At 45.3% G+C, this 125,814-nt stretch overlaps 1 protein-coding gene across 3 annotated transcripts; it reads left to right on the forward strand.

Annotated features, from left to right (window-relative positions):
- Positions 1 to 2,899: 2,899 nt before the first annotated feature.
- Positions 2,900 to 85,008, forward strand: IRF2 (interferon regulatory factor 2). 3 transcript variants are annotated; one of them, XM_006130171.5, is made up of 9 exons: positions 2,900 to 3,152; positions 42,573 to 42,665; positions 53,196 to 53,295; positions 54,510 to 54,686; positions 57,363 to 57,409; positions 62,818 to 62,932; positions 72,436 to 72,600; positions 80,345 to 80,391; positions 82,888 to 85,008. In XM_006130171.5, exons 2-9 carry the CDS (start codon positions 42,579 to 42,581, stop codon positions 83,197 to 83,199), a joined length of 1,050 nt encoding a protein of 349 aa, XP_006130233.1. In that variant the 5' UTR covers positions 2,900 to 3,152; positions 42,573 to 42,578; the 3' UTR covers positions 83,200 to 85,008. The 3 variants fall into 3 exon arrangements, with proteins under 3 accessions (XP_006130233.1, XP_006130234.1, XP_075786400.1); XM_006130172.5 differs by having other exon boundaries at positions 3,021 to 3,152; positions 72,442 to 72,600; XM_075930285.2 differs by lacking the exon at positions 2,900 to 3,152 and adding an exon at positions 3,180 to 3,681.
- The last annotated feature ends 40,806 nt before the right edge of the window (positions 85,009 to 125,814 follow it).

A 125,814-nucleotide genomic window follows, 5' to 3' on the forward strand; every position in this document is an offset into this window, starting at 1 on the left:
TTCCCTTCTTAAGCACTACAAAATGATTATGACTACAACATTGGCCCTCAACAAGTCATGTGAACCAGTTTTAGTAAATGCCTAGATCCTAATATATGTGCTCTAACTGTGGCCTCAGAAACTGTCATTTGTTACTGTTGTCTGAGAATAAATATTAAATTAAGGTACTGCAATGGTCCAGAGATTCCAAACATTACTCTGAGAATTGCTTTCTTTTAATGCACCCATGATGGAAGGCCCAAACCACAAGGAAGTCAATGGGAATCTTCAATTAATGTTAGTGGATTAGGCCTCAGGAAAGCAACGGTTTCATTCTGTGTAACTGTAAAGATTACGGAAAGATGAATAAACATACTAAACCAGCTTGCTTTCTGTTTTCAATGGATGGGCCAAATGATTGTCATTGACATTGTTGCCCTTTCCAAAAAAAAAAGGGAAGATTTCCTTTTTTCTATATTATTACATATAACAAGTATTTTACATGCCAGCAAATTGAAACTAAAATCTTTTAAAGATAGATCATTCTGTAAACAAACTGAACAAGCATAAGCTGAATATTGCATAAGCTCATCAACATCACTGTTCTCCTTTTCCAGAATGAGTTGTTTGAGCCAGTGCATAGGGATTTTTCACCTCATGGATGAGCGGCAGGTCATTCATATTTTGCCTTTTTATTTTTATTTTATGATTTACAATACTGTGCTTTACACAAAAAATGAATATGATTTATGAATTCAGACTCTCCTGCCAATCTTGAAGATCAGTCATCGAAAGATGCATGCACATCAAAGGACTTACTCACATGTGCAAAATTAAGTAAGGGTGTAAGGATTAGTACTCTAAATTGTCTTCCTTTTGGATTGTGGCCTATGTTTTCAAGAAATACATGTCATTCTAATAACTATGGGTATTTCAGTGCTCTGATTTTACCATCAGATATTTATTTTTAGGGCTCCCATTACTGTAGCATCTGAACACATCACAGTCTAAAAATATTGAAAATCACAACACCTCTCGGAAGCAGGGAACTAATATCATTCCCATTTTACAGATAGGAGCTGAGACATTATTCCAAAATAACATAGGGTGCACCTATACTGCAAGCAGTTACTTCAACATAATTTTGAAATAATGTTGAGCTGGTGGACTTCTTACTCTGACTCCTGTAACCCTCATTTTATGAGGAATAAGGGAAGTCCAAGGAAGAGTGTTCTTCCTTCGACATACTGCTGTGTAGACAATGTGAAAAGCTGAAATAAGCTAGCTGAAGTTGCGTAGCTTATTTCAGCTTTAGCCCTGCTATGTAGATGTGCCCAGAGAGATTAAGGATGTGGCTACACTACAAAGAGTATGCCTGTATAACCTGCTGGTACAGATATAGAATACATTGACAGGAGACAATTTACTGGTATGGGAACACCATCTGCCCAAATGCCATTAGCTATTTGCCCAGAAGCCCTCTTCTGTGTCAGCATAATTGTATCTATATTAGTGGTTTAGTCTGCAAAGGTGTGTCACTATAGTGTGCATGTTTTTCACCCTTGATCAATATAGCTATACTTGTATACATTTTAAATCATATAGAAACTCTGTGGTGAAGCTGGAAAATGAGTCCCAGGATATTGTTCTAACCACAAGACTATATATTTTCTGACACAACATACTGCAAAGACCTGAAGAATCCTGAGGTTAACTCCTTTAAAGCATTACTCAGCTCCATCTGAGCAAAGATGTGTGGGATTGGGACTCTTGATGGGAAATATATATTATTTCAGTGACAAACAGGCTACGTCTACACTGGCCCCTCTTCCGGAAGGGGCATGTAAATTTCACGAGTCGTCGTAGGGAAATCCGCGGGGGATTTAAATATCCCCCGCGGCATTTAAATAAAAATGTCCGCCGCTTTTTTCCGGCTTTTAAAAAAGCCGGAAAAGAGCGTCTAGACTGGCCCCGATCCTCCGGAAAAAGTGCCCTTTTCCGGAGGGCCTTATTCCTACTTTGAAGTAGGAATAAGACCCTCCGGAAAAGGGCACTTTTTCCAGAGGATCGGGGCCAGTCTAGACGCTCTTTTCCGGCTTTTTTAAAAGCCGGAAAAAAGCGGCGGACATTTTTATTTAAATGCCGCGGGGGATATTTAAATCCCCCGCGGATTTCCCTACGACGACTCGTGAAATTTACATGCCCCTTCCGGAAGAGGGGCCAATGTAGACGTAGCCACAAAGTTTTGAATACAGACTAGGAAGGATTGAAAATGAAATAAAGATTTTCAGATGCAGTGGTCAAACTGCATATAAAATAGATAAAAAATAGAGTATGTGGTGGCCATCAATATGCTGGCCAACTGCTGCATAACATCTTTGCATAGAAGGAATCAATGTAGTGGTAGCTCAGTACTGCATCGTGTTGTCAGGCCTACAAAATTTGTGGACTTATTTTAGCTTCAACCCTTCCATACTGACTTGGCTTATAATTTAGGCCCATTTCTTATATACTTGAGACACTAGGATTGTTTTCCATACCATTTTATTGTCAGCACATAAGCTTGTTCAATTACAGCACATAAGCTTATTTCCCTTTAAACCTAGATTTCCATAGAGCTCCCCTCTCCCTCAGCAAAAAAATCCAACAACATTCCACCCTGGAAGAGAACAATCTGCCAGTCACTTTAATTGTGGATTTTTTTGGAGGAGGGAAAAAACATGAAGCTGTTCTCTTGTCTTTAGTTTTCTTTGCCCTGTAACAGAAAGCTCTTTCTGTCTCTCTGCCTCTACACATCACATGCTGCAGCTCGCTGCCGCTGCTGGAGGGAAGTGAAAATGAAATCGACTTTTCCGAGAAATGATGAAAGCGGCTGTGTCTGCCAATGAAAGGCTGCGGTAAACTTCCGCACCTCTCCCATCTCGGCTCCCACCCCCCTCTGCACAAACAGGCCGGGGAGAGGTGGGGGGAATTTCCAAGCCTCAGCTCCTCGCAGTTTCCTCTCCTTGTTTTGCTTTCGATCTGGACTCTTCTCAGCCAAAGCAGAGGGAGTAACTTTTAGTTTTGCTCCTGCGATTATTCAGCTGGGTGTTTTCATTTCCATTTTGCATCCCCTGGCAACAGCGTTAACCTTGAGGAATTATATAAATACCGTGAATAACATATTAAACAAGGTAATTTTTTAACTACTACTGTATCTGTATGTGGATTTACACAAATGTTTGGCAAACAGGAAGTGCCTGCTCTCAAATAATATTGATTTAGAAAGAAAAGGTCAGCGTTGTATGGATCATATGATTTTAGGTGAAGCTGCTGCTAGGGAGAGGAAGGTTAATTTCACTTTTACATTTGAAAAGGCTGAGAGGGTGATCGCCTGGAAGGACATGTGTTTGTCTCGGACCGTGTGGAGACCAACCGTGTGCCCAGATCGGCAGGGTTTAGGCGTTGAATTTATTTTGGGTCTAATGGGGGGAGAAGATCAACAACGGAAACAAAGGAGGGAAGCGTTTAATTCTCCCGCTGTGACAGATGGGAAAGGGAGAGCTGGACGGGAGAAAAAGACGCCAAACAGCGCTGAGGGGACGGAAAAGCAGCAACTTCCACCCCCGCGGCGCGAGGCTGGCCCGGAGGCTGCAGCACGCGGAAAGTTAATGGAGTGGCGGAGCTGAGCGGGGGTGGCGGGGCTGCGGACATTTCCTGCAGGTGATCAGCTCCCCCTCCCCGCAGCGCGGCCGGTGCCGCTCGGGCGCGCTGCTGGGGGCTTGTACCGAGCGAGCAGCCGCGGGGAGGGCAGCGGCTGCGCCCGGGGGCGAGTGACCCCTTCCCCGCCCGAGCGGGGGAGCGAAAGGCAGGCGGGGCCGGGGCACTTGTTGCGGGCCGAGGCCCCGGAAGGGCGAGGGGCGAGTCCCGCGGGCTCCTGCTTCCTGTGGGGCTTGGCGGCGGCTGCAGGCCCGAGCGGGGGCGCATGGGCGGGAGGTGCCGCGGGGGGGGGGGGGCGCGCGCGGAAAGGTGTCAGCCCCCCCCCCCCCATGCGGCAGGCCGCGTTGCTGGTTATACGAGCCCCAGCGCTTCCTCCCCCCCCCCGCCAGTCAGTGACGGAGCCGCCTCTCGCGCCCAATGGCGGGGCCCTGCCGCGCGCCGCTCGCTGTCTTCGCCGCCAGCCGTCGGGCTCTGGCTGGGAGCGCGCGCCGCTGGGGGTCCCCCCCCCCCCCCCCGGCGGGGCCTCTGCTGCGGAGAGACTGGCCCTGGGTGACCCCTTCCCCGCCCGCCGGGGAGGGAGACTGTGGCCACTGCGAGTCATGCCGACAGGCCCTGCCTGCAGGCCGCGTGCTGGAGCCCGGGCCTGTGCGCGCTGCTGCTGCTTGTTTGTATTCCAGCGGCATCGGCCCCGGCTCCGGGCTTCCTTCTGCGCACTGCCCAGAAACAGAGAGAGAGTCTCCGCCCTGGGTACTGACCCACCTGCGTGCGCCGGGCCTCCAGCAGAGTTTGTGCTGGCAGCCGAGCAGCCTTTTTTATCCTCGAGTAGCTCGAGCTGCACTGGAGGGGAAGGAGCCTAGTATTTGCTTGCTCGGTTCTGCAGCGTCGGGAGCCCTGTTGTGACCTGGTCTCTAAGCTGGGCCTGTAACATCCCTGGCGTGTGTGCGCAGGGGATATGGGGCTTAAAACAAGAGTGGCAGATGGTGGGGTGCTTGTACTAGGGCTCCCAACCTTGGTATGTTTAGTGGGAAATTTTTAAAAAATTCTCTTCAAGGTATTACTGCTAATCCGTAGGTGTAGTGGTAGGAAGACTTTCGGGGACCTTTATTAATGTGTTGAGTGGAAAAATGGTGCTTAGTAGTATATGGAATACAGACTTTCCTTGTTAATTCCCCCAATAAGTTTACAATCTAAGATGCCCATTGACAAGTATGAGTCATTGTCCCAATATAAACACAAGCAAAATGTCTTAAAAACAGGGGTCTATATTACTATCTTTAATAGCTTCAGAGAGTTCGTCTGTAACAGGAAATCTTAAAAAACAACAAATAGTCTAGTAACACCTTAAAGACTAACAAAACATGTATGGGAGCGGAAATCCATCAGCCACACACAGAAACTCACACAGGTCCAAACAGACCTGAACTCCAGTATAAAGAGGGAGAAAAACTTGTTGAAAGTCTATGGGTCAGGTTTAAAGGAGCAAACAGCAGTGATGTTGTGGTTGGTGTCTGCTACAGGCCACCGAACCAGGTGGATGAGGTAGATGAGGCTTTCTTCGAACAACTGAGCGAAGCTTCTAGATCGCAGGCCCTGGTTCTCATGGGGGACTTTAATCACCCTGACATCTGTTGGGAAACCAATACGGCAGTACACAGGCAATCCAGGAAGTTTTTGGAGAATGTTGGGGATAACTTCTTGGTACAAGTGCTGAAGGATCCGACCAGGGGCCGTGCACAGCTTGACCTTCTCCTCACAAACAGGGAGGAACTAATAGGGGACATAGAGGTGGGTGACAACCTGGGAAGCAGTGATCATGAGATGGTAGATTTCAGGATCCTGACCAAAGGAAGAAAAGAGAGTAGTAAAATACACACCTTGGACTTCAAAAAAGCAGATTTTGACTCCCTCAGAGATCTGATGGAAAGAATCCCCTGGGATGTTAACATGAAGGGGAAAGGAGTCAAGGACAGCTGGCAGTATTTTAAAGAAGCCTTATTGAAGGCACAGAAAGAAACCATCCCGACACGTAGCAAGAGAGGCAAACCTGGTAGGAGACCGGATTGGCTTACAGGGGAAATCCTTGGTGTACTTAAGCACAAAAAGGAAGCTTACAGAAAGTGGAAACTTGGACAAATGACTAGGGAGGAGCTTAAATGTATAGTTCGAGAATGCCGGGGGGTTATCAGGAAGGCGAAAGCGCAAATGGAGTTGCGACTGGCTAAGGATGTGAAGGATAACAAGAAAGGTTTCTACAGGCATGTCAACAAAAAGAAGGTGATCAGAGAGGGTGTGCAGTCCCTAATGGATGAAGGAGGTAACCTAGTGACAGAGGATGTGGGGAAAGCTGAAGTACTCAATGCTTTCTTTGCCTCTGTATTCACGGACAAGGTCGGCTCCTGGACTCCTGTGCTAAGCGACGCAAGATGGGAAGAAGATGGACAGCCCTTGGTGGGTAAAGAACAGGTTAGGAACTATTTAGAAAATCTAAACGTACACAAATCCATGGGTCCAGACTTAATGCACCCAAGGGTACTGAAGGAGTTGGCAAATGTCATTGAGGAGCCTTTGGCCATTATCTTTGAAAAGTCGTGGAGATCGGGCGAAATCCCGGATGATTGGAAAAAGGCAAATGTAGTGCCCATCTTCAAAAAAGGGAAGAAGGACGATCCAGGGAACTATAAGCCGGTCAGTCTTACCTCGGTTCCTGGAAAAATCATGGAAGGGATCCTAAAGGAATCCATTTTGAGACACTTGAATGAGAGGAAAGTGATCAGGAATAGTCAGCATGGATTCACAAAGGGCAAGTCGTGCTTGACCAATCTGATTAGCTTCTATGATGAGGTAACTGGCTCAGTGGACATGGGAAAGTCAGTGGATGTTATATACCTTGACTTTAGCAAGGCTTTTGATACGGTCTCCCACAATATTCTTGCCAGCAAGTTAAGGGAATGCGGATTGGATAAATGGACGGTAAGATGGATAGAAAGATGGCTAGAAGGCCGGGCCCAGCGGGTAGTGATCAACGGTTCGATGTCAGGATGGCGGTCAGTTTCTAGTGGAGTGCCCCAAGGTTCGGTTCTAGGACCGGTTTTGTTCAATATCTTTATTAATGACCTGGATGAGGGGATAGATTGCACCCTCAGCAAGTTTGCAGATGACACTAAGCTAGGGGGAGAGGTAGATACGCTTAAGGGCAGAGATAGGGTCCAGAGTGACTTAGACAAATTGGAGGATTGGGCCACTAGAAATCTCATGAGATTCAACAAAGACAAGTGTAGAGTCCTGCACTTGGGACGGAAGAATCCCAAGCATAGTTACAGGCTGGGGACCAACCAGTTAAGTAGTAGTTCTGCAGAAAAGGACCTGGGGGTTACAGTGGATGAGAAGCTAGATATGAGTCAACAGTGTGCCCTTGTAGCCAAGAAGGCTAATGGCATATTAGGATGCATTAAGAGGAGCATTGCCAGCAGATCCAGAGATGTCATTATTCCCCTTTATTCGGCTTTGGTGAGGCCACATCTGGAGTACTGTGTCCAGTTCTGGGCCCCCCACTACAAAAAGGATGCAGACACATTGGAGAGGGTCCAGCGGAGGGCAACCAAAATGATTAGGGATCTGGAGCATATGACCTACGAGGAGAGGCTGAGGGACTTGGGTCTGTTTAGTCTGCAGAAGCGAAGAGTGAGGGGGGACTTGATAGCAGCCTTCAACTTCCTGAAGGGAGGTTCCAAAGAGGATGGAGAGAGGCTGTTCTCAGTAGTGACAGATGGCAGAACAAGGAGCAATGGTCTCAAGTTGTGGTGGGAGAGGTCCAGATTGGATATTAGGAAAAACTATTTTACTAGGAGGGTAGTGAAGCATTGGAATGGGTTACCTAGGGAAGTAGTGGAGTCTCCATCCCTAGAGGTGTTTAAGTCTCGGCTTGACAAAGCCCTGGCCGGGTTGATTTAGATGGGATTGGTCCTGCCTAGAGCGGAGGGCTGGACTTGACGACCTTCTGAGGTCTCTTCCAGTTCTGATTCTATGATAAGGGGATGGTTGGATGAAATAACATGATCTTGGTAACTAATTGACCATTCATTTCCAGTTGGAAATAGGTCAATGGAGGGATGATAGGAGTTGCTATAGGGAACTTTCTGGGTGTCTGGCTGGTGAGTCTTGCCCACATGCTCAGGGTTTAGCTGATCGCCATATTTGGGGTCAGGAAGGAATTTTCCTCCAGGGTAGATTGGCAGAGGCCCTGGAGGTTTTTCGCCTTCCTCTGTAGCATTGGGCACAGATCACAGCTGAATGACTCTCTGCATGTTGGGGCCTTCAAAGTATTGGAAGGCTTCAATATCTGAGACATAGGTGAGAGGATTATTCTAAGAGGGGTGGGTGAGATTCTGTGGCCTGCATTGTGCAGGGGGTCAGACTAGATGATCATAATGGTCCCTTCTGACCTTAAAGTCTATGAGTCTATGAGACATTATCTTCCTTTCCAAGTAAATGTTTTGTTAGTTTTTAAAGTGCTGCTAGACTATTTGTTGCTTTTTATTATATTAATACACCTTTTTAGGTTAAGATTTTTCTAGCTGTTTCTGAGGTGTAAGAAGATGCTTGTAAAATCAGCTCTAGATAATAACATTGGGTTTGTTTTCTGTTGTGCACATTGGAATTGTGATCTGAAAGGATAGCGATATGTAGTAAAACACGACTAAAAATATTTCTCTCATGCCCCATTCATAAATAACGCACTAAGGTACCAAGTTGATCCACCCAAGAAGTTTCCTAGTATCTGTTTGGGAGCCTTATTGATGCCAGCAGGGTTCTGCATTGGCACACAGTACCACCCACATAAATCAACTTGCAGGCCTGAAGTCTTAATATTTTAAAAAAATACTCACCACACTTGCACTACTTGAAGTTTCATCCTTCAGCTGGTATTGATGTTTGAAATGTGTTATCTATATTAGTTGTCGCTAAGCACATTCTGGGTGATGTGCGTAGGGCAGTGTTTCCCAAATGGTGTTCTGCGGAACCCCGGGGTTCCGCAAAGTAAAAATAAGGGTTCAGCGAGAAAATTTCATTACAATAACATTTAATGATTTAAAAAATATTTAAGCATTTATTAATTTGATTGAAAATAATTTTCATTTGTGTTTGCCACAATAAGTGTCTCTGTGTGATGCCAGCTTAGCCAGAGAGTGGGGACGATGGTGTCACTACTCAGTGCTGATATCACTACTAGACTGCTATTAGGGGTTCTGCAAAATCTTTAGAGTTTAAAAGGGTTCCGTGGCCAAATAAAATTGGGAAACACTGGTGTAGGGTCTGATTATTAATCCAAGTGAACACCATCAGATTTAGGGCTATGTCCTGGACACTTTTCCCAAACAAAATTCCCTAGGAAAAGTGTGTGTGTGTGTGTGTGTGTGTGTGTGTGTGTGGGAGAGAGAGAGAGAGAGAGAGAGAGAGACAGATCAAATTTTGAGTCAGAGGAGTCACTGCTTTCAGGGTCAGAGTCTACAACTTTACTCGTTCTTAGTATATGATGTGCAAAGATTTTTAGATTGCAGTCACTTAGATGTATTAAGAATTGTAATCTAGCACTCCAGTTTGTTGAGATGAAATATCAACTTGTAAATTTAAATATGTTTAAAATAAATCTATTAATAGTTCTGCATATGTACCTCTTGAAATAAATGTTTAACTTAGTACAACAGAAAGAGAATTGACCACTGCACCAACATTTAAATTCACTGTAATGGGAAAAATGATGACATAATTATGAAAGCAGCACAGTTAAGATTCAGAGTCTCTTTGAGACAAATCAACATTCTGAATGTGAGTCTGAATCCTTCCCCTACTATCAGTTGTTGCTTAGGGCATGAACAAGATTTGTCTATCCTGGACTGCTCTTTCCATGTCCTCTATGTTTTTAAGTCCAATAAATTTACACTCTGAATATCCTTCAATGAAGGTATTCTTTTGATTGGCCCCCTCCACTTTATCATTCATTTACATTGGCATAAAGCAACAAAAGAGCTGAGTGTTGAGTTTGAGAGCAATGGCTTTCTTGATACAATATTCGCTTGAACTAGCAATGGTGCATGTTGCACTCCACCATGCTGCAGTTTTGTAACCAGGAAATAAACTCGCAATAATAAATGGTATATCTTCCTTCTCTATTCATCTGTATTTGTTTCCTGCAAACATGCATATATATAGTTTTAAGCAAACCAGTAATCTTATCAATGACAGTGGAGTACTCGTGTATAAAAGTAAGCACGTGTGTTAAGTGTTTTGAAGACCAGAACCCAGCCCTTGAGCTGTTTAGACCTTCAGCACAAAGTTTTAAAGTACAGGATGGTGTCTGCTTTGAAAATTACTACAGATAGCTGGCGGTAGGCACAAGGAATCAGATTCACTAGTACATTCTAACTGCTTTGCAGCACTTCAGTTATGCAAAGCTGCTGTTAACCCAAATTAATTGACCATCAATCAGTTAAATCGGGTTTATGACTGCTTGGTGTTACTTAAATGCATAAACAGCTAGGTCAGTGTTTCTCAACCAGTGGTACGAGTACCCTTAGGGGTATTTGACAGAAGTCAACTTGTATGACAAGACAACTGAAATTTGGAGAAAACTGAATTTTTGTTTCAAGTTTTACAGTGCTTTATTATTTTTGTACTTTTTACACCCAAAAATTTCATTGCCCGCCTGGCTACAATTAAGTTGTTTAAACAAATGTTTTGCAATGGTAGGAATAAATTTTGTGTCTGAAAACTATAGGTGCTGGAGGCACTTATAATTTTTTTTAAAGGGGGGAACTTAAATGTTTTTTTTGAAAAAGGGATACTTTATTAAAAAAAAGGTTGAGAAACACCAGTGCTTTTTTTTGTATAAATAAAGAAAGTGCCGATACTATGGTTTTGTTGAGCAAAAAAAACGACCGCCTGAGAGTCGCGGCCCCTTTAATTGCCACGTGTCCCGAGTGGGCTTCCATCCAGTGTATCAAGTGCTCCCAAAAAAAGGTGACGGTAAACTGTGCTGGTGCGTACCATCACAAAAAAAGCACTGAGAAAAACTGACCTAGGCCATATTGGTGAATCGGACTCGTAGTGTATTATTAGTGTATTATTTTCTTTATCAAATGTTGCAGAAAGTTTGATGAAAATACATTTTGAATTCAACGTTGTGTATGTCCACACTGGTGGCCTAGTGCTGAGGTATGCTTACATAGTCTGAGAAGAGGAATTTACTGTGTGACTTGTGGTCACTCAGAACAGTTCTATTTCAGATTTTGAATAATAAATATCCATAATGAACTGATTGTAAATAAGCCACTGACTAAGAATTATTTGTAGAAATTGTTCAGCAAACAATTTCTGAGAACAAATCATTTGTAAGAAATTTTTTTAGACAATTCCAGGCAGTACGCAACTATGTACTGATACTCATGATAATAATAAAAACTTAATTTGTTTCACGGACAAAAAGCTCAAATACCGGACTGTCCGGTTCAAAACTGGACACCTTGCAACCCCACGTGGCCCCAACTGAGAATGAGACACTCCTCATGTTCCCCTTGCTATGGGGAGCCCAGGCTAGTATATTTTGTGTACTCCAGCCCCACAGTAGGTGGAGGGGGGCTGGAGCACCAGTGGGCTCCCCAATGCTAGGGGAGAGCCCTGAGCCTCAGGGACCAGATCTAGGCAAGCCAGTGGCCACATCCAGCCCCTGGGCCTTAGGTTCCCCATCCCTGTAATAGAGAAATGGGAGCTCTTTCAGTTTAAAGCGCTTGCCACAGCGGTGCCTTAAACTTTTAAGTATAGACAAAGCAGAGGTGAAAGTAAGCAGGTGTGCCCAGGTACGCAGAGCTGGGCACAGATGACTCAGGTGCTGCAAAAGTCAGCAGGGAATTATTTAAAGAGCTGGCAGGGACCCGGTTGCAATAGGACAGTACTGTACCTGTAAGAAATTTTAAGTTACTTTCACCGATGAGACAAAGTCTGCATATACACATTGCAGTGTTTACTTCAGTGCTGTATGAGTAGACTTGGCTTTTGAAATTTTCCCTTTCTACAGCAAACTTGCCTGCATTGAGTAGGTGGCAGACCCTACTTTAAAGATCACTTGTTAAATTGTAAGAATGAATATTCATTTGAGCAGACGTGAATCAAATTAAACCTTTTTTAAAGGATCATTGTTGACTTAAATTTGATCCAAACATTACATTTTGTAGAAACAAATTTTTATAAACGTTGTCCAAAAATATTTTTACTATAAACCAAACCAGAAAAAAGAAAATTAAAAGTTTTTTAAAAAAACCTTTCCCTGCAGCCTCTGAAATCCAAAGATTTTTCAATATTAAAAATCTGAAAACAAAACTGAATGTAAACAAAATTGAAACTAATCATAAACAAAACTGAAACTACCACCATTGGCTTTTATTTTCCAGATGACAGAAGTGAAAAAAGGAAACAGAACATAACTAGCACAAACAAAATTTGGTTTCAAAATGGTCATTTTTAATAAATTTAAAGTCATATTAGGTGAATATTTGTGTGATTTAACTGAATACATGATAAAAGAATTAGAGAAATTGCCATCAGAATAGTTTGGCCAGGGTAAGTTCTCTCTCACCTGAAGGTATATGCAATTGTTCATTGTACAATACAATGTTACAAGATAAGTTGTTGAGATGTGTGTACCAGTATGTATTAATAATTTGTGGATGACTTTTTTTTGAAATGCTAAAATAAAATTTTACAGGGTAAAATGATAGTAGTTGTGTCATTCTGATTACAGAGAGCTATTTAAATAGTTTTATATAACTAAAATATATTCAGAATTATTGGTATGTTGAGAATGGAGTAGTTAATATGATTGATAACAGTTTCAGTTGTGGAAACTGGTCCAGATCCAGGCTGGCTCAATAGTAGCAAATAATATTTTTACATCAAACGACTGCTTGCTTCATAATGTGAAATGAATTGAACTCAGTTCTGTATGGACTGGTGTTCACAACAGAATACTTACCACCACATCAGGAACTAATTAGCATGCTAGCTGGGGTCTCAACAAAGGGGCAAAATTCTGAACAAACAGGAGCCCTGACTTAAGATATGGTCCTTCCAGGTCTATCTTGAAGGACAATGTGGGGAAGCTTTTATAGCCACAGATTATGTTGGAGCTGTTCTGTGATAATCAGAAGACTTCCGTTTCCCGTGATTTCAGACCAATGGCTTTGAGATACACTAAATTCAAACACACCAAAATTAAATTCTTGGCATGCAAAGAACGTTCTGGAGAGTTGAGATTTAGCAGAAAAGTGAATGAAAATGAATCTTTTTAAGTTAGATTTTTTCCTTATCAGATTATAAGTAAGGAGGGAATGGGTAACGGCTATATGGTTACTTGCGAGCAGCCCCCCCACCTGTGGCCTGCCGCAAGTGGAGAGCTGCTCCAGCCCTGCTGGGCTGCTGTGTGGAGCCACCAGCTGGCAGCCCACTCCACCAGGGATCCTGCTTAGTTGCTTAATTGATTAATTGGGATTTTACATCCCTAATTATAAGTGTAAATAAGTTTGGTGATCTTGATTTAATTAAATGGAAATTTGCCATGCACAGATAATCTCTAGTTAGGAAAGTCTCAAACATCTAAATTAAAAAATAGAGAACACTGTCCTTCATTCTGTATCAGTGGAAAGAGCCATTGTTGTTCCAACAATTGGGATTACATCATATGGTCTGAGTAAGAGACAGTATTGAGTATTTCATATTTGATGTTTCCTTTAATGCAAATCTTTAATTACACTCATGAAAAGAAGCAGTTTTCCTATGAATTTCTGAGTAATTTCATTTGACCCGTAGCTTTGTAATAAATGCACTGGTTAAATATGTCTTTTGTGTACACATCTGCTTCTTTTGCGTGCTGTTTTTGCAAGCTTAAATAAGTTCATGCGTCAGAAACATTTTCAGTATGTAGTTTGGGTGATTCAAAACATTCCCGGTCCCAATTACAGTATGATTCTGTTTTCATAGCTAGAATGATAAATTTAGAGGTGGAACTCAATGAGCAAGAATAAAGGTATTCTTATCTTTAATAATGAAACTTCCAGACAGGTGTGAAGAAAATTACAGTGCTTTTCAGTTAAGTGAGGTTAATCACAATCTCATGAGCAGACTGTTTGATTCACCCATGTGGCTGGGCATTGGTGGTCTAAAGATAGGAATAAAGTCTCAGAGGAGTGGCCGTGTTAGTGTGTAACTAGTCCTGTGGCACCATAGAGACTAACAAATTTATGAGGTTGTGAGCTTTTGTGCATAAAAAGATGAAGTGAGTTTTACCCACGAAAGCTTATGATAGGGATGTTAAATTTAGATTAATCAACTAATCGAATAATCAATAGAATTTGCATTGACTATATTAGTCGCTAAGGGCAATTCTGCCGGCTCTTGCTACATTTCAAAGGCGGAAGCGCTGCCAGTTCCCCACTGTGCCCTGCCCCCCTCTTACGGAAATGGTGCTGGGGGTAACTGGCTTGTAAGTTCCTGCTCCCCCACCTTGCTGCCTCTCGTATAAAGCCGCGGGGCGGAGAGCAACTAATAGTCACTAGTCGACTATCCGATAAGCACATGCTTTTGACTAGTCGCTTACATTCCTAGCTCATGACCTAATAAATGTGCTAGTCTGTAAGGTGCCATAGGACTGCTCATTGTTTTTAAAGTTAGGAATGCCTACCTTTGACAGAAGTATAGGTGCAGGTTAGTTATTAATTAGAATGATAGAAACAGCCCACACCTGGACTATTAAATGAAATCTTTAAGCAAACATTAGACTGTGCTTTAGTATAGAGTTCAAACAGTCCTAGCTGTGTATTGCAGGTAAAGATATGTTATGTAAACAAAGCCAGTCCTGAGATGTAAATACTGTTTAAATGAGCTATCAGGTTCAGTGGATGGCTAAAGTACCTGAAAACTTCTCCTTTAATTGTGCTTCCACAGAAACTGGCTTTTTTTCTCCTCCAGTCACTTCAGAAATGTAAACAGAGCCTTATTAATTCCCTCCAAGCTGCTACAACACCACTAAGGGGAGATTAAGATCATGGTTTTGTTTTGTTTTGTTATTTTTAAATGTATTTTTATTTCTGATGTGAATAGTGTACTGACTTTGTACTTGGTGCTGGACAGGAGACCAAGAAGAATCAGTCTCTCCTATGAAGAGTTTCAGTTTAAAGTTGCAATTCTTCAGGTGCTTATGCATGTGATTAGTCCCAATGGCCTATTCATGTCTATAAAGTTAAGCAAATGCTTTGTTTCAGAAAAGGGCCTGAAAAACCAGTCACAGAGAAGACAGGATGTACTGGCATACAAGGCCAAATGTGTAATTAAAAAAAGAAGTTATTAACTGAGTTCTTGTGGGCAACACAAAAGAAGTGATTCTTTAAAGGGACTTGAGCCATAACAAAACACTTCCTCTATTTCAGCAGTATCGGAAAATTCTTGCACAACAGTCATAAAATAATCTGTTTGTCAAACATCTCACTAGTCTAAGATTATTTTTTCCCGAGGGTGTGGCTGTACAGTGAAATTGACTGGCATAGTTTTGGCATCTGGAGAGGGGCTGAGCACCTGCAACTTAACTTGCAGTTTTAAAAATACTTAGAGATTGAGAGAGACTGTGGGTAAGGTAGTACAGTACCTTTTATTGGACCAGCTTCCATTTTTGAGAGAGACAAGTTTTGGGCTTACACAGAGTGAGGGATGTAACATAAGGTAGGAAAGAATGCTGCCTTCATAGCATTTTTACATAATTTTAGTAACATGGTTCTTTCCTTTTGGGACCAGCTTCTGCTCCCAGTAAAGTCAGTTGTTAAATTCCTCTTATATTGAAAAGCTTGAGATTTTCCTCTTGGTTGAACAAAATTTCCCACTTGGTTTCTGTATGACAGGGGTGAAATAAATTGCTTTTCCATCTACTTACCACTGGAAAATAATCTATACCTTCTTAAAGTGAGCCCAGACAAGACTGAGGATCAAGGACTTCAAGAGCTCTTCTTTGTGCCTTGCCTGGATTAGGGATGTAAATGGTTAACCGGGAAGCATCACCCTCACTGAGTGACACTTACCCATCCTGGTGAACCTGTGAGGACTGGAGCAGAGAAGGCCATGGCAGGGGGGCTGCTCCAGCCCACCTGGGCTGATGTGCCCCCTCCCTCACCTGCATTTGTTTAATCTTTTGATCAGTTAAACATAATGTTTAACTGGTTAACTTATTAAATGGGATTTTACATCCCTAGCCTGGATATGAATTCCCAAGGACTTTATCTTGGTTCAAGTGGATGGAAGTCTTGTTTATTTTATGAATCTGTTTTCCAAAAATTTATGATCCTGGAGTGACAGTGGTAAAATTTATCTGTGGTGCTGAGGTACCAGCACAAGAAACAGTGTATAAAGACTGCACAAAGAGGGCCTGACATAGCAAGGTACTTAAGCATGAGCTTAACTTGAAGTGTATGCTTAAATCAGAGTTCCATATAATTCACGTGCAGAATAAATTTTATGTGCACCAAATCACATGTGGATACGCACCACCGTTAGAAACACATGCTGTTGTCTATAGGTGCTCTGCTGATCAGCTGGGCAGCATTTGATTCTTTCCTGAGTGGCTGCCCAAGTGCTCAGTTTACAGGGAACACAGGTTTAAGTGCTTTGCAGAATTATGGCTAGATAGGAGTTGGAAATGTTGCTGCACTGGATACACCATAGGAAGGGTATTCTTGTTAGCCATGTATAGGCTGGTGTACAGAGGCTTGGAAATCTGCAGTTGCTGTGCAGGGGCTGTAGATGTGATTCCAATTTGGGTAGATGGAGTTCACCAAATCCTCTGCATCTCACCTTCACAGAGTCCAGTGACTTGGGCTGTATGCAAGTGGAATGTGTGTTGTTCCATGTTATTATTTTCCTGGTTCATAGAGGAAGATTGTTAGTATATCTGTAAAAGCTGTATTGCTTCATGGTGTTGATTTTATTCCCTCAAAAGATTAGTAAACTGCATTTTGGCAAGTTAAATCCCTTCATTTTGAATTATGACATATCACAAAGCAAGTTGAGATTATGATCTGTAACAGAGGTCCCCAACCTTTTGGGGCTGCCGGGCGCCTCGGGGCAGGGCCACTTAGTGCCGGGAACCTGGGGACGGGGCTGTGCACACGCCCGGGGGCAGGGCCACCTATACGCCGCGTGCCCGGTGCTGGTGCCACCCATGCGCTGCACTGCCAGGGCCGGCACCGCTCCTGTGCCACACACCCAGGGGTGGGACTGCCCGTATGCCACATGCCCAGGGCCAGCACCGCTCCTGTGCCATGTGCCTGGGGCGGGGATGCCCATATGCTGTGCACCAGGGGCCGGAACAGCCCAGGCGCTGCATGCCTGGGGCCGGCGCCACTCCTGTGCTGCATGCCCAGGAGTTGGCAGTGCCCATGCGCCGTGCACCCAGGGGCGGGGCCGCCCATATGCTGCGCGCCCAGGGTGGGGCTGGCCCCGATCAGTTGGCAGGCGCACAGAAATGGCCCGGAGGGCGCCATGGCGCCTGTGGGCACTGCATTGGGGACCACTGATCTATATAGTGTAAATATTAAGGGTGAAATCCTGATTATGTTGAAATCAATGGGAGTTTTGCCACTGACTTGAATGGGGCCAGGATTTCACCCTAAATAGTTTAACATTTTAACATTACAGGCAGTCCCCGAGTTAAGCGGATCTGACTTATGTCGGATCCAGACTTACGAACGGGGTTTTTCTCGCCCTGGAGGACAGGAGGGGCGGGATGCCCAGATGCGCCGCGGTCCCGCCGCCCGCATCCTCCGGGGTGAGAAAAGCTGCTCCGCGTCTCCCTGGTCCCCCACAGCAGAGTCCCCCACAGCAGACCAGGGAGACGCGGAGCAAAGCCGCGGAGCACGTGGGCAGCGGAACAGTCCAGATGCGCCTCGGAGGACGCCGGCAGCGGGACAGCCGCGGCGCGTCTGGGCTGTCCCGCTGCCCGCGTGCTCCGCGGCTTTGTTCCGCATCTCCCTGGTCTGCTGGTCTGCTGGAGACCAGCAGACCAGGGAGACGGGGAGCAAAGCCTCAGAGGATGCCAGCAGCGGGACAGCCGCGGTGCATCTGGGGTGTCCTACTGCCCGCGTGCTCTGCGGCTTTGCTCCCCGTCTCCCTGGTCTGCTGCTCTCCAGCAGACCAGGGAGACAGCGAGCAAAGCCACGGAGGACCCGGGCGGCGGGACCGCGGTGCGTCTCGGTCCGCCGCCTGCGTCTCCCTGGTCTGCTGGGGGGGGGGGGGGGGGCGCAGCTAGTGTGTCCCCACTCCCCCCCCAGAAGACCAGGCTTTTCTCCGGACGCCTTGGGCAGAGCAGCTTGGGTGCTGCTAGGTTGGTCCAGTAGTGCCGAGGAGTGGCGCTGCGGGACCAACCGGCAGCGCCCCAGCTGCTCTGCCCCAGGCGTGCCCAAATCAGCCGCTGCTGAAACTGACCTGCGGCTGACTACAGGAAGCCCAGGGAGAGTTGCTCTGCCCTAGGCGTCCTGGAATCAGCCGCTGCTGGTCAGTAGGGATGCCTGGGGTTCTTAAGTTGAATCTGTTTGTAAATCAGAACTGGCGTCCAGATTCAGCCTGTTGAAACTGATCAGCGGCTGATTCCAGGAAGCCCGGGGCAGAGGAACTCTGCCTCGGGCTTCCTGTAGTCAGCCGCTGGTCAGTTTCAGCAGTGGCTGAATCTGGACGCCAGTTCCAACTTGCATACAGATTCAACTTAAGAACAAACCTACAGTCCCTATCTTGTACGTAACCCGGGGACTGCCTGTACATTTAAATATGTGCTGAAGCCAGGTCTTTGTAAGATGTAAATTGCTGTAGCTCTGTTGAAGTCATTTGATCTACTTTTTCTGTATTATATATGATTTAATGCTAGTGGAAGTACTTGTTTTAGAGAACTGGAGAGGAAGAGGTATTCTGTGTGTTTTAAAATTTGCAAATGTAATGATGTGAATGAGTCTTGTAGCTGGGCTGTATTCAAGCAGGGTGGATTTTTTTCAAGACATTTTAAGCTCTGTGTCAATCCAAGAGCACCTTTGCTAGCAATGACTGAGATCACTGTAATATAACAGCTCTGTCTTTGCTGGTGAGAGAAAATGAGGCTTTGCATGGAAACCAAATGGTAGAGTTTGTTTTGATATTTAATATCTGTAACTCAGCTAGAGTGTGTTAATATTCTTTAGATGGGGCAAGGATGCTGTTGTGCTATTGGACTGATGAAATAGCCTTAGTATAGCGTTGGAGTCTGTTGGTTAACCTTGTACAGTTTCTAGGACATCTCTATCCTGCACTCTGTTATGTATGTGTTTTTTCAATATATGCGTAGGATATGTTGCCCTTCACAGTCTTTTGAGGAGATGGGAAGATTTGGGTGTTGGTTTTATTTTTTTTCAAGGAGAACTGTTTTTCGAGCTTCCTTTGCCCTTTTGGTATATATATATTTGTGTGTGTGAAAGAGAGCTTCCCTTCACTTCCATTTACCTTGCATTTCCAGTTTTGATAGCTGTTAAAATCTTGATACCATTGTGTGCTATTCTAAATCAGTCTGCAGTGCTTTCCCTTGATCATTGATAATCCCCTTAGCAGTACATTTTTTTAAATTTAGGAATAAGGGAAGCAGAGAAATTATTTGGCAGACTGATTCTTTATTAAGGGCCAGATTATGTCTCACGCTAGGAATTGTCAGGGGTCAGCCACCCTCCCCCCACATGGTTGTATTAGAGTTACCGGTATCTTGGATTCTTGGGTTACTCTTCTGTGCAAGCAAGCAGGATGGCAGATAAATGAGCAAGTAACGTGCACCGTTTTCTAGGTTGCAGGTAATGATTTGTTGGTGACGGTATGAAGAAATATAATCCAGGTTTGTTTTGCTGCTTCTGCAGTGTTAATAAGAATAAGAATCAGGAAAAATATATTTGCATTGCTGCAGTGAGGAGTTAGAACATGGATTACACCAGTGTTTCCCAGGTGGTGCTCCGCAGAACCCCGGGGTTCCGCAAAGGGAAAGTAAGGATTCCGCAGTCCTAGGGGTGGGTGTGCCAGGCGGTTGCCCAGGGCCGCCATCTTCAAGGGGCCGCTGGCTGCCATCGTCTTGGGGGCGAGCCGGTGTGTTTTATTTTTTGTTTTTTGTTTTTGTTTTTTCCTTGATAGTTTTTCCACCTTGATTTATTTATTTATTTATTTATTTAGGTCTAGCAGTTTCCCTTGGCGGTTTTTTTCTTAAAAGGGTTCCGTGGCCAAATAAAATTGGGAAATACTAGATTACGTACAGTGAGTGACTCTGTAGAGGAGAAAATGCCACTTGTCAGGGCAGAACTACATATTTAAACTAAAAAGAACCCAGAGTGTGGGTTCCTTCTATCAGGAGTTATAATGAAATCACCAAAGGATTCATGGTGTTTCCTCAGTGCATTTTCGATAACGTATCAATAATGTTCCGCAATAAGACAAGAGAGGCACTAGCAGTGGTTGAGATAAATAGACCAGATAGCACAGTTTCTGCCTTCAGTTTTGACCTCTTTTGCTCAACAATCCAAGGTCTTTTGGTTTAGATTGTTTACTTTCCTTAATCTTATCTCTGATTTGACAGTTTCAGGAACTTCAGACAACTTCTCTAGAAATCTTAACCCTTGCAAATCTAAGAATGGGTACACCCAGGAGCATACCCGATTGACAGTGCTGTCACTTATTTGTCCCATGCTGCTGGTTACATGATATATCGTTTTTCAGTCTGTTGGCAGTGTTGTAGCTGTGTTGGTTCTACAATGTAAGTAATACAAGGTGAATGAGGTAGTATCTTTTATTAGACCAACTTCTTTTGGTGGACTCTACAACCTTTCACACTACACAGCTAGCTGTTCATCAGGTCTGAAGACGGAAGCAAAGTGTTGTCAGTTTTACATTCTGAGATGATTTTCTTTCCCACTGAAGGACAGGTCATTAATAGGTAATAGAGGAGAGGCAGATCAGGATGGGAGCACTGGCTTATACCTGTATCTAAAGTTGATATATGTGTATTTTCATCTTGTTGGTTTATTCAAGAAAAAGCCTGTAACTTGACTATTGCACAAGATGCAACTTCTCAATTCTTTGCTGAAATACTAGCACTACAGAGGAGAGGAGGCTCCTTTTATTAGAGGTTTTTAGGGTAGGGGGAGATTCAAATGACTTGAATTGTATAATTTAAAAGAGAATTTATATGACAGTGTATGCAACAAAATCCAGATTTATATCTTTTAAATACCTCTTATCCAGGTTAGGGATAGAGCCCCCTTAAAAGCTGGTCCCCCCATCTCTGCAGGGGGCAGGTGAGTAGTGGGGACTGGGGGTGAGCCAGGAATCAGCTGAGGACTCTTAATACATTTAAAAATCAGAAGCTCAGCAGGGGAGACCCCGCACAAGCATGCAGTCAGCTGTCCCGGCTTGTGCTGGGTCCCCTCCTGCTGTGCTTACGCCTTTTAAATGTATTAAGAGCGTGCTGGCTCATAATACATTTAAAAGGCAGAGCATGCAGCGGGGAGCCCCAGGCAGGCTCTCTTGCTTGTCCTACAGCCTACATGCTGCTCAGAAAAGTGTCTGCAGAGCTGTTTCTCTTTCAAAACTGTGATCCCGGAGAAGCAGGGGGAAGACTTCGCCCCAGCAGAATCCCATTGGTCAGTTTCTGGACAGAACTGGCTAATTGGAGCTGCCTGTTCGAATAACAGGCAGCACATGAAGTACCATGCCCCTCTCCCCTCCGGCTGAGTTATTCACACAAGCACACGGCCCTGTAGCCTGTGCAGGTGCAGGGCAGGCAGGCAGGCTGTCTGGCTGAGAAATATTTTAAGCTCTGCAAGCATTTAGTTCTGCAGGCAGGCAGACTGTTTGGGCTGCTGGCTGGTAAGTCTCCTGGCCAGAGCCTTCCTCTGGTACCCACAGCCCTTCCCTTCCCCAGCCCTCTGTCCCCCTACTCAACATACCCTAACCCTCTGCCCCTCTCCTGCACCTATACCCTCTTCCACATCTGACACCCCAATCCCCAGCCCCAGATCACAATCCCCTTCTATGTTAGGTCATAAACTAAACCCCTGCACCCCACTCTCCTGCCCAAGGTCATAACCCCTTCATGCCCCCTAGGTCGGGGGGGGGGGCAACCTGTGGTTCTTGAGCCACATGCGGCTCTTTGCTCACAGAAATGCGGCTCTCAGGATTACAGCTCGGTCGGAGCCGCATGCCTGCTTTGTGCACGCACCCCAGTTCCTGGAGGGAGAGGTGTGTGGCTGTGGCGGTGGCAGCTCCGGTGAGACTGAGGCATTGGGTTAGAGTGGGAGGGGGTTGGGGGTTCCTGGCTCTGGGGGAGGGATGTGTGGCTCTTTGCATTACTATGCTCAACTCTTTTAGCACAGGGGCTGTGTCTACATTGGCATCCCTTTCCGGAAAAGGGATGCTAATGAGACACTTCGGAATTGCAAATCCGCGGGGGATTTAAATATCCCCCACGGCATTTGCATTTACATGGCTGCCGCTTTTTTCCGGCTCGGGGTTTTTGCCGGAGAAAAGCGCCAGTCTAGACGCGATTCTCCGGAAAATAAGCCCTTTTGAAAGTAGGAATAAGGGATCTTCCGGAAAAGGGCTTATTTTCCGGAGAAGCGCGTCTAGACTGGCGCTTTTCTCCGGCAAAAACCCCAAGCCGGAAAAAAGCGTCAGCCATGTAAATGCAAATGCCGATATTTAAATCCCCCGCGGATTTGCAATTGCGATGTGTCTCATTAGCATCCCTTTTTTGGAAAGGGATGCCAATGTAGACACAGCCTTCGTGTCTAACTGGTTGCATGCATCTGACGAAGTGGGTCTTTGCCCACGAAAGCTTATGCTCCAACACTTCGGTTAGTCTATAAGGTGCCACAGGACTCCTCGCCACTTTTGCAGATTCAGACTAACCTGGCTACCCCTCTGATAATTAATTTGCATATTTACATATTCATTAATCAAATGATGAATATTCAAATAAGTTGTTTCTGGTCCTCCCAAAGCCCCCAGTGCCACCTTTAGCAAAGCTTTTGATATGGTCACTCACAATATTCTTGCCCTCAAGTTAAAGAATATGGATTGGATAAATGGAGTGTAAGACAGACAGAAAGCTGGTTAGACCAGGGTTTCCCAAACTTTTTACTTTAGTTGGAACCCTTTTTTTTGTACTGTTTTTTGCAGCCCCAAAATATAAACACATAAAAAACAAACTGAGAAAATACCAGACATATAACATGTCTGGTATTTTCTCATTAGGTACGTTTTATTATTACTAGATGTATCAGTTTGTAGTTTTGAACTGCCTGGCTGCTAAATGTGCTCAGACTGCATGAGTGTGTCTACCAGCCAGCCAGTTCGCAACTACTCGAGGGGGTGGGGGCACAATAGAATCCCCAGGCCGGACTCACTCGTGCTTTGCGGGGGGGGGGTTAGCGCCCCGAGATCTACATATGGCTGGGTCAGTCCTGCTCCCCTTCCCCCGCTCTCCCCGCTGTGCCTCTGGCCAGCCCCACTTCCCCCAACTCCCTCCCAGACAGCCAGTTCTCCCCTGCTTCTCCTCCCAATCTCCCTTGGCCAGCCCTGCTAACTGGATCCGGCCCTGCTTCTGGCAGCCACTCCCCCCCCCCCATCTTCCCCAGCCAGCTCCCTACCCCTAACCTTGCGCCCCCCAGCAGCCCTGCTTCCCCCCCTAATTTCTCCCGGCCAGCTCGGATGCCCCAGGCAAGCCCTGCTTCCGGCAGCCGTTTCTCCCCTACTCCTCCCGATCTCCCGGCCAGCCCCCTGCCCCCCGGCTAGCTCTGCTTCCGCCGGCTGCCCTCTGCCCCAAATCTCCAAAGCCTGCCTCAATTCCCCTGTTCAGTGCTGCTTCCGGTGGCTGGCTGTCCCCTCTCCCCCCTACCTCCCCTAGCTATGCCTCTGCTGGGAGCCGGCACATCGGGCTGCAGGTTATGCCTAGGCAGGCCAAGGGCTTGGCGGACCTGGTGCCACACAGGCACTCCGGGAACCCGGAACACCCCGGCCACCACGCTGAGGCCCGGTACTTTTTTCCTGCGGCCCTGTACTGGGCTGCGGCCCATAGTTTGGGAAACGCTGGTCCATAGGATAACCTACCTTTTTATTAGAGTAATTCTATCCCATGGGAGATCTTTTGTACTTAGAAATGCAGTGGGTGTTTTCTTGTTATCTTCCCTGGTTCAACAAAGACTGCTCTGAGATCTGTGATGAACAATTAATACACAATTCATTTTTAAAAATAAATCTGGACTAAATGATTGAACCTAGTTTTTTTAATTTTGAGGACAGGCCAATTCACAATAGTTTCCACTTTCCAGGGATCTGGGTGGATTTGGCTTCTGCCTGTCCCAGTGGTTCTCAAACTGTGGTCCACGGCTGCCTTAGAGGTGGTCCGCAGTTCGAGCTCAGCCTCCTCTCTTTATGCAGCAGGGAGCCCATGCTGGCATCCCAGCTTCACGGTGGCTATAAGGCCAGAGCACCAGCTTTGGCTTCCCGCTCGGAAGGCGCACAGGGAAGTGTGTTTGTGTTTGTGTGTGAAGAAAGCCCCAATCTTCTGTGCTAGACCCGGCTAGCAGAAGGGGACAGAGCAAGCGGCTTCACGCGCTGTCACTGTCTCCCCTCCCTCTCTTGCTGGGGGAATGGCAGCACAGAGATGCACTGCCTGGAGGCTTTCCCCATTGTTTCCATTAGCTGGATTTGCAGGCAGTGGGAGCAGTGAGTGGCCATGCCTGTGAGCGAAGCCAGGTAGTGCCCCCCTCATGCCAGACTCTACACACCAAGACACGGCACCCACAGCTTCCTCCTGCACTGTCCCTCCTGGCTAGACATCCTATCCCTACCCTGCTCCTGAATCCACCCTTGCTCCTGCACCCTCCCTCCTGGACACACACTGCACCTTCCCTTGCTCTTTTCCTCTCCCCCCGGCCAGACACCCTATTCCCAGCCTGCTCCTGCACCCTACCTCTCACCCCATCCTGTATCCCACCTCCTGTCCAGATCCTGCACCCCCATCCCTTTTCCACTCACTGGCAGCCCTGTCCCACACACTGAACCCCTCATTTTTGTCCCCGTCCCAAAGCCTGGGGGGGTGTCTACAAATTCCACTAACCCTTAAACTCCAGAAGAGTAAATCCAGCCCATGGGAACCCTGGACCTCAGTCCTCCCTGTCTCTCCCCCTCACTCAATGGGGCTGGAGTACCAGAGGAGTGAGGTGTCTCAGTTGGGGGCCACATCTGTGAGCGTTGGGAGTTTTTGGAGGGGTTTTTTTGCTTCTCACTTGTGTGGTCCCCAACTGATTTTTCTGTGTTTCAGTGGCCCCAGATTTTTTTAAAAAAAGGTTCCTTATCCCTGACTTAAATAAAGAAAACATTGAAGACTTTTGTGTTGGACATAACTTAATATTTTACTTTATTTAAAATGAAGTTTGATAAACTAACATGAGAAAGTTAAAGTGCTTAGTCTGTTTAATAATTTACTATTTCCTTTCTTACTGGTTAAATTAAGCCATTCTCCCTAGTTGCAGCACTAGCAAAATGGCTTGGACTTAATAATGTAATTAACAGTGAGTTTCCATTAGCAATTGGTGCCCTGATGGTAAGGTGGTGACATGGGTTTTGGTGTGGTCTAGGGGATAGGGCATTCACCTGGGGTGGGGAGTGTTGTGGGTTCAAGTCCCGCCTCCCCTGGGGTCAGTGCCAGTCAGGTCTGGATGGCTAAAAGCCAGGCAGCCCTAAGGCGGGAGGGATAAGGGACACCTCCTTACCCCCCAGGCCCTGAGCCAGATGGGACATGGGCCAAAAAGTTTAAGAGCCATTGACCTATCCAGTGACCCAGGTAAGAGATCTTTGTGCCCCAACAGTACAATTTGACACCTTGACTGTGCGCCCTGCATCTCTGAGGCTTTTAAACACCCTTGCCACGTGTTGTGTGTTCCTCCTAGGTGGTGTTAAATACAACAATATCATCTACGGTGGAGTACATACTCCTGGAACCCAGAATGCACCTGCTTGGCCAGTTTCTGGAAAAGTGGCAGCTGCATTTAATTTACCTAAAGAATACTACTTTAAGGTTAGAAAGTCCAAAATTGGTAATCAATGTAGGATCCTAGACTCCTAGAGTCTGGAAGTTTACACAGCAATGAAACAGCCCTACAGTCCCAGTCTTGAGTTGCTTGACATGGACTAGCCACGAGTTTTTATTTGCTATATAATATACTCTTAAGGGGCTCCGTTGAACTCTCAAACATTACATCCAGGAGAGGCAGTATTTTATGATCCTCATCAGTATTATGCATATTATGTTTGCTGTACACCTCTCTATTATAAAAAAAATTTCAGTCAGTTATATGTACAGTTGACGGTTGCACTGACCATAGGGTGTCAGCGAGTCTTTGTTACCTCAGAGGGCCCTTCTGGGAGTTCTGCATTTTATGCGTTATACAGGGGCTAATAACAGAACCAAATCACCTACATCAAAGACTCTTTCACTTGCTTTCTTGTCATACTGTCCTTTTTTGTACAAGTTGGCTTCCCCCCCAAAAAAATTGTGCAGTATCAGCTCCATACTGATTTTTTAGCTCTGTTCTGAGTTTAGATATCAGTTCGTTCACTCATTCCTCTTCTGAGTCAATGTTCACTTCCCACACACTTCTCACCAGATCTAGGGGGTCTTTGACCTTCCTTCTGTCTAGCAGGTTGAATGGGCCAACCCTGTCAATTCTTGGGGTACCTCTCTGTAAGCAAATACGGAAGGCAGTAGAACACCCTATTCCCTTGCCTTCTTGTGTACATACATTGTTATCATGGATTTAAATGTCTCTTGAAATCTTTCAACTAACACATTTGTTTTTGGGTAATAAGGGGAAGACTTTCATTTTACACAGTTCAGAGAATATGTGGACTTTGAAATTTGACCCCCATTCTGGCAATATTTCTATTTGAAAATACACACTGCTAAATATGGAAAAAGTACACTTGCCAGTTTCTGCTTCTATATTAGCTAGAGCCTACTGCCTCTGAGTATCTGCTAGTGAAGTCAGCTACCACCAATATATATTACCATTTTTGGATGGATTAGGTTAGTGGTTCTCAACCAGGGATATAGAGAGGTTTTCCAGGGAGTACATCAGCTCATCTAGATACTTGCCATTTTACAACACTCCACGCAAAAAGCACCAGTGAAGTCACTACAAACTAAAATTTCATACGACTTACTCTTCTCTTTAAACTATACATTTAAATATAAGTACAATATTTATATTCCAGATGATTTATTTTATAATTCTATTTTTAGAAATAAGAAAGTGTGCATTATTTCAGTAATACTGTGCTGGGACATTTTTGTATTTTTATGTCTGATTTTGTAAGCAAGAAGTTTTTAAGTGAGTGAAACTTAAGGGTATAGTAGTCTAGAAAGGTTGAGAGCCACTGTCTTAAGGAGTGGACCAGTAATGTCCATGGCAACCCTATGGACTGTTTCTCCAATTATAGTTAATGGCTACAATGAGGCTTTGTGGAGACCTATGTTCTTTTTTTATTCTTTGGACACAAGTCACAAAACTAACAGTATCCCTTCTAGATTTACACCAGGCCAATTAAAATGTTCCTGAAATCTTTCAAATATCCTCTCTATACCTAGATGTCCAGCTGCCAAAATGGAATGTATATCCTGTGTACCACCATAGATACAGACCATATTGCTTGGGGCAATATCTCTTGATGCAGAACTCAGTAGAGTTACACATATAGCATTTTCTTGGGCCCTTATCTTGGGTCAGGGGTTTGTAACTGGGGTTACTGAGTGGGTGCCTGTTGGGATATATTTGACTTCACTTCACATCTTCCTTTCATGAAGAAATTGAGGACCCACTTTCACATGGAGCCTTTGCCCTTCCTTTTGGGACTGTCACTCATTCAGTACTTACTGTGGCCCTGCACATGGCCACGCCCCTTCACAGCAGCAAGCCCAGCCACACTGGCTCAGCTTCCAGAGCCTCCTCTCAGGTGCCTGCAGGGTGTGGCTGGGGTCCCCAAGTACCCAGCCTGGCCTGAGGTGCTGCCCCCAACTGTCCAACCCAGGGCCCCACACAGCACTGTCTGTGGCATCGGCCCAGCTCGCCACAGGAGGCAAGCCTGCATCTCCCCAAGCTCAACCAAAGCAGCTGGTTCATCCCTGGGTCCTTTGTGGGGAGGGTGGAATGCAAGTAGAGTAGTCAGGTACTCAACTACTCCCTTATATCCCTACTGTGGAGCTGCAATTTAGTCTGCTTGTACCTGACACCAGTTCTCTAGGGGATTACGGTCTGGATGGTGTCCCAGCTGTAGTTCATCTCCACTTCCACCTTCTGCTAAAATGCTCAGTGAACAAGGTTCTCAGATCCTCTACTGATTTCGCCTTGTGGCGTGTAAACTATATTGCAAGTATAATCTCCCAAGTTGTTTTTTACCTATTCTGTCCAAGGACTCTATTCATTTACCCCTTTCCTGGTTGCCTTTCTTTTAACACAAAATAAAAGAATAATGATCTTTAAGCTTGTACTTTGCTCCTACATACTTGAATCCATCAGAGTGTGTTTATAAAAATATTTGGAGTGTGACCTTCAGTTCATGGATATTGGTGTGCAACTTCTATGATGACTGTGCTACTTTGTTTGTGGACTAGTAAGGGGCTCTGTCCGTGCTTGCTCTGTAACTTCGTGGGCCTATGTGCTGTGCAAATATAGTTCATTTCCCTGACACCAGGATTCAGTCTGCAAGCATAAGATCTCACCCTGGCTCTCACCAGTCCAGTTACTCTTTGCATGGTGAACCAACCAACCAACCAACCAACCAACCAACCAACCAACCAACCGTTCTAAGGCTTCCCAAATCCATCCTGCCCTGAATTCTTAATTTGCAAACATTTTCCTCTGGTTTGAATGTCCCTTTGATGGGGCCACTTCAAGTACATAAAGTTTAGCATGCATATAACTTTTTGCGGGATTGGGGCATTTTTGGTAGACTGCTTGCTTTAAAAGATGCTTGGTGATGCATGTTTCTATTTCTAAGCAGGATCGAGTCTGTGATCAAGGGACAGAATTTTCATCCAAGGGCTGGTCCTTAAAATAGGATCAGTGCTCCTTTTCATCTTGGAACAGTCCCAGAACATGAACAAACACAGACCCAAGTTCCCTGAATCCTATAATTAGCAGTATGGACTCCTCTTAGCATATCTATCCAGTCATGCAGGATGGTGTATATGTGTATGCAATGAATCTGCATCTTAAAATAAGGGAAGTACAAAAAGAAAATCAGTTAATAAAGTTATAGTCTCATTATTTTAATATATTTAGTTCTCTTTTATAAGTGTGCAATAGAATAATACTTCTCCCACAGCATATTCCCTGACAAGTAGGTTTTTCACAGCTCTGAGTCTCCCAACGGTGTCTCTCATCAACTGCCTCTTCAGAAGCATTTACATTTTTTTTTCAGATTCAGCAAGCTTAAAACTTGCCGAACACTTACAGTGCTGAATTAGTGCAGCTATAGTGCTTTGTAAAGATGCTACCTACGTTGGTGAGAGAGGTTCTCCCATTGGTGTAGGTATTCCACGTCCCCGAGAGGCCATACTATGTTGAAAAGAGGAGCCCTCTTCTTGACAAAGTGCTATCTACACTGTGAGTTCAGTCAGTATAACTGCATCACTCTGAGTATGGATTCTCCACATCCCTGAGTGATGTAGTTATACCAATATAAGTTGGTAGTACAGACAAAGCTTAAATCAGCTAGTTTGCACCGAGAGAACATTGTAGGCAGAAAACGTGCCATTTTTTTTCCTTTAGAGAAATGAAGCCACCTAATGAATAAGTTAACCTCGGAGGGCAAAAGAGAAGAAGTGTATCAATTGCACTTTTCAATTATTGTCGTAGTTATTCCAGTTAAATGCATACGAACATAAGAATGGCTATACTGGTTCAGACCAAAGGTCCATCTTGCCCAGTATCCTGTCTGCCAACAGTGGCCAATACCAAATGTCCCAAAGAGAGGGAACACAACAGTTCATCCCCATGTGATCCCTCTCCTGTCACCCAGACAAACAGAGGCTAGGGACACCATTCCTACCTATCCTGGCTAATAGCCATTGATGGACATAGCTTCCATCAATCTATCTAGCTTTTTTTGGAACCCTCTTAAATTCCTAGTCTTCACCACATCATTTGACAAGGAGTTCCACAGGTTGACTGTGCGCTGAAGAAAAACTTCCTTTTGTTTGTTTTGTTTGTTTTTGTTTGCATCTTATCTGGTTGCTAGCATAAAAAAATGAGTAGTCCTGTAGCACCTTATAGACTAACAAATATATATAGAATCATGAGCTTTTGTAGGCAAAACCCATTTCTTCATATGATGAGCTTTCTTCTCCAGCTTATCATCTGATGAAGTGGGTTTTGGCCATGAAAAGCTCATGAAACTATATATATTTTTGTTCGTCTCTAAGGTGCCACAGGACTACTGTTTGTACACGGCTACCCCTCTGATACAAAAAAATGAAACTGATGGGCATGAAATATTTTGTTTTGTTCTGACCTAATGTATGGTCTGTGTTAGTTTCACTTTCTATGTCTGTTCTAGATCTGATGTGGTGATCTTCATCCATAGAGTTCACATGTTCTCTGTAGTGATTATATTATTGAATATAATGTACTACTCAACAAATTGGTCTTTTGATTTTTTTTCCAACAAAGTTTTAATCAAGAATGAAGGGAAGCCAACAAGCTCTCACTGAGCATCAGAGAGCGGGAGGAAATGTGGAAATATGTTGAAAAGAATCCAGCATTAACTTTTTAGTGTCTAGTTTGTCTTAAAGAGGGAGATTTTCTCAGGAGAGAGAGAAAATAAAACTGTAATAGGATTATTAGCTGTTAATCATAGAATCATAGAATAATAGGACTGGAAGGGACCTCGAGAGGTCATCGAGTCCAGCCCCCCGCCCTCAAGGCAGGACCAAGCTCCGTCTACACCATCCCTGACAGATTTCTATCTAACCTGTTCTTAAATATCTCCAGAGAGGGAGATTACATCACCTGCCTTGGCAATTTACAGGCAGTCCCCGACTTACGTGGATCCGATTTATGTCGGATCCGCACTTACGAACGGGGCTTTCTCGCCCCGGAGCTCACAGGCAGCGGTCAGCCACCTCGAGCTCCGGGGCGAGAAAAGCTGCTCCCGGTGCCCCTGGTCTGCTGGAGACCGTCTCCAGCAGACCAGGGGCACCGCGAGCGAACCTGCAGCAGCGGCGGGATCCCCCGCTTCTGAGGCTTTGCCAGAGCAAAGCCTCAGAAGCGCGGGAACCCGCCGCTGCTGCGGGTTCGCTCGCGGTGCCCCTGGTCTGCTGGGGACCGTCTCCAGCAAACCAGGGGCACTGGGAGCAAAGCGTCAGGCGCCAGAGCAAAGCCTCAGAGGCGAGGCACCTCCCCTCCCCCCCCCCCGCTGCCGCTTTGCTCCCTGTGTCCCTGGTCTGCTGGGGGGGGGGGGGGCGCAGCTAGTGTGCCCCCCCCAGCAGACCAGGCTTTTGTTGTGGACCCTGGGGCAGAGCAGCTGGGGCACTGCCGGTTGGTCCCACAGCGCCGCTCTGGGCACTACTGGACCAACCCGGCAGCACCCCAACTGCTCTGCCCCAGGCGTCCTGATTCAGCCGCTGCTGGTCAGCTTCAGCAGCGGCTGAATCAGGACTCCTGGGGCAGAGCAGCTGGGGTGCTGCTGGGTTGGTCCAGTAGTGCCGAGGAGCGGTGCTACTGGAGCAACCCAGCAGCACCCCAGCTGCTCTGCCCCAGACGTCCCCAAGTCAGCCGTTGCTGAAACTGACCAGCGCTGACTACAGGAAGCCCGAGGCACAGTTGCTCTGCCCCGGGCTTCCTGGAATCAGCTGCTGATCAGTTTCAGCAGCAGCTGACTTGGGGTTCTTAAGTTGAATCTGTATGTAAGTCAGAACTGGCGGTCAGTTTCAGCAGCAGCTGAATCTGGACGCCAGTTCCGACTTACATACAGATTCAACTTAAGAACAAACCTAAGGTCCCTATCTTGTACGTAACCCGGGGACTGCCTGTATTCCAATATTTGACCACCCTGACAGTTAGGAATTTTTTCCTAATGTCCAATCTAAACCTCCCCTGCTGCACTTTAAGCCCATTACTTAACACCTTGCAGGAAGATGTACCTTGCACAGAAATATGCCAAGCAAAATCAGTATAATGCTGTAGCCAATGGAGCTGCAGTTTTTCAATGAAATCATGGGCATGACTTCCCCCAGAATTGCCTAGCAATAACCATGTTCTTAATGATCTTAGCATGACTGTGCAGGAAAATTCAGCACAAACTGTCACTTAGTATGTTTGAAGCAATATTGTGGTCATGAGAGAAAACTGTTTTCTTAAGTTCTGTGTATATTAAACCAACCACCACTTGTTGTTATTACATTTTCAGCATAGACAGGGATTTCTTGCTATAGCTTGCCTTCTTATCAGCATTTCTGAACATGGTTGTGAGAAACAACCTGATCCCACTGACCCTTACTCAAGCAAAACTAAAGTAGGAAACAGGTCCCCTGTAACTCTATGGCGGTATGATTCTATGACACATAGCCATCCTAAGGAGGAATGGAGAGGGGTTTGTATAGGTAGGTATACAGAGGCTCAGCTGCTCTATTTACAGTGCATATACTAAAGGAAGGCTGGGTGGGGGAGGTGGTATGAGGAAAAGTTAGACTTGGTGAAAGAACTTGCCAGGCTTAGTGCTACATAGGTCTCTTGTTTGTTCCTGATTTTCATTTGTTTGTTTTGAAATTGATATATTTCAATGAAGGGTGAGGTCAGGCTGGAGTTTTATGACAGGCAATAGTACTGTCCACTTCTATGCTGCTTTCATTGAATATTTCAAAGTCCTTTATGTGCTTTAATTACTTAAATGGCATTAAGTGGTTTTTTTCCCAATTCTTGATTGATTGATTGAGCTTTAAAGTAATTTCATTGGAGGCTCTAAGCACATGTACAAAAAAGAAGTAATAAAGCACATAGCAAGCAAACAGAGAGAATGCCTTGGAGAAAAGATGAAGCTTTGCAGTGTGAAGTAAAGCCTCCCCAAAACAGGCTCCAAAATTTACAGGGGAAGCAAATTGCAGAGTTTTGGACCCTTCTCTAAAAATGTCCTGCCTTCTTCCATTAGATTTCATGAAGTTACTTTGTCATCACCCAGGGTGTGTCTACACAGCAGGGTTTAACCCAAAATAAGCTATGCAAACTGAGCTATGTCAGTTGCGTGCATAGCTTATTTTGAAATTGGGAGCATCTACACAGCAGAAATAGAGCACTTTTCCTCCAACTTCATTTACTCCTTGTACAGTGATGGTTACGGGAGTCCGAGTACTGTCCTCCATCTTGACAGTATTTCAGCATTATTTTGAAATTACGCTAGTTATTTCAAAATACTCTTGCTGTGTATAGGTACCCCAATAGAGTGAAATGTTGGAAGAGCAGTATGTGTCTAGTGTTCTGTATGCCCTGGAATAAAGAACTGATTTTAGGAAATTTTCCACAAATTCATACTACTGATTAATTGCTTACTATTAAGATTAAGTATATTAAGTATTACTACAATGTTAGTTTAGCTGCATTGTATATCTTGTATATTTATGATATACCCATAACCAGGGCTTGACAAACGGCGGCGAGCCCCGCTCACCAGCCATGCGATTTGGCACGCTGTGCACGTGCAGACTGTGCTGAGCATGCGCTAATCGCACTGCAGCACCATGCTGGGCTAAAATCTACTCGCCTGTGGCGAGTAGATTGCCCTAATTGTCGAGCCCTACCCATAACGGCATAAACATAATTATTTTAAACTGTACATTTTACAAGAAAAATAGGAACACAAAATATGACGTTTTATGGCCAAGTTAAAATTACAGAGGAAGCTTGTGTATTTCCCGATTTTGTTTTCCTTTCTAATTATGCACCAATATCAATGCTTTAGGGTATTTTTCTCTAAATAATTTGTATCCTGAGCTACATTAATCCTGTTTTAATAGTGTACTTTGTGTAACGGAGTGGTTGGTGTGCAGCTTTTTAAAGCAACCACAATATTCTGCTGTATCCGATGTGGTCAGTCTTCTTTTTCTGAGAAAACTGCCTGGAGATGCTTCTGAAAATGCTACAGCTGTGTTTTCTGTAGCAAAACTCGGAACATTGCCTCTGAGGAGCATTGCCTGGGCTCATATATATTTGGATTAACAGTGGCTGTGCTTGCTCCTCTGTGGAAATGTATCCCAGACAATGTCCACAATCTCCATCTGGACGTTGGAAGATTTGTGTTTTCAGTTTTGTTTTGTTTTAAAATTAATAGGCCTTAAATTCCTCTCTCCTCCTAAAGGCCTTTGATCAGACTGAAGTGAATGTGGCTTTTTATACAAGTATATATGGTAGTAACTGCAGATAGCACCCCAGTTTTTCCTTGAAAGATACCTAGTCTGGAGAAGAGGAGAAAGCACTGCACCTCCAGGAGAATAGTAGGGAGACCCAAAGGAGGCATCCATCTCTGTGGGAGAGAAGAGAGAGCCACACAACTCTGTACTTCCATCCCACTCAAGAACAGCTTCTCTTGAGCAATGGTATTGGCAGCTGTTTACTCTGCTCCTGGCTAGACTCAAGCTAGAGCTCACTGCTATCACTAGCTGGAGAGCTGGGCACTTGAAGCAAAGTGAAATTAGCACTGTTCCCTTGAAGATGCTGATGGGCTCCCTCCTCTTTGCCTCTTCACTAATTAGTTCCCTAAAAATAGGCCTATAGGTTAGTCCTGAATATTTTGGCTAATAAACATATATACAATGTGTGCTCTTGCTGAGTTTGAATGCCCACACTTGGAACACAGGGCTGCAGTGTACCTCACCAGGCGATATCTACATCATTTACATACAAAAATGCAATATTTGTTTGTGCTTGTATCTTCCTTGACAGAGTAATAGAAAACATGGTTGGTTGAATTCACCAGCAACAGAAATTGTCAGTTGCTCAACTTTTTCCTGCTGCAGTTGTGGCGAGGTGGTGGTGTCTGTAGGGGGCTGTTTTTAAGGTTCCCTTGGGTGGCTTCTTGTCCCTGTTGTACAAACAAAACATGCAGCTGATTTGCTGGAAAGCTAGAAATTGCATTTAGGGTTCAGTCCAGTTACATAATTTCTGTCCTAGAGGATTCAGTGCATCAGCCTTGAGCACTCCTTAAGACGGGGAGGGGACGTTTTTGGGTCAGGGGCCACTGACCCACAGAAAAATCAGTTGTGGGCCACACATAAGTGAGAATCAAAGCAAACAAAACAAACCCCAAGCCCTCCTCACTGACATGGTGCCCTACTGAGAAGGAGACACTCCCCACATTTCCCTCACGCACCTAGGGGGGACCAGCCTAGTAGATTTTATGTGCTCCAGCCTCATGGGGGAGGAGGGTTGGAGTACCAGTGTGGGCTCCCCAGTGCTGGAGGAGTGGGGGTCTGAGCCTTGGGGGCTGGATCCAGGCACCCCTGTCTTAAGATGTGTATGTATGGAGTGTTTCCGGTTAGTGAATTCTGCATGAACTCAGATACTGTTCCTGCGGCTGCAGACATTTCTTAAAGCATATACCATGTGAGCAGATGAGCCTGCTTTGGTATGACACACATATGTGCGAGCTTTGTAGGGATGTAAGCAACTAGTTGACTACTGGATAAGCCTAGGCTCAATAGTCACTTCCCCCCTCCGCCTGCTTAGTGCTTCTGTATCAGAGTCAGCCAGGGGGGACGCAGGAGCCAGTGCAGCCTTAAAAGCTGGTTCCCCCTAGTACTGTCTCCACAGGGGGGTAGGGGAGGAAGAGGCGCAGCGGGGGAAGTGGCGTGAGCAGGACCGTTTCAGTCCCCGCTCGTGCCAGTCCTGATCGTTGTGCCTCTGCCTTTTAAATGTAGTAAGAGCTGCAGATGGCGCTTACTACATTTAAAAGGCAGAGATGCAGCCAGGATAGAGAGAGAGTGGATAGAATGTGCCCCCTCCCTTACTGACTAATCAAGTAGTTGATGCAAATTCCATTGACTAATTGATTAGTTGATTAATCGAAATTTAACATCCCCACTTTTTTGGCAAGTCTGACATGGTGACTGAAACTTTGTACATGGATGGTCAGTTTCAGCTATGGTCAGTTTCAGGAGAGTTGGTTATTTTACATATCTGAAGCTGACGGGACTATGCAAAAGTTTCAGAGGGGTAGCTGAATTAATCTGTACAGGATAAACTTAAAAAACAACAAATAGTCTATTAGCACTTTCAAGACTAACAAAACATTTAGATGGTATCATGAGCTGTGTGGGCACAACCCACTTCTTCAGATGACCAGAGTGTTGGATGTCCAGAGCCAAAATTAAATAGGGGAGAAGGGCAAGAGGGGGACGGACAAAAAGAGGCAGTGGGCATATAAATATCAAAGGGAAAGCTGAGCTGGTATCTAACAAGCAAAGACTGGATAGTTAAAGGAAGCAGATATGGACCATTAGTTAGCATTTAGAGAGGAAGAGTACTATCACCAGAATCTACACAAAGAACAGCGAGGAGTCCTGTGGTACCTTATTGACTAACCGAAGTGTTGGAGCATTAGCTTTGTGGGAAAAGACCCACTTCGTCAGATGCATGTAGTGGAAATTTCCAGAGGCAGGTATAAATATGCAAGCCAGAATCAAGCTGGAGATGACGAGGTGGATCCAATCAGGGAGGATGAGGCCCATTTCTAGTAGCCGAGCTGGAGGTGTGAATAGCAAGACAGGAGAAGCTGCTTTTGTAGTTAGTGAGCCATTCACAGTCTTTGTTTAATCCTGAGTCGATTGTGTCAAACTTGAAGATGAACTGTAGCTCAGCAGTTTCTCTTTGAAGTCTGGTCTTGACGTTTTTTTTGCTGCAGGATGGCTACCTTTAGATCTGCAATTGTGTGTCCAGGGAGCAGGGGCGGATATACGGCAGGGCGAACGGGGCGGCCGCCCCAGGCCCCGTGCTTCAGAAAGCTCTGTGCATGCGCCGTGGCGCCGCTGCTCATGCGCATGGCGTCATTGCGCATGTGCCGTGGCAAAGGGGGGCCCCACGGAATTATGCTGCCCGGGGCCCCGCAAAACAGTCATCTGCCCCTGCTAGGGAGATTGAAGTGTTCCCCTACAGGTTTTTGTATATTGCCATTCCTAATATCTGATTTGTGTCCATTGATTCTTTTACGTAGGAACTGTCCAGTTTGGCCGATGTATATAGCAGTTGGGCATTGTTGGCACATGGTGGCATATATTACGTTAGTAGATGTGCAGGAGAATGAACCAGTGACTGTATGGCTGATCTGGTTAGGTCCTGTGATGGTGTTGCTGGTGTATATATGTGGGCAGAGTTAGCACCGAGGTTTGTTGGATTTTTTGCATTTATTTGCATTTGTTGCATTTTTGCATTTACAAAGCTTTTGCAGATTCAGACTAACGGCTACCTCTCTGATACTCTACTCTTCGTTGTTTAGTAGGTTGATAATGTCCTAGCCATCCGGTATCTCGATTCAAACCATTGGCAAGAGAATTAAACTTGTGAATGAATTGTAGTCCCAACCCTTCCCTGTGTATTTGGCTTGTGGAATTGGTCTGTAACAAAACAGCAACTTGAAGATCTCTTAACGGGTGACCAGGCAGATTTAAGTGTTCACCAACAGGTTTCTCTATGTTCCCTTTACGGATATCTGATTTGTGTTCATTGATTCTTTCCTGTAGGGACTATCCAGTTTGTCCAATATATATATTGCAGTGGGGACATTGCTGGCATTTGATGGCATAGATCACATTACTGGATATGCAGTTAAATGAGCCTCTGATTTGATGGCATATGTGGTTGGCTCCAGTGATGAATTTGCTTGTTTAGATATGAGGGCAGAGTTGGCACTGGGGTTGATTGCAGGGCTGGGTTCCTGGATGCTTATGATGTAGCTGTGTAGCATGGTTACCGGAAATAATTTGTTTCAGGTTGGGGGGTGGTCTGCAAGCGAGAATAGGTCTTTCCCCAAGACTTTTGAGAGTGAGGGTATGTCTACACTACAAAGTTAATTCGAACTAACTTTAATAGCGTCTATACATACAAACGGCATGTTTGAATTTAATTCGAACTAGCGGAGCGCTTAATTCAAACTAGGTAAACCTCATTCTATGAGGACTAATGCCTAGTTCGAATTAAGGGCTGTGTAGCCACTTAATTCAAACTAGTTGGAGGCTAGCCCTTCCCAGCTTGCCCTGGTGGCCACTCTGGGCCAAACCAGGGAAACTTTTCGGCCCCCTTCCCGGCCCCGGAGCCCTTTAAGGGGCACGGTCTGGCTACAGTGCTCGTGCCAGGTGCAAGCCTGCCAGCACCCAGCCAGCAGATGCTACACCTGGCATGGCATGAGCCTGACACCCAGCCCTCCGCCTCTTCCCAGGACCAGGCTGGCAGCTCCCAGGAGCCTGCCCGGGGTCACAAGAGGCGGGCACCCGCCTGGTCTAGTGCGGAGATCGTGGACCTCATCGAGGTTTGGGGAGAGGCCTCCAACGTCCACGACGTCCGCACTAGCCACAGGAATGAAGCGGTCTAGGGCAGGATAGCTGCCAGCCTGGCCACCAAAGGCCACATGCGAACCGAGGAGCAGGTCTGCATGAAAATCAAGTTGATCCAGTGAGACCCCCCCGACCCTGAGCCCTGAGCTTAGAACATAAGAATGGCAGTACTGGGTCAGACCAAAGGTCCATCTAGCCCAGTAGCCTGTCTGCTGACAGCGGCCAGCACCAGGTACCCCGGAGGGGATGGACCGAAGACAATGACCAAGCGATTTGTCTCGTGCCATCCATCTCCAGCCTTCCACAAACAGAGACCAGGGACACCGTTCCTACCCCCTGGCTAATAGCACTCCATGGACCCAACCTCCATGAATTTATCTAACTTCTCTTTAAACTCTGTTATAGTTCTAGCCTTCACAGCCTCCTGTGGCAAGGAGTTACACAGGTTGACTGTGTGCTGTGTGAAGAAGAACTTTCGCTTATTAGTTTTAAACCTACTGTCCATTCATTTCATTTGGTGTCCTCTAGTCCTTCTATTATGGGAACTAATGAAGAACTTTTCTTTATTCACCCTCTCCAAACCACTCATGCTTTTATAGACCTCTATCATATCCCCCCTCAGTCTCCTCTTTTCTAAGCTGAAAAGTCCCAGTCGCTTTAACCTCTCCTCATATGGGACCTGTTCCAAACCCCTAATCATTGTAGTTGCCCTTTTCTGAACTCTTTCCAAGGCCAAAATATCTTTTTTGAGGTGAGGAGATCACATCTGTACACAGTACTGAAGATAAGGCGTACCATAGTTTTATACTTCCCCTCCTCCTTCTTCCCCTGGCTTCCCCCTTCCAGCTCCCTCCTCCCAGGTTTCCCCCTCCCCTCTTCCACCCTCTCTCTTCCCCTCTCCCACCTCCTTTTCCCAGTCTCCCCAGAAGTTAATTCTTCCCCCAGTTTTGTTAAATAAAGAGAGTTTCTATCTTTGAACATACGTATACTTTATTTTTTACATCAGGAAGGGGGGCTAGGGAGAGGTAAGTGGAAGGAGGTGAGGGAGGAATGGGGCACGAGCCCCCGATGGGGAGGACTGGGGTGGCTCTGCGGGCTCCTCGGGGTGGAAGCTCTCCTGCAGGGCCTCCTGGATCCTGACAGCCCCCCGATTGACCCCCCTGGATGGCAGCTTGCGGCAAGTGCAGCCGGGCTTATGGCCGAGTGCTGTGATATGCCGAGTGAGGGCATTCAGGGCACTCCAAGACAGGACCACTTTGCCGTCCCTCATCAAGTTAGACAAGCAAGCGGGGAACCCTGAGAACTGTCTGTCCGGGGTATGGGGGTCGGGTCCCTTTAAGCACAGCCCTCGGCTAGCCTGAGGCAGCAGCTCCACACTCTTAAGTCCTAATCTGATGCCCTGCCGGCACTGGTTCCGGCCAGCCTTTACTTCGGTTCAGGATGGGAGCAAATCTGGTTGTAACTTAGGGCTTGGCTGTATACAATAGATTGAGAAATGTGTCTGGGATGGAAGCTGGAGGCATGAAGGTAAGTGTAGCGGATGGTAGGTTTCCAGTATAGGGTGGAGGAAATTTGTCCATCATTTAATTGTACTGTTCTATCAAGGAAGTGGATTTCCTGTGTTGACTGGTCAAGGCTAAAGTACAGTCAGTCATTTTCAAGTGCTTAGTCATTGTAGTTAGTGACTGTAAAGACAGTTGAGGTTTAAACATTTGATGCTTACTCTACACCACCAATCTAAGTTAATAACATGGGACTGCATGTTTGCTAAGAGTTTAGGGTGATCATGCTTGTTATAAATTTACCTTTTTGTTTTAAAAAAAAATTTAAAGAGCCATATTGGTTTCAGGAAATATATCTTCTATGGGCAGTAAATAAAATTTAAAACGTTTTAAAGAGCCATATTGGTTTCAGTAAATTGGTTTCAGGAAATATATCTTCTACGGGAAGTAAGAGGAAACCTGAATTGTTAGTTTGCTTGATTGTTTGTAATCCTATAAGAAAAAGAATAAACCCATTTACAGTAATTTAATTGCTGTCCACTTTCAAATGTATGGCTCTGGCCCTTTTAGAAGTGTGGTGAAGTACACAACAATAGCAGAGTGGGGAAGCTGGAAGTAATGCAAATACTTTCTCTGTTTGTCCTTTATGTCAAGCTGGAAAGGGGAGGGATTTAGAGTGGAAAAAAATTAAGCAAAAGTCTTTGAACATAGAATGATTGATTACAGGCTCCTTAACCGTTTTAATGTGACCCTTAAATCTGTGTGCAGTTCTAGTGTCTAGTTTTGTGGTCATTGGCACCTTAGAAAAGCCCGAGATAGGTTAAAGATTTTTTAACAGGTTGAAGACTTTGTACTCTGGTGTGAATAATTTACAGGTACAAACAACGAAATGACATCAGATTTGTGTGGTGTATAAAAGAAGCGAGTTTGGGCCTAAACTAGCTACACTGAACAGGCAAGAGGCCTGAAAAGCACACCTTGCCCTCAGATAGAGTGACAGTTGCTATTAGATGGCTGCCCAGTGAATTACAGTATATTCCCTTTAATCCAAAGTCCTATTATAAGTAGGGTTGCCAGATGGTTTATCCCCCTCAAAAAAGGGGGAGACCAAAGAAGTTATTGAGCCAAAAAAAAGGGACCCCGAGAGTTGTTCAGCAAAAACACACACACACACACACACACACACACACACACACACACACACACACACACACACACACACACACACACACACACACACACGTGTGGTCCCTTTAAGAAAAGCTTTTGAGGCTTTTTGTCCCTTTAAGAAAAGCTTTTGAGGCTTTTTGACCCTAACAGGCTGCCGGGGGCCATCCTTCATCTTGTCTCCCTGTTCCAGGCCAGACAGCTCCTCTGCGGAACCAGGTAAGCATCTGGTATTTTCGCTTCCTGGCCGGGAAAAAATCAGAAAGTACCGGACATTTTAGGTGTCTGGTATTTTCTGAATTTTTTTACTGGACAGGAGGCGAAAACACCGGACTGTCTGGGTCAGTACCGGACACCTGGCAACCCTAATTATAGGAATCACTTCCTTGTCATCTACATGTTGAACCTCTCTAATCTGGCACTCTCAGGTCCTGACCAGTGCTGAACCAGAGAATTTGCTGCACCATAAGAGGTCAGTATTGTGTAGCAGCATTACCAACACTTCCACTGCTTACTGGGCTCTTAGCAGACATTTGGGGTAAATTAGAGCTCAATAACTGCCCAGAACACTGAGAGCTAGGATTGGTGGCTGTATGCAAATTTTTTCGGCCATGTGAAATTTGGCCACATCCATGATAAGTGGATAATCTGGCTAACTACAATCACACCAGGCCACAGATGTTACCAGACCAGAGAGTGCCAGATTAGAGAGGTTCAACCTCTAGCACAAGATGCTTGAACTGCAGGCCCTCTGCAGCATGTATCTCATGCAGAGGCACAAGAGAGAGTTTTGGATAATAGAACAGAGACTACTAGCCAGGAGTGAAGGAGGCCTCCCTGCTGCTGAATGGCACCTGCCTCCTGCAAGGTCTGTGCCATCTGATCCTTCAGGCACAAAGCAAAGGGAAGTCTGGTCCTGGCACGACATAATAGAGTCTTGACCAGATGTCTCTGCTCCACCCTGTCACAACTGTAGCCTCCCTCTGCACGTTGTGGCTACAAGGATTGGGTGTCACTGGCTTTGAAGCAGCTCAGGGAGCTGTTTGCAGACAAGCTACCAGGACTGTTAGGTGGAGCCCCTGCTGTGGGAGAGGCCACCCCCCACAGGTGAATGGCTCCTGTCTTCTTGATTATCTGAATTCCTAGTTAACCGAATAAAATCCATATACTCCATGCTGTTTGAATGATCGGGAGGATACTGTGCTGTAAAATATGTTGGAAGGGTCAGACAAGTTCCTGGTGGATAGGTGTGCACACTACAGAAACAGCCCTCCCAGAAGAACAGACTAAATAAGAGTTTGAACTGTTTAATCTGTTTAGAGGTGGTCCCTCCAGAAGGTCAAAGTTGAGGCATGGAAAACTTCACTGTGGCTTCTGTGCAGGACCAGATGCTATTTACCCAGCCATGTGTTCATACACTTTTAAAATATACCAGTTGAAATTTGCCTACTATTGATAAGAAAGAAAAATCTACTTTTCTGACTGTGACACAGTTAAGTATCTGTAACACTGTCCTTTGTTTTCTTCATTTTGTTCTACTAAAGGTAACAATGCCTGTGGAAAGAATGCGGATGCGTCCATGGCTAGAAGACCAAATAAATTCAAACACAATACCAGGGTTAAAATGGCTAAATAAGGTAAGATTTCTATGTATGTGATAAACAAATCAATTATAGCAGGGTCTGAGACACGGTTGTGTTCTAATTCTCATGGCTTCAAGTGAGGAAAAGCAATGAGGGTAGGCAGAGTAGAGCTTTTTTTGCTGAACCTGTTCATCTAGCATTCAGGATTTAAGGTGCTATTTTTGCTTATCAGATCAGTGAGTCTTTTAAAAACCACTTTTCTTTCTCGGTCTTCTTTTGTGGGAGCAGGTGCTATGGAAACTCCACTGCTTTATGCTGGGAACAAAGTGCAGAGCCAAGCAGCTGTAGTGGGACTTAAACAGAATGTTCTTCTGAACTGTAACTGTCTCCTCTGCATTAACTCCTGAGCTAATATGCTGATCTCTGCTTGGAGCATGGATACTTACTTGATTTTATTCCTACAGGTATTATGATAAAACTTAGAAGGGCAATGGGTGTCTTTTCCATATAAGTCCTGATCAGCATTCCGTAATTACACAGAACTCTCCGTGGGAATTTAAAGTGTTCAGAGAAGGGATGTAATAGTGTAATTGACTGATTAACCATTAAACAAAAGCTTATAGGTTAATGCTATAGACTACACGCATTTCCTTGCCCCCTGCCTCCCCAAAAATGATTTTTTTAGCAGGCTGGCCAGCAGCCCAGTTCAGTCCTGGCTCATGCCAGGTCCAGGACCTTCTCCCATGGCAGCTCTGCATTTAAAGTATAATAGGAGCCAGGCAGGCGGGCAGGCAGCCCAGCTCAGTTCCTGCTCATGCTGGGTCCAGGACCTCAGACTCCCTTTAAACAGGGGCTGCTGCTACTCTGCGCTGCTGCAGACCAGCTCCCACCTGCACCCTGCACTGCTGCCTCTGATACAGTGGCTGCCGGCCCTGCCCTCGGGGACTATAGAATAGTTGACTAACTGATAAGAATTCATGAGTTTACTCGACTATTCAGTTAACTGATATTTAACATCCCTAGTTCAGAGAATACAGGCTCAGACCCCAAAACATCAGAGTAAATGGTTTTCTTGAGCTAATTTTTAAAAGTTCAAAATAAATGTTACACCTAAAAAAACACAAATAAAATCACAAGAATTTCATTCTTACTATAGAAAATATTAATTTAGCACATATAAAAGCATGAATCGGTTATTTTCAGCAGCAGTGTGCTAATTTATCATTGAAAGGCATGGATAATACATGTTGTTAAGGTGTGTTCTCTATAGAAATGTAGGATTTGCCATTCAAGATTAGACTTTGATCCCATTATGGTTATCCTGTTTCTAGTAGTAACTTGATGTTCATGTCATCACCTTTTGAACTAATGCATGATATTCAGCTTGTATTATTTTTCTCTTAGCTTGCATAATGGTAAATGCCAGTGGTCACCAAATTATCAGGTACTTTTTAAAATTCATTCATAATAGGGAAAAGTTATTTACCTCGTCACACAACACAAGAACTAAGAATCACCTGTTGAAATTAATGAGCAGCAGTTTGAAAACAAGTAACACTTACATACTGGGTCCAGCTAAAGATCCATCTAGCCCAGTGGTCCTCTCTTTGATAGTGGTCATTGCCAAGTGCTCAGAGGGAATGAACAGAGCAGGTAATTATCAAGTGATGATTCTTCACACAGTGCAGAGTGAACTCATTGCTAGGGGATGTTGTGAAGGCCAAAAGCATAACTGGGTTAAAAAAAGAATTACCTAAGTTCATAGAGGCTAGGTGCAGCAATGTTTGTTAGCCAGGATAGTCAGGAATGTGACTCCTTGCATTGGATGTCCCTAAACTTCCACTTGTCAGAAGCTGGAACTGGACAAATTGGGATGGATCACACAAAATTGCCCTGTTGTGTTCATGTCCTCTGATGCACCTGGCACTGGCTATTATCAGAAGATGGGATACTGAACTATCAGGACTTTTGGTCTAATCCAGCATCGTTGTTTTTATGGTCTTAGGCCAGTCTACACTAAAAGGGAAAGTCAAATTCAGATACATAACTACAGCTATGTTAATTACGTAGCTGGAGTCAATGTACTTTGATTCACGTTTCCCCGCCATCCCCACGGTGGGAGGCCAATGGGAGCAAACACTCCCATCCGGCTTCCCTTACTCCTGATAGGATCAGGAGTACCCATTGCTGACGGGAGTGCCCTCTGAGTTCAATTCAGCAGGTCTTTACTAGATCCACTAAATCAAACTCCAGATCAATCGCAGCAGCATTGATCTTCCCTGGAATGGAGACATGGCCTTGCACTTAAATATGGCATCTGATCTATCCCTCAGAATTCACATACCTTCAGAGTTGCCTCTAACAATATAAAATGGCTTCCCAAATCCACTTCTAAGTGTTTTAATTTGCAACTGCTCACCTCAAAAGTCACTAAACTAAAAATAATTCCTATATTTAAGTGTAAATCCTGACCATAAACAAGGTGATGCGTGTAATATATGGCATTTATACCAAAGATTTTAGCAAAGATATTTATATTTGAATTCATGGACAGAAGGTGGGCAATAAACAGTAAATCATGGAAGTCCCAGCTCTGCCACAGGGAGGTGAAGCTTGGAGCCCCAGCCGTGCCACCAGAGGCTGAATTATTGGAATTTTCAGGAAGTTGCAGAGGTCTCAAATCATTCTCTCCATGATAGAGTTGGTAGCCTTAATGATACTGTATCAGTTGTACTCATAGTTTTGTTTATACACAGAACCTATGAAAAAATGAAGAGTCCTGTGGCACCTTAAGACTAAGAGTTTTATTTGGGCATCAGCTTTTGTGGGTAAAGACCCACTTTGTTAGAGTCTTTGCCATGAAAGATTATGCCCAAATAAACCTATTAGGGTATGTCTACCCTGCAACACTATTTCGAAATAACTAGCGCTGTTCCAAAATAATTTAGTCTGCGTCTACACAGCAGGCAGATATTTCAAATTAGTGTCAAAATACTGTCAAGCTGGAGGACTTTTTACTCTGACTCCTGTAACCCTCTTTGTACAAGGAATAAGGGAAGTCAGAGGAAGAGTGCTCTATTTCAAAATAAGTGTTGTGTAGACACTCCCTATTTTGAAATAAGATACACAATTGACATAGCTCAATTTGCATAGTTTATTTCGAATTAAGCCCTGCAGTGTAGATGCACCCTACGTCTTTAAGGTGTCACAGGACTCCTTATTGTTTTTGCGCGTACAGACTAACATGGCTATCGCTCTGATACTTACCAATTGCAATAGTTTTTTTTTTGTGTGTGGGGGGGGAGGGAGGGGAGAACCATAGTTCTGCAATGGTTCATGGTTTAAAAAAATATAATTTGAATAGAATGAATAGAGTGTCTGCTATTATAGTACTCAGCTTTTAAGATGTATTAAATGTGAAGCCTTGAAAGTTCAGTATTAGGGCTTCCATATTTCACTTTCATGGGAAATATTGTCATTTTTCATATAGAATATTATTTTGGCTAAATGTCATCCTAAGTGGTTACCTAAATGCTCTCTTCACTTTCAAATGGAGAAGTTATTTCTTCACTTCCTGTCCTGTCCTATCCTTGTGCATAAGATTACTGTGCACTGCTAAATAGTTACTTTGTTCCACTCTAGAAGTAGTCATGTTTCAGTCCTAGGTGAAATTATTCCTGTGTACTGGACTTAAAAAAATCCAATTACTGGTTTAGCCAGGGCAGCAGAAATTTTGTCAGGGTGAGTGGCAGCAGGACAATGGTTGTTCACCCTCCTGTTGAGATAAAGTTGGGGGATGGAAGATGACGCTCTTTGGGAAAGGCAGAGCTGAGGGAGGCATAGTGTCCCTCATGTAGATAGAGTCAGTGCTGCAGTGGTGCTGTGCACATTCAGAAGACCAGTAACAGGAGTAGAAATTGAAGCACTTTGTTACACGGACATGTTTGGGAAATTTCCATCAAGACAGACACAGACTATTTGAAACTCGCTCTGCCTCTCTCTAGTTAGGAAAGAGCTGCCTTCATACGTGTCTACCTGTTGTGAGAATTTTGCTTTATAGCAAGGGAACAATAAACCTTTTATGTTGTTTTCCTTTTTTAGTTTGTTTCAAGAACTGTCTTCACTTCCCTCTGATGTGGTGTTAGCAATTTTTATTACACTACTTTACAGTAGAACCATCAGAGTTATGAACAGCTTGGGAATGGAGGCTGTTCATAACTCTGAAATGTTCAAAAGTTTCAGAGGGGTACCCGAGTTAGTCTGTAAGGGTACGTCTAGACTACAGGGTTTTGTCGACAAAGCTTCTGTCAACAAAGAGCGTCTAGACTACATCCAGTTCTGTCGACAAAGCAAGCCGCTTTGTCGACATAACAGTGTGGATGCAAAGGACAGTGTAGATGCAATAATGCCTTCTATCAACAGAACTCTGTCAACAAAAGGCGTTATTACTCGTAGAATGAGGTTTACATACGTTGACAAAACTGCTGAGTTTTGTCGATGTTATGTCGACATAACTCAAAGGCAGTGTGGACGCAGGTATAGTTTTGTCGACAAAAGTCCACTTTTGTGGACAAAACCCTGTAGTCTAGACACAGCCTTCCAGAAAAAAACTTAAAAAACAACAAATAGTCTGGTAGCACTTTATAGACTAACAAAACATGTAAATGGTATCATGAGCTTTCGTGGGCACAGCTCACTTCTTCAGATGATCGGTCATCTGAAGAAGTGAGCTGTGCCCACAAAAGCTCAAGATACCATCAACATGTTTTGTTAGTCTTTAAAGTGCTACCAGACTATTTGTTGTTTTTTAAGTTTTTTCTGAAATGTTCGTAATTCTGAACAAAACATTATTGTTGTTTAAATGAAATGACCACTGAAACAGTTTCCTTACCTTGTCAAATCTTTTTGTAACTTCTTTTTTAGTAGTTTACATTTAACACAGTATTGTACTGTGTTTGCCTGGTTTTCTTGGGGGGAGGGCAGGAAAGGAGGTATATCACTGATGCTGCTTGATTGTGTACTTCTGGTTCAAAAGGAGGTGTGTGTGGTTGACTGGTCAGTTTATAATGCTGGTATTTATAACTCTGAGGTTCTATTTTAATTACTTATGATTCACATATTTGTTCTCTATTTTCTGAAGATGAGCCTGATTACTTTATTCCCAGTGAGAGTCAGCATCCTCCATAAATTCCTCAATGACAAAATAATGTGTATACAGTACATGACTGAGCAGAGCCAGTAATCTTGGGAATTTTCAACACTAATGAGAGACCATCTCCTTTGCCATGGGAGAGTTCCATTGAACTTAATAGAAATTGTGGGTTCTAAATTAACTGCAGTCATTCAGGGCATCATTTTGGAAAGCTTAATGAAAAGCCTGTGCTTAACATCTGTCAAAACAGAAAACAATGGCAGGATGTATAAGGAGTAGGATGGAAAATAACATTGGTGATATATTGCTATTCTAGAAATCTGTGGTAGGATGTCGCCTGAAATATTATGTTCAGTTCTGCTCTTAAAAAATATAAACCAGAAACACAAGTGATTCAAATTTGGGTGATTAAAATTATTAAATACAAAGGAGATTTCCATGTGAAAAAGATAGAAAGACACTGGGACTGTCAGTAGAGGTGTGTCAAAAGAGGTAATGGGTAAGAGGGACCATAGATGTGTAGAATATAACAGAGTAGAGAACATCAGCTGAGGGCTCTAGTTATACTTTCCCATACTGCAATAACTAGGGGACTGTGTTTGCTGGAGACATCTTACTTTCTTACCAATTGTTGATCCTGATGGGAAAATGTTAAGTAGGTTCTGCTGATCCTTGGGGAGAGGTAATGAGCCATTTCTGGAAGCTGTGATAGTGGCTTTCCAGAAACAGAGAAGAGAGTGTGGGCTGAGCTGTGCTTGGGTAGGACCTCTAGCTGCAGCCTATGGAAGATGCTTGTCATTATTTGTGTTTTATGTCTTCATTAATACAAGCAAACTCCATGAAAGGGATAAGTGAGTTTTTGATGCTACAAAATCTGGATCTTGCTTTAGAATACGTGGGTACAGCCACCTGCTCACAAGAGCTTTCAATGAAACCGAAAAAGAAACATGTTTCACATTGAGAAAGATCTACTTCTGTTATCCAATCTATATTTGACATGTGGAGCTTGTGATCTCTCTGGACAGAAGCTTACTTGTAGGTTTCAAGAAAGGATTAGATGTTTCTGTGACTAAGAACATCTATAGTTATATTAGATAGAGTTGTTCTTTATCTTACGTGATATAAATCCTCGTGCTGCAGGCCACCAACCAATTGGAGTTAGGTAGAACCTTGAACTTCAGGCAGACTACTGCCTAACTGGCAACTAAACATTTTCTTGCATGTTCCTTTAAAGCTTGAAGTATTAGGTGCTGACTACTGTTAGCAGTAAGATGCGGGACAAATGGACTGGTGGTCTTAGTCAGCATGGTACTGTAGTTCTTATAGGGCTTTTAAAAACCACTATGCAGAATGGAATAAATGTAAACTCACTGCTCATAACGTTTGCAGATGACACAAAGATTGATGATGGCATGATACATAATTAGAATGACAAAGCAATGAAAGAGAGCAATCAGGATCACTCAGTGAAGTAACTGGGCCTGTTCAAACAAAATGTGTGTTACTACAGCCAAATGGAAAGTTATACATCTGGGAACAAGGAATGTAGGACATACTGTAGAAAAGATTCAGGGATCAGAGAGAGTGAGAGAGTGTGAGTGAGAAAAATATACAGGTTGGACCTCTATGATCTGGCATCCAGGGAATTTGCTCCCAGGTTACTGCCCTCCCTCTGGCTGGCTCTTCTCCAGCTCCACTGTCATTGGGTTTCAGACCTGCTGCTACAGGGCTTGTGCTCAGGACGCTGCCGCTGGCTGGAGCTCTCTGATGATGGAGCTTCCAAGCCACTGCAGCTCGCTGATCCCACTGATGCCCTGTCTGGCCAGGGCTCCCTGAGACAGGGCTCATCGGTCTGATGGTGGGGCTCCCCTCAGCTGGACTCCCTGATTGACTCGCATTCCTGGGTGCCAGGGCTCTGGTCCAGCAATATCCATGATCTTGCTGAACCATGGATGTTGCCAGCACAGAGAGTCCTGGATTTAAGAGGTTCAAACTTTATATGTTTTGGCGGGGAAGGTTGTTTTATTTCATTTTATCTGGTGAGAGGCAGCGGGGAGGTATTGGTAAGATTGGATCCTTTTCCAGGTGATGGGGTAAGAGTGGGAGGAACTTTGCATGGGGTCAGCCCGTGGGGTGGGTGTTAGGAGTGTAGGGTGGTGAGCTTTGAAGATGATTGCACAGTGACCATGCCCCACATTCCATCTGCAATGACAGCTGCTGTCCTATGGGGCTGGGCCTGACTCACTCAGCATTGTGATCTGATGAGATGTGGCAAAGCAAGCCCATCCTGCAGCAGCAGCTCCTGTCCCCTGGAGCTAGACCCAGACAGTATAACCAGGGGCATAAGGTGGCAGAACCATTCAGATTTCCCCAGAAGGCTATTCATCATGACAGCGGGATGACTGGGCCAAACCTGAGTGATGCTGCAACCCCATGTGCCAGGTCACAACCCCCAGAGTGGGTCCCTGGGTCCAGTCCTAAGAACAAGAGCCTGTGCTGCAGGAGAGGTTGTTGGGTTTTTTTTTCTTCTTATACATTGATTATCATTTCATGTTACTTTGAATTTTCCAAAACAAGGGCTCTAGTCAGAGTGGACAAGAAACTCAATGTGAGCTCTCTGAGGCTGTGTCTAGACTACATGGCTCCATCGATGGAGCCATGTAGATTAGGGTTGTAGGCAAAGGCAAATGAAGCTGCGATTTAAATGATCGCGGCTTCATTTACATTTACATGGCTGCCGCGCTGAGCCGACAAACAGCTGATCAGCTGTTTGTCCGCTCAGCGCGCTAGTCTGGACGCTCCCGCGCCGACATCAAAGCCCTTTGTTGGCAGCCCCGTTATTCCTCGTGGGACGAGGTTTACCGGGGCTGCCGACAAAGGGCTTTGATGTCGGCAGGGGAGCGTTCAGACTAGCGCACTGAGCGGACAAACAGCTGATCAGCTGTTTGTCGGCTCAGCGCGGCAGCCATGTAAATGTAAATGAAGCCGCGATCATTTAAATCGCGGCTTCATTTGCCTTTGCCTACAACCCTAATCTACATGGCTCCGTCGACAGAGCCATGTAGTCTAGACATACCCTGAGAGATGTTGCACAAAGGGCGGATGCAATCTAAGGATGTATAACTAGGGGATAAGTGAACAGGAACAGGGACGCAGTCTTGTTTCTATACAGAGTCAGAGAAAGTCAAATAGAAAATAAAACATATTTTTAACAATGAGGATTATTAATCATTGGAACGCAATAGTAATGTATGTACGTTCTCCACCATCTGTTGATGTCTTTAAGATCAAGACTGAATGCCTTTCTGGATGATGTGCTTTAATCAAACACATTTATTGTGTACAAAGCAAGAATAATGGTGTGAAATTGAAGCACCCATGTTATGCAGGAGGTCAGACTAGATGAAATAATGGTCCCTTCTGGCCTTAAAAGACTATGAATCTCTGAGTGTGGTCTCTATTAAATTCTATAGACGTTAATTTAAAAACCTAGAAAACTCAGATTAAGTTTCTGAAGTACATAGCTTGTGTTTTATCCCTGTTTGATTGTGTAAGACATTTCCGCAAAGTGTACGTACCGCCATCTTCAACATACATCTCTGTGGAGCAAATCCATCTTTTATTAATGCAGAAGGTATATAGTAAATAACCTGCAAAGTAAAGAAGAAGATAATTATATATTTAAATCTGCCTTGAAAAAATCCATTTACTCATCTGGGCAAGTATTTTGTTAGTGCCTTAGGGATGTAAAATCCTGGTTAACTAACTAAAGTGGGATGTGGCTGGAGCAGCTCTCAGCTTGCAGGGCTCCTACCCCTGTTTGCGGTAGGTCCTCTGTTGGGGCTATCTTCATTGTTGTTAATGTAGGTAAGTGGAATTTTGTGCTAGGGCTGATACATTTTCACAACAATTTTTGAAACCATGTTTAGAGAGCATATCTGAACCCAAACTTTGATGGTGCTTTTTTCTCTTGCTTCATTCTCCATCTCTTCCTTTTGTTTCAGCATTGATTTGTTGATTCTCTTGAATATATTCTCCTTTGCTGCATGACCATCTCTCCCTTTGGTACTCCTCTTAGTTCATGGCACATGTGTTGTGTATTATCCTGGGGAATGTTCTTTGAAAAAGCTTCAGGGCAGCACTGAGCAGCTGCTTGGGAGTGCTAAATCATTGACTTAGCCACTTCCTGAGTCACTGTTGTGTTTTGCAGTGTATTGCTGTTTGTACTTCCTACTGGACAGTGCTGGTGGAGAGCCCTGATAGCTCTGACCTGCATTAAGGCTCAAGGCTTATCCTTGCTGGGTTTTGATGCAGTGGTGCCTTGGACCCAAACATGGTGGGGTGGGCAAAGACCTGATGTCTTAGATATGATCAGTTATAGTTGTGGAAGGAGAGCTTCCTTTTCAGGCTGATCACTGTCTTACAGGGGAGAAAATAAGGAGGCAAATGGAATAAATAAAGGGAGGTGGCCTATAGAGAGAGACTGAATGGGAAGAATGATGAGAAAGAGGAATGGATATCATATGTTAAAACTCTGCTTGTACCAAGTTAAAGGGAAGAGAGAAAAATGAAAAAGGAAGAAAATGAACATAGTTATATGTCTGAACAAGAGAGAGAGACATTTGAATGGAACCAAAAGCTGAAATAAAAGGCAGACTCAGAAAAAGAAAATATAACTGAGAGATGAGAAAAGAAAGTATTAGTTTTATAAAAGTATTACTTTGAGAGAGAATATATATGAAATGTAGACTCAGCGGAGCACAGAGAAGAAAATAAAGTGGTACTGAAGGAAGAAGAAGAGAAGAGGAAATATGAGCTACAGTTTGAGTTACTTTTTAAATTATTTAATCAAAATGCATATAATGCATTGGTTACAATGTTCTGAGATGTAACTTTAACAGAAAACAAAGAGTACATTCTTCTGCTCTGTATTAAGATACTAAAATGATTCTTATTCCACCCCTTCTGCATCCTGCTTCCTTAATGACCTTTGATTTCTGCTGTAAAAGATGCCATCACATTTCACTATATTATTGTGTCTGCCTTGCCTCACCCAATTTTAGATGTCATCATCTCCCACTGTGTTGGTGCTTCACAGGTTAAATGTTAAGCACTGGCAAAGGCACCTTGATTTGTATGTTTCTAACTTTGTGGTGCTGCATGTTTTATACATATGTCATCTTGGAAACCTGCTAAATTTTTAGTCCATAAAGGGGCACCTGAAGCTCTTTCGATCCTGCTCCCTCTGATACCAGTGGGTATTTTGCCATTGATTTCACTGATAGCAGATTTGAGCCGTAAGGAAGAAAATGAAACAAAACATTTGCAGATGCTGGAACTGTTGGATGTGTTTTTAAATGAGTGGATTAAAAGTCCTCGGAAAATCTGTGGGTTAGTCAGTGTTGACATATTCTGTTTGTTTTTCTTTCTAGGAGAAGAAGATTTTTCAGATTCCCTGGATGCATGCTGCACGACATGGGTGGGATGTTGAAAAAGATGCTCCTTTATTTAGAAACTGGGCAATTCATACAGGTATTAAAACTCCGTACTGGAGACCAGATTTTGTTTGCCTTTGTGTTTCTCTTACTGATTTGCCCTTTTGTTTTGTTTGAATGTAAGGGTCTAAATCTATGAGGTGCTCAGTGCCTCTTGTGATGTCCTTGGTACCTTCCCAACTTTATTGATGGGCTATAACTTGTTTCCATTGAAGACAACTGTGAAACTTCATTGACCCAAATGAAAACAAATTGGTTCAAAATCAGTAGGCATGGAGATGATTCAGTAGCCCTTATACTCTTGAATTTTAATAAAGGTTTGAACTAGGCATAATATAAGTAAATGCTGTAAAAACGTATTCACATTACTGTACGGATGTTAAAATGTGGTTACTTTCCTAATCAAGCAGTTGATAGATTTTTTTTTTTTATCAACTTTTCGGTTACTCGATAAGGATAGGCAGTCACAGCGCTCAGTCTGGCTCACACTACATAACCTCCCCTGCTGCGGCTCTGCATTATAATGGACTGGGCAGCCAGTGCATGAAGACACTGGCTCAGTCCCTGCTCTTGCAGGTCTCTGGTGAACTGGCATAACCTCCCCCACTGCCACTCTGCATGCTAAGGGACTGGGCAGCCAGTGCGTGAAGATGCTGGCTCAGTCCCTGCTCCTGTGGGTCTCTCTTGAGCCTGCATAAGCTCCCCCACTGCCGCTCTACGTTGTAAGGGACAGGCTGTCTTAGCACCCTGGCTGCCCAGTCCCTTACAATGCAGAGCCGCAGTGGGGGAGGTTACGCAGGCTCACGAAACATGCAGGAGAAGGGACTGAGCCAGTGTCTTCATGCGCCAGCTGACCAGTCCCTTAATATTGCAGAGCTGCAGTGGAGGGGAGGGGCAGGATGCAACTAGTCGATAGTGCTAACCGATAAGTTCCTGCTTATCGGTTAGTCGATTTGTGACTTACATCCCTACATTACTGTAGCATTAGATCTGATATGCAACACCCACACTATTCCAGCTCTAGGCCTTTCTTGAGAAGAAGCTGCCAATCATATAATCTAGAGATGTGCATGAAAATGAAATCACCAAATGTCCCTTCTTTTGTGACCTAAACTGTGGTTTGAATTTGTGTTTCCAGAATCAAAAAGGAGGGCTCTGACACTAACTCATGGTTACTATTAGCTCTCCTTGGGCTTTGGAAAAAAAAAAGCTAAATATGTACCTAACTTTCTTTATTTTCTTACTTGTTAGGAAAATTTCAACCAGGAGTAGATAAAGCTGATCCAAAGACATGGAAGGCAAACTTCCGATGTGCTATGAACTCCTTGCCTGATATAGAAGAAGTCAAAGACAAAAGTATAAAGAAAGGAAACAATGCCTTCAGGGTTTACAGGATGCTACCCTTATCCGAAAGACCTTCCAAAAAAGGTAAATTAAGGGACCCATGAATGTGAAATCAGTGTTAGGTACCTAACTGGATCTTAATTTGATGATGGAGACATTTATTCCAGAATCTGAGACCTGCCAAAGATGGCGGTTGCACCTTGGTAGTTATCCAAAATATTCCTGAGTTTAGGAAATTTTCTCTCTCTCACTCTCTCACTCACTCTCTCTCTCTCACACGCGATATAATGTTTGAAGATCAGGTATCAGATATACATTGGATTCGCTTCATTGAAGACAATAGAGCTATATCAATTAGCATCTGAGGCTCTGACCACAGATATCTGGTCTGTTTCATATGTGAAGCAACAAGGAAACATGTTATGGTCAAAGTGTAACATAGAAATTCTGATGTTTGCTACATTTAAAACTGAAAAGCTTGCTTGCTTCTACAGGTTGAAGCTCTCTTAACTGGGATTCTCTGGTCTCGCAACATCTGGACCATGGATGTTCCAGGACCAGAGAGTCCTGGTGGAGAGCTAGCACTGGGCGCCCTGCAAGCTGGCACGGAAGCAGGAACCCAACCTACACCAGAAGGACAGTGGGAGTCCCACGTGCGATAGTGGGCTGCCCAGTAAGGCAGCAGGAGCTGGGTGTACGGAGGCTGCGGGGCTGCCGGGGGCTGCAGTGAGAGACTGGCACACAGAAGCAGTGGAGCTGCCGGGCGCTGCAGCTAGAACCTGGTGCACATAGGCAGTGGGGCTGCTGGGCGCTGCATCAGGGGCTGCCAGGGCAGTGGGGGCCAGTGAGAGGGAGGAACCAGCTAGGAGACCAGCAGCGGGGCCAGGGCTGGAGGGAGCTGGTGGCAGGGGGGCCAGAAATGACCTCCTCTGGTCTGGCAAAATCCCTCATCCGGGACTGGTCAGGTTCTAAGAGTGCTGGACCAAGCAGGTCCAATCTGTACAATGTTCCAAACATTTCACCTCCTCTCTCAGAGAAACAAATTGACCTTTCCCCCATCCTATGAAGTTCCTAAGTAAGTGTCCTAATTGAGTGTCATTTAGCACTAGAACAGGCATACTAGAAAAGCAAATGCTTTGTAGCATATCCTTCCTGCCCGCTTTGCCTGTGCAAAAAAGAACTCTTTCTGAAAGAAGTGCTGATGGGTAGTGTTCGAAAAAGCATTAATCTATGATAAGTATCTGCCTTCTTATCTATGGAGAGGGTATGGGGTTTGGAATGGAGGTTGGGTTCAGAAGGGAGCTTGGGGTAGGTGACTGGGGTGCAGGAGAGAGTGTGGGGTCTGAGAGGGAGTTTTGGTGAAGGAGGGGGTTGTGATCTGGGGCAGGAACTTGGGGTGCAGGGTCCAGGAAAGGGTATGGGTGCAGGAGAGGATTCTGGCCTGGGGCAGAGGGGATACAAGATCTGGAAGGGAGTTGTGACCTAGAGGAGATCGGGAAAGGGGGTACAGAAGGTTTGGGTGGTGGCCTGGGGCAGATAATTGGGGGGAATGATAGGGGAAGGTGGAGTGCCAGAGGCAGGATCTTGCTAGGAGGCGCTTACCCAAATGGCTCTCAGCCAGCAGCTCTACAGGAACTTAAGGAAGGCTGGTCAAAACATCTGGCTGCTCTATGTGGCTCTGCTCCAGCATGTGGGGAGGGGACAGAAGGAGAAGAGGAAGGGAGGGAGGAGGCTTTGCACACTGTCCCTGCCCCTGAGCAAAATTTCTCAGTGCTTATCGGCTGGAAACTGGCCAATGGGAGCTGAGAGATTTTGCTGGAGGGCGGGGTCAGCACACACAGCCTCTCCCTCTGTTTCCCCAGTGTCCAGAGCAGAGAGCAGCTGGATGTTTAAAGTGGCATGAGCTACTCTGTGCAAAAGGATCTTGGGGAGGCAGCCGCAGGCCGTATGCGGCATGTTGGTGGGTTGAAGCTGCATTGCCCACCCCTGCCATAGTGTGTTCATAAGGGAGAAAAGATCAGGCATCTTCAGGCCTCTTGGGAGATTTCTCTCTGATAAAGGTATCCTCCTGTCATGGAAGGAGATTAGAGGAATTGTGGAAAGTTATGTTTTAAGTTATGTTTTCTTCATAAACAGTGGCGATGAATTTCAAAGAAAACAGAAAATACAACTAGACCTAGTGCTTCTCTGCAATCTGCTTCCCATCCTATGTCATTCAGCCAGTTTCTGCCCCAGATCCTAGGTTGCCTACCTGAGTCCTCTATTCCTATCTGCCTCTAGATACCTATTGCTCCTTTTGGCCACTCTGTTTTTCCCAGTCAGTCAGAGATTCCTATGCTACTTTCTATGCTATCTATCAGGAAAAAAAGACCATTTATAGGTGCTGCAGCTAGTGATCCTGGGGGTGCTGCCTCACCCCTTGGCTTGAAGTGGTTCCATCACATACAAGGTGTACAGTTTGGTTCAGTGGCTCTCAGCATCTCCACTGAGAAAATTGTCCCATCTTTTCTGGGGCTATTCCATGCCTCTTGCCTCCAAGCCAGGCTGAATTGAGGGGGTGATCTACGTGTGGTGAACTGCATATATTGATGCCTCAGAGATAAAGTGTGTTCAGAATTAAACAGCACTGTATGACATTTCCTAGTTAACTGTTTTGTTTTGGTTTTTTTGGCTGGGGTGGGAGCATGGGTGTAAGAGAGGTGATTGTTTCTCTCACAATTGGTTGTAACAATCCTTCCTTCCTTCCTTCTGTTGCTCCAGGAAAAAAACCAAAGACCGAGAAGGATGACAAATCCAAACAAATTAAGGTAAGAGTTGGCTGTTCCACAGTGAGAGACACTCTAGCTTGTGTCAGTAATTCTGTTATAAGAAAAGTTATACTCAACCTAAAATAGTATCCGAGCTACTTTGCAGTTCATTCCACCATTTTTCTTTGCTTGTGGTTTCTCGCATGTCTTCAGAATGACACACATTGCATTTCTTTAACATGGAGTTTGTTGAAACTGTGGCTGATGTGATCAGACTAGCACTTGCCTTTGTGTTGCAGCTGGATATTGGGAAACCAGCAGCTTCTGGATATATTTAGCAAATGCACATGTATGTTATTAGAAATAGAATAAATATGTAGGGAATGGTCTTAGGTAACAAAAACACCCAGGGTAATTAATTTGTGATAGCGTTGTATTGGAAATTAGTTTGTAATTAGATAAGAATGGTAGCTCTGATATGGTTCCAGACTGTATTCATGACTCCTTTGCACATGCCTGAACTGAGATTGGAGTTCCTGCCAAAACATATTGTGGGCCTGAACTTGCAAATGCTCACTACCAATAGTTGTGCTTCCTATCTGGAGTAGTTCCATTGAAGTCATTAGAAAGACTCTGACGCATTCTACAGAGTAAATGTTAGCAGGACTGGGCCGTAAGCCAGAACAAAATCAGAAGTCTTGGTCAGAAAAAAACAATTGAAAACAAAGTTTGCAGTCTCAAATCATTAGCAGGACATAGGGCAAACCCTGCAACCTTTTCTCAGGCAAAGCTGACATTGAAATCAGTGGCCACAATAACAGCAAGTTACCCTACAATTTGAAAACTGACAGAAATCACAACTCCTTTGTACAGTATGATCTGTAGCAGTATCCAGTAATGAGCAACCGCTAACTTCCCTGATACTCCCTATTAAAAAAGACGCCAAATTCAGCCCTGACATTAGTAGGTTCAGCTATGTCAGGATTGAGTGGGAATTTTGTCTGCTTACACCAGAGGAGAATTTGGCCCTAGCTGTTTTGAAGTCAGCAGAAATTCTGCCTGAGTACATATCGCAGGGTATGGCCCTGTATTTTCCCTAATTAAAATGAAAGTTTTGAGGAGAAGGAACTAGTTTTTATATATGTGTGAGCTTCTCCACTTAGTAGGACATGAGAAAGGATTTTATGCATGATGATCTCTAAGGCCCTTTTTGAAATGCAGCCTTGTTAAAACTGAATTCTGGAAAAAATTCTCCTGATGCATCAAATTCTCCACAGTTGGACAATAGTTTTCAGTGAAGGGAGATGGCAAACAAAACAGTGCTTGCATTTGTGTCACTTAATACATAAGCATACTTAATATTTAAAATATCACTTAATTGTATTTTTACTGAGTTTAAGATTGTTTTAAGACTACATTATTTAATTGTTATGCAGATTACATAGCCACCAGTATTAATTTTAATGTATGTGCCAATCATCATTTGCACCCAGAGAGATGCAAATTGCCAGCAAAGAACAAATGCTCTATCCATACTTTCTCTGATCGGAGTAGCAGCTGGTGTCTTTCAGTTATGTTATCCTGTAACACTGGAACATTTTAGCTGTTTGTCTGTGTTTGCAGCCCCCTCTTCCAATGAGCTCTCAACTGACCGGCCTCTTTAAGCTGGAGCCAGGATGCTCTATCCCACAGTATTCTGGCTTATTTTAACAACTTTACATGTGCCAATTTTAGATTTGTTTATGTTTTAAAACGATTGCAGTTTCTATACTTGACAGCTATTAAAATGCCATCAATTATTAGAGGAGGAGGAGAAGTGATCCTTAACTCAGACCCTGCCAGATAGATGAAGGATGAACTCATTTACAAATATGTTATTTGAAAATTGAAATACGCTTATCATTTTCAAGTCTACAGAGCTGTGGGTTTGATTTAGATTTTTTTTTTAAAGAAAACTTTGTACTTTACCTTTTAAATAGTGTCTCAATCTCATGGGCTGCATCTAGACTGGCAAGTTTTTCCGCAAAAGCACTTGCTTTTGCAGAAAAACTTGCCAGCTGTCTACACTGGCCACTTGAATTTCCACAAGAACACTGACAATCTCATGTAAGATTGTCAGTGTTCTTGCAGAAATACTGTGCTGCTCCCATTCGGGCAAAAGCCCTCTTGCGCAGAGGGCCAGTGTAGACAATGCGGTATTATTTTGTGCAAAAAAGCCCCAATCGCGAAAATGGCGATCGGGGCTTTCTTGCGCAAAACCAAGTCTGGATTGGCACGGACGCTTTTCTGCAAAAAGTGCTTTTGTGGAAAAGTGTCCATGCCAATCTAGACACACTTTTCCGCAAATGCTTTTAACAGAAAAACTTTTCCGTTAAAAGCATTTGCGGAAAATCATGCCAGTCTAGACGTAGCCATGGAGATTGCTGGGAAACTTTTCCATGACATGATGCCTGTTAAAGTGCCTGGCATAATTCCATTGTCTATAATATACAGCAGGAACAGATGAAGGACTGGAAGCTTAGTGCTCAAAGGGAGCTAGGTTTGTGACATGGTGCCTAACTTTTAGTTGCTCAGAAAAGCACGGGAACAACACTTCAATTTGCAATGCTTGAGTTACGCACCTTGGCTTCCTTATACAATACGGCTACTTTCGAATGATATTCTTAAAAGCCAACATGTGCAGCAGGAAGCCATCTAAAGCTAGTTGCAGGGAGTTGCTGACAAGAGGATTGTATTTTAAGCCTTGCCCCTGTTAGAGAGATAGGTGCTCAAGTCCATGCTGCAAGGAGATGCTGATTTCTGTTGGTGCTGGTGCTTTATTTTATCTTTTAGAAGTGTTCTATTTAGCATTTTCCAATTTATGGTAATTTACTCAGCATCAACTGATAGCAAGAGAGAATCTGTTTTTCACTAGAATTTCCACAATCAATTCTGATTTTTTAAAAATCACAGAAAAAAATTGGTGCATGTCTCAAGACAATTTGGGACCATTTTGGTTAGTTCTTGCTGTAAATTCATCCTGCTTGTGTCCACCTGACTGTTTTTAGGCCATTCCTGTCCCCAGTGAAATCAGTTAGAATTTTGTCATTGATTTCAGTAAGAGTAGGATCAGCCCTGCTGTAAAAAGAGTAAATGGTGGTTTTGGAATTGGTTTCATAGCATTAGGCATGGCATATGGGAATTGTAGCAGAGAAATAGCCCACTAGAAACATTTCCAGGACCAAGATTATAACTTACAGCCAAAGGTGAAAGTAGGCTAGTGTGCCCCAGTGCAAGAAAGGGGCAGTGCCGCAGGTGCTCTGTTGCAGATGGAAGCATGGCGCACGCTCCCAGGTGAGCTCCTTCTAGCTTTGGGGATCCTAGCCTGTCCTGCTGGCCCCATGCTGCACCAGCTAGAGGCAGCAGGTGCACGCGAGCGGTGCAGGGGGCTAGCTGGGATGGGGGCACTGGAGATGGAGGTGCATGCTCCTAGACAGGCTCCTGCTGCAGCTGCTAGACTGTCCTGCTGCCCCTTGCCATGCTGGCTGGATGCAGCACAAGCATGTGCTGTCCCTGTGGCATGTGGCCCCTGGGGGGAGGAAGCAGTGGAGGAAGGGTCTTTGTGCACCACCATTACCTGCATGCATCACTCTCACAGCCACAGCTCCCTTTGGCTGGTAATGGGAGCAGCGCAAGGCAGGGACCAAGTAACATGAGACCTCCGCCCCAGCCCCTTGACCTGACTCCTGTGCTCCCCTCTGTTTACAGTACAGTAGCCAAGCTTTGAGCTGTTCTGAATGTAAGCAGTACATATTATCTAGATGATATATGTGAAAATATTTGCTTTATAATGACATACATCCACAGACTCCATTGTTCCCCAATTAACAGTCCCATATGCTTCCTCTTTTCCACAGTTCCTAAGAGTGTGTGCATGCATAGACTATAGCCCTGATTCATTTCTCATGCTCATTTTTTTAAATCCGGAGTGACTTCACTGAATTAAATCAGTGTTAGGCAAAAGAGAACTGCGGCTTAAGTAATGTAAAATATAAGTTTGACTTTGTATAGTCCAGATCTTTCTTTGCTGTGCATGGATTCTATGTGATGGACCAGTGAAAGTTGTCACCATTCATCCTTTCCAACTGTGGAATGAGGACTGATGCTGATATTTGCATATAAAAGGCCTGATTTCCATTTATGCTAGTTATTAATCTGCTGTGTCGGAGTACACAGTCCTTCAGGTGGGATTAAATTACATTTCATTCACTTTAAGGCTCCATTTTAAATAAAAAGAGGTGTAAATAAGAATCAGGACCAAAAATAGAAACTTCCTGGTTGGTAGTACTGCAACTATGCCTGCCAAAAGCTATCCAGTTACAGCAAGGCCATTAGAAAAGAAACATCACACTGCCCCCACAGTATCTCTTGACACCATGATCATGGAGTTTTTTGGATTTACAGAGGGAAGGACTAGGAACAGAACAGTTGAAGTCTAATTCACCTTTTCCTTGCATTTGTGCATTCTATTATACCCAGGCATCGTGAGTATAAGACACAACCAAATCAAAATGGTATTTTTTTACATCTGTTTTGCACTCACTTTGCTCAGATGTAAATGATTGCACAAGTTTCACGGCAAAATTGAAGCAGGCTCATACTATACTAATCCTGGCGTTGTCCAAAATGAGATTTTGTTCTTTATGTTTTATAGGCCTGGTCAGGCATCCAGCAGGAAGGAAGGCTGATTTTTTTTAAGTTAAAGCCTGCTTTAAAAAATTGTGATAGCCTGTTGAAGAACGTCCCAGTTTTGTAAAAGCTTCTCTCTCTATATGTATTTATTATGTATAATCAAAGGAGATTTACATAGATTTCCCAGCTAACATACAGCAAATGCATAGACATATGTTATAGGTCGAATAGGTGTTGTTTTCCCAACAGAATTGTCTTATCACAGCAGTTATGATGAAACTTAGAAGGTTTAATTTAGAAATAATGCTTTTTTTTTTGTTTTGGGCTCTTGTGATAAAGAAAAATTAAGGCTAGAATTAGTAATTACTGTACAAACACCTTGGGTGTTATTTACGAAAGGATTCAGTGCTGCAGTATGTTTGGAAAACTATGAGGATGAATATTTAATAAAACATTTTTAAGGCAGTTTGGCAACCTCATTATCCCGAATGTTAATCTTCTATAAGAATTAGCATATTAATTGATCTTTGGAGACTCACTGTCAATGTAAAGAGTGACTTTTAGCTTCAGTTTAAATGGAGAATGCTTGGAAATATAGTTATCTTTGTCCTCCTTTTGGAGAATTTAAGTATTGATATTCATCCTGCTTCTACCTGGGGTCAGTGAGTATATGATAGGCAGATACTGACTTGATTATGTTGCTGTTCTTGGCACAAAGATATGAATAGGGAATAAAGTCAAAATTGCTAATATAAATCAAAGCTAAATCTGACACAACTCCATTATTTTCATTCTAGCAAGAACCAGTCGAGTCATCTTTTGCAGTAACTAATGGAATAACAGAGATCTCGTCTGACTATTATCTACCCTCCACTATAAAAAGTGAAGTTGACAGTACCGTGAACATTGTAGGTAAGTGCTTTCAGTGCATACTTCTCATGAATGTGGTAAACCAGTGTGTATGCGGTCTTTAGACTTTAAACGCCATAGATGGTATGAGAATAGTACAAATGACTGCATGAAACTGACCCTAGCAACAGTATTTTATATTTTGGAGTATGCCAAAGTTATAAAATGTGGTTCACAGGATCAGGTTTATGGTCTAAAGGTATGTCACAAAACCAAGATATGAGTTCAGGTTTCTAGCTTTCCCTTTCTCCAAGGCTAGTAAGGGTTGGGAGAAACAAGCTCATCTTCTCAGGGAAGAATAAAGTACTTTTCATCCTTTTGGTGGCCCTTCCTAACATTACCTAATTCCAAAGAGAACCCTATACAGTGCTCTAGAACCATAAGAACAGCCATACTTGGTTAGACCAAAGGTCTGTGTAGCCCAGTATTCTGTCTTCCAACACAGGCCGACACCAGATGCCCCAGAAGGAATGAACAGAACAGGTAATCATCAACTGATCCACCCTCTGTCGCTCATTCCCAGCTTCTGGCAAACAGGTTGATATTTTATCCAGTGCATGATGGGTAGTAACATTGGGACATAGAGGGTGACGTTCTCATGATTCCAAGATGGCTTGAAGGGCTTTATTCAGGTAGCCATTTTGGTGGTGATTGAAAAATTGTTTTACATATTAAAAGATTAAATGTGGTTTGACCCATTTTTTTAATCAGCACGTCAGTAACAGAGTATATTGCTAACATCAAAGTGTTAACAGCGAAAATCAGTGAAAACTACATTTAAAACTGGTGCACTAGGAGTTAGCTGTCAGAGTAAAATGTGAATACTTGGTTCTTAGCAATGTAAATTGGGTTATGTTTTGACAGCTCTTTGCTGCAGTTATTGTTACAGTGAGGTTCTTGGAAATGGAATCCAGTCACCAGTTGGCCTAGCATTTTTTTTCTGTATCAGATGAAGTGTTTGAAAATACGTTAATTTGCTCTTTGGTCTGTTTTAGTTGCAATGGCTTGTTTTATGTCGTGTTTATTTTGAAAGCCAAGTGTAGCTTGTTTCACTCAGAGACATATCTGATGGAAAATTTATCGGTGTTCCAGTGTCCAGGGAGCAGTATATTTAATTGCACTGTGCTTTTGTGAGCATGTTTAGATTTCTGCTCCTTCTATCACAGAGGGTCTTAAAATTAGCATTGGAGGAATTCCAGCACTGTAGTAAAACGTATTTCCCAAGTAAGTTGGACCCAGGCTCAAAAAAATGGAAATTTGAAATACCTTATTTACTACTCCAAGCAGTTTTTTAACACAGAAAGCAAACCCTCCATCCCCCCCTTCCTCCTCCCCCCCCCACCCCACCACACACACACACACACAAAAAACTTTCCAGGAAGAATAGATTTATCCTCTGTGTGCTGGGGAGGAAGAGGGAGACAGCACCTGAAATGATTCTAGCATGGTACAGCTGAGGCCAAGCCCTTGGCATTTGGTGCTGTATTTTTGCTGATGAGCACTGAAGTTATCTCTTGGGGTTGGGAAAGAATTCTCCAGGTACTGAAGAAAGATAAGGCCGTGAAGGCAGATTATTCTTAATAAGGCATTGCACAACACAGCAGTTTCACACTGATAATGAACATGGGACTCTCTCTCCTCCCACCCTCAGCCCCAACCACCTCTCTGCTCTTGTTGAGAATTTGCTGCAGAACTAGGAAAAATGTTGTTTACAGTGGAAATTAATATCTGGAACAAAATGGCAGGAATTGTAAATCAGGCTACTTTTAAAAAGGCTAGTCAAGTGTATGTTTGAAGTTACCTTTGCTGGGATTGCCTCATAAAATAAGCATTCTAGTTTGGGGAGGATTAGTTGTTTGTCTTTTTACAGGACAAAAGTGTACACAGTTTTTTTAAGTGGGGAAAAATACTTCTTTCCTTCTTCTTGTTAAATACTTTTGTTAAGAAGAATAGTATCTGCAGTTATGTCACCTCTGAGTATAATTATTAACTCTGTCATACATTCATTTATAATCTCAGCATCATTTTGGGACTAGAAGAAATCTCTCCCCTGGATCCCTCGTATTCCAGTATTGTATAATTCTTCTTCGAGTGATTGTTCATGTGTATTCCATTAGGTGTGTGCGCACAGCGTGCACGCGCCGTCAGAAGCTTTTCCCTCAGCAGTACCCTTAGGGCCAGCAGGGGAGCCTCCTGAGTGGCGCTGGTATACTGGCCCATATACAGGCAGTCCCCGGGTTACATGGATCTGACTTACATCGGATCCCTACTTACAAACGGGGTGAGGCAACCCCACACTAGCTGCTTCCCCCCAGCAGACCAGGGAGACGCGAAGCTAGCGCCCCCCCCCCAGCAGACCAGGGAGACGCGGAGCGGCTTTTTCAGCAGACACCTCAGCTTGAGAATAAAGGACTGAGGGAAGTGAGGTGTGGGAGAATAAAACTGAGCTCTGGAGAAATGTTTGGCTAGAGTTTCCCCTACAGTATGTACCAGTTCCGACTTACATACAAATTCAACTTAAGAACAAACCTACAGTCCCTATCTTGTACGTAACCCGGGGACTGCCTGTATACCCCTGCTGGCCCCCTCACCCACTCAGTTCCTTCTTACCGCATCATGGTTGTCTTCCACATTGTTCTTCTCATTCTTTCAATTAGTCTCCAGCTAAGTAGCTGCAAATTAAGTTAAGGACTCTTTTGTTATTTTCTGTTTAGATACTCCCCGCCACTTCGTGACATGTGCCCACGGCAGGGCATGCCTGGTCCGCAAGGCTTTAAGCCCTGCAAAAAGTGTCACAGGCCTATGCCCTGTGGTGATCCCCATTCATCGTGTCTAAAGTGTCTGGGGGAGGCTTACCTCACAGAAGCCTGCAAGATCTGTAAGGCCTTCAAACCCTGTACTAAGTGTGAGAGGGAATCGCGCCTCAAAATCCTGCTAATGGAGGCGGCTCTCAGGCTGGCACTGGTGTCGGACCCGGCACTGGCCTCTAAAAGCGCACCAGCGTTGGTGCGGGACAGTTCTGTGCACTGCGCATCTCCTGCACCGCAGAGGTCCCAGCACCGGTCCCAGTCTCCAGCACCTCAGAAAAAGAGGAGACCTAACAGGGGCCAGTCCCCATCCAGACATGCACCCTCTGTGCACCCTCCCGCGGGGCACGTGGTGCCGACGAGTCCGGAGCCCAGGCCTTGCAGGTCGGACAGACCTTCCTCCCAGTGCAGAGAGATCAGTCCTATGGAAGACTTCCTTGAACCCTCCATGCTGAAGGCCTTAGAGGCAGCGAGGGTCCTCATTGACTCCTCTCCCTCTCCTTCCCCCACCCTGATACTCTCCAGACAGCACGGAGAGAATCAGCACCAGCCTCCTTCCAGGACATCTGAAGGTCGGGTGCAGGAGGTTGGACGCCACCGACCACCCCTACAGACCCCAGCGGCGCCGTTCACAGCACCTGCCACCGGGATGTCCTTACCCTCGCTGCCGCCCCAGGTCGTGACACCACCGTTCAGCACCGCTACCAGTCCAGGGGGCCCTGGCACCTACCTCTGCATGGGACGCCCACACCGCCATGCCACCACCTCCACCTTGGCACCGTGGCAAGCCGGAATCTATGGCCAGACAGGCGATAGCTTTGTCGGCACCTGTGTCATTTCCATCTTGGTCTGCCTCAGCGTATTCATCTGACTCTGAGGTGGAATCCACCTAGTACTCAAGGGGTTCCCGGTCCCGTTCGCAGCGCCACTCCCGCTCTCGGCACCGTTCCTGGCACCGCAGCCCTCCTTACCTATACCAACAACAATGGACACAGCCTGTTCCTGTGCCAATGTTGCAGCAAACGTAGCCCCCCATAATCTCTGAGCCAGTGGCCATTCTGGACACCCTGGGCGTACCACCAAAGCCAGGATGTAGATCCACCCAGGCTGGTTTCCGTCTCCTCAGGCCCATGAACTCCTCCTTTGGCAACACTTCGGGCCAGTTGCTACCTCCTGATCAGTCGTCTCCAAGCCCCGGGGGAGCACGGCTCTGGTGAGCCAACCTCCCCCTTCCTCGTCCCTGGGTTCCTCGCACTTGGACGCCCCTGTAGGAGAGGTTCAGAAGGGGTTGTCGTCCTCTTCTCCTGATGAGGCCTTAGGTGATTCCACACCACCCGTGCCCTCCATGGACGCTAGGGCCCACCAGGACCTTCTCCGCCGCCTGGCCCAAAGTCTGGGGGTCCAGGAAGAGAAGGTGTTGGAAGACTCGGACCCTATGGTAGACATCCTACACTCCAATGCTTTCTCCAGAGTGGCTCTTCTGGTTAATAAAACTGTAGCCAAAATTTCTAAGGCCTTGTGGCAAACCCCTGCATCTAGCCCCCTGACTGATAAGCAAGCTGAAAGGAGGTACTTTGTTCCCCAAGAGGGCAACGAGCACCTGTTTTCTCACCCTCCCCTGGGCTCCTAGTAGTACAAGCCATCAACCACAGGGAAAGACAAGGCCAGCCCACTGCCACCCCTAAGAACAGGGAGGCCAAGAAAACTGACCTGCTAGGCAGGAAAGTCTACGCATCTGGGGGTATCCAGTACCGCATCGCCAATCAGCAAGTCCACTTCGCATGTTGTGCCTATAATACCTGGGCGTCCATGGACAAGTTCACGGACCTGCTCCCCAGGGTCTCCTGCTTGGAGTTTCAGGCTCTCCAAGAGGAGAGGAGCGCGATCTCCAGAGCAGCACTTCAGGCAACTCTCGATGTAGCGGATGCCACTGCCCAGGTGATGGCCACAGGTGTGGTCCTATGCCATAGTTCCTGGCTTCAGGGTTCTGGGGTTCCCCTGGAGCTCCAAAACATCCTCTTGTTTTAGGGCCCTTTGCTCTTCTCTGAGCAGACCGATCAGAGGCTCCATGGCCTCAAGGATACCTGGGCTATCCTAAAATCCTTGGGCATGCACACTTCTGCTACCCAGAGGCGCACTTTTTCAAATAGGAATGTTCCTAGAGCGCCCCCTTAGGCCCCATGTCCTGACTTCTCCCGTCGTAGGAGCAGGAGTGGTAATGGCGGGAACAACAGGCACTGACTGCGCCCGGCTCCAGGCAACAAACAGGAGCCCCCCAACAAATCCCGAGACCCCCGTCATGTTATACCAATAAAAGCAAGCAGGATCTTATGAGGGGGATAAGGCAAAAAGCCAAATTTATTGTAAAGATAATAATAAAGAATAAAGAAAAGATAGAAGCAAACAACTTTAACTACTTATTCCTATCACTACTTAACCCTTATACATATAAACATTCATTCATCCATTCATTCAGGTTCTGTGTATTTGTTATAGTTACCAGCCTGGAAGTTGCTTGTGACAGAATACTGGCCAGGTATTCTGTACACAAGTGATGGTAGTGGGGAGCGAAGTCCTGATCAGATGCGCATCTGAAGCTCCTGGTAGGCTGGCAGCAGAACCTTGGACTTTGATTCCATAGTTTTTTAGTCCAGTTCTTATAGCGGTGGCATATATAAACAAGCAGGGCAGGGCTCATTCTCCTTGCCTATGCTTGGACATGATTCAACTGTAGGACCTCTGCATCGGGCGGATATCCACCCGATGGCCTCGTACCTCCCGGGTTCCCAAAACATCCTGGTGGACAGGCTGAGCAGATCCTTTGCAGGACATGAATGGTTCCTGAAGTGGGATGTAGCTCAATCTATCTTCCATGTGTGGAGGTCTCCCTATCTAGACCTATTCGCCACAGGGCGGAACAAGAAGTGCCCTCATGGGGCAGGGACAGGGTTCCCTGTGAGATGCTCTCCTCCTCCCCTGGCCACAGAGCCTGCTGTATGCCTTCCCGCCATTCCCGCTAATTCACAGGGTCCTCCTCAGAGTGCGGGAATTCAGGATGTCCCTGATTCTAATCGCCCCGGCATGGCCCAGGCAACACTGGTTCTCAACCCTCCTCAACCTGTCATGCGAGAAACCCATGACAGAGACCTGGACCTGATATCCCAGGACTTGGGCAGGCTCCGCCACCTGGACCTGCACTTGCTGCACTTGACAGTGTGGAAGCTTCGTGGTTGACGGCGGAGGAGCTTCAGTGCTCAGAACAGGTTCAGTAAGTCTTGCTAGGTAGCAGGAAACCCTCCAGTAGGACCACGTACCTTGCTAAGTGGAAGCGGTTCTGCATCTGGGCTTCCCAGAAGGGGGTGCACCCAGGCCAGGCTACAGTCCCCCTGATCCTGGATTACCTGTTGGATCTCAGTCTCCAGGACCTCTCTTCCTCCTCCATCAAGGTTCACTTGGTGGCCATCTCGGCCTTCCACCTGGGGGAAGGGAGGAAAACCCTGTTTGCTAACCCAGTGGTCAGCAGGTTTCTGAAAGGGTTGGACAGGCTCTATCAACACGTCTGCCAGCCCGTCCCTACTGGGACCTAAACCTGGTCCTTTCCAAACTTATGGGACCCCTGTTCGAACCGTTAATGACGTGTTCCCTCCTATACCTATCTTATAAGGTGTCTCTCCTGGTGGCACTCACATCTGCCGGGCGAGTATCTGAACTCAGGGCGCTTACCTTGGATCCCCCCTACATGGTGTTTTTCAAAGATAAGGTTAGGCTCTGCCCCCATCCAACTTTTCTGCCCGAGGTGGTGTCTTCTTTCCACACCTCCCAAGATATTTTCTTGCTGGTCTTTTACCCCAAGCCACACGCATCTGGAGAGCAGGCTTTACACACTTTAGATATGCGTAAGGCATTAGTCTTTTATTTAGACAGGACAAAACCATTCAGGAAGCCACCGCAACTCTTTGTGGCCATCGCCGAATGGGCGAGGGGCCAACCCATGTTCTCCTAGTGGATCTCCTCCTGGATAATCACTTGCATCAAGGAGTGCTATGCCCTGGTGGGTGTACCGACCCCGCCTCTTAGAGCACACTCCGCAAGAGCTGTGGCAGCCTCTACCACTTTCATGGCACAGGTTCCCGTCTTGGACATCTGCAGAGCTGCTACATGGTCCTCTCTCCATACCTTCACCAATCACTATGCGCTAACGCATCAAGCCAGGGAAGACGCTACCCCGGGCAGGGCGGTCCTCCACTCCTCTGTAGCTTCAACATCCAGCCTTCCTCCATAGGTTCTGCTGTGGAGTCACCAAATTGAAATGCACATGAGCAATCACTCGAAGAAGAAAGAACGGTTACTTACCTCTTAACTGTGATTCATCGAGATGTGTTGCTCATGTCCATTCCAAATCCCTGCCTTCCACCCTTTCTCCGGAGAATTCCGGTAAGAAGGAACTGAGTGGGTGAGGGAGCCAGCAGGGGTATAAATGGGCCAATATACCGGCACCACCCCAGGGGGCTCCTCTGCTGGGCCTAACGGTACTGCTGAGGGAAAAACTAACGACGGTGCATGCACGCTGCGCACACACACCTAATTGGAATGGACATGAGCAACACATCCCGAAGAATCACAGTTAAGAGTTAAGTAACCGTTCTTTCTCTACATGTGACATAGGTACTTTTTATCTTATTTTGAAGCATCCAGTACTGATCACTGTCAGAGAAAAAATAGCAAAATACATTAATTATTGATCAGATCCAGTATGATGATTCCTATTCTTTAAAATAGGCAACTCAATCCATCATTTTAAAATCCGTAAATCTAACAGTGTATCACTACTCATAAATCACTCTGAACCAAATGCTGCTGCACACATTCCCATAAAACTCCCATTGAGATCCATAAGACTTTTGCCTGAGTATGGAGTTTTAACCCATCATATTCCAATGAAAGTGTAGCGTTTATCTTTTGCTTTTGACTGCCAATTCTGTGAAACACGAGATTGGCTCTAACCCTGAGCTTTTTATCACCTGCTGGTTATTTTAGATTTATATTTGTGCATAACTTCTGCTTAGCAAATGTATTTCACATCAGTGCTGGAATCCCTGTTAATTTAAAAAACCTTTTCATAGTATAGTGGGGAACAGACAACATACTGCATATGTGCTCTCTGTAATATAATGCCCCCACCATTTTCTACACATAGAATGAATTTTATTAGTGTAATTGTTTTATGTTGATATTGTTGAGATAGTGAAGTTGTACAAGGAGGAAGTATTTGTCTGTGGGTTGAACACATGACTGGAAGTTCAAGGTTTTCTGTCAGTTATTTTCTAGGTTTCTTAGTTTACCCATCTCTAAAACATCTTTAAAATATTTAGTTGTCTCACAGCTGTGTTGTGTGGCTTACCTAATGTCAGTAAAATGTTTTGGGATACTTGGATGAAGAGCTTGCAGAATATTATAGGCTTCCTCAACTTTGTAAGGAAAAATATGGAGCTTTTTCTAACCGAGGTGTGGAGCTGCATTTGCCTGCTGAATTGGGAAATTCCTTAGTTAATAGTTAACCAAACTGCAGCGCAGAGATCGTGAAATACATTTCAGTCACAGTCACACCCTGGTGTGTTTAGCTTGGTTAGCAGCTCGACATTGCTTTTTATATATATACCGTAGCTGATATTGCAGGGGATGTTAAGAAGTCCCTGCTTCATTCCTCTCTCCAGAAGAAACTTAGCCATATTCAGTCCATGGTTAAGACTACTGAAGTCTGTAGAATTACCCAGGGATTCATTTGGGCCACTGTTTCTGAGTTTTGAACCACTGTGCCTTATAGCACAGGATGTCTGTCAGGGCATCCAAAGTCCACAAAGAACTGGCAGCTTGCCATGAACAGCATTTGACATTAAGAGGAATGTATTGCAGCTCCCTATCATCATTAATACAAAAGTGCAGTCTCCAGTAGGGATGTTAAAGGTGAACTGATTAACCAAAGATCTCCCCCCACCTACAGTGGTCCAGCCAGCAGGGCCGCAGTGGATTGCAGGCCCAGAGCAGTTCCTGCTGCCTGCAGCTGCAGGTGGGAAAGTTGCCTTCGCTGCCTGTGGTGGGTAAGGAAAAACCCCTGCCACCAGCTGCAGGGAAGGAGCAGTGCCTGCAGCTGTTGGTGTAAAAGAAGCAGCTCCTGCTTCCCATGGTGCAGCAGAGAAGCAGCAGCCCCCAGGGCTGTGGTGAGTAGGGACTGGAGCAGCCCCTGCCATTCACAGCCAGTGGTTAACTGGTTAAACAAATCATTTAACCAGTTAACTATCTGGGAAGCTTTTATATCCCTCGTCTACAGTAATCAGTGATTCGAGCAAGTAATGTTCTGATAAAGATGGAGACTTGCTTGCTGAGCCCTGTTCATTCCGGTAAGGCCTCATTTGTATATTGGAGATGAGCATAGCTACGGGCTGCATTTTGGAAGTTTGTGGGCTACCTCTGGCTGTGGGCCACACTTACTGAGCTTAAGCATTTCCAGTGACAACTGGAAAGGAAGGAGGCAGCTCTAAAGATGTTAGAGACTGAAAACATCAACCAAAATTTTCTTAGAAGCCTAGCTAGATAGAGAGGTGGAGGAAAGCGCAGAATTTGGCTACTAACCCAACAGTGCAATGTGTCTGACAAATCAAGGAGTCTTGCAATAACTTAACTGTTCTTTCTATTATGGAGTTATAGGACAGCCTCACCTTGATGGCAGTACTGAGGAGCAAGTGATAGTTGCCAATCCTCCTGATGTTTGCCAAGTAGTAGAGGTGACAACAGAGTGTGATGAACAGCCCCTCAGCATGAGTCAGCTGTACCCTCTGCAGATCTCCCCTGTCTCCTCTTATGCAGGTAAGTCATTCCTCAAAAGCACTTTCACAAAATTCAGGAGAGCTGCTAGAATGTTAGGCAGATACGACAGCTTGGGATATATAGGTGATGGATGGTTTCTTTGCTTTGTGTCTTAGTGTAGTTGACAGAAATTCTGAAAACACTTACACTTCACTGGTCATTTTTTGGACCTGAGTTCTAACACTTTCAAGTATTTTCCCTAATATCACACTGGGAAGCCAGAAACCAACTTCTGTTTTAGAAGGGAAATGTAAGTGCCAATTAAGTAATTAAACTTTTGTAGCTTAACCCTTTGTAGGTGCAAAAAACCAAGAATGCACATCTTTTATTAGAAAGACAGCCTCAAGGTAGAATGATGGACCACTTCATCTTGAATGGTGCTTTAGAATAAGTGCTCACTACTTATGCTAAACTATCTGTTTGAGCTTGTATTTAGCTGTGACTCTTGAGTTCCTTTCCCAGACCTGAAAAAAGGCTCTGTGTGGATTGAAAGCTTGTCTTGCCAACAGAAGTTAGTCTAATAAAAGATATTTCACCCACCTTGTCTCCTTATGCTGCAAACAAGTTTCTTTCGCTATTACATCTTTAATTATAAAAGGTCAAAGACAGTTACAAATCCAGGCTATGTCTACACTATAGCCTCTTGCGCAAAAATATGCAAATGAGGCTCCGTTTTTGTGCAAGAGGCTTTTGCACAAAAAGGAGCTGTTTACACAGCTCCTTTTTGCGCAAAACCCCCCTCTTGTGCAAGAACTGTTCTCCTGCATTTTTTTCAGGAAGAACGGCTCTTGCACAAAAGCCTCTTATGCAAAAACAGAGCCTAGTTAATTATGCAAATGAGGCGTGGCTATATTCCACTCTGTCTTGTTTGCATATTTCTTGCACCAGATGGGTGCAGTGTAGACATAGCCCCCGTGTTTCTGCCACTATTTATATTTTTGTGGGTTTTTTTTTAGCTTGAACAGTGAAAAATCAATTGGTTTTGTTTCGTTGACACTTTAGCATTGACATCAGAGTCTCAGTACTGCAGTTTTGGGGCTTTAAATGCTAATGAAGAATATTTGTTTGTTTAAAAACAACTCTTTTCATTGGATATTTTCAATATGGAAGCATTTCTGCTAGAATACTAAAACTGGAAGGGACCTTGAAAGGTCATTGAGTCTAATCCCCTGCTCTTAAATACCTCCCACAACCTCCCTAGGCAATTTATTCCAGTGTTTAACCACCCTGACAGGAAGTTTTTGCTAGTGTCCAACCTAAACTTCCCTTGCTGCAGTTTAGGCCCATTGCTTCTTGTCCTATCATCAGAGACCAAGAAGAACAATTTTTCTCCCTCCTCCTTGTAACACTCTTGCTAGTCTTACATTTCATAAAAGCTTCTTTTTACAATATGTCAATGTTGGCCCAAATTTAAGTTGACAATATTATTTTACTATTATAGTCTTTATAGCACTGATGTTGTTTTTAGATAACAGGTTTCAGAAAGAGGGTGTAATGTTAGTCTTTTTCAGCAACAACAATAAGAAGTCAGGTGGTGCCTTAAAGACTAACAATTTCATTATGGCATAAATTAGCTCTGATGTAACACTCCCATCTCTGCATCCCTGTTATCTGTTTCTTTTTCTTTCATTTCATGTATCTGCCAAAGTGAGTTGCAGCTAAGGAAAGTGTATGCCATAATAACATTTTTAGTCTTTAAGGTGTCACCGGACTCCTTGTTATTGCTGTTTTTAGAGTCATCATATTTATTCTTCATCCCACGATTTTCCTTGATTAGTCACTATAATTGGTTTACAGATGAATCCTATTTTAAGCGGCCCAGGAGATATAATGGCCTTTTTTCGCTTCTCCTTCTCTCCCTGCACAGCCTTGTTTTTACATATTGTATCCCCCATTATCCTCTTCAGTTTTCTTTAATATTTATTATGCTACTAGAGGGTGGTGCCCTCTGCTCCTTACGCTTGCCAGGCCCCCTCTCCCCCGTCTGAGGGGGTAGGCAGTCCTAGTGTCTCGGCCCCCCACTCTCCAGCCATCAGGGCTATACCAGTCCCCAGGGGTGGGTGAGCCTGGCTCTCCCCCCGGCTGCCAGGAAGGGCCAGGGCCATGCCAGACTTGGCCTCTCCCCCGGCCACCGGAGTGGGGAGAACTAGGAGCCACACCAGACCCAGCCACTGGGGAGTGGAGACAGTAGGCAAGAGCAGACCTGTCCTCTCCCCCACTTACCCCCAGCTACTGGGAAGAGATGGGATCTGTGCCAGCCCTGGCCTCTTGGCTCCCACCCTGGACTCCTCTACCCCCACCCCAGTCACAGCCAGCCCCAGCCACCCCACCACCTCCACAATTGCAGCTCTGGCCCCTCGACCTCCCTACCCCAGTCACAACCCTGGCCTCTTGGCCCTCAACATCTGTTTGCAGCCAGCCTTGGCCTTCTCTCCCTGGCCAGTTGGCCTCCCCAGCTCCTTTCCAGTCGCACCCAGCTCCGGCCTCCTGGCCCCCCCCCCCCCGCCACCTCTCTCCCTGGTCACAGCTAGCCCCAGTCTCCCTGTCTTCGCACCCCAATCGCAGTGAGGATGGAGCCTGTGGAACACCAGAGTGACATGATGGATGTCATTCTGTCATCCCACAGGAAAAACTTCTTTAGCTAGATAGATATAATTATAGCAGGGATGTTATCTAACATGTATTTGTGTAAATGTGTAACAGCTGGATTTTTTAGCAGTTAGACATTTACACGTGTGGTGGGTGCAGGCGAGCTCCAGCTCCTCCCTCAACCCTGCTGGCTCTGATAAAGATGCAGCAGTGCAGGGGGCAGGTGACTCTGTGAGAGCTGGTGTTCATGGGGAATTGGCTTTTAATTCAGCTCCTAACAAGCACCAGCTCTGTGGGAGATGGCAGGGGGGAGGCAGCTGTGCAGAAGCCGGCATGCATGGTGAGATGGCTTAAAAAACAACTTCCCACGCGTACCAGCTCCCATCTGCCCATCCTGTGCTGCTGCCTCTGATATAGAGGCAGCAATGTGGGGGGGGGGGGCATGTCAGCTCGGTGAGAGCCAATATGCGTGGGGGAGCTGGCTTCAGAGCCGGCTTTCTGTGTGTACCAGTTCCCACCTTGCCCCACCCCCTGTGCTGCTGCCTCTCTATCAGAGGCAACAGCGCAGGTGGGCAGATGGCTCTACAGGAGCTGGTGCTCATGGGGAGCTGGCTTTTAAGCCAGCTGTCCCTGAGCACCTGCTCCGGCCCTCCACTGCTGCCTCTGTAGGAGGCAGGTGGCTCTGCAGGAGCCAGCTCCCTATGGACACCAGCTGCTGCCCTTCCCCACCCCCCCTTGCTGCTCCTGATATTGAGGCAGCAAGGGGGGTGGTATGTGTAACTGTTATGATTAACCGATGAACCCAAGCTTATTGGTTAACTGTGTAAAGGGCTACACGCTAACATCCCTACTATATAGCAACAAAATCATAAGTACAGTATATTTTCTCCATCTACTGTTTACATGTATTGTCTCATGTAATAAGTACAAGGAACAGTGAGCCAGCTACTGCTGGCCCTACTCATATGATTAGAAGCTTGTTCCCTAAAAGGCTTCAATGGAATAATTCCTGGAGAAAGGTGTTAACGTGGGAAGAGCTAGCAGAATCTATCCCTGAATAGTCTAAACTACAGTTAATTACAGGTTGAACCTCTCTAATTCAGTAGTCTCTGGTCTGGCAACATCTATGGTCTGGCATGATTTAATTAGCTGGATGTCCACTTACCATGGATGTGGCCAAATTTCCCACAGTCCTATACAATTTGTTAATAGCCACCAGTCTTGGCTTTCTGTGTTCTGTGCTGTTATTTAGCTCTAATTTACTCCTAAACATCTTCTAAGAGCTCAGTAAGCAGTGAAAGTGTTGGTAAAGCTGCTAGACGATATTGACCTCCCATGGTCCAGCAAATTCTCTGGTTTGGCAGCAGTCAGGTCCCGAGAGTGCTGGACTAGAGAGATTCAACCTGTATTACATATTTTTAAGCAACCAAAATATTGCAATGTAGTTATCAGTAATCGTTTAAAAATGTTTGTAGTTAAATCTGAAGGCACATTTGAAAGCTTTAGTTTCTAAGGTGCCTAAAGTATTAGACTAAGGAAATCTACACAGAGTACTTCATAGTCTGTGGTTGTATTTGGAGATACATTGTCAACATCCCACCAGTACTCTTCCTCCATGGTTCTAAAGTTACAGTTTATGGAGCCTCACAACAGATAGGAGAATTGGGAGATGGGCTTAAAGGTCTGGGCCTGAGCTCTTTGGGGTGAAGACTGTCTCTTTACTATATGTTTTTGCAGTGTCTAACACAAAGCGACTGGGGCCTCTAGGCACTAATGTCATTCAGCTGATGATAATGTCACTGTGCAAGTATGTAATTGGGTGCTTCACTGCAAGGAGGGGAGCCATCTCTGTTGCAGAGAGGTCTACAGAATGGTGGAGCTGGACAGTTATTGATATAAGCATACTTGAAAGGTGGCAACAGTTTAAGATACAACATGTCCTTCATTTTTGCACTGTCAGCTAGCTTACAAGCCTTCGCAGGGCAATGGGTAGAAACAGAAATGTTTGTCCTTTCAGTTAGTCTCTAATAGACTAATTCAGGGCTACTCAACACACGGCCTGCGGGCTACATTCAGCCTGTGGCCCATTTGTTTGCAGCCCACGGTACAGTTTGGGTTTACGCAGGGCTCAACATACAACCCGCGGGTGGGAGCCAAAACAAAACAGTTGTCAATATAATGGTCTTTTGTTGAGTTGCACTTTAGTAGTTAAATTCCTAGACTGTCATTGCTCATTAAAAGTGCTGTCACATGGGTGAAAATCGGGTAAATGTTGCATTTTATTAATATCAGCAGAACTGACTTAAATGGGGCCTGTGGGTTGTGTAGTCCTGCTTTAATCTTTGTATTCATGCCCATCAGTGTGAGAGAAGCTATTTGCATATATTTGCATGTATATGCAACCACACTTAAGTTGTGGCCCTCGGCATGTGCTGTGAGTATCAGTGTGGCCCCCGGGGCTTCCAAAGTTGAGTAGTCCTGGACTAACTGGTCTGGGTGTGACTCTCTGTGGTTTTACCTTGCAACTATTAGGCAGATTAGTTTGATACATTTTTACAGAAAATATTTTTTATCTTAATGTCAGGGCGAATAGCATTGTGTTCATAGAATCATAGAATCAAACTTCAGGAGATGATCAAGTTGAGCCCCCTGCCCAAGGCAGGACCAATCCCAATTAAATCAACCCAGCCAGGGCTTTGTCAAGCCGAGACTTAAACACCTCTAGGGATGGAGACTCCACTACTTCCCTACGTAACCCATTCCAGTGCTTCACCACCCAACTAGTGAAATAGTTTTTCCTAATATCCAACCTGGATCTCTCCCACTGCAACTTGAGACCATTGTTCCTTGTTCTGCCATCCATCACTACTGTGAACAGCCTTTTCTCCAGCCTGTTTAGAACCTCCCTTAAGGAAGTTGAAGGCTGCTATCAAATCCCCCCTCACTCATCTCTGCAGACTAAATAGACCCAACTCCCTCGGCCTCTCCTTGTAAGTCATATGCTCAAGCCCCCTAATCATTTTGGTCGCCCTCCGCTGGACCCTCTCCAGTGCATCCACATCCTTTCTATAGTAGGGGGCCCAGAACTGGACACAGTACTCCAGATGTGGCCTCACCAGAGCCGCATAGAGGAATAATCACATCTCTGGCTCTACTGGCAATGCTCCTCTTAAAGCAACCTAATATGCCATTGACCCTGAAACTCATAGGATAATCTCACTTCCCTGGCTCTACTTTGCATTGTGCAAATTCAAATGCAACAGCCATTCAAAAGTCCCAGGTTTGTTTTGGACCTTGCAATGGCATAGTGTGGCAAAGCAATACACACAAGGGATATACCTGATGCATCCTTTGTGCAATATTGCATAGTGTGAGAGGGCCACCACATTGTGTAGTGACTTACCACGATAACAATTATTTTATCATTGGTATCATAAAGTGCTCTGAGACCCCCCCTTATACCACACAAAAATGTTTTCTTGAAAACACCCATTAACCTCCTTTTAGAAGCTATTCAAGTGAATAATGCTTATTATTGCCCTTGTGGATCCTCTGGTATTTTAACTACTGTCTGAAACTCGTTAGTACCAGCCTCATTTTTTGCTGACAGATAATCCTCACCTTGTTGACAATAATTCAAATAGTCTTGCAATCTCTCTTTAGAATTTTGTGAATCGCAACATTCTCTTACCAGTGCTAAGCCTTTTCTTGCCCAGCCTTTGGTAACAATGAGGATAGTTTCCTTCTTGTTTGCATTACAAAATTCTTTATTACCACACTTTTCTGTCTGCATGTAAATTCCTTCTACCCATGTCATTCTCCCATCCTACCTTGTAGCTTGGCTTAATTAGTAAAAGCCGTTTTTGTGGCAACTCTGTTTATCAAGAGTCTGTTTATCCAGCAGATGCGAAGCCATGAAAAGTCCTAATCAATGTCAGAATAACTGTTCTGCTACAGCTGTTTCTGTATAATTCCCACAGGTGGCTGGGCTATTCTGCAATAAAAGTGACTCTTCCAGAATGCAATGATCCTATCTATTTACTTAGCACTGTATGTGACACAGAAAAGGATCTATGGCCTACTCACCCCCTCGTGGTTACAATGTGCTCATTTGGGGTTGGAGACAGGAATACAGATAAGGGATATAAGCAAGTAGTCGCGTATACGATTAATCAATAAGCCTAGGCTTATCAGTTAATCTTCTCGATTCCTCGCACTTCCCCCATCACTGCCTCTGTATCAGAGACAGCAAGTGGGAGTAGGAAGCAGAAGCTGCTGCTGGGAGGAGCTGTGGTACCACCTGCCTGTCCCCCCGCTCCATGTGGGGCCAGAGCAGAGCAGCAGCCTCTGTCTGTGGCAGCCCGGCTGCAGGCAGAAGCTGTTTTGCAGCAGTAGCCTTTGTCTGCAAGGGTCCCCAGCAGCAGAGGCTGCTTTGCAGCAGCAGCCTTTGTCTGGAGGTGGGAGGGCAGTAGCGTGGGGTGCGAGGTGGGAGCTGATCTATGAGGGGAACCAGTTTAAAAACCAGATTCCCTTGCAGATTCCCTTGATAGAAAGGCAGCAGCATGGGGTGTCAGGGGGCTCCCTGGGAGGGGGGCTGGAGCACACTGATGGGACATTAAGGGCAAGAGAAGGAAGGGAACAATTCTATAGTAGCAGTAACAAAATGTGTTACAGAATTCAAGCCCTAAAGGCTGAAAATTTAGCAGCTTTATCTTTGGGTATGGTTGTGGATAGAGTTGTTTTGGTAAAGCAAAAGAAATAACTTTACCTGTAACATTTTAGCAAGACCATGCTTAACAAGCACAGTGGTGAAGGAAAAATAAAGTCTCTACTTTGCCCCCAAAGTGAAGCAGTCATTACCTCTTGTGCATCTGCTTCTCTTTAACATTTTCCACATCACAGTGTAGTCTGTTCTCCTGGTTTAAGTGCACTGGCTTGTTCATCATGTTAAGCTTTTTGGAGTTAATTCATACATTACAGGGAATGAAGGCTGTTGTACAGTTTATTTGTGTGTTTCTTTTAAATTTTTGTTATCTCTGGATGATATTATAGGGACCTGTTTTTTTAATCAGGGGATATTGTCTGTTTTGATGGATTTTGATCCTTCAAGTAGAATGATACCCACTTTCATTTTTACTTCCATTTTGTCCAACAGAAAGTGAAACGACAGACAGCATTCCCAGTGATGAAGAAAATGCAGAGGTAAGCACTTAGTTTTATAGTACTCAAGAGAAATTCTTCAAGAACAGTGACACATTCTGGGGGTTCTTTCCCACCGAGTATATTACTGCTCATACAGTATTCATTTTAATAGTGAAAGGAGGGCTGTATGGAGATGAATGTCCTGATGCTTGTAGAATGAAGTTGCTTGTAAAAATTTTTTAAAAATCATGATCTCTGAAAATTAGAAGTAAAATAATTCATCAGTAAAATCTTGGTGAAGAAAAAGACATGTAATGGTGGTGCATGTTAGGGATGTTAAAATGTATGTATTTGTGTAAACGTGTAACTGCTGTATTTTTCAGCAGTTACACTTTTACACGTGGAGGGAATGGGAGCCAGTTCTCTCCTCCCTCCCTCCATCCGCCACTGTATCAGAGGCTATGTCTACACTGCGGTTTTTTTCCGGAAAAAGATACGCAAATTGCGAACCACAATTTGTATACCTTTTTCTGCTTGTTTTTTCGGAAGATGCTTTTCTGACATTTGGCCCATCTATATGGGCACAAATGTGGGAAAAACCGCCTGTTTTGGAAGATCCCTTATTCTTCATTCTATGAGGAATACAGGGATTCTGAAAGAACATGCCCACTTTTTCGGAAACTGTTCTGAAAAAGCAGACGCGTTCCCTAGACGTGGCAGAGTTTAAAAACTCTGTAGTCTAGAGACATATCCAGAGGCAGTAGTGTGGGAGGTAGGCAGCTCTGCGGAAGTCACTTGCGGAGGGGAAGAGAGAGGGGGAGTGGTGTGTAACCAAGAGGGTTAACTGATGAGCCCAGGCTCTTTGATTAACTGTGTACTTGAATGCACATTGACTTCCCTTGTGCATGTGTGCTTTCTTGGCGAGTCTGTCTTCATGCCTCGAATGAAAAGAAATCAAAGGAAATACTATATAACCACCAAATTGTGTGTGGAACTACTGCTTGTGATCTAACAGAACCCATGGACTAATGTTCCATTGCAGCATCTAAATTTGCACCTGATGAAATACATGCACATCTATTTGTACATGTCCATCTCAGCCTTATAAGTGTATTTCATGTAACTGGACATAAAATACACATGTGTATTAGAGACAAGGCTAAAATTTGGCTTCAGGGTTCCAGCTTCATATTCATAAAAGACTTCCTGCAAGGCCCTTTTCTTGTTCTGTTTAAAGAAAAATAGAATCCTTTTGGGGAGAGAATTCTGTTACGAAATAAAATATGTACAGCAACGTTAACTGTGCTGGCATTGTAGTTACTTCAGCATTAAATAAGCTCTTAATCCCTTATCCTGCTAAAGGGGAAGGGGAGCTGGGGGGAGCACTTACTCAACTAATGACATTTCATACCGTAAGAAGAAGTGAAAATTCTCTAAGGATATAAAAATAGCATCTTGCAGGATTAGTGTGCTGGTGTATGGCTGAGCTGCTACCAGATGGAGGGGCAGCTTTAGTAGGGCATGCATAAGGAATAAGTGACCCTAAAACATGGCTGATCCCGTGGGTCATATTTTCCATCCTGCTCTTGCAGGCAGAGGAGAATAAAACTCAGCAGCCTCCCCTAAGATAGTCAGAACAACCTGGGGATAGGAAATACCTCTACTTCCTTCTCGGTGCAAGGCTTAGCACTAGTTTAATAGTAGTATTATCCTGCTCCCCAGTCTCAGAAGTCACTTCCTGGATGTGCACTGATGATCTGCATGCATTCGGGGATGGAGCAGATGCTCTCTGTGGCATGTTCGCCTACAGGCTGCACAGATATCAGAGTGGATAGCCCATGAAAGAATAATGCTAGCAACATTAACAGCTGCTGGATTCTGTGCTGGCTAAGTAACAGGAAAGATATCTATGTTTAGGCCCTTGGCTTCTGTGGATAACCAAACTTCCTCTAGCGTCAGAGACTGAAACACTTGCTCATTCCGAGGAGGAACCTACTGATAGATCCAGTGGAGGGGGGAGGCGATTTTTCACTTTGAAGATCAGAGATCCTTGCCTCTGTGTCCATGTTTCCAGAATATGTTCTTTGTTTTCCATCAGCAGATTGAGTAGAGGAACAGCTAGACCAGGGCTGGGCAAATACCAGCCTGCTATATTTATCTGCATGGCTGCAGGTGCTGGCGATTGCAGCTCCCACTGGCCGCAGATCGCTGTTCGTGGCCAATGGGAACAGCAGGAATGGTGATCTGCGGTCAATCTGTGATCACTTTACCTGCAGCTGTGCAGGTAAATATAGCGGCATGTCAGGGGACTAATCCTACAAACCACCACCATATTATTGCCCACTCCTGAGCTAGACCTTCAGAGAATGGGACATTGGAAGGAAAAGAAACTTCAAAGTCACACTTAAAAGACTAGAAGCACAGGTTTTAGTGGCTATGCCTTTATTTGGCTACAACCTTGTAATGCAATTTAGGGCATGACTGAAAGAGAGAAGAGAGCAGCCTCTGTATCTGTTACAAACTCACATTCACTAAAGGGTTTTTTTTTCTTTTCAGGGTCGGCTTCATTGGCAAAAGAAAAACATTGAAGGCAAACAGTATCTGAGCAATCTGGGTATGAGGAACACTTCTCATATTCTTCCCAGTATGGCTACCTTTGTGACTTCCAACAAGCCTGACCTCCAGGTCACCATCAAAGAAGAATCCTCCCCATTGCCTTACAGCTCCTGGCCCTCCTTCCCAGCTATCCCTCTCCCACAAGTAGTGTCTTCACCTTCTGCCAGCAGCAGCAGGCCAGACCATGAGACGCGGGCTAGTGTCATCAAAAAAACATCAGACATCACCCAGTCAAGAGTCAAGAGCTGCTAAGCCTTTGGCTGTGTCTCTTTAGTTTTGGTTTGGTTTTGTATTTTATGTTTCTCTAGAAGAGGTGCAACTTGGATGCACATTAGACAAATCTAAGGGAAAGCCTTGACAATATAGAACATTGCTGTGTCCGACTCCAGTACTGGAGCTTTTTAACTCAGGACTCCAGCCATCCGTTTGTGTACCTGAAACCAGATGGATTTCCAAGGTTACTGCATAGGAAAAACAGAACTTTGGCCCACTTATCTTAAGTTTCAGTACTTCATAAGAGGACCAACAACCACAAGGGAAGTGGTGCTGCTGCACTTCTTGCAGTCAAGGCTGTGATGGAACTGAAAGCCTCAGAATGGAAGAGAAAATGTGAACTAGCTGGAATTTTTTTAAATAAAAAAATCTATTGTGAATATGTACATAGTGCAGTACTAGCAACATTGCAGTCTGCTTCTGCACCTTATTAAAAAAGCACTTATGAAAAGGCCTTTTATTACCTTGCTCTAATTAATGGCACATTCAAAGCCCCCTTCCATCTTTATTCTTTTCCAAGGCTATTCTTGCTAACAAGATTTGAGAAGTAGGGGAAAGAAGAGGAAGATAAACCTTCCCATATGGATTTCACACATTATAAACTGCTTTTCTCATGTTTGTTTCTAATTTGCTATGCTTGAATGCTGCGTGGTACAATAGGAAGAAAAATATTACAAAAATCTTATGCAAATTCCCAGATTTCAAGAAGAAAAAAATCCTCTAATTCTAACCAGAGCAAGTTTTTTTTTTATTTTTTATACAGGGGAATATTTTATTCAAAGTAAAATTCTAAAGTGAATATAATTGTTTTTTTAATCTTTTCTACGGCAAATTTATAATTTTAAGATTCAGTTCTTGGTGGGTTATCAGCAGTTATTACATCCTTGTGGCACATTTTTTTAATTTTGTAAAGGTGAAATAGCTTTTATGAGCTCATGTAGCAATCAAATTATCCTGTGGATTGATAATAAATATGATAGAGTTAAATTTTTAATAATCTTCTTGTCTGTCATTTTTAATCTTACCAGAAGTCCAAGCAGTGTGGAAGATGAAGCTGAAAGGTGTCACCCTTCACCACAGGAAAACTGAGATTAGCCTTTGCTTTAAACTACTCTGTACATTCTGAATGAAATGAGCAGGCAACTTCTGCACAGATAGATCAGGAACTAGGACTTAACGGCTATATGGTCCAACAGTCAGCGCACCAATCAAGAGACCAGGGCTCTGTTTCCAACTCTCACTGCCTTACTGTCTCTCCTTGGGCGAGTCATTTCCTCTCTGTCTGCCTGTTTCCCTGTCTATTCAGGGAGCAAACATCCAAAACCCTGGATTACAGAGAGACTTTTGGTTTACTTGTGGCTCAATGATTATTTAATAAGATAATGAAGGTCACCCATCCTCAGAAGGAAAAATTGAGAGCCAGCACATTGGAAAACCTCCTAGCCCTGCTCTTAGGCCTGACACTTGAGAGGTAAGAGATCAACAACCAAGAAGGGGAGATGAACCATGCAGCTGCTGGGCACACACATAACCAGTAAACTACACACAATTGTTTATTGGGCTTGGCCTGATGAATATGTACTGAATGTGGAGCAGCTTCAGCAGAAAAGAGCAAGGGAGGCCCCAGGTCAGAATAGCACCTAGCCTGATACTTAGGCCATTCATCTGAGAGGTCAGAGGTGAGGGTTCAAATCCCTTCTCAGCAAACATAAAGGGGGATTTGAACCCCACGTTAACACCCAAACTACTAGGCACCAGAGGGCTGCTTGCTAGCCTTGTTGTGACCCCCAGGAATAGGGAATGAAAGTAGAACAACTGCAGCAGAACAGGATGAGGCAGCAAACACCAGGCCCACCCCAGGGTGACCACCTCTTTGCCCAACAGTTGTACATTCACTTTAGAGACAGCTGCTCCAGTCCCTTATCTTGAGGAAGGAATTGAACCTACTCAGCTGGGTAAGCACCCAGACCACTGGACTACAAAGGGAGTCAACAATTAGACCTTGCCAAATTGCTACTGAATAACAATGACAGCTTCAAGCTGCTACATGGCCTATCCCTATGGGGCCATGGCCACCTTCGCTTATCCCTAATGTTCCTGACAGACACACAAGTGACGAATGCAGAGCCCTACTCAAAGCTCTTCTCATGCAGGCAGAAGGAAACTGAAGCAGTATCTATCTGTCTTCTAGGTACCCTCCTCTGCTTTTGAGACCCTGGCCAGGAACCATTGGGGGTGTCAAAATAATTTCTCATGAGGTACCTTTGTATGCCCCACCAAACAACTGAGGCGAAGGGTGGGGGAGGGAAGGAGGCTGAGGCCTACTGTGTAATCTTTAGCCTAGTGGCTTGCAGGGGGGGGGGGAGGGGCGGCAGCATGGTGCTCACCTCTGTTGGCAGGGAATGGGAGCGACCTGGATCCTATTTCAGCATGGGAAAACCACTGCAAAGGTGGGATATAAACTCTATAAAGTGGGTGGCGACATGAATAAGGGCGTGTTATTCACCCTTCACATAACACAGGCATCAGGGTGACCTAAGGCCATCAATAGGCAGCTGGTTTAATCTAAATCAAAGATGGTACGTCTTCCTGCAGGCAGCATGTGGCCCTCCTTACTAGTCGACATCATGAAGGCCAACCTGTAAGTGGGTTCACTAAAAGGTGAGCAGTTACATGGAGACTGGTTCCACCAAGACCTGCTAGCCAAGATGGTGAGGGGTCACAGTCCTGTGCGCCAGGCATCGCTAAACCTCAGGCTGCCAGCTCCTGGGAGTGGCCAACAGAGGACGATCACGTGATAGCGGCCCTCTTCTGTCCATTGCTTTGGAAACCTCTGGCATTGGTCAGTCAGAAGATGGGCAACTGGGCTAGCAGGATTATTTGTCTGACCCAGTGTCAGCTGACAGTCAGGGCAGGGTGTGTGTGTGTTACCGAGAAAAAAGAAAAGTTTAACGTCTGTGACTTTACTGCTAGGACCGGGGTCCCGTCGCAGAAGGCAGCCAACAGGCTGACAGACGCCCTGGGTTTATAAGAAGAGCCTATTACATCTCAGATTTTAGCTGCTAGAATACAGGATCCCTTTGCAGAGGGCAGTCTAGGAAAGACTGAGAGATGCCCCAATGGATCTGTCACCTGGGAGTGACACAATCCAGACACCCAAGCTCTTCCTATACCTGTCCCTTATGACCCGCTGAAGTTCTTTTAAATTGTGTTTGGTTCTGTTACAGCAACTGAAGGAGTCAGGTTAAAACTTAAACAGTTACAGGTTTATTGTTACAGGGTAAACTTAGCTGTTAAATGCTACTACTGTGTTACAGATAACACAGCCACTACAAAGGACAGGACAGAAATTACACTAAGAAGTCACTTACAGGTACCATGAAACCCTTTGGTTCGCTGAGCTCTTATTAAATGCATGCAAAATAGACACCTAGCAGGTATATATTCTCACCCCTGCATTCCAGACTTGGCATGGCCAGCGTCTTTCTCTCAATTCCTTGGGAAGAAGTAGGGCGAGGTTGGGCGTCCCACAGACCTCGGGAGACAATACCTGCCAGCAGGTGTAGATGATTGGAGCTCAAATGGGGTGGGCTACTATACCCCTCTTTATACCCCTTGGGCCATGTAGGCTTCTTCCTGGTCTCAAGTGGCCAATTAGGAAAAATGGCTTTTAATGCCAAGTTTCCCACGAAGGGTGCAAAGCATAATTCACACCTGGGAAAATGCAGACAATGGGCACCTCTGGTATGTGATGGGCAAAGATTCCTCTCCTGAGACAGTGCAGGCGTGTCAATTACTGATACTAGCCATCAGGGCGACGGGAGGCCCCGGGTCGTCAGCTAGCCCATTTACTGTCTGGTTTCTGTTTATGGTAGAGTCAGGGACAGGCACCACACCTGCGTTCCCAGGGCATCAAAGGCCGACTGTCTTTCTCTTGCTCTCTGGGGGTGGGAGGGGGGAAACAAGATGGGGTTCATGTCTGGCTACACCCAGCCTAGCCATTTGTACCATCTTAATTTCCCCAGTGGTATATGAGGCTCTCTCCCTAGTGGATTCTCTGGTATGTTAAGGGAGTTGCTGGGCCACATACCCTTTCTGCTCCCTTAAAAGGAAGGCTCTGCAGCCTAGGTCTGTGCCTGCATTATACAGCTAGATGCTGTGATGTTGGCAGACTAGTTGCCAGCTCATGCCAAGATCTCCAACTCTCCCTGCCTCCCCACCGGGAAGGTGGGCAGCATGGGGTGCAGCAGAAGGGGGACTGGGCTCAGCCAGAGAGTCAGCAGGGTGAGGGCAAGGCCATGCCATAGTGGACAGCATGGCCAGTGTGCAACGTCAGGGTGAAGATGGTATTGCACATCCGGTCGCACCACTAGAGGAACTGCCCCTACGCCTGCTGCTGCCACTCCAGGTCAATTGATTTCCTCAGAGATGCAGCCAGGGCTACTGGGGATTGTACTGTCCCTGCAGCAAGACTCATTGGGCCAGAGGCTCAGGCTGCCTGCTTCCCTGCCCCCCCAATCCTCAGACAAGTAGCCCAGGGAAGTGTGTGGCTGCAGTGGGGGGATTCCCTCGGGCAGGGGCAAATGACCATTTTGCGGGGCCCAGGGCAGCATAATTTCACGGGGCCCCCCTTTGCCACGGCACATGCACAGTGGCGCCACGGCGCATGCGCGGGGCTTTTGGAAGCATGGGGCCCGGGGCGGCCGCCCCGCTCGCCCTGCCCTATATCCGCCCCTGCCCTCGGGGGCAGCAGAAGGACCAGGAACAGGCTGGGGTCTCCATAGTGGCTGCGCTCACAGGGCTGGCTCGCTGCACTTTTCCCAGGAGCAGCTGCTGTGTCGCACAGGCAGGCATGGCTGCATACTGTCTGTGTGTGGCACCCTTCGGGAGGTGTGGGGTGTGGCCTGCACCCTTGGGGCTTGGCTGCTTCCAGACAGCATCCCCCTTCTCCCTCTGCCCAGGCAGGATGTGTGTGAGCAGCAGAGTCACAGGCTGGAGCTGCCTGCTGCATCCATCTGCCACACAGTCAGGCTGCATGAGGTTGCATGTGCTGCGTACTGCTGCACGGTGCCCGAGTGACACTCCTCTTCTTGTCCCCTGTCTCCCCTGCCCTTGCAAGTGACAACTGCTATACTCACTGGAGGATCCGTCGCTGATCTCTGACAAAACTGGGAGCTGTCCTGGCTGCGGGGCACTGGCTCGAGGTGGAGGGTGATGGTGGCCAGGTGGTCCTCTCCCTCGTCCTTGGATGCGGTGGTCAGGTCACCCTCCTCCTCCTGGTCAGGCAGCCTGACCACCAGGGTGCGTAGACCGGTGTCCAACATTGGCGAGGGCCCTTCCACTGCTGTCTTCCACAGGATGGTGTGCAAGCTTTCATAGCGGGGGCAGGTGTTGGCTCCTGTCTCCCTGCCCTCACTGGCCCTGACGTAGGCCAGGTGCAGATCCTTGACTTTGGCCTGGACCTGTTCTAGGGTCTGGGCCAGGTGTCCCTGCTTGGCCAGCACCTGGACCATGAGTCCAAATATATCAGTGTTCCGGCGCTTGCAGCAGGGGTCTTGGAGGGCTTCTGCCCCCACAGGTCCAAGAGGGCCTCCACCTTAGCCCCGACCCAGCATGGAGCATGCTACTTGGTGCCCCTCCGTGCCTGCTGGGAGCCCTGGGCGTGCAGGCACTCAGGGTAGCTGAGGGGCAGACATGTCTGCAGAGCTTCTGGAACGCACAGCCATGTGGTAGAGTTGCTGGCTGTGCTGCTGCTGCCACGTGGCATCTGCAGGGTGCCTGGGCCTTTAAGGGGGGGGCCCGGCCAGCAAGAAACAGTGTGCTGTGAGTGCAGGTATGGAGCGTCCAAGCAGCCACCTGTGTTTTTTCCTGGAGGCCAGTTCTTGTGCAAAAACTCCCTGCAGCCATCTACACTGCCTTCTTGTGCAAGAACTCTTGTGCAAAAAGGCTTATTCCTCATACGAAGAGTCAGAGCGCTTGCTCAAGAAGCACTCTCTTCTGATGCTTTACTGTACATTTTCTTGCACAAGAATGCGCGTGCAGTATAGATAGGTGTCTGGTATTCAACCGGACAGTCTGATTTTTGGGCCTTCTGTCCAGTTAAAAAAATTCAGAAAATACCAGACATGAGCAATGTCCGGTATTTTCTGGTTTTCTGGGTGCCCGACGGAAGCCTGGCGGGGGTGGGAGGAGTGGCTGGGAGCCTCTGGTTGACATAGGAGTGACACCTTGGGGAGGAGGAGAAGCCCTGTCAATGCTCCTGAGCGCTGTTCAAGCGCATTGTGGAGCTGTAGCCAACTTGCTCGTGCTTCGCCGGGACCGTGCGTGGGACAGGCAACGCCCTGGAACCTGCATGTGCCCGGTCAGTCCCGCTACCCTCCGGCCAAATCTCTCCCCCCCACCCCCGCCCGACCAGCCCTGCTTTCTGCCGGCCAGTTCTCCTCGTCCTAATCTCCCCCAGCCAGCCCCACTGCCCCTGACCCCCCCTGCTTCTCGTCCCCCCCTCCTCCCAGCTGGCCCCGCTTCCCTCCCCTATCAAGTGTGTCCGGTATTTTTTCTGAAGCTACCTGATAACCCTAAGTGTAGACGCTCTGCAAGTTTTTGCACAAGAACAGCTGTTCTTGCGCAAGAATCCTGCAGTGTAGACATAGCCCAAGAATACATCTACACAGCAGGGCTATTTTGGGATACCGGAATTATCCCGCTATAGCTACCCTGTGTCTTTTGAGCGTGCCTTTTATTTCGAGATAGGTCTCAAAATAGCGGTCGTGCTATTTTAGCATCCCTGTAACCCTCATTCTACGAGGCTTAAGGGATGTCTCGAAATAGTGTGGTATTTCAAAATTTGGCGCTGTGTAGATGTGCCACATTTTGAAATACACTATTTTGAAATTGAATCAAAATAAGATACGCAAATTGTGCACCTTATTTTGAGATTAGGATGCTGTATAGACACACCCGCTAGTGTGGTTGCTGTTTATACTGGAAAAACTGTGCTTTCTAGCAGTTTAGGAAAACTGCTTCTACCCTTGCAAGTGAAGCACACTACCCTAGCAAACATGCAGTGTGGGGTTGTATAGCTGTAGATACAGCAGGCAAATGTGTTTGAATAGCTCTAGTCAGTGGGGATCACTTCCCTGGCTTGCCAGAGAGCTACAGTGTGGATGGGGCCTCTCTCTCACTGACTGGTGACTTTTCATGCCACTTCTGAATACGAGACTTAAGCCTGGCTCCTTGAAAGGTATTGAAAGGACTGACTTAAAAGCAAGTTACCTACCAAAATAGAATTGAGGATCTGTGCTAAAGTCACATAAGTGCATTAAAAAAAGTTTCATTCACCAGTAAAGGGCCTGGTAAGAATTTTCATAGCCTAGTCACTAACTCACATAATAATTTATGCTTTCCCACTACTACAGCTTAATTATTTTCTCTGTATATTTTGACTCTGATAAAGTGCTATGCACTGAAACATTTCCATTTTTCAACAGGCATGTCCCTGGTGCATTACTATTTGGAGCTTGCATCTGACTGAGTTTTTTCATAGTGCTGTGCTCACAGGAGAAAACCCTCCCCCTCCCCCGCCCCCACATCAATGACCATTTGAGTAAAGCCTACTTCCTTCCCTGTAGTAATACTGACATGTGCAAGATTTTTTTAGTTACCAATACTGAAAATAGCTGTTAGGAGGAAGGAAACTGCAGGGGCCAGCAGTTAGTTTCAGTACCAACAGCATTTTGTCCAAGAACTTGCTTGTGTATCTATTAAGATACTCACATTAATGCAACATTGAGTTTCACCAGGTTTGAGAAGATATTACTGATAATCACTCCAATCATTTTGATATCTTGCAGCTTTAAACAAATCAGTCACTACCGAGGAAAATGTCTTTCAGGGTGAAGCTGTTATTTTTTGATGAGTGGGGCTAAACTAAATAATTCAGCTGCATTTAAAGTATGACAGAGTTAAATGCTGTTAGAGTAATCGTTAGCTCACTACCTATATTTGACTACTGGCCAAATTCTCTCCTAGTAGGAAGTGGTGGAACTCCATTGACATCAGTGGAGGCTGGTCCTTTATCTTCCTATTTAAAATGCCTTTTGTGCTTCTATACAGAACAATCTTGGTTTAAGCTATTGCTTTTTTTAATATTACAATTTTTATTCTCACCTCATTGATGGTTTTAGCTATTCTAAGGACTCCTTGTGTTTCATTCATTCCATTATTTATCTGCGGTATGCTTTATATTTGTCATCGTCTACGTTATACAATGATTTAGATTAGTTACACGTTTTGAAAACTGTGTATATTTCTCCAAAGAAAAACTATTCTTTGGGGGTATGGTCAAATTTACAGTATCTTATGCCATGTTCTAACACAGATTGCTTGCTTAATGGAATTTGACAGGATTATCCAAGAGTAACTATTAACTCCATCATACAAGCATTTGCAGATGAAATGTAACACAACGGCAGGAAACTGGTTTAGTGCTAAGAATAGTTGTTCCAGCGCTTGCAAAAATGTTTCTAGTTTCAGTTTTCAGTAGTAGTTTTGCTTACATGCCCCATTGTTTTTTAAAAACTTTAAAAACAATCCCACAGTAACTTTTAAAATAAATTATTTTGTTCTTGCCACATATCTGTAACAGAAATAACGCAAACGGTTGTCACACAGACACAGCCATTTGAATACCGTATTTTCTGGCATATAAGACGACTTTTTATACTAAAAAACATCCCCCAGAAATCGGGGGTCGTCTTATACGCCGGGTATAAACATACAGGCAGTCCCCGACTTGCAGGTACGAACGGGGCTTTTCTCGCCCCGGAGGACACGGACTGCGGGACCTCGTGGTCCTGCCGCCCGTGTACTCCGGGGTGAGAAAAGCTGCTCCACGTCTCCCTGGTCTGCAGACCAGGAAGACGCGGAGCAAAGCCGCGAAGGGGCTCCGGCAGCGGGGCAGCCCAGGTGCACCTGGGCTGCCCTGCTGCCCGAGCACCTCCGCGGCTTTGCAAAGCCTCGGGGGAAGCCAGCAGCGGGACAGCCCAGACGCGCCGCGGCTGTCCCGCTGCCGGCATCCTCAGAGGCTTTGCTCCCGGTGTCCCTGGTCTGCTGGAGACGGTCCCCAGCAGACCAGGGGCACCGGGAGCAAAGCCACAGCAGCGGCGGGGTCCCACGCCTCTGAGGCTTTGCCAGAGCAAAGCCTCAGAGGCGCGGCACCCCGCTGCCGCTGCGGCTTTGCTCCCCGTGTCCCTGGTCTGCTGGGGGGGGGGGGCGCAGCTAGTGCGCCCCCCCCCAGCAGAGCAGGCTTTTGTTGTGGACCCTGGGACAGAGCAGCTGGGGCGCTGCCGGTTGGCCTCTTAAGGGGGGGTAGTCTTATACGGCGCGTATAGGCGAAAACCTACGTTTTAACTAGAAAATTAGGGGGTCGTCTTATACGCCCAGTCGCCTTATACGCCGGAAAATAAGGTACTTTTCCAACCAGGAAGTAAGACTCTAACAACATAGGAAAATATTAGCTCCTTTGGACTGATAAACATTGGGCCAAATTCATTGCTAGTGTAAACCACATGCAATGGTATTAAAACATATTTATTTCCTTGTCTGTGCTAGAGCCACCCTATTTTTGTGGGATGCACAGGACCAAATTCATCCATGGGATAACTCCACTTATTTTTGTGTAATGTTACAACTAATACAAACTGACAGACTCATTTTTTTAAGTCACAGGAAGTAGCACTGATAAATTACCTCCCCAACCACCTCACACATCTTAAATACAAGCCTCTGAAGTATGCATATAAAAATAGTCCTCTAGAAGACATTTATGTACTTTGTTTTTTTGAGTTCTTGTTTGTCATGACCCGGGACTTTAAAACCACCCAGCGCAGAGTTGCACCGCACGACACAGCTCCAGGCCTGGCAAGTGGTCTGGAGCCCTGGAAGCAGCTGGGGCTAGGGCTGCGGGGACTTCTGGGGTCCGATCACAGACTCCAGCACCGCAAACTGGAATGCAGAAGGTGAAGGAGGGGAAGGGGAAAAAATAGGGGGAAGGGATGAGAGAGGAAGGGGCTTGTGCTGAGGGGAGGGAGGAAGGTCAGGAGAAGAAAGGAGAAGGCACCAAGGGACAGGGTGGAAGCAAGAGACAAATGCCAGGGAGCCAAGTGGAGACAATGAGGAAAAGAGCAGGAGGGGAGGTGTCAGTGGGGGGGGGAGGCAGGATAATGCTGGGAGAGGAGAGGGGAAGGGCTTTGGAGGCTAGAGGGGAGAAGAGGAGGTGCTGGGAGAAGGCTTGAAAGGGGGTGGGCATGAGGAAGGCGGGGATGGAGCAAGTCATGTGTGATGGCACAGGGGCATGAGAGGAATGGGGGCAGAGGGTGGTGAGTGGGTGGGCACCATGGAAAAAGAGGGCAGGGGTAAGGGAAGGTGCAGGTGCCACAGGATTCTGGGGGGTGAAGCAGAAGAGCAGACACTTGCAGGGGAGGGACCAGCACCAGAGGAGAGAGGCAGGGCAGGGGTGTAGAGGGAGGTGTTGAGAGAGAGGAGTAGGAGGGGTAGCTCACATGATCAGAGTGGGGCCACTGGAGGAGTGGGTACGGGGGGAGAGAAGGGCTGGTGGAGGGGGGCAGGTCTCAGGAGTCAGGACAGCAGAGGAAGGTAAGGGGTTGGGGGGCAGCAGGCACCAGGGGAGCTGATGGAGCAAGGGAAGGAGACATGGCAGCAGAGGGAAAAGGTAGAGGTTTATGAGATATTTATTAATAACTTGGGTGCCACTGTGGCACATCCAAACAAGCCACATGAACTCAGTACAGGTGCATAACACAAAATTCATTCTGCTCATGGGAGGAAACTCTTAGAGGGAACACTTCCCCCAGTCTCTCTGCCCCTTCTGCCCCCAACTTAATGTCACACACATTCGGTTAATGCAAGTGCAGGATAGTTGCATGAGGGAGGTTTGGTGGGGGCCAAATTAATCCCTATTGGTAGGAGGATGGTGGGAGAAGCCTCATGACACCTTTTACTTCTGGTTATGTGTCCATCTTGCCCCAAGAATGTTACCTCCAGAGGCCTGGCTAATGAAAGTCAGGAGCATGGTTAACAGGGGTCAGAGCTGTGGCTAATAGGGATCAAAGAGTACATTTTTAAAAAATTCTTTGATGTGAAAAAGTGAGCCGTTCTCAACCCATTTCCTGGGCCTATTTTGATTGCCAGTCCACCCCTGGTGTCCATATGTTACACAGAATATAATCCAAAAATCAGACATACAATTCTAATGTCATTTGTTCCACACTGCAGATGTTCACGGTGAAGAAGAATGGGCTTTACTGGGGCCATTTCCATCCTTTCTGGATCTGAAATTTACACTCTTCAGTTACCAAAACATTCTGGCTATGTCTAGACTACAAGCCTCTTTCGAAAGAGAGCGTCTAGACAGCAACCAGTATTTTTGAAAAAGAGAGCCGCTTTTTTGAAAGAGAGCACCCAGGCAGTCTGGATGCTCTCTTTTGAAAAAGCACTGTTTGCGTTCAATAACGCCTTTTTTCGAAAGAGCACTTTTAAAAAATGGCGTTATTCCTTATAAAATGGGGTTTTCCGCGGTTGAAAAAACTGCCGCATTCTTTCAATTTAATTTCAAAAGAACACAGCAGCAATCTAGACGTAGGTGAAGGTTTTTCAAAAAAAGGCCACTTTTTTTTGAAAAAACCCTGTAGTCTAGACACACCCGCTCTGCCCTGCAAGTTTCATTTTTCAGGTGGATGATTGTATACAAATTGCTGGCATTTAGAGCAAGTAGTATTCAAGGAATGTACTTCTCAAGCCAAACTTTTTGCACATGAAGATTATTTGTCATTCTGAAAAGTAGGAGTTGATAATTTATCACACTGGCTGTTGCCAAATCACAACTAGGAAGCCACCATCTGAGCATGAACGGAAATCTTACAGTCATGGCATTCCCTGATAGGAAATGTCTAAGAAACCTTTTATTTTCTTCTTTGTATTGTGTTTAATTCTCTGGTCCAGGATTCTAGTCTTATCATAAATAATCAATAATAACACAAAACATCAGTATTCTTTGGAGAAACACAGTGCAAGGAAATTAATGTAGTGTAGTGAAACTTCCATTACTTAGCTAGTAGTTTGCACTTCATCAGCAGCACAAAGTAGCCCGAAAGCCAGTTTAACCAGCATCCTGAGGATTCCCCCTGCAGTAAGGAATCCATTAGTGTTGTAGGACCCCTACACTAGATCCTGCTTGGTCCCCAGTTCAAGGGGCATGTCCAGCTGTGAGAATGGTCCCTTGAGGGCAATGAGCACCCATACCTGGGATTACCCTACTCTGTGACAAGGGACAGAGCCTGCACAATCTGGCTCCAGTTCTATCAGATAGAGTGAGATCTGAACTAGATTTGGGGCTCAGTCCTGCAAAGGACTGAGCAGGCTCCATTCTCAAAGAAGTTAAAGGTGCTCAGATCTCTGAGACCATGGAGAACAGGGTCCTTACTCTCTGTTTACAACTCACACATACATATTCCCAGATGTGCACCACATAGTATATTCTGTTCCCAATGTAAACTCTTGCAAGGAGGAGGAGAAGCCATTTGTAAGATGTCTCACCCTTTAACTCTGTTTTCCCCACTGCTCCAGCTCATGCAGTTTGACTCATCCTGACTTTCGTAGACTCAGAAGCACACAGGTTTCATAGCTTCCATTTGCAGTTGCCAAGCTTAGCTTCCTGGAATATTAAAGTGTTCCTGCATCGTTTGAGTACAGATCAAAAGAACTATTATAAAACAGTTTAGAACACTCACTGAACTGGCAAATCCTGTAGGGATCAGTGTTCAGCACTGCTGCACTCGAGACCTAACTCAGAGTCCCAGTCCTGCTCTCTCCTCCATCAGTTAAAGGATAGCACTAGAAGAATTCTGAACAGATTGCCCAGACATCCTCATCCTGAAGGATGGTTATGTAAAGCACAGTAGGGGTGGTGCAAGACACCCCCGACTTGCACCAATAGTTTGGAAATTTAAGATAAGGAAGTTCCCAAGTTCTCAGGGTTTTGTGATGATTAATTCACCCAACGTAAAGAGCTCTGAGATCCTTGGATGACATATTGTAGAGGATATTACTACAATCATTCATCAACACTGCCTCATGTGGTCAGTGTCAGGGCTGAGCAGATTTTAATTGCTATAATCTCAATGGGCCATCACACATACAGATTTATATAATTTCAGACCCTAGACTGACTGACAGAAGAATGCTGCTACAGACAGTTTAGAACTACCTTTAGAATCCAATCTGGGGTACACACAGGAATCATGTTGATTTAAATATAAATATCTAAATCAATTTTGCTGAATGAGTGCAGCCCCTTGTGTGGACACCAATTGGTTTAAGCATGGTTACTATTAAGTGAAGGTAATTCAGCATCTACACTGCAGACTCTGTTATGGAGGTGTGTACAGCACATGCACTGCACACCCAACAAGGATATAAATAGCCATGTAGATGGTAAGGCATTGCATAGCCAAGCACACGTGCCAGAACCTTTCTATGCCAAGCAGTACATTCTCCAGTGACACTGCTACTTTTAGAATTGTAATGTCCCGCTTCCTCCGTGCTGACATAGCCTTTCCCTGCTCTTCACCTTCCTTCAGGGCAGCGATGGGCAACCTAGGCTAGTGAGTGGGCCGCATGAGTGGCTCTCCATCTCAGTGGGCCACAGGATTGGCATAACCAAGATGGTCTCCTAGGAGAGGGTAGTTTCTCTAACTGTGCTTATGTACCTAGAATTTGCAGGATGTGCTGATTGAACCTTAGCAGCGCTTTGATTGGATGCAGAGGGCGTGCACGGCTCTCACAGTCAATGCTGTGTGCAATCAGCTTTACCTTCACACGCCCTTGCTTTACATGAGTGTCACTTTAGTAATACCAGCAGGAAAAGACTGTGCAAGTGGAAACACATGGGAAACATTAAACAAAAGGTCGCATGAGCCTCACATAGAACCTCAATGGGCTGCCGGTTGTCAGACTCTGATTCAGAGCCTTTCATTGCTGCTTGTAGCTACATATCAGTGTAGATACAGTCTGATTTCACAGAAGCATGTGGTGACACACCCTCATGCATCGGCAAGTGTAGACAAGGCCTTAAATTGGTTTAAGGAGTACCCACATAAGAGAATTACACTGATGATTTTACAAACCCTTTTAGTTAATTTGTATGTGTTGATAAGCTCTTATTATTTGGAGATTTTCATTTTAATACTCCTCCAGCCCCCATCAAAGGGCTGCTTTATACTTAGTAGTACTCTTTATATTCCTATCCTTTCCTTTATCAATACAGGCAGTCCCCGGGTTACGTACAAGATAGGGACTGTAGGTTTTTTCTTAAGTTGAATCTGTATGTAAGTCGGAACTGGCGTCCAGATTCAGCCGCTGCTGAAACTGATCAGTTTCAACAGCGGCTGAATCTGGACGCCAGTTCTGACTTACATACAGATTCAACTTAAGAACCCCAGGCATCCCCAAGTCAGCTGCTGCTGAAACTGATCAGCGGCTGATTCCAGGAAGCCCGGGGCAGGGGCTTCCTGTAGTCAGCCACTGGTCAGTTTCAGCAGCGGCTGACTTGGGGATGCCTGGGGCAGAGCAGCTGGGGTGCTGCTGGGTTGGTCCAGTAGCACCGCCGCTCCTCGGCGCTACTGGACCAACCCAGCAGCACCCAAGCTGCTCTGCCCCAGGCGTCCTGATTCAGCCGCTGCTGAATCTGACCAGCCGTGGCTGAATCAGGAGCCTGGGGCAGAACAGCTGGGGTGCTGCCCGGTTGGTCCAGTAGCGCCCAGAGCGGCGCTACGGGACCAACTGGCAGCGCCCCAGCTGCTGTACCACAGGTGTCTGGAGCAAAGCCACGGAGCACGGGGGCAGCGGGACAGCCCAGACATGCCGTGGCTGTCCGCTGCCCGCGTGCTCCGCGGCTTTGCTCTGCTTTGCTTCCCCCCTCCTCCTGGTCTGCAGACCAGGGGGATGGGAGGGGGGGGGCAAAGCAGAGCCAAGCAGAGCCAAGCCGCGGAGCGTGCGATCAGCTGACAGCCCAGACCCTCTGGGCTGTCAGCTGGCTGGGCGCTCCGCGGCTTGGCTCTGCTTTGCCTCCCCCCCCCGGTCTGCAGACCAGGGGGACGGGGGGGGGGGCAAAGCAGAGTCAAGCCTCGGAGCGCGTGGGCAGCGGACAGCCCTGTCCGCTGCCCACATGTTCCGCCGCTTTGCTTCCTCTCCCTGGTCTGCTGGACACCCCGTTCGTAACTGCGGATCCGACGTAAGTCGTATCCGCGTAACTCGGGGACTGCCTGTACACAGAAATAATTAGCTGGAAGCCAGTATGTTTAAAAAGAGTATTCAGGCTGGGGTCAATTTAGGTAAAAACGACTGGGTATGCATTGATTTCCCGTTCCTGAGCAACAACAAAAACTAGAACCACTTTAACTGCAGCTACTGTCAGACCCACATTGTGTGTTAGCCAGGGCAAGATGTAAACAAAGCCATTTTTATGCTCTAGCACAGTGCATGGTGAGAAGACATGACATGGTGAATGCAAGTGTCTGAACTTTTGGTGGGCTTCCTTCACTATTAGAAGAACTTGCAAAGGAAACCATAGGGTTTCTTGTCTACAACTTGCTATTACTAGAGAATACCATGCTGTTATTTGCTGCAACTTGCTGTTATTAGGAAATACCATGACATTCATGAGCCTGGGTAAAAAATAAAAAAATCTACCTCACATTCCAAGGTGAACTCATTCTCCTCTATTCCTCCCTATTAGGAAATTAATTTTAAATGTGGATTTAAAACAGTATCCATAAACATAAGCCCCAATTCAGGAAAGTACTAAAAGGATAAAACAGGACTATTCATGTCCTAAAAGTTACACATGTATTTAAAGTACCTCCCTGAATTAGGACTTTGGTTGTGCAGACCAGACTGAATGGCACACAACATGGCTCACCACAGAAACAGATTGAAGATTAACCTGACCCTGAGTCGCCTAATCTTGACACTTAACTAAAAGATTTACCACAGTTTAATAAACCACAGTTGGGTCTCTTCTGTCACCTTCCTCTTCTCTGGCCACCCCATTCTCACTACTGTGAGTGCCTTCAACAGTTTCCTCTCACTTTCTTCAGGCTATTGAGTGTATTTCAACAACATGTCTGGAAGGTTTAAATAAATACAAAATTGATATGATACATAATACAAACTAAAGAGCTCTGGGGAATTAACAAAATTAAATATAGTGTTTTCAAAGATCATTTTAATTCCTTTTTTTGGGTACAGTCATAGCAGACTATTGACCAATACTCAGTGCTGAAAGCTTTCACCTCCCACTGGCGTCAAAGGGAGTTGCGTAGGTTCAGCATCTGCCAGGGCTGCACTCAGAATGAAGTAATGTTCTGATGACACAAGTGGCATGACTAGAGATGGGCTGGAGCTGCAAAAATTTGATCTGTGGCAGAACTCTGTCCAGATTTCAGGGATGTTGGAACCTTTTGGGTTCCACAGTAATAATGCTTTCATGTATGTGGTGCTTCGCAGGTCAAAGGCATAGACTGAATCATTCTCAAAACACCTCTGTGAGGTTGGTAAAGTAATAGAGTCTCCATTTTACTTTTAAAACAACCATATCTATGTGGAAACTGAGACACAGAAGTGAGGTGACTTGCTTAAGGCAACATAGCAAGTCACAGACATTTCTGGGAAGAGGTTGCAGGTGCACCATGAACCCTTCAAACCATCATGGCACAAAGCCATACAGGTACTGTAGTAGCCACAAATCTCATCCATCAACTTCAGCAGGAGAAGGAATGAGTCCTTAAACAGTTTAATGAACTAAGAATTAGAAGTAAGCTATCCAAATATAGCAACAGAGCTACTGTACGAGAATACTGCTACCACTGCGCTTCCATTTGTGTTTTAAAACTGCTAATCAAAAGGCCCAGATCCCTACTGTACATTTGTGGATTTTCAGTAGGTCCCATGCATAGTGGTGATTGGTGTGTTTCCACCTAGTGTAGAAAACAAATCAAAATGCTGGGGCTTAGAATTCTTCTGTACCTGGGAATATTTACATTCATTTCACTTATCCATACAAGCCATCTTTAGTATATTGCACATTACATCAATGTTGTACTGGCTACTAACAATAAGATAGGGCTGTGAACAGCAAACATCACAACATTCAGTAGACTTTGTATTTCAGTTACCACTCTGTACTATTTAACTATGGAGTCCACAAAAAGCTCATTTGAAATACTGCATTGAATTAAAGACAATTAGTGCTTTTCCATTAACTTTAGAATAATTAGTGAAGAAAATAGCCACCAAGAAGAATAGTAGGCTTAAATCCAGAATGTTTAATGTGCTTTTTCCTTGCCCACACTCAGAAATTTTAGGATTACTGAGAGTGGAAGGTGTTGAACTTGTGGCTAAATGTCCTTAGAGATAAATTCAGAATGCTTGAAACAGTTACAAGAATTTAATAAGGACAATGACAAGTGAGTATCTAGCAAATTAAATGAGTTAGGGATTCCAATGTTCTACTCACTGGGTGAAGTTATACAGATTTATTGGATTTACTGATACAAATTCATCCTTAGTGTAACATCATCCATGTCAGTGAAGTTAGACAGTGGTGAACTAATGCACTAGTCACTGACAATCTGTACATATCAGGTTTTCAATAGCGTAGAGGAGATGCTCAAAGGCTAGATCAAAATTTTATATTTTTTCTGTATGCCATAGAAAGAACAAGAGATATGGTCTTCATGCTACAGTATTTCCTATGAAAGATCAAATTGCTAGAAAGAGGAAGCATAGCTCAGTGGTTAAGGCACTAACTCAGGACCTGAGAGACAGTGGGCTCAATTTCCTGTTCTACCAGACTTCCTGTGTGACCTTGCATAAATTATTTACTTCTCTGGCTCAGTTCCACATCTGTGAAATGGGGATAATAACACTTCCTTTCCTCACATCACTCCCCCCATAAAGAATAAATGCATTAGTGCCAGTGAGGCACTTGGCTACTATGGTCGAGGTGGGGACATAGAACTGCTGAAGACAGACTATTAGGGAGGCAGCATGGTCTAATGTAGTGTTTGTCAAATGTTTTATGTCAAGCCCCTGCCACCCCCCCCCCCCCCCCCGGCATAATGGCATCTATTCACACTCCTCTGGGAACTGTAGTTGGGACCAGAGCCACAGCAGAAGGCTGGAAATAGGAGCAGGGATGGAGTTGCAACCAGGGCTACAGGTGAGGCCAGAACAGGACTGGGGGCCAAGGGTTACTAGAACAGGGGAGAAAACCTTGGGGGAAGTGGTGGTGTGGGGGAAGGGCCTCAGGGGATGGAGCAGCACAAGGAGTCAGACCACAATTCAGGTGCCTGTGGCCCTCCCACTTTTAGGGAGCTTCTGCCAGTCCTGGTGGGGTATCTCCTCTCTGCCCCGCTGAAGGTTGACTCAGCCCTTTCCATGTGACTCCCACTCTAGGGGTGCCTCACAGTTTGGGGACCACTGGTCTAACAGTACAGGATTGGGAGTGTGCACAGGATCAGGAACCTTGGCTGTGTGCACCTGTCACCCATCCTTTCTGTGCAGCTGTTTCCTCTTTTTTAAAAATGAATGCATTGGCATTCCCAGCTGTAAAAGTGCTATGCAAGAGCAAGTTATTGTCATTTGAAATATATACTCATATTTTCAGATATGTGCGCATATAATTTGCCTACATAACTACAGTTGCATCCAAAACCTTAAGAACTGTAATAATCTTGTATGTGAATAATTACACAGACCCACCTATGAAGGGATGTGGGGGGGCAAAACGGGTAGTTGCCCTGTAGCCAGTAATTCAAAGAAGTCTGAGGCTCCCCGCTGCTTTGGCAGCACTTGAGGAAGAAGCCCCTAGTCCTTTAAGTTGTCTCAGGAGCATTGTGCCATGCACTCTGGATGGCTCTGATGTCCATTCAGGATATCCCTTATATCCAGGATATCCCAGTGGAACTCACCTCTCCTCCTGTTCATCCCTTAGCTATTGTGTTAGTAGTTAAGGGCAGGACTAGAACCCACCACCCTTGGCTTTCCAGGCCAATACCCTATCCCCTGAGCCAGGTGGTGGCACAGAGGACTGGCTGCCCCTAGCCCCACCCTTTCTTCTTGACCTCCATTTCCTTCAGCCCTGGTCTACTCTAGAGAGTTATTTCAAAATAATATGTGGAGCATCCACACTACCAAGCCTGTTATTTTGAAATAAAGGGCTGGTTATTTCAAAATCTGAATTCTTGCTTTCCTCGGGGAATAACACTTATTTCAAAATAGTTATTCCAAAATAGCATTAGTGTGGATGCTCTGGTGCCGCTATTTCGAAATAACTACTCCCCAGAGTAATTCAAAGTAATTACAGTAAAACTCCAATAGTCCGGCATCCAATAGTCCGACACTCCTGATAGTCCGGCATCAAAATGGCAAGAGCCTAGTGAGTGAACTTTGGCAAAAATGAGTCACAAGGTAACAGCAGCAGAAGCTGAACTGAGCAAAAAGGGTAAAAAAGGCTTAAAAAAAACTAAAACATTACAGTATACTGTATACAGTATGTACAATAAAAAGGTTAAGAACACTTTATATACAGTATTTAATGTATACAGTATATATATATATATATATATATAACCAGTTTATAGTACCTCCTGATAGTCCGGCACATCTGATAATCCGGCACCACCTGGGTCCCATGGGTTTCGGATTATCGGAAGTCTACTGTACTCCCCAGTGGCAAGGTAGTGCACCCACATTAACGGAGCCTGCCTCAGACTAATTTCAAGGCTCCCCCCTAATGTGGATGCACTATTTCAATGTTGTTATTTCAGTAGTTATTATTTTAAATTTAGTTATTTCAAAATAATTTCCTAGCATAGACATGCCCAGAGCCTGCCCTCCCCATACCTTGCCCAGGGACCTGCACAGGATATCGGCTCCCCGGGTTACACACAATATATATACTATTCTCACAGTTTTAGCAGCCAGATTGAGGCCCTTTTAAAATTTGGGTTAATGATCAGTGGGTTACTAAATAGACACGTTTGTACCTTATTTGCCAGTCAAAACATAATGTGTTAGATGCTTATACAAAACATGATAAAAATTTTTTTTCAAGTTCAAGGGTGCCTGCCTGCATAATTGAATCTTAGATATCAATAAGAGATTGACAACATTTATGTGCTTCATACAAGAACTAGCTCTGCTAGTCACACTGTTCCCGAGTTGCTATAGTAACTTCTTGTCTGCCTTGCCATAGTAACTGTCATTATCTCATAGTACCTGTGTGACCTCATTTACAAAACCATTTTTAAAGGGACAGTGTACACAAATGTCTCATACTGCTGTATGTCCTATCTAGTCTGTAATGAACAAATTGTATTGTATAACAATCAGACCTATTTTGTGTTTTTAAAAAGCTCTGATTTCAAACCGTTGTTTGGTTTTCCATTAAGCTAACTATGTTCCCTGCTTTAGAGAATAAACAAGTTTTATGAAAATTTACACAAAGGATTGAATACAGTTTGATGATCAGGTGAAATGCCATTTGAATAGAGAAGTGGGAAAATAGGATGTCTTTTGTTATATCAGTCTATATTTTATTACTTCAGAATGCCACTCTCAACGGTGGCCCTTGTGTATTGATCCCTATTGAAAATCTGTCCTCATATGACCAGAACCTACTCCTAATGTTACATTCTGTAAAGGTGACTGGAAGAGACAGAAAAACTATCCAGTGAAGTGACTATACATATGTCGTGCATTCTCAATTTATTGTTGACATTAACGCAGGAATGGTATGCCGAAGAGTAATACCTTTTTTATGTTTTCTATTCTATAAAAAGCAAAAGATAAAAAGCAGCCCTGTCTTTCAGGAAGTGGCAGCTGATATGAAAACAAGTAACACTATCAGCTACATAATTCAGACATAGCATTTGAGAAGTTGTCATAAATGTTGCCTGCTTCATCTTTTGGGTATTAAATATGTCTCAGATTGGGCGCTCAGAAATGAAGGCATTCAAGATGAGTGACCCTTCTGGAAAATTTGTCCTTTAATGTGCCGTATCACTCTGTATCAGTCTAGTAGAAATAAGAGCTGGGAGTTTCTGAATAGCCATGCTGAATTTTCTTAATTGTTTCTAGCCTTTTCAATAAGCAGGGGTGGGATGGGGGGGGAAGGGAGATGGTAGGATTATTCTGGAGATTTATATTCTACCATTGTTTCGCCAGTTTCTTTACCACACTTTAGGTTGCCCAACTTCATAATCCCACCTAATGAAACAATGTATCAGCCAAGATCACCGAGGCTACGTCTACACTGCCGTTTTTTATTGGCAGAAGATATGCAAATCGTGCTCTCATTTGCATATCTTTTGGCAATCCTTTTTGTGCAAGAGGTTTTGCCGCTAAAAAGCCCCGTGTAGATGGGGCCATTTGTTGGAGAAAAACTGTTTTCACAAGATCCCTTATTCCTCAAAAAATTAGGTTTCGTCTTGCGAAAAGGGGTTTTTTTTTTCCCAATGAATGGCCCCGTCTACACGGGGCTTTTTAGCGGCAAAACTTCTTGCACAAAAAGGATCGCCAAAAGATATGCAAATGAGAGCACAACTTGCATATCTTCTGTCGATAAAAAACGGCAGTGTAGACGTAGCCTTGATGATCTTGGCTGATACATTGTTTCATTAGGTGGGATTATGAAGTTGGGCAGATTGCTAAAGGCCACATACTCACTTTGCTTCTGAGAATATTTTGGCAGAGATCTATAGGCTGGATTCCCCTTGCAGAGGAAATTCTTCACTGCCATAAAACTGGTGGAGGCAGCTCAGCATTGTATTCTTGCCAGGGAGAAGAAGAAAGACATCCACTCTTCTGCCAGTCCTCCATTGGCATAAATTCCCTTAGGAATCTTTGGCTCAAGCAGAGGGCACTCTCACCCAAGCATGTAAGCGAGTAGTCAACTAGCCAATAAGCCTAGGACTAATGGTTAATCTAGCTGATTACTCACATTCCCCCCGTCCTTGCTGCCTCTGTATCAGCATTCTGTAGCAGAGGCAGTGGGGTGGGGGGAGGGAAGAAGAGTAGGAGCTGGTGCTGGGAGGAGCTGGCTTAAAAGCCAGTTCCCCCCAGCACCATCTCCGTGCTGTCTGCTCCCTCCACCCCCCCCCATACACGCTGCTGTCTCTATCAGAGGCAGCAGCATGGCGGGGGGGAGAGGCGGGAGGCAGGTGAGGCAGCCACAAAGCCTCTGTTTGTGGAGGGCCCAGCCTTACCATGGGAAGAAGCTGCTCCACATCCCATGGAGCAGCCCCTGTCCACAGTGGCCTGGGTTGGCCAGAAACAGAGACTCTACTAGGCAGCAACCTCTGTCTCCTGGAACCCTCCCCCCCATCTGATGACGGGGCTGCTGCCACGAAGCAGCCCCAGTCCACAGCAGCCCCAGCTGTGGCAGCAGCCCCTGTCCATGGGTGGTTGGTCCCAAGTGCCCACTGTAGACAGGAGCTGCTGGACAAAGCACAAGCCAGGACTGAGCAAGTGCAGCTCAGTCCCTGTTTATGCTGGGTCCGGGATCTACCTCTGCTGCATCTCTGCAGTTTAAATGTAGTAGGAGTCAGGCTGCCTGCCCTGCTGGCTTTTACTATGTTTAAAATGCAGAGCCATAGAAGAGGGTAGCTCCCGGACCCATCATGATCCAAGACTGAGCACTTCCTTGTTGACTAATCGTGTAGTTGATAAAAATTCTATCGACTACACAATTAGCAAACTACCTGCTTCCTAACATCCCTACTCTCCCCTGCTCTGCTCCATTGAGCAGCACAAGGATGCAAGGGAAAATTGAGTTCAGTGGTCATGGAGTAGAAGCAAGCCTTAGGGTATGTCTACACTACAGTGCTATTTTGAATTACCTTAATTAAGCTAATTCTAAATAACACATCTATCTATACACAAAAACTGTTTCAAAATAGCATTTTGCTATTTCGAAATAGCACGTCCATACTGAGTGGACCCTGAACCGAAGTTAAGACTGGCTGGAACCAGTGCTGGCAGGGCATCAGGTTAGGACTTAGTGTGAGGGGCTGCTGCCTGAGGCTAACTGAGCTCCATGCTTAAAGGGACCCTACCCCCACACCAGACAGTCAGTTCTCAGGGTTCCCCGCTTGCTTGTCTACCTCGATGGGGACAGCAAAGTATTCCTGTCTTGGAGTGCCCTGAGTGCCCGCACTTGGGACACCACAGCACTCGGCCACATGGAGCCAGAGCTACCCCTGGGCACGCTGGTGCATCTTGTGGGGTCATTGCCATCAGCCCGACTGCACTTGCTGCAGGCTGCCACCTGGGGGGGGGGGGTCCATCGGGGGGCTGTCAGGATGCAGGAGACCCTAAGGGAGACCATCCTCCCCGAGAAGCCCTCAGAGCCTCCCTGGTCCTCCCCACAGGGGGCTCGTGCCCCATTTCTTCCTCACGTCCTTCCACTTACCCCTCCCTAGCCTCCCTTCCTGATGTCAAATAAAAGACATGTATGTTCAAAAATAGAAACTGGGTTTATTAAACAAAACTGGGGGGGGGAGGATGAACCTCTGGAGAGACTGGGAAAAGGAGGTGGGAGAGGGGAAGAGAGAGGGTGGAAGAGGGGAAGGGGAAACCTCGGAGGAGGGTGCTATAAGGGGGAAGCAAGGGGAAAAAGGGGGAGGGGAAGCTCAGGGCTCAGGGTTGGGGTTCTCGCTGGACCAACCTGACTTTCATGCTAACCTGCTCCTGGGTTCGCATGTGGCCTTTGGTGGCCAGGATGGCAGCTATCCTGCCATAGACGGCTGCATTCTTCTGTCTAGTGCAGAGATCATGGACGTTGGGGGCATCCACCCCAAACCTGAATAAGTTCCATGATCTCCACCCTGGACCAGGAAGGTGCCTGCCTTCTCCAGCCCCTGTCAGGCTCCTGGGAGCTGGCAGACTGCTCCTGGGGAGTGGTGGAGGGCTGGCTGCCAGTGGCTTGCTGGCTCATGTTTTGGGGCCACTGGGTCAGGGACCCCGGTGGCCACTGCTGGCTCTGGGCTGGCAGGCTTGGAGCTGGCACAGGCACTGTGGCCAGGATCTACCCCTTTAATGTCTCCGGGCTGGGGGAGAGGAGAGTAAGCTTTTCTGGTTGTGCCCAGAGTGGCCACCAGGGCTCCCTGGGAAAGGCCCCCTATTTCGAATTAAGTGTCTACACAGCACTTAATTCGAAATAGCTATTTCAAATTTGGCATTACTCCTTGTAGAATGAGGTTTACCAAATTCGAAAGAAGGGCTCCACTATTTCGAATTTATTTCAAAATAGCGGTTTGCCTGTGTAGACGCTATTAAAGTTAATTCGAAATAACTGCTGTTATTTCGAATTAACTTTGTAGTGTAGACATACCCTTAGAAAACACCTTGTCTTACTACTGTATTTTAAATTCAGGCACAATGTGAATCCAGATCTCAACAATTTGATGATAGATTGAGGTCTAAACTGATGCTACCACTCTACTCTTCAGGCAGGCTGGTACAAAGAACTTTAAAACATGTCAGAGAATATGTAACCAATATGGTAGCTGCAGGTCTTGTGGTGACACTGTGCTTGGTTGAGCTGGACAGCATGATGTTAGTATACTAGAATATTGTCTAATGATTGCAACCACTTCTATGAAAATTGACCCATGGCTTACCTATCAGATTAAATAAGTTTCTTCTGCTTAGAAAAACAGGTAACAGTTTTCACCTCACAGAGTTTGCAGCCTCCATAAGCAACATAGGTTGAGCAGTCACTTAAAGTCCTGGCTGGCCACTACAATATAAGCATGGCGCAATGGACTGGAATGTGAACAAGACATCTTTAGCTTGCTTAAGAGAATACATTATTCTCTGCAAAGCTGTATAGTGTATCTATACATTTCATAGGAAGACATCAGCCTGCAGAGGAATTTTATACTGTTTTTAGAAACATAATTAATGGAATTCTCGCTTTTTGATGCTGCCACTTCATTGTGTTATTTGTTTGGAGCAGGCATGTGCATTTCTTCTGAACAAGTTTCTGGTACTTCTCATTGCAGTGGCTCTTTGGACATGTCTTCGGATGCCTCATTCAAGAGATTGGGGAAAAGAAACAGGAACTTCTGTGGTGATTTTTGTTTTAACAAAGAACTGAGAGAAGAAGTGAAATTAAGGGAAAATGGCTGCTTTTAGGAGAGTTTTTTAAAAATGTTACTCCTGTAGATAAGCAGTACTGTGGTAAATGGAGAGCTGTCTGGATTGATTGTGCTGGTTTCCATGCCTTGTTTCCAGCAGCTAAGATGCAATGAACATCAGGTAAAAACCACATTAAATATTTCCCCGTTACGCTTTCATACAGAGGATAGGAATCAGTAAGGGAATGTTTTGATTAAAATGTAGTCCGCTCTAGGAAAAGGTTTCAGAATGCTAGAGCCTGAGTGTTCTGACTCTAGCTACAATGAAACGTTACATAAATGCAGCTGCAACCTCAGAATGCCTGCTGTGATTAATGTGTCAGAAACTTGTCTCAGCATGGAATAAAACAACATCTGGACTATTACTCTGTGCACCTGAGAGTTCAAAAAGCAAGAAACAAGCATATTTGTGAAGGCAGCAGGAGAGAAACACAGACTTTAGTCAATAATGACACAATTCACTATTGTGTATTATAACTGTGCATTGAAATTTCTCTAAAATGCATGTGCTGCCATAGTAACAGCAGGCCAGATTTACAAAAGGTAAGTAAGAACATAAGAATGCAAGTGTGATTCTGGAAGATAATGCCAAGGCCTCTAGAGCTAAATACTGACAAATAAATAGCTGGAACTAATCTGGCTAACTTGTGTATTAGCATTGTCCAAATAGGTATTAGAGTTACAGGTATTAAAGTTTCATATTTAGATTTTATGAAATGCTTGTAAGTTACTACATTCATTAAATCTTGCTTATAATATTGATGGTATCCTATGTTATGGGGATGTATTTAAATGTTTGCTCAGCAACTGTAAATCACCAGATAAATAACAAGTGTGAAATATTAATTTCCAAGAAGAAAGGTTATCTTTGCCTAACAAAAGAAGGCCCATCTACAGCAAATAAACCATTGTGCTACAGCAGACAAACTACTGTAGAACATCAGAAGAGAAAAAGGTCTTGTGGATTGCTTCTCCTCCCACTCCCCAGGAAGAGATGTGCACCTGAATTCCTCCCAACAGCTGAATTTGCAGCTAGAAGCAGAAGGTGGAAAGGAATAAAAAGCCCAAAGAAACTGTAACGTTTATGCTGCTTAGATTCTAAGAGGAAAGGATTGTTAACAAAAACAAAAGATAAACAGAAAATCCTCAGCGCTTAGCCTAGGGTAGCCCTAAAAGACATCTATAGATTGCTTATTATAGAATTTGTTATTGCTTTTTTTTTTTAAACTTACAACTGTAACGTGTTTGTGTGTGTATATAGATGTTTACCTGCTTCAACCTTATAAGATAGATTTATTTCCTTTCCTGGTTAATAAATCTTTAGATAGCATTTTATAGGATTGTTGGTCTACAAGTGTTGTTTCTGGTGGGAGATACAAGGAGTAATTGACCCGGAATAAGTGACTGGTCTTTTGGGACTTAGGGGTGGCCTTTGTGAAAAAGATGCCCTGAATAAACTTGTATTTTGGCACCCTTCTCCCTCTCCCACCATCATCCCTGGCTCTGATGGGGCCCTCCCTCCCATCACCTCTGGGCCATTACCTATACTTTTATGATATGTTCACAGGAAAAATTCAATGTAGATGGGAGTCGCCCATTATCCATTGTGAATTAAATGTCCTTTGATGAGCCACTTAATTTGACTAGTCCCTTCAAGATGTGCTGGCTTGTGGGCATTACCCCAGAAGCAAATATTTGAAATACAAGTATAGAGCCAATACTCATAACTTCAAAGAAAAACAATACATGCATACAAATAAGTATAATCATATTCAACAATTCATAACCTTTTCAGAGCCATCTTACATGTTCCATTTTGTACAAGAGTTGTTGCAAATATGTAATAGTGGTTGCAACACTGATCTACTTGGTCATGTTTTAATCAGATAAAGTCACAATGAGTAACTACTACAGCTAGGTCACTGTCAGCAGACGCAAGGGTGGCAGGGTATTATAGTGTATTGCCACACTTCAGTGCTGCTGCGGTGGCTTGTGGTGCCTGGTGCATGCGTGTCTGTGTGTGTGAGAAGGAAGTATGAGAGACAGTGAGGTCACTGTCACTTAAACCCTCCCCCCATCCCTCCTGTGCTTATGTGGAAGTTTTGCTCCTCCAGGCCCAGGCCCACACACTGCTAAAGACTGAACAGTGCAGGCAGGGAGAGACCCCTCCCCCCTGCTCAGAGAGTAGTGGCCTGGGCCAACAGACCACTCTGGGGTACCTGGAGCTGACAAACTTCAGGCAGACATCTGAGGAGCAAGGGAGTGAAGGGTGGGGATTGGGGACAGGGAGAACCCCCCTGGCCCAGATCCAAGGAGGGTCTCTAGATAACGAGGGTTACTGGGATGCCGAAATAGTGCTCCCGTTATTTTGAAAAATATTTCTAAATAACGGGCAGCTTGTGAAGACACAGAGTAGCTATTTTGGGTAGCTATTTTGGGATACCTTCAGTATCCCAAAATAGCGATACAGTGTAGATGTACCCTAAGAGAAAAGCCAGGCCACCAAAATCAGCAAGTGGAAGCCTAAGCTCCTTGTAGTGGCCCCCTGCCTACTGTGCCGTGGGTGAGGGTTTATATTGCTTAGCCCTAAAGCTGATGGTGCTGGGAATAATCTGAACATTGTTGTGATTTTTGGTGCAAGGGACCATTTATCACAAAGGCAGACTGAATTGGGTGACAAGATAGATTGGAGAACCCAGGGAATGTTTGTGATTCCATGGTTAGGCAATTCTACTGACTGAGGAATTCATTTGATACTTGGCAATCTGCCCTGAGGTTGGTCCTCAGGATCTTGAGACAATGCAGAATTACTATGCTGAGTCAGACCAATGGTCCATTTAGCCCAGTATCCCCTTCCAAAAGTGGCTGGTGCCTGATATTTCAGAGAGAATGAACAGAAAAGGGTAATTATTGAGTGGTCTATCCCCTTCCGTCCAGTCCTAGCAGTTGGCAGTCAGATGTTTAGGGACACACAGAACATGTGATTGCATCCCTGACCATCATGGCTGACGGACCATTAATTGATCTCGTTCTTTTTTGAACCCAATTATACTTTTGGCCTTCACAACATCCCCAGGCAATGAGTTCCGCAGGTTAATTGTGTGTTGTGTAAAGAAATTCTCCCTCTTGTTTCTTTTAAACTACTGCCTACTAATTTCAGTGGATGACTCCTGGTCTTTGTGTTATGTGAACAGGTAAACAAATACTTCCCTTTTCACTTTTTCCATGCCATTCATGGATTTATAGGCATCTGTCATGTTCCCCCTTTCAACTATGTTGTCTCAGCAGTTGCAGCTTTCTCCCTGCTGCCCTGTCAGTTGCCTGCTTCCTGGCTTACATAGACTCTGTCTGTTCCTGTAAAGGTGAGCTTCTTCTCCATCCTAAAGTTCCCATTTGCAGATTAATCAGATGATTGGACCTACCAGGCCCAATTCAGCTCTTGCAGGGGCACTATTGGGAGCACATCCCATCACACAGGGGAATGCTTTAATGGGGCATCCAAATCACCGTAAGTCTATCCTGCAGTGATATGATTAGGATTTCATTGATTGTGATCTGACATTAGATTAATCTGATTTTTAAAAACACATTATTTCTTCCCCTTATTGCACCACTACCACAAGGTGCTATATCTTGCCAACATAAGTTGTGCTCAAATCCTCCCCGTCCACTGTTAATCTATGTGCAAAAAAGTGCTATAAAATTTAATCACTGTAAAAAGCAGATTTACTTTAGGGGACGTCTATCTTGAGAATCTCTTGCTCAAAACCTCCAGTTTTGCTGCTTGTACAATTGGCCTGTCTTTGATGTGCCTAAGCTATTTTCAGTAAAGTCTGTCTACGCAACAAGATTTTACAGCAATTAGGTCTGGTCTAAAACTTGGGTCAACTTAGATATTTGGCTGTGAAAAATATCATGCTGTGTGCAATGTACTTAGGTCAACCTGTCCCCCCCTCCCCCCCCCTGGATGCAGCTAGCGCAACAGAATATTATTCCATTGACCTACTTATTGCTTCTTAAGTGAGTAGATTTACAACAGCAATGAAAACCCTCCCTTTAACTGTTATAGTGTCTACACTACAGTGCTACAACAAGCATAGCTATAACTTGCAGTGTAGCTATAACCTTAAAAAAACTGCCTCTAACAAACTCTGCTGCCTTCTCCCTAACTATGGAGTTGCTGCTGTTTACTCATCAGACAGCTAGAAAGGCTGGATCTCAGAAAAGTTACAGATGAAGAGGCAGCAAAATTTGGACGCTACTTGGATATGTGTATCAAGGGACAGAAAGAGGAGATAAGAAGCATTTCCAGTTCTGAGCCAAAGTGATACAGAAGTTGGTGGTACTGTCAGCATAACAAAGACAAATTTTCTTTTGACTTTTCAGCTAGCCATTTTTTTTTTAAAGTTTTGTAATGATTTGGGTCAACCTGGAACAATTTTTTTTCTAATTTTCTCAGGTTGTCAGAAAATCCATTATTCTCTCAGCTCTACATTGATCTACTGTCATTTTTGTTCATTGATCCACAGGGCTAAAAATGGTCCCATAATTCTCTTAATGGGGAGGCTATTACATAGGCACAACACTATTTCTGCACAAATTCTCTAATTATCATTGGTTCTAAATTAAATGAGGTCAACTATAAAAACTTGTTAAACAAAGAGAAGTTTAAAACACACACATCTTCTGTCCATGTAAGTGACACAATGTCAAGAAATCTTTTATCCACACCAAATGCAAGATGCATCAAAATATAACACATAGTTGACAACTTGCCTGTGAAAGAAATGGAACTATTCAATTAATGCCGTGTGCCACTTACCAAACTATGGCCCCAGCCACAAATCCAGCATGTGGTTTACATAATATGAGTTTAAAGTCCTTTGCTTAAAGGATCAGATCTATTCAAGAAAATAGATCAGATGCTGACCTCCATTATAATGGTGTTAATCTGGAGTGATTCCACTGAAATCAAGAGTAACTCTGAATTTATATGCTTGTAACTGAGCTCAGAATCTTGCCCAGTATGGCTTAGTTCAAGATGGTTATAAGTTCAATTTCTAGTGGGATTTTATCTTATATTTAAGAACATCACGCACATGGTCACCAGTTCGCAATAACTATATATATACTTGAAACAGAAATACATACTTCACTGTGCAGTAAATTTACACTGAAATACATCTGAAACATTAAACTAATAAATCAGATATACATGAAACATAACCAGTATGTAGTAAATCAAAGTAAATAATAAAAATTGCAGCATATTGCAAAGTAGGAAAATTCAAATTTAGGAGGCCTAATTCACCCAGTTGAAAGGTAGAGTATGTAGATAATCCTCTTTGAGGGTTCCTCTCTAAAAAAATATATCTATATATACAGGACTCGACCATCTCGGTGAAAACCACTTGCCAGCCCCGCACTGTGCATGCACGAGACCTGCACTGCGCATGCGTGAACCGCCGGTGAACGGGGCAACTGGCTGAAATCTACTCGCAACGGGTGAGTAGATAAGCGGATTTGACAAGCCCTGTATATATATATATATATATATATACACACACACACACACACACACACACACATACCTGCTTTTTATATTAATACATATCTGTCAAACTAGACTGTCTCTTGCCAGCATTTTGAGCAGTCATATAGAGGAATTAGAGTAGAAAGTACACTTGAGACATCTTGGGCCTCAGAACTCTAAAAACTGTTAGCTTGCTCCATAGCCAGCACTTCTGTATATGTATTAGTGCACTACTGTATTAAATCCCTGTCCTTCCCACATTTATGCATGGGAGAAACTGTGGTTCAATGGCACTTGGGGAACTAAAGTAATTCTTGCACATTACGGCTTTGAGGGGCAAGTGCTTGTAGAGGAAAGGTCCCAAGCATTGTAACTCACAAAGTCAATACGATAGTATCTGAGGACTACAGTTTAAAATACTGCAGTATTTTTTTGGAATAAGCGCAAACTACAGGACAGGTGGGGAAAAACTAAGATCCATTCTCCCTCAATCATTATTTCCTTCAGTTCCAACTGGCTATGCATAAGAACAAGCGCTTCTGCTGAGACACTCTGTCAGTGGAGCGCAGCCCCTAAGCCACAATGTCCTCCATTACCTAGGCCTTGTGCTGCTCCAGGCTCCAAGAAAACTTTTTGTCATTGGGACCATGCCAATAGAGTTGCCAAATGGTTTAACCAAAAATACTGATCACCACCCTCCACCCCCCCCCCCAAAAACAACAACACAGGGGAAAAAATTCTGTTGAGAAAAAAAGGGGGAGACTAAAGTTGTTGAGGAAAAAAAACATTTAAAAGAAATCCAGCATGGCCCCCTTAAGAAATGTTTTTGAGGCTTTTTGGCCCTAACAGGCTGCTGGCGGCTGTCTGCCATCTTGTCTTACTGCTCCGGGCCAGACAGCTCCCCCGCAGAACCAGGTAAGCACCTGATATTTTTGCCTCCTGGCCAGGAAAAAATCGGAAAGTACTGGACATTTGAGGTGTCTGGTATTTTCTGAATTTTTTTTACCGGACAGGAGGAGAAAATATCGGACTGTCCGGGTCAATACTGGACACCTGGCCGCCCAACATGCCAAGGTCTGCACTGACAGAATGAGTCCAAGCCCCATGGATATGTTTAAGTCCAGCTTTGCACAATTGTCCAGAACTTATCAGGCCAGACACAGAAATCTACTCACTGGCCCTTTGCTACAATAATTGCTGGTGAGGGAAAGCTAACGATATTTTATACACCCATCAAGAAAGTCACATGTTATACCAACAGTTGCTTTAAACCAGGGTTTCCCAAATGGTGTTCCATGGAACCCTGGGGTTCCGCAAAGTGAAGATGCGGGTTCTGTGAGAAAATTCCAGTATAACAACATTTTATGATTTAAAAAAATTAATATTTAAGCATTTATGAATTTTATTGAAAACAATTTTCATTTGTGTTTGCCACGATAAGTGTCCATGTGTAATGCCTGCTTAGCCAGAGAGTGAGGATGATGGTGTTACTACTCAGTGCTGTGTGCGCAGTCGGTCAATGGTGCGATCGCCTGTTATACACCACTGTAAATCCCTGTACTCACTCTCAGGGAGCGTGGAGCACGTGGGTGACTGAATACGAATATACTAACGCCGCGTCAGACAAAGTTGAAGCTTTAGCTGTCAAACCAGTTACTGTTATTAGGGGTTCCGCAAAATTCATTCAAGTTTAAAAGGGTTCCATGGCCAAATAAAATTGGTAAACACTGGTTTAAACTATACATATGTTGGGCTGTGGGTGTGGTCTGGGGAGACAGCAATCAAGCCTGAATGCAGGGAGGGGGGTGCAAAGGGTGGGAAAGCATCCCTCATGATCCCCAAGTAAGCATGCTCCGGCCAGCCAGAGAGGCAGGAGCAGCGCACTGCCTGAACCTCCCTCCTCTGTGCTCTGACCAGCTAGAGGAAGACTGTGGCTCATTTCCCTGCTTACTTGGGGGAGTATGGGGGGTGCATTCACACCCTTGCAGTCCACATTTACAAAAAAAGCACCCCACCCCCCGAAATTCCTGCATACTGGTCTGGCAGTTCATAGCGCCGGATGTCAGGCTGAAAGAAACAGACCTGGGTATCAGAGGCCTGTAACTGGAGAACTCCTTTAGCTAACGTGCCCTTGTCTTTGGAACTGGCTCCTCTGAGCAGTGTCAGAGCCCAGTGTTTTTAAGGGGGTGGCTTTGGTACAGAGTTAGAGGTCAATTAGCAAGATACATTGTTTTGTTCAGAGCTCACAAGTTTCTGAAGTGTGTATTTGTTTGTGTTTTAATCTCTGTCATTGCAGTACTGGTCTGCCACAGTGACAGACACTAAAGAGATTAGCAAATAAATAATGCATCTAGCCAAAGCCATATAAGTGGAAAGCTGAGACAGGGAGATAAGAATTTGCTTAAATTGCTAAACGAAAAATATTTTAATCCCCTATTTCCTTTTTGTCAAACAGGGATAGTTTTCCATTTCTTCTAGATTCCCTCCTTATCTCACTCAATCTCCCAAGAGAGCTAGCCCCAAAAAACAAAAAAACCAACTCAGTATCTGAGTAACATACATAGGTTACCTAGAGATGTTTTAGACTCTCCATCAGTAGATGCTTTTAAGAACAGGCTAGAGCATTCCTGACAGGTGTTTGTCTAAGGGTATGTCTACACTTGCCCCCAGTTCGGACTAGGGAGGCAAATGAAGCATACCGAAGTTCTTAATGAAGTGCGGGATTTAAATATCCCGTGCTTGATTAGCATATTCATGGCCGGTCGCCGTTTTAAAATGCCGGTCGCCCAATTTAACTTGCCACGTTTAGACATGGTAGTCCGATTTAAAACCCTTCCCTCGAATTAACTGTTACTCCTCGTGCAATGAGGAGTAACAGTTAATTCGAGGGAAGGGTTTTAAATCGGACTACCACGTCTACACGTGGCAAGTTAAATTGGGTGACCGGCATTTTAAAATGGCGACTGGCCGCAATATGCTAATCAAGTGTGGGATATTTAAATCCCGCGCTTCATTAGCAACTTCGGTATGCTTCATTTGCCTCCCTAGTCCGAACTGGGGGGCAAGTGTAAACATACCCTAAGTATACTTAACTCTGCCTCAGCACGGAGGGAGGCTGACCAGAGGACCTCTGATGTTCTCTGCCTCCCCTATATCTATTATTCTATAAACAGCTTTATCAACTAAATTGACTATAATCTCAGCTAATTGTTGCCCAAATCACATCAGGATAGACCCTGAATATTTGGGGAAAGAAAGACAGTTGGTACAGGATAAACTCTAGGCTGCTTTGCACTGAATTACACTGGTTTTCCTACTAGGTCAGAAAACCTTGACTGAATTACAGCTTTGAAGTTCATTGGGGATCATTCATCTAATGGTATACAGATCTTATTGTTGATAACTAGGTGAAGACTTATGATTCCTTAAAACTGATTAACTGGAATAGATTACTAGTAAGGATTGAACAGTTAGTCATGGAAGTAAGGTTTCAATCCTATAATGTGTTGAGCACTCTCACTTCCTATAAAAAAATTAATGGTTTCAGAGAGCTTCCACTATCATTATGGAGGCAATGAACAGAGAGAGCCCTGCAAATCCACGGCTATCTGCTTTATATTTGTGAGTATCCGCATCCACAGATGTGGATAAACACAGATCATTTTTGCAGATACAGATGTGGATACCAATTTTGTATCTGCAGGACTTTAGCAGTAGGCTTGAAACTAACTATACCAAATTCAGTATGAATCCTGCTGATATACCATGTCAAAAACCTGCTCTGTCTGGGGTGCAGCCTGGCACTTTATTTGGCTCATACTGTACACAGGTGCAGAGACTTTTTCATCTGTTTGGACACATTATTGTGAATGGTTCCTGGGAACTGACTTTTCTTGCAGCAAGTGATGCTGTGTTGAGTCACAGTTTCTGCCAGCAGGACATTAAATATTATGCAGCCCATCTCCTAATGCAGTTTGCAAAGAAAATAAGTAAAGAAATTAAACACTCCAATGCAGGACCTAACAAACAATTAATTTTATAGTCTGAGAACTTTTGTGTCATTCCCTTGGGGTTTCATTTTTAGCTGTGTATGGTGGGAGCAGAGATTAGTTTATATCTATTGGCACATCTGGGACTTGTAGGAAACAATGCACATGTATGTCTGTGACAGTGGCAACAGCAGAGGATGAAATGTCAAAGCGGAACTTTTCAGCTGAACCCTTCAGTCAGTCACACAGCTGTGGTGTATGAAAGGGGAATGAGCTTCAGAATTAACCAGAGCTATTGGCAGCTGGCCTAGAACACTGGTTTGCATTTCTTTTTATTCCATTCTACAGAGTATTTAAATTAAGTGATTTTTCTCCTTTAACCCTGGCCAGCCTCCTCTTGATTAAGAAAGCAGCCAAATTAGATACAAGAGGAATAAGCCTCCTTCCTTTTTCAGACAGAACTCTTCAGACTTTTTCAGTGATTTTACAGATGAAATAAAGGGTACGTCTAGACTACATGCCTCTGTCGCCAGAGGCATGTAGATTAGGCTACCAGACATAGGAAAATGAAGCGGCGATTTAAATAATCGCCGCTTCATTTAAATTTACATGGCTGCCACGCTGAGCCGACAAACAGCTGATCAGCTGTTTGTCGGCTCAGCGCGATAGTCTGGACGCGTGGGTGGTGACATCAATAGTCTGGACGCGTGGGTGGTGACCCAGGAGGCATACCTGGGTGGTCGACAAATACCTTTGATGTCGACACCCGCGCGTCCAGACTATTGCGCTGAGCCGACAAACAGCTGATCAGCTGTTTGTCGGCTCAGCACGGCAGCCATGTAAATTTAAATGAAGCGGCGATTATTTAAATCGCCGCTTCATTTTCCTATGTCTGGTAGCCTAATCTACATGCCTCTGGCGACAGAGGCATGTAGTCTAGACGTACCCAAAATCTTTCAACCATGTTTCAAGTGTAAGGAGGACGTAATGGTGCAAGTAAGAACAAGGTGCCCTCAAATCTAACTGCACAACCTCAAAAATAAACTCGGTAAGGATGTGTGGCCAAAACTATATCTTTGCAAATTTGCCAACTTCTAGACAAAGATTTTTCACTGACAAAATCTACAGAAGGATCAGGGCTGAGGTACCAACTATAGAAACCACTTGCCCACATCCTATTTTGCCCTCCCTATCCCTTGTGATCCACTGGGATGTGCCACAGAATACTACATCCAGGAGTCCATTTAACTTTTCCAGCAGCCCCTTCACTTTACTGAAGAATGTTAGCCTCCAAAACCTATGTGGTAGTCCTCCTCTCTCCAGAAATTTTCTTCAGATCCAGGCCCGTAAAAGAACTCTTTCAGTCTAGGATTTCATGTTGGTTTTAGACGAGGCAGAAAAGTAATTTGAGCAGCAACAATCCATTTCCAATACATCTAAAAGTGATTCCATCAAACAGTTATTAATAAAAATGTGGTTTCTTCTCTTCATTGCTCTGATAGGCTTCTCACATCTCTCTTTGCAGTCTATAGAGATCAGTCCTCCTCTTATAACTAGCAACATGTATCCCCAGGACAGGCAATAATGTACTCACTGATTAAATAGAATGCTTGGTTTCAGCTCACTTCTAAGAAAATATAAATCAGTGCTGTAAAAATGGTCTGCAAAGTCACTGCTTGTATTAGAAAATAAAGAGCTGATTATGGACAGTAGCCCTGAAAACTTTTGTTTGGTTGTTTGACATCAAGGATTGAACTGCTCATGGTAATACAGAATCAGTTGCAGTCCTTAATCCAGAAAGGCCAGCCCTGTGATAAATATAGAGGACAGAATTGTCCTTTCAATGCTGGGGCTGGTATTGCACTGACCTTTCTTCCTTACTATCCTTGGCGGGTCCCCATTAAACTGCATGAACTTTCAGTGCAAGCAAACAGTAACCATGATGCAACTGAATCACATATTACATTAGGCAACATTATGAGTTTAAAAATAGCTTTCCCCATTGGAGTACAAACTACTTCTATTCCCAGATAGGCAGTGAGGAGAACAGTAGGCAGAGGCTCCACCAAGCTGTTTGTATGATCCTAAAAACAATGCTCAAGCTAAGATCACACCAATGTATTGTAGGAAATGGATTCAGTGTCCAATTCTGATCTCATCTACACTGGCTTGATGCCAGGATAATACCATTATTAACTTAAAACGGATTAACTCTTGATTTACACTTGTGTCAGCTAACTGGGAATCAGACCCTGAATAGCACATATTAAATGATTTATATCTTAGGGTATGTCTACACTACAGCGCTAGTTCGAACTAACTTAGTTCGAATTAGTTAATTCGAACTAAGCTAGTTCGAACTAACGCATCTAGAACTAAAAACTAGTTCGAACTAGCGTTTTGCTAGTTCGAACTAGCAAGTCCACATTGAGTGGACTCTGAACAGGGCTTAAGGATGGCCGGAAGCAGTGCCGGCAGGGCATAAGAGGAGGACTTAGAGCATGGAGATGCTGTCTCAGGCTAGCCGAGGGCTGCGCTTAAAGGGTCCCAACCCCCACCCCGGACACACAGTTCTAAGGGGTGCCCCGCTTGCAAAGAAGTTCTGGCTTGGAGTGCCCTGAGTGCCCACACTGGGCACATCACACCACTCGGCCATCAGCCCGGCTGCACTTGCCGCAGGCTGCCATCTGGGGAGAGGGAGTAATTGGGGGGCTGCAGGAGAGCTTCCACCCCCAGAAGCCCGCAGAGCCAGCCCAGTCCTCCCCATCGGGGGCTCGTACCCCATTCCTCCCTCACCTCCTTCCACTTACCCTTCCTTAGCCCCCCTTCTTATTGATGTACAAAATAAAGATAACGTTTCTTCCAACATTGACTCTGTCTTTATTGAAAAAAACTGGGGGAGACTGGGAAAAGGAGGTGGGAGAGGGGAAGAGAAAGGCTGGGAGAGGGGAGGGCAACTAACATGATCAGGGGTTGGGAACAGGTCCCATATGAAGAGAGGCTACAGAGACTGGGACTTCTCAGCTTAGAAAAGAGGAGACGGAGGGGGGACAGGATAGAGGGCTCTAAAAGCAGGAGTTGGGTGGAGAGGGTGCATACAGAAAAGCTCTTCATTAGTTCCCATAAAGAAGGACTAGAGGACACCAAAGGAAAGGAATGGGTAGCAGGCTTGAAACTAGTAAGAGAAAGTTGTTCTTCTTGACAAAGCAAATAGTTAACCTGTGGAACTCCTTGCTGCAGGAGGCTGTGAAGGCTAGAACTAGAACAGAGTTTAAAGGGAAGTGAGATAAAGTGATGGAGGTTGGGTCCATGGAGTCCTATTAGCCAGAGGGTAGGAGTGGTGTCCCTGCCCAAAGTTTGTGGAAGGCTGGAGAGGGATGGCACGAGACAAATGGCTTGGTCATTGTCTTCGGTCCATCCCCTCCAGGGTCCCTAGGGTTGGCCGCTGTTGGCAGACAGGCTACTGGGCTAGATGGACCTTTGGTCTGACCCAGGACGGCCATTGTAAGCTCAGGGCTCAGGGTCGGGGGTCTCAGTGGACCCCCTTGATTTTCATGCACACCTGGTCCTGGGTGGCCAGGCTGGCAGCTCTCCTGCCCTAGACGGCCACTTTCCTGTGCCTAGTGCGGAGATCGTGGACGAGGTCCACGATGTCCGCACTAGCCCAGGAAGGTGCCCGCCTCTTGCGGTCCAGGGCAAGCTCCCGGGAGCCGCCAGCCTGGTCCCGGCAAGAGGGGGTGGGCTGGGGGGCATCGGGTGGGTGGCTCTGTGCCGTGCCAGGTGCAGGGTCTGCTAGCTGGGTGCTGGCAGGCTTGCACCTGGCACGGGCACCGTAGCCAGCCCGTGCCCCTTTAAGGGGTCCGGGGCCGGGAGGGGGGCATAGAGTTTCCCTGGTGTTGGCCAGAGTGGCCACCAGGGAAACCTGGGGAGGGCTAGCCTCCCACTAGTTCGAACTAAAGGGCTACACAGCCCTTAGTTCGAACTAGCTAGTTCGAACTAGGCGTTAGTCCTCGTAAAATGAGGTTTACCTAGTTCGAACTAAGCGCTCCGCTAGTTCGATTCAAATTCGAACTAGCGGAGCGCTAGTGTAGCGCCTATTAAAGTTAGTTCGAACTAACGTCCGTTAGTTCGAACTAACTTTGTAGTGTAGACGTACCCTTAGAAACTCCGGAGCCCAGCTAATTGGCACTAAAGACCGGAAGACCCATTGTAAATGACTGGATTTTGTGAAGCAGCAAAGCAAACAAAGGCTAAAAACAAGAATATTGCCTGACAAGGTGTGAATTTGATAGTGGTTTTAATTAGTGATGACATGACAAAGTTAACAGGATAACAATAAGTATACTGTCATATATTTAGTAAAAATAATAGTCTTAGTAATATCATAGAATCATAGAATTACAGAACCGGAAGGGACCTCAAGAGGTAATCGAGTCCAGTCCCCTGCCCTCACAGCAGGACCAAGCACTGTCTAGATCATCCCTGATAGGTGTCTGTCTAACCTGCTCTTAAATATCTCCGGTGAGGGATATTCTACAACTCCCTGACAGTTAGGAAGTTTTTCCTAGTGTCCAGCCTAAACCTCCCTTGCTGCAATTTAAGTCTATTGCTTCTTGTCCTATCATCAGAGGCAAAGAAGAACAATTTTTCTCCCTGTATGTACAGCAGCTGCTATTAAACCTTTGCAGAGGGCCTAGCTAAGAGGAGGTTATAATTTCTCTGGAAAGGCACGATTTTGCCTCTTCGTGGCAGCGACATAGACTGTGCCATGTAACTTGGATTTTGACAGAGGGGTCAAAACAATTTGTGTAGTGGGGATGGTGAGAGCCACTGAACCAAACTGTAAATCCAGTATCTGATGGAAACTGTTTTAAGCCAGAAGGTGGGACAGCATCCCAGTTTCAACACCTATGGGTTTTGAAGAGTTTGACAAGATACATTATGCATATGGGACTTTGTTTTAAACTGTCTCTCTCTACTGATTCTCAGTATGTATTTTTTACTTCAGCCCATGTGGCTTTTAGTTTGCTATTGGAGAAATTTTACACAGAGTGTCTCAGAAAAGTGAAACAATCTTTAGCCTCTGAGAAGAGAGAGAGTAAAAATAGTTTGGAACAGAGCAGGCTCCCCTATCAAAGAGGACTGGGACTAAGGGGACCTTTTCCCATAAGATGCAGTACTGTCAGGGCTGCAGGCATATAGCAGTAATAGAGAATCAGTCTAATGATTCAGACAAGAACTGCCTTTCAAAGGTTAAAGGCTGCACCATGTAATTGATTTTAACAGCTGTTGGCCAGCACTACACTGCCAAAGTTGGTGGATTCCACACCTTCTTGAAATGATTTACATTTGTGGTGACTGATGTCAGGACTGCAAAAAGGGAAACAGATGCAGCCATGTTGTCGGACTCTCTTTTTTTCTCCACGCCCAAATCTGTTCATCCTCTCTAATGCTTCAGGGCAATCCCATATCTTTGTAGATCACTACCAATAGGCTGGGTTATGCAAATATAATAGATTGGACAATTGCATAATTGGTAACATCAACCCTAATCCATAAATAGGACTCTACCAAATTCATGGTCCATTTTGGTCAATTTCATACTCATAGGATTTTAAAAATAATAAATTGCATGAGTTCAGCTATTTAAATCTTAAATGCCACAGTGTTGTAATTGTAAGGATACTGAATCAAAAAGAAGTTACAGCAGAGGTGGGCAAAAGCTTCTCAGTGGGCCGGATTTGGCCCGCCTAGGGCTTTGATTTGGCCCACAAGGAGTTCCAGACCCCACCCCCTCGTGCGTTGCCTCAGAGCAGGAGCGGGGTGTGACCCCTTCTAACTCTTTCTACTGAAAGGGCTCACGTCTTCCTGGGCCTTCCCTAGCAGTTGCAGAGAAGGTGCAAGCCTTTTAAATAGAAACACTGAAAAGGCTCCGTGCCTCTGGCTCCCTAGCAACACGCTAGAGGCGCAGGGAGCTGCGAGCCCTTTCAGGTGTTTCTATTTAAAGGGCTCTTGTGTTCCCCCCACGGCTGCTAGGCTATGTTGCCTGACAAGAGCAGGGAAGGAGCCAGCCCTTTAAATAGAAGCACATTGCTAGGGAGCCAGAGACGCCAGCCCTTTCAACTGCTTCTATTAAAGGGATCACTTGCTGGGTGGCTGTGTTGCCTGGCAGCCACCTGGCAGGTGCAAGCCCTTTAAAGTAGGGATGTTAAATACTGAATAATTGACTAATCAAATGGTCAATGCATTTTGCATCGACTATTTGATTAGTCAGTAGGGCACCTCTGCCTTTGAAGTGTAGCAACAGCTGCTGTTGCTACACTTCAAAGTCAAAAGTGCCGTGTGGAGCCCGTGGTCAGCTGGACCCACTGACCCCAGGCTCCATGCAGCACTGCCGCTTTGAAACACCAGAGGGATCCCCGAGTCAGGCTTCTTGCAGTGTTTCAAAGCAGCAGTGCTGAATGGAGCTCAGGGTCAGTGGGGGAGTCCCCAGCTAATCCCAGTCTCCACATGAAGCTGCCACTTTGAAATGCTGCATGTAGCCTGGCGGTATGTGTGGTGTTTCAAAGCGGCAGCACCACGTGGAGACCAGGGTTTGGCCCCAGGCTTCTTGTGGTTCTGCCCCTTTGAAGTACTCCCTCCTCTTTCCCCATCCTTGCTACCTCTTTCTGACTAGTCGGCTAGCCTGTCTACTATCCGATAAGCATTTGCTTATTGGATAGTCGACTAGTCCTTCACATCCCTACTTTAAACAGAAGCAATTGAAAGGGCTCATAGCTCTGAGCGGCTACGGTTACCAGGTAGGTTTAGAAAAAATACCAGACACACTTGATGGGGGGGGACCAGCCAGGAGGGAGACGGGGGCAGCGCAGCTGGCTGCAGGAGATGGGGGGGGCAGGGAAGCATGGTTGGCCAGGGGAGATGGGGAGGCGGGGGGTGGGGCTGGTGGGCAGGGCAGCGCAGCTGGCCCAGGGAGATGGGGGAGGGGTCAAGGGTAGCGCGGCTGGCTGGAGGAGATGCAGGGGGATCGGGGGCAGCGCGACTGGCTGAGGGAGATGGGGGAGGGGTTGGGAGCAGCACAGTTGGTGATCGGGAGGATAAGAACTGGCTGGCAGGAAGCAGGAGTGGCTGGGAGGGGGTATGGGGCAGCGGAGCTGGTCGGGAATAGGGGGGCAGGACTGACCCGGGCACATGCAGATCCTGTGGCGCTGTCAGTCCCATGCACGGTCCAGAGACGCGTGAGTCTGGCTGAGGCTCCACCACGTGCTCAGGAGCAGGGACAGGGCTTCTCCTCCCCCCCAAGTCATCAGACGCAGCCAGGGCTCCGAGCATGGATCGCGCCCCACCTCCCAGCCACTCCCCAGCCTCCACCAGGCTTCCGTCCAGCGCCCAGTCAGAAATCCAGGAAATACCGGACATTGCACATGTCCAGTATTTTCTGGATTTTTTTTTACCAGCGGGCCCAAAAAACGGACTGTCTGGTAGAAAACCGGACACCTGGCAACTCTATGAACGGCATGTGACCCAGCTGGTGGGAATGTGTGATGAGTGGCTGCCCTGTGTGCCGTGGCTGGACCTGGGTCACGGTGAAGCTGTCTCTGCTGGGGCAGCCTCACCACAGCCCTGGTTCCTGCTCCACGACAGTCACGCAGCTCGGCTGGCAGGGCTGCATGGTGGGCGGCTGTTCTGTGTGCCGCGACTGAAGCTGGGCCATGGTGAGTCTGTCCCTGCTGGGGGCAGCCAAGTGGCCCGGTCGGCAGAGCGGTGTGGCAGCTGTCTGCTCTGGGGATAGCCA

Source organism: Pelodiscus sinensis, chromosome 4, assembly GCF_052426305.1.
Source record: "Pelodiscus sinensis isolate ZL-2025 chromosome 4, ASM5242630v1, whole genome shotgun sequence".
NCBI lineage: Eukaryota > Metazoa > Chordata > Testudines > Trionychidae > Pelodiscus > Pelodiscus sinensis.

What these genes read in the sequence shown, in the direction of transcription:
- IRF2 (XM_006130171.5), top strand. Translation starts at nt 42,579, where the DNA reads ATGCCTGTGGAAAGAATGCGGATGCGTCCATGGCTAGAAGACCAAATA. An exon ending in GGTTAAAATGGCTAAATAAG is followed by an intron (nt 42,666 to 53,195) that starts GTAAGATTTCTA and finishes TTTTCTTTCTAG; the next exon opens with GAGAAGAAGATTTTTCAGAT. An exon ending in CAGTACCGTGAACATTGTAG is followed by an intron (nt 62,933 to 72,435) that starts GTAAGTGCTTTC and finishes TCTATTATGGAG; the next exon opens with TTATAGGACAGCCTCACCTT.